Raw genomic sequence first — 144,179 nt, 5'->3', positions numbered from 1 at the left:
GTTGTTAGACCTGTGTTAGTGAGTGTGTGCTCAGTAACAGAACAGAGCGTTGTTAGACCTGTGTTAGTGAGTGTTGCTCAGTAACAGAACAGAGCGTTGTTAGACCTGTGTTAGTGAGTGTGTGCTCAGTAACAGAACAGAGCGTTGTTAGACCTGTGTTAGTGAGTGTGTGCTCAGTAACAGAACAGAGCGTTGTTAGACCTGTGTTAGTGAGTGTTGCTCAGTAACAGAACAGAGCGTTGTTAGACCTGTGTTAGTGAGTGTGTGCTCAGTAACAGAACAGAGCGTTGTTAGACCTGTGTTAGTGAGTGTGTGCTCAGTAACAGAACAGAGCGTTGTTAGACCTGTGTTAGTGAGTGTGTGCTCAGTAACAGAACAGAGCGTTGTTAGACCTGTGTTAGTGAGTGTGTGCTCAGTAACAGAACAGAGCGTTGTTAGACCTGTGTTAGTGAGTGTGTGCTCAGTAACAGAACAGAGCGTTGTTAGACCTGTGTTAGTGAGTGTGTGCTCAGTAACAGAACAGAGCGTTGTTAGACCTGTGTTAGTGAGTGTGTGCTCAGTAACAGAACAGAGCGTTGTTAGACCTGTGTTAGTGAGTGTGTGCTCAGTAACAGAACAGAGCGTTGTTAGACCTGTGTTAGTGAGTGTGTGCTCAGTAACAGAACAGAGCGTTGTTAGACCTGTGTTAGTGAGTGTGTGCTCAGTAACAGAACAGAGCGTTGTTAGACCTGTGTTAGTGAGTGTGTGCTCAGTAACAGAACAGAGCGTTGTTAGACCTGTGTTAGTGAGTGTGTGCTCAGTAACAGAACAGAGCGTTGTTAGACCTGTGTTAGTGAGTGTGTGCTCAGTAACAGAACAGAGCGTTGTTAGACCTGTGTTAGTGAGTGTGTGCTCAGTAACAGAACAGAGCGTTGTTAGACCTGTGTTAGTGAGTGTGTGCTCAGTAACAGAACAGAGCGTTGTTAGACCTGTGTTAGTGAGTGTTGCTCAGTAACAGAACAGAGCGTTGTTAGTCCAGGAAGCCCAACCAACCGATCCACAGGAGGATACATGGAAGAGGACACAGTGGTAATACAAATGGAGTTTCATAGGGATGAATGGCTCTGTTCTGGTCAGTACCTGACAGTCCAAGAAGTAGAGGTTTAACTGGTGCTGCTGTGATAGTGTGAACATGAAAGTGATACTCTCAGGAGGAGTATTACCCACAGACAGACAGACAGACAGGAGTATTACCCACAGACAGACAGACGGACAGGAGTATTACCGACAGACAGACAGACAGACAGACAGACAGACAGACGGACAGGAGTATTACCTACAGACAGACAGAAGGGCAGGATTATTACCCACAGACAGACAGACAGGAGTATTACCCACAGACAGACAGACGGACAGGAGTATTACCTACAGACAGACAGACAGGAGTATTACCCACAGACAGACAGACAGACAGACAGACAGACAGACAGACAGACGGACAGGAGTATTACCTACAGACAGACAGACGGACAGGAGTATTACCCACAGACAGACAGACAGACAGGAGTATTACCCACAGACAGACAGACAGACAGGAGTATTACCTACAGACAGACAGACGGACAGGAGTATTACCCACAGACAGACAGACGGACAGACAGGAGTATTACCTACAGACAGACAGACAGGAGTATTACCTACAGACAGACAGACAGACAGACAGGAGTATTACCTACAGACAGACAGACAGACAGACAGGAGTATTACCCACAGACGGACAGACAGGAGTATTACCTACAGACAGACAGACAGGAGTATTACCTACAGACAGACAGACAGACGGACAGGAGTATTACCTACAGACAGACAGACAGACAGGAGTATTACCTACAGACAGACAGACAGACAGACAGGAGTATTACCTACAGACAGACAGGAGTATTACCCACAGACAGACAGACGGACAGGAGTATTACCCACAGACAGAAAGACAGACGGACAGGAGTATTACCCACAGACAGAAAGACAGACAGACAGGAGTATTACCTACAGACAGACAGACAGGAGTATTACCCACAGACAGACAGACGGACAGGAGTATTACCCACAGACAGAAAGACAGACAGACAGGAGTATTACCCACAGACAGAAAGACAGACGGACAGGAGTATTACCCACAGACAGAAAGACAGACGGACAGGAGTATTACCTACAGACAGACAGACAGACAGGAGTATTACCCACAGACAGACAGACGGACAGGAGTATTACCTACAGACAGACAGGAGTATTACCTACAGACAGACAGACAGACAGACAGGAGTATTACCCACAGACAGACAGACAGACAGGAGTATTACCTACAGACAGACAGACAGACAGGAGTATTACCTACAGACAGACAGACAGGAGTATTACCTACAGACAGACAGACAGACAGACAGACAGACAGGAGTATTACCTACAGACAGACAGACAGACGGACAGACAGGAGTATTACCTACAGACAGACATACAGACAGGAGTATTACCTACAGACAGACAGACAGACAGACAGGAGTATTACCTACAGACAGACAGACGGACAGGAGTATTACCTACAGACAGACAGACAGACAGACAGGAGTATTACCCACAGACAGACAGACAGACAGGAGTATTACCTACAGACAGACAGACAGGAGTATTACCCACAGACAGACAGACAGACAGACAGACAGACAGACAGGAGTATTACCTACAGACAGACACAGACAGACAGGAGTATTACCTACAGACAGACAGACAGACAGACAGGAGTATTACCTACAGACAGACAGACAGACAGACAGGAGTATTACCTACAGACAGACAGACAGACAGACAGACAGACAGACAGGAGTATTACCTACAGACAGACAGACGGACAGGAGTATTACCCACAGACAGACAGACGGACAGACAGGAGTATTACCTACAGACAGACATACAGGAGTATTACCTACAGACAGACAGACAGACAGGAGTATTACCTACAGACAGACAGACAGGAGTATTACCTACAGACAGACAGACAGACAGGAGTATTACCCACAGACAGACAGACGGACAGGAGTATTACCCACAGACAGAAAGACAGACGGACAGGAGTATTACCCACAGACAGAAAGACAGACGGACAGGAGTATTACCTACAGACAGACAGACAGACAGACAGGAGTATTACCCACAGACAGACAGACGGACAGGAGTATTACCCACAGACAGAAAGACAGACGGACAGGAGTATTACCCACAGACAGAAAGACAGACGGACAGGAGTATTACCCACAGACAGAAAGACAGACGGACAGGAGTATTACCTACAGACAGACAGACAGACAGACAGGAGTATTACCCACAGACAGACAGACGGACATGAGTATTACCTACAGACAGACAGGAGTATTACCTACAGACAGACAGACAGACAGACAGGAGTATTACCCACAGACAGACAGACAGACAGGAGTATTACCTACAGACAGACAGAAAGACAGGAGTATTACCTACAGACAGACAGACAGACAGACAGACAGGAGTATTACCTACAGACAGACAGACAGACAGACAGACAGGAGTATTACCTACAGACATACAGACAGACGGACAGACAGGAGTATTACCTACAGACAGACATACAGACAGGAGTATTACCTACAGACAGACAGACAGACAGACAGGAGTATTACCTACAGACAGACAGACGGACAGGAGTATTACCTACAGACAGACAGACAGACAGACAGGAGTATTACCCACAGACAGACAGACAGACAGACAGGAGTATTACCTACAGACAGACACAGACAGACAGGAGTATTACCTACAGACAGACAGACAGACAGACAGACAGACAGACAGACAGGAGTATTACCTACAGACAGACAGACAGACAGACAGACAGACAGACAGACAGACAGGAGTATTACCCACAGACAGACAGACAGACAGGAGTATTACCTACAGACAGACAGACAGACAGGAGTATTACCCACAGACAGACAGACAGACAGACAGACAGGAGTATTACCTACAGACAGACACAGACAGACAGGAGTATTACCTACAGACAGACAGACAGACAGACAGACAGACAGACAGACAGACAGGAGTATTACCTACAGACAGACAGACAGACAGACAGACAGACAGACAGGAGTATTACCTACAGACAGACAGACAGACAGACAGACAGACAGACAGACAGACAGACAGACAGACAGACAGGAGTATTACCTACAGACAGACAGACAGACAGACAGACAGACAGGAGTATTACCCACAGACAGACAGACAGACAGACAGACAGGAGTATTACCTACAGACAGACACAGACAGACAGGAGTATTACCTACAGACAGACAGACAGACAGACAGACAGACAGACAGACAGGAGTATTACCTACAGACAGACAGACAGACAGACAGACAGGAGTATTACCTACAGACAGACAGACAGGAGTATTACCTACAGACAGACAGACAGACAGACAGACAGACAGACAGACAGACATGAGTATTACCTACAGACAGACAGACAGACAGGAGTATTACCTACAGACAGACAGACAGACAGGATTATTACCTACAGACAGACAGACAGACAGACAGACAGACAGACAGACAGACAGACATGAGTATTACCCACAGACAGACAGACAGACAGGAGTATTGCCCACAGACAGACAGACAGACAGACAGACAGGAGTATTACCTACAGACAGACACAGACAGACAGACAGGAGTATTACCTACAGACAGACATACAGACAGGAGTATTACCTACAGACAGACAGGAGTATTACCGACAGACAGACAGACAGACAGACAGACAGACAGACAGACAGGAGTATTACCTACAGACAGACAGGAGTATTACCGACAGACAGACAGACAGACAGACAGACAGACAGACAGACAGACAGACAGACAGACAGACAGACAGGTAGACAGACAAGACAGACAGGTAGACAGACAGACAGACAGACAGGCAGGAGTATTACCTACAGACAGACAGACAGGCAGACAGGTAGACAGACAGGCAGACAGGTAGACAGACAGGCAGACAGGCAGACAGGTAGACAGACAGACAGACAGGGTCTGGGCAGTGGACACACAGACTCTCCAGATGGTCTCTGCGGTGGATCAGTGAATTGGCTCTCAGACTGACCACTGTGATGGCGAGGGCATAGGAAGAAAAAACTAACGGCAGCTTGTGATTTGTTTGGCGGGCTGGCCACTGGCGAGGAGGTAAAGTCCTCCTGTTGATTGTGTGGTGTAGCGTGATAAGGCTGCCATGGCGATGGTGTTTATGAGAGGAGAAAACACAGTAACGTACAGACAGACAGACAGAGAGACAGACAGAGAGACAGAGAGAAGCTGCACTTGGCAAAGGGATGATTTCAATCTATTTCTAGCGTGTCTCCTTCCCCTCCTTCCTGGACCATTTTGGTCCTCTGTAACGTTCCTCTGTAATGGTCCTCTGTAATGGTCCTCTGTAACGTTCCTCTGTAATGTTCCTCTGCAATGGTCCTCTGTAACGGTCCTCTGTAATGGTCCTCTGTAATGTTCCTCTGTAATGGTCCTCTGTAATGTTCCTCTGTAACGGTCCTCTGTAACGGTCCTCTGTAATGGTCCTCTGTAACGGTCCTCTGTAATGGTCCTCTGTAACGTTCCTCTGTAATGGTCCTCTGTAACGGTCCTCTGTAACGGTCCTCTGTAACGGTCCTCTGTAACGGTCCTCTGTAACGGTCCTCTGTAATGGTCCTCTGTAACGTTCCTCTGTAATGGTCCTCTGTAACGGTCCTCTGTAATGGTCCTCTGTAACGTTCCTCTGTAATGGTCCTCTGTAATGGTCCTCTGTAACGGTCCTCTGTAACGGTCCTCTGTAACGGTCCTCTGTAACGGTCATCTGTAATGGTTCTCTGTAACGTTCCTCTGTAATGGTCCTCTGTAATGGTCCTCTGTAATGGTCCTCTGTAATGGTCCTCTGTAACGGTCCTCTGTAACGGTCCTCTGTAACGGTCCTCTGTAACGGTCCTCTGTAATGGTTCTCTGTAACGTTCCTCTGTAATGGTCCTCTGTAACGGTCCTCTGTAACGTTCCTCTGTAATGGTCCTCTGTAACGGTCCTCTGTAACGGTCCTCTGTAACGGTCCTCTGTAACGGTCCTCTGTAATGGTCCTCTGTAACGGTCCTCTGTAATGGTCCTCTGTAACGTTCCTCTGTAATGGTCCTCTGTAATGGTCCTCTGTAACGGTCCTCTGTAACGGTCCTCTGTAACGGGCCTCTGTAACGGTCCTCTGTAATGGTCCTCTGTAATGTTCCTCTGTAATGGTCCTCTGTAATGGTCCTCTGTAATGGTCCTCTGTAATATCTGCCGCTGCCTGAGACAGTGTTCTTCTGTCTGACTCTGAAGCTTCCCGCCCCGCGTTGTTTCCATTGTTTCCTGTGATATAAAGGAACTCGCCAAGCCGTCCCCGTTCCAGGCGTCATTTGTAAATTGAATTCAGATTGAGGTTGAGGGTTTTTCTAGGATGGAGGAGGTAGGGAACACATGCGTGTGGCGTGATAAGGCTGCCATGGCGATGGTGTTTGTGAGAGGAGAAAAACACGCAGGCAGGCAGGCAGGCAGGCAGGCAGGCAGGCAGGCAGGCAGGCAGGCAGGCAGGCAGGCAGGCAGGCAGGCAGGCATTTTAAAACATTTTTCTACCTAAAAATGACAATGAGTGTATCTTATTGAACAAGTCCAGGTAGTCCCACCTTGTTTCAGTGTGTTTGCTCCCGTTTGGTGCCTAATGAACACGACCCAGCCCATGTACATGAAGACAAGACATGGTTCTAAATAGCAGTCACATCTGGTTCGCCTCCGAAATGGCACCCAATCCCTATATAGTGCACTACTTTTGACCAAAGGCTATGGGCCCTGGTCAAAAGTAGAGCACTATAAAGGGAATTGGATGCCCTTTGTGACGCGACCCTGATGTAAATGTTGCTATGTGTGTCTATGGAAAGTGGAAACCCTGCGGCTAGATGACAGGGCTGATTAAATGACTTGACTGGCTGATATGTATTTAGCATCATGTGTCCTGCAATAAGGAGTTGGATGGCTTTTAGTTAGCCTAATCAAAACCACCACAGGGAACGTTCAGTTTCAATTTGCTTTCTCTCTTTTGCTTTCTCTCTCTCTCTCCCTCTCTCTTTCTTTCTCTCACTCTTTCCCTCTCTTTCTCTCTCTCTCTTTCCCTCTATTCTCTCTCTTTCTCTTGTTCTGTGCTCTCTCTCTCTATTTCTCTCTCTCTTTCTCTCTCTTTCCCTCTCTCTCTCATTCGATCTCACTCCCTTTCTCTTTCTCCTTCCTCAATCTATCTCTCAATCTCTTTCTTTCTTTCTTTTTCTTTCTTTCTTTCTTTCTTTCTTTCTTTCTTTCTTTCTTTCTTTCTTTCTTTCTTTCTTTCTTTCTTTCTTTCTTTCTTTCTTTCTTTCTTTCTTTCTTTCTTTCTTTCTTTCTTTCTTTCTTTCTTTCTTTCTTTCTTTCTTTCTTTCTTTCTTTCTTTCTTTCTCTCTCTCTCTTTCCCTCTCTATTTCTCTCTCTTTCCCTCTCTAGTTCTCTCTCACTCTCTATCTTGCTCTAGTTCTCAATGTCTGTCTGCATCTTCTCTCTTTCTTTCTCTCTATCTTTCCCTCTCTCTGTTGTCTCACCCCTTCCTTCCTCCCTCTCCTACCTGTTGTCTCAGGTCCTGTGTGATGTCATGAGGCTTTATCTACCTGTTGTCTCAGGTCCTGTGTGATGTCATGAGGCTTTATCTACCTGTTGTCTCAGGTCCTGTGTGATGTCATGAGGCTTTATCTACCTGCTGTCTCAGGTCCTGTGTGATGTCATGAGGCTTTATCTACCTGCTGTCTCAGGTCCTGTGTGATGTCATGAGGCTTTATCTACCTGCTGTCTCAGGTCCTGTGTGATGTCATGAGGCTTTATCTACCTGCTGTCTCAGGTCCTGTGTGATGTCATGAGGCTAATTTGAGCTGAACCAATGTTCCTGCTACAGCACAGCACTGGACTCAAAGAAACATTTGTTTTGCTTGTGTTATTTTGAGGTCCTAACTTTGCATAGTAAATTCTCATTATGCTTGGGAATACTTGGGAACAGATGCTCTACTTTAAAATCACCAGGAATTACAGTTCACAGTGATTTTAAAGTATTTTAACAACTCATTTTTTAAATTTACACTACCGTTCAAAAGTTTGGGGTCACATAGAAAAATGTCCTTGTTTTCGATAGAAAAACCAATTTTTTTGTCCATTAAAATAACATCAAATTGAACAGTGTAGACATAGTTAGTGTTGTAAATGGCTATTGTAGCTGGAAACGGCTGATTTTTAATGGAATATCTACATAGGCGTACAGAGGCCCATTATCAGCAACCATCAGTCCTGTGTTCCAATGGCACGTTGTGTTTGCTAATCATTTTAAAAGGCTAATTGATCATTAGAAAACCCTTTTGCAATTATGTTAGCACAGCTGAAAACTGGCCTTCTTGAGAGTCGTTGAGTATCTGGAGCATCAGCAATTGTGGGTTCGGTTACAGGCTCAAAATGGCCAGAAACAAATAACTTTCTTCTGAAACTCGTCAGTCTATTCTTGTTCTGAGAAATGAAGGCTATTCTATGCGAGAAATTGCCAAGAAACTGAAGATCTCGTACAACGCTGTGTACTACTCCCTTCACAGAACAGCGCAAACTGGCTCTAACCAGAATAGAAAGAGGAGTGGGAGGCCCCGGTGCACAACTGAGCAAGAGGACAAATACATTAGTGTCTAGTTTGAGAAACAGACGCCTCACAGGTCCTCAACTGGCAGCTTCATTAAATAGTACCCGCAAAATACCAGTCTCAACGTCAACAATGAAGAGGCGACTTCGGGATTCTGACGACCTAGGCAGAGTTGCAAAGAAAAAGCCATATCTTAGACTGGCCAACAGGGACGGCTTGTTCAATAGGGCGATATGGGCGACGCACTGCCAAACGGGAAAAGGAAGGGATTTCTTTTCTAATCAATTATATCACGGCAACAGCAGTTATCAGTGTTCACGTCTGATCTGCCAGCCACTAAATGTCAAATCAGGCTAAAGTCGTGCTTCAAATGGCCCCGCCCGTTTTTGGGGCGATTTCAGTCAAGTTGAAAATCGCCCAGAAGTCTCTCATAGCCTGTCATGTAAAATCTATTTTTTTCACATTTCAAAGCTTTCAATACATTCTCTATGGGTGTCTGTGGGCTTGCACTTACGCGCTTTCGTCATACGTGACGTAACGTTGAACGTAACTAAGACAATGGCGGCTAGAAGCGTCTCTGTTGCGACCTGCAGTGCGGCGTTATTTTATGTTTTTAATTTGTAGACTTAGTTTACAAACATTCTGCCAACCATGGATTTCCAGTGGTTGGTTTTGGACTGATCTTGTTGATCGTGTACAGCTACGAACGGACTAAATAATGAAAACGCTGCTGGCAGCTGAATCCCAATACAGCTGGGAGACTTGGCTGGATGAGTCCCGGACAGAGAAGTGGAGCCGGCCACCTTCACCCTGGTCAGAGCGGACCGCGATCCTGGTAAGAGAGCGACTCTGTACCCCGACATTGAACTGCTTTCTGTGTCATTGCGACCTTACTATCAATTCAATTCAATTTAAGGGCTTTATTGGCATGGGAAACGTGTGTTAACATTGCCAAAGCAAGGGAAGTAGATAGTAAACAAAAGTGAAATAAACAATAAATATTAACAGTAAACATTACACTCAGAAGTTTCAAAAGAATAAAGACATTTCAAATGTCATATTATGTATATATACAGTGTTGTTACAATGTGCAAATAGTTAAAGTACAAATGGGAAAATAAATAAACATAAATATGGGTTGTATTTACAATGGTGTTTGTTCTTCACTGGTTGCCCTTTTCTTGTGGCAACAGGTCACAAATCTTGCAGCTGTGATGGCACACTGTGGTTTTTCACCCAGTAGATAAGGGAGTTTATCAAAATTGGGTTTGTTTTCGAATTCTTTGTGGATCGCTGTAATCTGAGGGAAATATGTGTCTCTAATATGGTCATACATTTGGCAGGAGGTTAGGAAGTGCAGCTCAGTTTCCACCTCATTTTGTGGGCAGTGTGCACATAGCCTGTCTTCTCTTGAGAGCCAGGTCTGCCTACGGCGGCCTTTCTCAATAGCAAGGCTATGGTCACTGAGTCTGTACATAGTCAAAGCTTTCATTAAGTTTGGGTCAGTCACAGTGGTCAGGTATTCTGCCACTGTGTACTCTCTGTTTAGGGCCAAATAGCATTCTAGTTTGCTCTGTTTTTTTGTTTGTTCTTTCCAATGTGTCAAGTAATTCTCTTTTTGTTTTCTCATGATTTGGTTGGGTCTAATTGTGTTGTTGTTGTTGTTGTTGTTGTTGTTGTCCTGGGGCTGTGTGGGGTCTGTTTGTGTTTGTGAACAGAGGCCCAGGACAAGCTTACTTAGGGGACTCTTCTCCAAGTTCATCTCTCTGTAGGTGATGGCTTTGTTATGGAAGGTTTGGGAATCGCTTCCTTTTAAGTGGTTACTATCTGCCCCGTGAGTTCCCCCAATTGTTTGTTACCGTTGTGTACTGTTGATAATCACACGTTTACTGGAGAACTGAGACCAAGTAGAGACTTTGGACAGGGTGGATATGGTATAATAAAGGCAGTTTATTCAGAGGTAAAGATATCTGGAATCGCGTGCACGGACTCGTGCACGTGTGTAGGTCACCTAAATCATCAGAAAAATTGCCCCTCCTGAGAATTTTTTCAGGAGCCGCCACTGCTGGCCAATAAAAATAAAATAATTAAGATGGGCAGTCCTGAGATATGGCTTTTTCTTTGCAACTCTGCCTAGAAGGTCAGCATCCTGGAGTCGCCCTCTTCACTGTTGACAATGTCTACACTGTATTTCTGATCAATTTGATGTTATTTTAATGGACAAAAAAATTGCTTTTCTTTAGAAAACAAGGACATTTTCTATGTGACCCCAAACTTTTGAACGGTAGTGTATATATTTTGTTTATTTTTTGCCAAATAAAATCACCCCGCAGGCTGCCAATAAGAGAACCAAGTTCTATGGCTATGTGATCTTAAGAGCTGGGATTTCTCTGTATTTTATTAGCTGTATCCACCTCCTTGTTGTTCTCTTACCTTCTCTCTCAGCTGCACTCCTCTCTCAGCTGCACTCCTCTCTCAGCTGCACTCCTCTCTCCCCTGCACTCCTCTCTCCCCATCCCTTTCCCCGTCCCTCTCCCCGTCTCTCTCCCCGTCCCTCTCCCCGTCCCTCTCCCCGTCCCTCTCTCCATCCCTTTCTCCGTCCCTCTCTCCATCCCTCTCTCCCCGTCCCTTTCTCCGTCCCTCTCTCTGTCCCTCTCCCCGTCTCTCTCCCCGTCCCTCTCTCTGTCCCTCTCCCCGTCCCTCTCTCTGTCCCTCTCCCCGTCCCTCTCCCCGTCCCTCTCCCCGTCCCTCTCTCCCGTCCCTCTCCCCGTCCCTCTCTCTGTCCCTCTCTCCATCCCTCTCTCTGTCCCTCTCCCCGTCCCTCTCCCCGTCCCTCTCCCCGTCCCTCTCTCCCGTCCCTCTCCCCGTCCCTCTCTCTGTCCCTCTCTCCATCCCTCTCTCCCCGTCCCTTTCTCCGTCCCTCTCCCCGTCTCTCTCCCCGTCCCTCTCTCTGTCCCTCTCTCTGTCCCTCTCCCCGTCCCTCTCTCTGTCCCTCTCTCTGTCCCTCTCCCCGTCCCTCTCTCCCCGTCCCTTTCTCCGTCCCTCTCTCTGTCCCTCTCCCTGTCCCTCTCTCTGTCCCTCTCTATGTCCCTCTCCCCGTCCTTCTCTCCATCCCTCCTCTCTCTCAGCTGCAGTCCTCTCCCCCATCTCTCTCTCCATCCCTCCAAAAACCGAGCAGGCTGCCTCCATCTGTCCTTCTGTCCACTCCATCTGTGCTTCAGTATGGGCCACTGGGTGTATGATGACAGACAGTCACTGAGCACGGCTCAACACCCACAAGAGATAGGAGGAGATGCAGAGATACAGAGAAATAACCCTCAAAACTGACTAAGGATTACATTCTACTGAATGAAATGAGAGAGGGGGTTCGATTCCCGGGTCCACCCATATGTAAAAAAATATATAATGATGATGCTTATTCTTATTATGAATGAGGGTTAGAGTACAGTAGCTGTTGTTCTGCTATGCAGGCCTCTTTCCCTCCCTTCCTCCCCAACATGCACCAGGGCACTGACTGAGAGAGAATGATGCATGGCTGGAAAGTAGGAGGGGGGTACCATGTGCTTTTTCCTCTCCTCCTCCTCCTCCTCCTCCTCCTCCTCCTCTCTCTCTCTCTCTCTCTCTCTCTCTCTCTCTCTCTCTCTCTCTCTCTCTCTCTCTCTCTCTCTCTCTCTCTCTCTCTCTCTCTCTCTCTCTCCGTCTCTCTCTATCTCTCTCTCTCTCTCTCTCTCTCTCTCTCTCTCTCTCTCTCTCTCTCTCTGTCTCTGTCTCTCTCTCTCTCTCTCCCTCTCCCTCTCTCTTTCTCTCTCTACCAAGACTCTTCTCCCTCTCTCTGTATCTCGCTCTCTCCGTCTCTCTTTCTCCCTCTCTCTGTCTCTCTCCCTCCCTCTCTCTCTCCCTCCCTATCTCTCTCTCTCTCTCTCTCTCTCTCTCTCTCTCTCTCTCTCTCTCTCTCTCTCTCTCTCTCTCTCTCTCTACCAAGACTCTTCTCCCTCTCTCTCTGTATCTCGCTCTCTCCGTCTCTCTTTCTCCCTCTCTCTTTCTCTCTCTCCCCCAAGACTCTTGTTAGAATGTAAAAAAGCCTGGAGGCTTGTTAAAACTTCAATATAATGTACAATCACAGTAATTGATTAGAATGTTCAAGTTCCCCCAGTCATGCTCTTAATGTATTAAGTCCCTATGAACGTTTAATAGCTGAACAGTTTCTTACAGTCAGGCAACACTATCTAAATCATTCCAGGGCGCTCTCTCTCTCTCTCTCTCTCTCTCTCTCTCTCTCTCTCTCTCTCTCTCTCTCTCTCTCTCTCAGGGCTTTATTAACATGGGAAACGTATGTTAACATTGCCAAAGCAAGTGAAATAGACAATAAACAAAAGTGAAATAAACAATAAAAATGACCAGTAAACATTACACTCACAAAAGTTCCAAAAGAATAAAGACATTTCAAATGTCATATTATGTCTATATACAGTGTTGTAACAATGTGCAAATAGTTAAAGTACAAAAGGGAAAATAAATCAACATAAATATGGGTTGTATTTACAATGGTGGTGTGACGAGTACTGAGGATACGAAGAGGCAGGACGCAGACGCAGGAATCAACAAGGGCAAGGTTTTACTCAAACAATGACAAAGAGAGAGTACACGACACAAAGCTTAACAATCATCACAACATCTTCCAGAACAGTCCAGGGCTAAATAGGGGTGGTGATGAGATGATGAGGTGCAGGTGCGCTGGAGGTGGGTAGGGTGCGTTGGGTTTCCATTCCGGTGTTGCCGAGGTGGTGCGCTCAGACCGGTGGCTCAGTAGACCGGCGAATCAGAGCGCAGGAGGGGAGCAACGGGAGGAGACGTGACAGGTGTTTGTTCTTCACTGGTTGCCCTTTTCTTGTGGCAACAGGTCACACATCTTGCTGCTGTGATGGCACACTGTGATATTTCACCCAATAGATATGGGAGTTTATCAAAATTGGGTTTGTTTTCAAATTCTTTGTGGGTCTGTGTAATCTGAGGGAAATATGTGTCTCTAATATGGTCATACATTTGGCAGGAGGTTAGGAAGTGCAGCTCAGTTTCCACCTCATTTTGTGGGCAGTGTGCACATAGCCTGTCTTCTCTTGAGAGCCAGGTCTGCCTACGGCGGCCTTTCTCAATAGCAAGGCTATGCTCACTGAGTCTGTACATAGTCAAAGCTTTCCTTAAGTTTGGGTCAGTCACAGTGGTCAGGTATTCTGCCACTGTGTACTCTATGTTTAGGGCCAAATAGCATTCTAGTTTGCTCTGTTTTTTTTGTTAATTCTTTCCAATGTGTGAAGTAATTATCTTTTAGTTTTCTCATGATTTGGTTAGGTCTAATTGTGTTGCTGTCCTGGGGCTCTGTGGGGTCTGTTTGTGTTTGTGAACAGAGCCCCAGGACCAGCTTGCTTAGGGGACTCTTCTCCAGGTTAATCTCTCTGTAAGTGATGGCTTTGTTATGGAAGGTTTGGGAATCACTTCCTTTTAGGTGGTTGTAGAATTTAACGGCTCTTTTCTGGATTTTGATCATTATCGGGTATCGTCCTAATTCTGCTCTGCATGCATTGTTTGGTATTTTACATTGGGGATATTTTTGCAGAATTCTGCATGCACAGTGTCAGTTTGGTGTTTGTCCCATTTTGTGAATTCTTGGTTGGTGAGCGGACCCCAGACCTCACAACCATAAAGGGTTCTATAACTGATTGAAGTATTTTTAGCCAGATCGTAATTGGTATGTCGAATTTTATGTTCCTTTTGATGGCATAGAAGGCCCTTCTTGCCTTGTCTCTCAGATCATTCACAGCTTTGTGGAAGTTACCTGTGGCGCTGATATTTAGGCCGAGGTATGTATAGTTTTTTGTGTGCTCTAGGGCAACGGTGTCTAGATGGAATTTGTATTTGTGGGCCTGGCAACTGGACCTTTTTTGGAATACCATTATTTTTGTCTTACTGAGATTTACTGTCAGGGCCCAGGTCTGACAGAATCTGTGCAGAAGATCTAGGTGCTGCTGTGGCTCCCCGTGGGAAACGAACCCACAACCCTGGCGTTGCAAGCGCCATGCTCTACCAACTGAGCTACACGGTATTCCACAGTCTAAAGAATGAGAGGAAGAAAATGACGCTCTTATCCAGAGCGACTTTACAGTTAGTGAGTGCATACATTTTTCATACTGTATCTAGCTAGCGCTACACTGTGGTGTACTATATCTAGCTAGCGCTACACTGTAGTGTACTATATATAGCTAGTACTACACTGTGCTGTACTATATCTAGCTAGCGCTACACTGTACTGTACTATATCTAGCTAGTACTACACTGTACTGTACTATATCTAGCTAGCACTACACTGTACTGTACTATATCTAGCTAGCACTACACTGTACTGTACTATATCTAGCTAGCGCTACACTGTAGTGTACTATATCTAGCTAGCACTACACTGTACTGTACTATATCTAGCTAGCACTACACTGTAGTGTACTATATCTAGCTAGCACTACACTGTACTGTACTATATCTAGCTAGCGCTACACTGTAGTGTACTATATCTAGCTAGCGCTACACTGTACTGTACTATATCTAGCTAGCGCTACACTGTACTATATCTAGCTAGCGCTACACTGTAGTGTACTATATCTAGCTAGCACTACACTGTACTGTAGTATATATAGCTAGCGCTACACTGTAGTGTACTATATCTAGCTAGCGCTACACTGTACTGTACTATATATAGCTAGCACTACACTGTACTATATCTAGCTAGCGCTACACTGTAGTGTACTATATCTAGCTAGTACTACACTGTACTGTACTATATATAGCTAGCGCTACTCTGTAGTGTACTATATATAGCTAGCGCTACACTGTACTGTACTATATATAGCTAGCACTACACTGTACTGTACTATATATAGCTAGCGCTACACTGTACTATATCTAGCTAGCGCTACACTGTACTGTACTATATCTAGCTAGGGCTACACTGTACTGTACTATATCTAGCTAGCACTACACTGTGCTGTACTATATCTAGCTAGCACTACACTGTACTATATCTAGCTAGCGCTACACTGTACTGTACTATATCTAGCTAGCACTACACTGTACTATATCTAGCTAGCGCTACACTGTACTATATCTAGCTAGCGCTACACTGTACTATATCTAGCTAGCGCTACACTGTACTATATCTAGCTAGCACTACACTGTACTGTACTATATCTAGCTAGCACTACACTGTACTGTACTATATCTAGCTAGCACTACACTGTACTATATCTAGCTAGCGCTACACTGTACTGTACTATATCTAGCTAGCGCTACACTGTACTGTAGTATATCTAGCTAGCGCTACACTGTACTGTACTATATCTAGCTAGCGCTACACTGTACTGTACTATATATAGCTAGCGCTACACTGTACTATATCTAGCTAGCGCTACACTGTAGTATATCTAGCTAGCGCTACACTGTACTATATCTAGCTAGCACTACACTGTACTATATCTAGCTAGCGCTACACTGTACTGTACTATATATAGCTAGCGCTACACTGTACTGTACTATATATAGCTAGCGCTACACTGTACTGTACTATATCTAGCTAGCACTACACTGTACTGTACTATATCTAGCTAGCGCTACACTGTACTGTACTATATATAGCTAGCACTACACTGTACTGTACTATATCTAGCTAGCGCTACACTGTACTGTACTATATCTAGCTAGCGCTACACTGTACTGTACTATATCTAGCTAGCGCTACACTGTACTGTACTATATCTAGCTAGCGCTACACTGTACTGTACTATATCTAGCTAGCACTACACTGTACCGTACTATATATAGCTAGCGCTACACTGTACTATATCTAGCTAGCACTACACTGTACTATATATAGCTAGCGCTACACTGTACTATATCTAGCTAGCACTACACTGTACTATATCTAGCTAGCACTACACTGTACTATATATAGCTAGCGCTACACTGTACTGTACTATATCTAGCTAGCGCTACACTGTACTGTACTGTACTATATCTAGCTAGCACTACACTGTACTGTACTATATCTAGCTAGCACTACACTGTACTATATCTAGCTAGCACTACACTGTACTGTACTATATCTAGCTAGCACTACACTGTACTGTACTATATCTAGCTAGCGCTACACTGTACTGTACTATATCTAGCTAGCGCTACACTGTACTGTACTATATCTAGCTAGCGCTACACTGTACTGTACTATATCTAGCTAGCACTACACTGTACTATATCTAGCTAGCACTACACTGTACTGTACTATATCTAGCTAGCACTGTACTGTACTATATATAGCTAGCACTACACTGTACTGTACTATATATAGCTAGCGCTACACTGTACTGTACTATATCTAGCTAGCGCTACACTGTACTGTACTATATCTAGCTAGCACTACACTGTAGTATATCTACCTAGCGCTACACTGTACTATATCTAGCTAGCACTACACTGTACTGTACTATATATAGCTAGAACTACACTGTACTGTACTATATCTAGCTAGCGCTACACTGTACTGTACTATATATAGCTAGAACTACACTGTACTGTACTATATCTAGCTAGCGCTACACTGTACTATATCTAGCTAGCACTACACTGTACTGTACTATATCTAGCTAGCACTACACTGTACTATATCTAGCTAGAACTACACTGTACTATATCTAGCTAGCACTACACTGTACTGTACTATATCTAGCTAGCACTACACTGTACTATATCTAGCTAGAACTACACTGTACTATATCTAGCTAGCACTACACTGTACTGTACTATATCTAGCTAGCACTACACTGTACTATATATAGCTAGCACTACACTGTACTGTACTATATCTAGCTAGCGCTACACTGTACTGTACTATATATAGCTAGCACTACACTGTACTGTACTATATCTAGCTAGCACTACACTGTACTATATATAGCTAGCACTACACTGTACTGTACTATATCTAGCTAGCGCTACACTGTACTGTACTATATATAGCTAGCACTACACTGTGCTGTACTATATCTAGCTAGCACTACACTGTACTGTACTATATATAGCTAGCACTACACTGTACTGTACTATATCTAGCTAGCGCTACACTGTACTGTACTATATATAGCTAGCACTACACTGTGCTGTACTATATCTAGCTAGCGCTACACTGTACTATATCTAGCTAGCACTACACTGTACTGTACTATATCTAGCTAGCACTACACTGTACTATATCTAGCTAGAACTACACTGTACTATATCTAGCTAGCACTACACTGTACTGTACTATATCTAGCTAGCACTACACTGTACTATATCTAGCTAGAACTACACTGTACTATATCTAGCTAGCACTACACTGTACTGTACTATATCTAGCTAGCACTACACTGTACTGTACTATATCTAGCTAGCGCTACACTGTACTATATCTAGCTAGCGCTACACTGTACTGTACTATATATAGCTAGCGCTACACTGTACTATATCTAGCTAGCACTACACTGTACTGTACTATATCTAGCTAGCACTACACTGTACTATATCTAGCTAGAACTACACTGTACTATATCTAGCTAGCACTACACTGTACTGTACTATATCTAGCTAGCACTACACTGTACTATATCTAGCTAGAACTACACTGTACTATATCTAGCTAGCACTACACTGTACTGTACTATATCTAGCTAGCACTACACTGTACTATATATAGCTAGCACTACACTGTACTGTACTATATCTAGCTAGCGCTACACTGTAGTATATCTAGCTAGCGCTACACTGTACTATATCTAGCTAGCGCTACACTGTACTGTACTATATCTAGCTAGTGCTACACTGTAGTATATCTAGCTAGCGCTACACTGTACTATATCTAGCTAGCACTACACTGTACTGTACTATATATAGCTAGCACTACACTGTACTGTACTATATCTAGCTAGCGCTACACTGTACTGTACTATATATAGCTAGCACTACACTGTAGTGTACTATATCTAGCTAGCACTACACTGTACTGTACTATATCTAGCTAGCGCTACACTGTACTGTACTATATCTAGCTAGCGCTACACTGTAGTATATCTAGCTAGCACTACACTGTACTATATCTAGCTAGCGCTACACTGTACTATATCTAGCTAGCGCTACACTGTACTATATATAGCTAGCACTACACTGTACTATATATAGCTAGCACTACACTGTACTGTACTATATCTAGCTAGCGCTACACTGTAGTATATCTAGCTAGCACTACACTGTACTATATCTAGCTAGCGCTACACTGTACTATATCTAGCTAGCACTACACTGTACTATATCTAGCTAGCGCTACACTGTACTATATCTAGCTAGCACTACACTGTACTATATCTAGCTAGCGCTACACTGTACTATATCTAGCTAGCACTACACTGTACTGTACTATATATAGCTAGCACTACACTGTACTGTACTATATCTAGCTAGCACTACACTGTACTATATCTAGCTAGAACTACACTGTACTATATCTAGCTAGCACTACACTGTACTGTACTATATCTAGCTAGCACTACACTGTACTATATCTAGCTAGAACTACACTGTACTATATCTAGCTAGCACTACACTGTACTGTACTATATCTAGCTAGCACTACACTGTACTATATATAGTTAGCACTACACTGTACTGTACTATATCTAGCTAGCGCTACACTGTAGTATATCTAGCTAGCGCTACACTGTACTATATCTAGCTAGCGCTACACTGTACTGTACTATATCTAGCTAGCGCTACACTGTAGTATATCTAGCTAGCGCTACACTGTACTATATCTAGCTAGCACTACACTGTACTGTACTATATATAGCTAGCACTACACTGTACTGTAATATATCTAGCTAGCGCTACACTGTACTGTACTATATATAGCTAGCACTACACTGTAGTGTACTATATCTAGCTAGCACTACACTGTACTGTACTATATCTAGCTAGCGCTACACTGTACTGTACTATATCTAGCTAGCGCTACACTGTAGTATATCTAGCTAGCACTACACTGTACTATATCTAGCTAGCGCTACACTGTACTATATCTAGCTAGCGCTACACTGTACTATATATAGCTAGCACTACACTGTACTATATATAGCTAGCACTACACTGTACTGTACTATATCTAGCTAGCGCTACACTGTAGTATATCTAGCTAGCACTACACTGTACTATATCTAGCTAGCGCTACACTGTACTATATCTAGCTAGCACTACACTGTACTATATCTAGCTAGCGCTACACTGTACTATATCTAGCTAGCACTACACTGTACTATATCTAGCTAGCGCTACACTGTACTATATCTAGCTAGCACTACACTGTACTGTACTATATATAGCTAGCACTACACTGTACTGTACTATATCTAGCTGGCACTACACTGTACTATATCTAGCTAGCACTACACTGTACTGTACTGTACTATATCTAGCTAGCGCTACACTGTACTATATCTAGCTAGCACTACACTGTACTGTACTGTACTATATCTAGCTAGCGCTACACTGTACTGTACTATATCTAGCTAGCACTACACTGTACTATATCTAGCTAGCACTACACTGTACTGTACTATATGTAGCTAGCACTACACTGTACTATATCTAGCTAGCACTACACTGTACTGTACTATATATAGCTAGCACTACACTGTACTATATCTAGCTAGCACTACACTGTACTGTACTATATCTAGCTAGCGCTACACTGTACTATATCTAGCTAGCACTACACTGTACTGTACTATATCTAGCTAGCGCTACACTGTACTGTACTATATATAGCTAGCGCTACACTGTACTGTACTATATCTAGCTAGCACTACACTGTACTATATCTAGCTAGCACTACACTGTACTATATCTAGCTAGCACTACACTGTACTATATCTAGCTAGCACTACACTGTACTGTACTATATCTAGCTAGCGCTACACTGTACTATATATAGCTAGCACTACACTGTACTGTACTATATCTAGCTAGCGCTACACTGTACTGTACTATATCTAGCTAGCACTACACTGTACTATATCTAGCTAGCACTACACTGTACTGTACTATATCTAGCTAGCACTACACTGTACTATATATAGCTAGCACTACACTGTACTGTACTATATCTAGCTAGCACTACACTGTACTATATCTAGCTAGCACTACACTGTACTGTACTATATCTAGCTAGCGCTACACTGTACTATATCTAGCTAGCACTACACTGTACTGTACTATATCTAGCTAGCGCTACACTGTACTATATATAGCTAGCGCTACACTGTACTGTACTATATATAGCTAGCACTACACTGTACTATATCTAGCTAGCACTACACTGTACTGTACTATATATAGCTGGCACTACACTGTACTGTACTATATCTAGCTAGCGCTACACTGTACTATATATAGCTAGCGCTACACTGTACTGTACTATATCTAGCTAGCACTACACTGTACTATATCTAGCTAGCGCTACACTGTACTATATCTAGCTAGAACTACACTGTACTATATCTAGCTAGCACTACACTGTACTGTACTGTACTATATCTAGCTAGCGCTACACTGTAGTATATCTAGCTAGCGCTACACTGTACTATATCTAGCTAGCACTACACTGTACTGTACTATATCTAGCTAGCGCTACACTGTACTGTACTATATCTAGCTAGCGCTACACTGTACTGTACTATATCTAGCTAGCGCTACACTGTACTATATCTAGCTAGCACTACACTGTACTGTACTATATCTAGCTAGCGCTACACTGTACTATATCTAGCTAGCACTACACTGTACTGTACTATATATAGCTAGCGCTACACTGTACTGTACTATATCTAGCTAGCGCTACACTGTACTATATCTAGCTAGCACTACACTGTGCTGTACTATATGTAGCTAGCACTACACTGTACTGTACTATATCTAGCTAGCACTACACTGTGCTGTACTATATTTAGCTAGCACTACACTGTAGTATATCTAGCTAGCGCTACACTGTGCTGTACTATATGTAGCTAGCACTACACTGTACTGTACTATATCTAGCTAGCACTACACTGTGCTGTACTATATCTAGCTAGCACTACACTGTAGTATATCTAGCTAGCGCTACACTGTACTGTACTATATATAGCTAGAACTACACTGTACTGTACTATATCTAGCTAGCACTACACTGTACTATATCTAGCTAGCGCTACACTGTACTGTACTATATATAGCTAGAACTACACTGTACTGTACTATATCTAGCTAGCGCTACACTGTACTGTACTATATCTAGCTAGCGCTACACTGTACTATATCTAGCTAGCGCTACACTGTACTGTACTATATCTAGCTAGCGCTACACTGTACTGTACTATATCTAGCTAGCACTACACTGTACTGTACTATATCTAGCTAGCGCTACACTGTAGTATATCTAGCTAGCACTACACTGTACTGTACTATATATAGCTAGCGCTACACTGTAGTATATCTAGCTAGCACTACACTGTACTGTACTATATCTAGCTAGCACTACACTGTACTGTACTATATCTAGCTAGCGCTACACTGTACTATATCTAGCTAGCGCTACACTGTACTATATCTAGCTAGCACTACACTGTACTGTACTATATCTAGCTGGCACTACACTGTACTATATCTAGCTAGCGCTACACTGTACTATATCTAGCTAGCGCTACACTGTACTGTACTATATCTAGCTAGCACTACACTGTACTATATCTAGCTAGCACTACACTGTACTGTACTATATCTAGCTAGCACTACACTGTACTGTACTATATCTAGCTAGCGCTACACTGTACTGTACTATATCTAGCTAGCACTACACTGTACTATATCTAGCTAGCGCTACACTGTACTGTACTATATCTAGCTAGCGCTACACTGTACTATATCTAGCTAGCACTACACTGTGCTGTACTATATGTAGCTAGCACTACACTGTACTGTACTATATCTAGCTAGCACTACACTGTGCTGTACTATATCTAGCTAGCACTACACTGTACTATATCTAGCTAGCGCTACACTGTACTATATCTAGCTAGCACTACACTGTACTATATCTAGCTAGCGCTACACTGTACTGTACTATATCTAGCTAGCACTACACTGTACTATATATAGCTAGAACTACACTGTACTGTACTATATCTAGCTAGCGCTACACTGTACTATATATAGCTAGAACTACACTGTACTGTACTATATCTAGCTAGCACTACACTGTACTATATCTAGCTAGCGCTACACTGTACTGTACTATATCTAGCTAGCGCTACACTGTACTATATCTAGCTAGCACTACACTGTGCTGTACTATATCTAGCTAGCACTACACTGTGCTGTACTATATCTAGCTAGCACTACACTGTGCTGTACTATATGTAGCTAGCACTACACTGTACTGTACTATATCTAGCTAGCACTACACTGTGCTGTACTATATCTAGCTAGCACTACACTGTAGTATATCTAGCTAGAACTACACTGTACTGTACTATATATAGCTAGCGCTACACTGTACTGTACTATATCTAGCTAGCACTACACTGTACTGTACTATATATAGCTAGCGCTACACTGTAGTATATCTAGCTAGAACTACACTGTACTGTACTATATATAGCTAGCGCTACACTGTACTGTACTATATCTAGCTAGCGCTACACTGTACTGTACTATATCTAGCTAGCACTACACTGTAGTGTACTATATCTAGCTAGCACTACACTGTACTATATCTAGCTAGCGCTACACTGTACTATATCTAGCTAGCACTACACTGTAGTGTACTATATATAGCTAGCGCTACACTGTACTGTACTATATCTAGCTAGCACTACACTGTAGTGTACTATATCTAGCTAGCACTACACTGTACTATATCTAGCTAGCGCTACACTGTACTATATCTAGCTAGCACTACACTGTAGTGTACTATATATAGCTAGCGCTACACTGTACTGTACTATATCTAGCTAGCACTACACTGTACTGTACTATATCTAGCTAGCACTACACTGTACTATATCTAGCTAGCACTACACTGTACTATATCTAGCTAGCACTACACTGTAGTGTACTATATATAGCTAGCGCTACACTGTACTGTACTATATCTAGCTAGCACTACACTGTACTGTACTATATCTAGCTAGCACTACACTGTACTATATCTAGCTAGCGCTACACTGTAGTGTACTATATATAGCTAGCGCTACACTGTACTGTACTATATCTAGCTAGCACTACACTGTAGTGTACTATATCTAGCTAGCACTACACTGTACTATATCTAGCTAGCGCTACACTGTACTGTACTATATCTAGCTAGCACTACACTGTACTGTACTATATCTAGCTAGTACTACACTGTAGTATATCTAGCTAGAACTACACTGTAGTGTACTATATCTAGCTAGCACTACACTGTACTATATCTAGCTAGCACTACACTGTACTGTACTATATCTAGCTAGCACTACACTGTGCTGTACTATATCTAGCTAGCACTACACTGTAGTATATCTAGCTAGAACTACACTGTACTATATATAGCTAGCGCTACACTGTACTGTACTATATCTAGCTAGCACTACACTGTACTGTACTATATATAGCTAGCACTACACTGTACTATATATAGCTAGCACTACACTGTACTATATCTAGCTAGCACTACACTGTACTGTACTATATCTAGCTAGCGCTACACTGTAGTGTACTATATCTAGCTAGCACTACACTGTACTGTACTATATATAGCTAGCACTACACTGTACTGTACTATATCTAGCTAGCACTACACTGTACTGTACTATATATAGCTGGCACTACACTGTACTATATCTAGCTAGCACTACACTGTACTATATCTAGCTAGCACTACACTGTACTGTACTATATATAGCTGGCACTACACTGTACTATATCTAGCTAGCACTACACTGTACTGTATCTAGCTAGCACTACACTGTACTATATCTAGCTAGCACTACACTGTACTATATCTAGCTAGCACTACACTGTACTGTACTATATCTAGCTAGCACTACACTGTACTGTACTATATATAGCTGGCACTACACTGTACTATATCTAGCTAGCACTACACTGTACTATATCTAGCTAGCACTACACTGTACTATATCTAGCTAGCACTACACTGTAGTATATCTAGCTAGAACTACACTGTACTGTACTATATATAGCTAGCGCTACACTGTACTGTACTATATCTAGCTAGCACTACACTGTACTGTACTATATATAGCTAGCACTACACTGTACTGTACTATATATAGCTAGCGCTACACTGTACTGTACTATATCTAGCTAGCGCTACACTGTACTGTACTATATATAGCTAGCGCTACACTGTACTGTACTATATATAGCTAGCACTACACTGTACTGTACTATATATAGCTAGCACTACACTGTACTATATCTAGCTAGCGCTACACTGTACTGTACTATATCTAGCTAGCGCTACACTGTACTGTACTATATCTAGCTAGCGCTACACTGTACTATATATAGCTAGCACTACACTGTACTGTACTATATCTAGCTAGCGCTACACTGTACTATATCTAGCTAGCACTACACTGTACTATATCTAGCTAGCACTACACTGTACTGTACTATATATAGCTAGCACTACACTGTACTGTACTATATCTAGCTAGCACTACACTGTACTATATATAGCTAGCACTACACTGTACTGTACTATATATAGCTAGCACTACACTGTACTATATCTAGCTAGCGCTACACTGTACTGTACTATATCTAGCTAGCGCTACACTGTACTGTACTATATCTAGCTAGCGCTACACTGTACTGTACTATATCTAGCTAGCACTACACTGTACTGTACTATATATAGCTAGCACTACACTGTACTGTACTATATCTAGCTAGCACTACACTGTACTATATATAGCTAGCACTACACTGTACTGTACTATATATAGCTAGCACTACACTGTACTATATCTAGCTAGCGCTACACTGTACTGTACTATATCTAGCTAGCGCTACACTGTACTATATATAGCTAGCACTACACTGTACTGTACTATATCTAGCTAGCGCTACACTGTACTATATATAGCTAGCACTACACTGTACTGTACTATATCTAGCTAGCGCTACACTGTACTATATCTAGCTAGCACTACACTGTACTGTACTATATCTAGCTAGCGCTACACTGTACTGTACTATATATAGCTAGCGCTACACTGTACTGTACTATATATAGCTAGCACTACACTGTACTGTACTATATATAGCTAGCGCTACACTGTACTATATCTAGCTAGCACTACACTGTACACTACAGTATCTGACTGTACAGTACACTGTAGTACCTGGTAGGACTGGGAATTGCCAAAGACCTCACGATACGATATTATCACGATACTTAGATGCCGATACGAAATGTATTGCGATTCTCACGATTCTGTATGTATTGCAATTCAATACTGCGATTTGATGTTCAAAACATATTGCTCATTATATGTCTGCTGCAGAGGGACAGGAGACCCATGAGAAAACGAGTTTTGATCAGTCATGGAAATAAAAGTGCTGAAAACATATTGGCTCACCATTTAAAAAGATGAGAACACTCTATAGATGAAAAATGCCAGTTGCGAAATAATAAAAATAATATTGCGATATATCGTCCAAAATAATATCCTGATATGTGACTGTATACATTTTTTTTTAGCCAATTACTAGTATTTGGTTCATGTGATGTCACAGGGGGCAGTGAAGAATGCTAGTAGATACCATAGACTTCCAGTCATTGCGCTAACGCAAGTTAGCGTTGGCATCGCAAAACCTCTTAACTTCCTTCATACTGGAAACAGAGACATAAAAATGGTATCCGTGAGTTAATCTGACTCAGATGAAGCAGATAAAGGGCCTCGATGCCAAAATCCCAAAGTCTCCCTTTAAGCAGGTTTTATTTGGACTGTAATCCTTCATCGCTGTGCTGAGGCTAGTAAACTGAACCCTCCTTCCTGCCAGAGAAAAGGATCAACACCATTGGATTACCCTCCTCCATTCTCTTCCATTGTAGCTCCGTCACTACTGCATGTTTTTTTTTCCACCCCAATCTTACCCACAATCCTATGTGAATGTGACACCAGCCCAGCACAAGCATGGTCCCTGGGGTTCACAGTAAAATGGAATAGCAGGACTTACAAGGTGGGTTTTTGTGTTTGTGTGTGTATGTGTGTATACACAGTGGGCGTGTGTTTGTCGCGTCCCCATTCATTTGCCTCCTCATGGCATTCTGTTCCAGGTGTGAATAATTTAGTGATAGCCTGCCGGTGTGGAGCTACATGATAGCACAGCCTTAAGGGGGAAAACAGTTACCCCTCCGGTACGGGACTCGGATGGACTAGTGAGGGACAGTTTAGGGACATAAAGGGGAACATCAGGGTCTCTGTCATCACGAAGACGGCGTCACAATTGCGGGGCGCAGGAATTCTGTGGCGCTGGTAGGGGGTGAGGGCGGGGTCTGGTACGAGCTGCCCCCCGACCTACGCCCCCCTCCCGCAGACTTTTTTCAGCAGAAGGACGAAGCCACCTACCCCTACCAGATCTATCAACTCTACCCAGAGAAACATGGATCACCGCTTCCACACACCCTGGTGAGGAAGAGCTCAGTGCCCGAGCTGAGTAGCCTCTACCTCAGGCAGACGGAAGCCAGGGCCTCTTCTGTGGTTCCTCCAGCTCCACCTCCATCCCGACAGGATTACTACCAGCATCAACACCAGCCGGACAACACGGCCCCGGCTACAGCCTCTACTGCTACTGCTACCACCAGGACCTTATCTCCTCGTCCTCCTGAAGAGGGCTCCTCCTTATATAGGGCCAGGCAGCAGCAGCAGCATCACCTGCTTAACAGATCAGCGTCGCATTATGGGATGTCCGGGCTCAACGGTGGAGGAGGGGGGTTTAGAGCTGGTGTTTCTACTGCGTCTTCCTGGGATCAAGGACACGCCAGGTCCGCCCCTCCTCCTCCTCCTCCCTCTCCCCCTCACAACGAGCTCAGCCGGTCGTACCGGGAAGCCAAGATGATCCCAGACTTCCAGCACAGCATTGGTGTCTGCAGCGCTCCATCTCCTGCCTGCTACGGGGCCCAGCCCCCGCTCCCTGTCTACGCTGGGGCCCAGTCTCAGCCTCAGCCTCTCCCCTCTCTCTCCGCTTATCACCCTCCCCTCTACAGTGCCGTCTACAGCCTCCCATTGGACCCGCGGTTTGGGGTTGGACACGCTGCTGCAGCCACCAGTCTCGTGGGGGACCCTGCTATCCAGCAGCACGGACACATGGACGGCTCCCTCCAGCGCTACGGTGCGGCAGCATCCCAGAGGCTTCCCTACGACCCGGGATACGACCCCGGCTCTGCCATGGTCCCGGCCGGGGGCATGGTCCAACAGCACCCCAGCACGGCGATGAATATGGACCCCAAGAGGATGGTGGACCCAGGGTTCCTGGCGTTCCTCAGAGCCGAGGGTCTGACGGAGAGCACCATCAGCTTACTCCTCCAGCAGGGCTTTGACTCCACCTCTATGCTGGGGGTCATGGAGGATCATGACGTCCGTTCTGTAGCCCCTAATCTGGGCCAGGCCCGCGCGCTGTCCAGCGTGGTGCTCCACTGTAAGCAGCAGCCTGGGGAGTCAGCCTTAGCCGCCCAGCAGCGCATTAGAGGCCGCTCCAACAGCTTCAGCCACAACAACAACCTCTACATGCAGGGGATGCAGAACATGACCCAGGGGATGAACAGCATGGCCATGGACCCTCACATGATGCAGCAGCAGCCACCCACCTCCATCCAGACCTTCAGCCCCAGGATGGGAGAGTTCCTGGGCAGGAGACCCAGCAGTGCCCCCTCTCAACACCTCCTGGAGACCACCACGTACGGAGCGCCCCGAGGGACCTTCCCCGTCAGCCCCGGGGGATACGGTAACGCCGTCACCCAGGCCAGACCCCTATCCATGTACAACGCCCACACCGGCATCGCCATGTCGGCCCTGCAGCACCAGCAGCCTCCTGCCCCCAACACCCCCGGAGGAGGAACGGCCCCCAAAACCTTCTCTGGTTCTTACTCCCCCATGGAGCTCATGAAGAGAGCCCCCAACCTGCCCCCCATGTCACCTGGGGTGGTCCAGAACCCCCTGCACAGCCCCCAGCTGCTGAGGAAGGGGGCGGCCAACGCAGGGGAGAGCGGTGTGGTCGTACCGGCGTCGTCCACCTCGCACCAGATGCAGACCCTTAACAACAACAGGACGGCAGGACGCCGAACGGGACCGCCTGTCATTGTTTCCAGCATGGCTGCCTCGCCCGATACAAGTAACCACACTCCTCCGTCCTCGCTATTCCTCCCACAACTCCTCTCCTATCTCCTGACTTTAGCTTGGCTTGTCCTTGTTCGTTTTAGTGTGTAGATATGTTACTTATTCAAACTTTGTTCCTATCTGTCCTATATCTAGTGTCCTATTGATGTGATTTAGTCGACGTTGAGCCTTCATTAGAATCTGTTTGCGCTGTATGTTCATGTTTTACAGAACAATGATAACAATATGTGTTTCACGATGAATGTTTTCTATAGCCTAAATATTTACATTTTATATCAAAAACCTTTTTTTAATGGGTTGAGGAGGAATACTGTGGGATACTTTATATGTGACACGATAAGCAGCTTCAGCGAACAGGTCTGTTTTTAAACGGCGACGCTATTTACACGTCCAGCACCGCTGGGGATCCATGTCCTTGGGGCTCCCGTCTGCCTGTGATCCCTGTTCAGATTCATCCTGGTTATTGACCTCCACTGTCTCCCTGTTGGACTTTTTATTGACCTGTCGGTTCATTATGTTGCTCTAAACTCGTTGCCGTGGTGGAGGTTTGAGTTGGAATTCACTCAAGTTGTTTTGGGGTTTTACAGTTTGTTTTGTTTCTCTAAACTTGGATTGAATAGTTGATGTCATATCTGAAGTCAGTGTGTTAGTTTTGGAGCTAAACAATGAATAGATGAAGTGAAGATGAGACTACGTATTTATCATTTGATTATAAGGCTACTTTTCAACATAAAGTCATTCATTATTCCTACGCAAAATGATTTTTTGGACAACAAAGGGCAAACTTTGTTAGCTGTTGTTGGTTGTTTCCCGATGTAGTGGGTGGTCCTCTGTAGCTCAGCTGGTAGAGCACGGCGCTTGTAACGCCAGGGTAGTGGGTTCGATCCCCGGGACCACCCATACGTAAAAACGTAGGCACACATGACTGTAAGTCGCTTTGGATAAAAGTGTCTGCTAAATGGCATATTATTATTAGTGTGTTTGACAGAGCCTCCGTCTCTCCATTCCACAGTCTGTCTGGTCCCATCGGGAGCTTTAATACCACACATCCTATTACAGGAATTGGACGTGTGGGTGTCACATGGAATCAATTGTAATCTCTAGCTAGCTTCTGTTTTTAGACAGCCTAACTAACACACACACACACACACACACACACACACACACACACACACACACACACACCGAGTCTCAATATCTAGTAGGATTAGAGCAGCTTCAAGTTGTTTTATTAGTGACATTCCTCAGCCTTAAACCCCCCAACACCCACCCACCCCCCCCCACCCATTCCAAGAAGCAGAGAGAATATGATCTTATAGCCTACCTGGCTCAAACTGAAAAGTTCATGGAAAGTAAATCTTTCATTTTCACTCTGTGTGTTGCTATGCTTTTGCTCACTGTCTGACATTTTCCACAATATTTCACAATTTACTCAATCAGTTCAGTGTGTGTGTGTGTGTGTGTGTGTGTGTGTGTGTGTGTGTGTGTGTGTGTGTGTGTTGACATGTTTTGGGGAATAGTTGTTATTCCCCTGGTTGTTCAGTTTGAGTGCCTGCTTAGAAATCCTCAGAAATCAATTTACATGGCTTCCACGTAAAGCAATATATTGTAAAGTGTTTTTATTTTTTAAGATTATGTGAAATGTATGCCACAAATTGATGGGACAAATTAATGTGAGAAATTGATGGGACAAATTGATGCAACAAATTGATGCCACAAATTTAATGGGACGAAACGCTAGCGCTCTCAGTCTAGTTGTGCTGCTATTTCTCTGTTTTCATGGTTCTGTACTCTAACATAGTTGCTGTTTTCATGGTTCTGTACTCTAACATAGTTGCTGTTTTCATGGTTCTGTACTCTAATATAGTTGCTGTTTTCATGGTTCTGTACTCTTAACATAGTTGCTGTTTTCATGGTTCTGTATTCCAGACTTCTGTGGTCAATTTTTTCATGAGAGCAAATTCTCCAGTGATGCATTGGAGCTCATTGTTTGTTACTAGGAGGCCAGACAGCTGATCACTAGAAATAGAGACGGCGATTTCGGACGTTAGAAAAGGTCATGAGCATGTAGATAAATGCCTTCCTCAGCACTCACCCCCCCCAGAAAAAACAATTGCCCAGTACTGCGTGTGAACTCGGGATGCTTGGAGCTGGAATCGCTGCTTAGACCACTGCACCACCGCGCTGCTTAGACCACTGCACCACCGCGCTGCTTAGACCACTGCACCACCGCGCTGCTTAGACCACTGCACCACCGCGCTGCTTAGACCACTGCACCACCGCGCTGCTTAGACCACTGCACCACCGCGCTGCTTAGACCACTGCACCACCGCGCTGCTTAGACCACTGCACCACCGCTGCAAGACGTGAAGAACACTTGATGATAGGATGGAAACAGCTTGTTGTTTTTAATTATGCTGTTTTAAGCCTTCCCCAAACCATAACACTAATCACTCTGGAATCTATACTTTAACTTAACCCTTTGAGTTGTTTCGGAAATCACCCTGTAACCACGCGGAATTAACCCTGTAACCACACGGAATTAACCCCGTAACCACGCGGAATTAACCCCGTAACCACGCGGAATTAACCCTGTAACCACGCGGAATTAACCCTGTAACCATGCGGAATTAACCCTGTAACCATGCGGAATTAACCCTGTAACCACGCGGAATTAACCCTGTAACCACGCGGAATTAACCCTGTAACCACGCGGAATTAACCCTGTAACCACGCGGAATTAACCCTGTAACCACGCGGAATTAACCCTGTAACCACGCGGAATTAACCCTGTAACCACGCGGAATTAACCCTGTAACCACGCGGAATTAACCCTGTAACCACGCGGAATTAATGCATCAGAAATATAAGTTCATCCATAATACAAGGGAAACTATGAGATCTTGTTGGCCCTGAATACCTCCTCCTATAACAAGTTGATTTGTGTTGTCTAGCTGTGGGACCAGAGGTATGTAATGAGTTAGGGTATACCTCCTGTAATAGGAGGGGGTGGTTGTTGTCTAGCTGTGGGACCAGAGGTATGTAATGAGTTAGGGTGTACCTCCTGTAATAGGAGGGGGGGGTTGTTGTCTAGCTGTGGGACTAGAGGTATGTAATGAGTTAGGGTGTACCTCCTGTAATAGGAGGGGGGGGTTGTTGTCTAGCTGTGGGACCAGAGGTATGTAATGAGTTAGGGTGAACCTCCTGTAATAGGAGGGGGTGGTTGTTGTCTAGCTGTGGGACCAGAGGTATGTAATGAGTTAGGGTGTACCTCCTGTAATAGGAGGAGGGGGTGGTTGTTGTCTAGCTGTGGGACCAGAGGTATGTAATGAGTTAGGGTGAACCTCCTGTAATAGGAGGGGGGGGGGGGGTTGTTGTCTAGCTGTGGGACTAGAGGTATGTAATGAGTTAGGGTGAACCTCCTGTAATAGGAGGGGGGGGGGTGGTTGTTGTCTAGCTGTGGGACCAGAGGTATGTAATGAGTTAGGGTGAACCTCCTGTAATAGGAGGGGGGGGTTGTTGTCTAGCTGTGGGACTAGAGGTATGTAATGAGTTAGGGTGAACCTCCTGTAATAGGAGGGGGGGGGTGGTTGTTGTCTAGCTGTGGGACTAGAGGTATGTAATGAGTTAGGGTTTACCTCCTGTAATAGGAGGAGGGGGTTGTTGTCTAGCTGTGGGACCAGAGGTATGTAATGAGTTAGGGTGTACCTCCTGTAATAGGAGGAGGGGGTTGTTGTCTAGCTGTGGGACTAGAGGTATGTAATGAGTTAGGGTGTACCTCCTGTAATAGGAGGAGGGGGTTGTTGTCTAGCTGTGGGACCAGAGGTATGTAATGAGTTAGGGTGAACCTCCTGTAATAGGAGGGGGGGGTGGTTGTTGTCTAGCTGTGGGACCAGAGGTATGTAATGAGTTAGGGTGTACCTCCTGTAATAGGAGGAGGGGGGTGGTTGTTGTCTAGCTGTGGGACCAGAGGTATGTAATGAGTTAGGGTGAACCTCCTGTAATAGGAGGGGGTGGTGGTTGTCTAGCTGTGGGACCAGAGGTATGTAATGAGTTAGGGTGAACCTCCTGTAATAGGAGGGGGTGGTGGTTGTCTAGCTGTGGGACTAGAGGTATGTAATGAGTTAGGGTGTACCTCCTGTAATAGGAGGGGGGGGTTGTTGTCTAGCTGTGGGACCAGAGGTATGTAATGAGTTAGGGTGAACCTCCTGTAATAGGAGGGGGGGGGTGGTTGTTGTCTAGCTGTGGGACTAGAGGTATGTAATGAGTTAGGGTGAACCTCCTGTAATAGGAGGGGGGGGTTGTCTAGCTGTGGGACCAGAGGTATGTAATGAGTTAGGGTGAACCTCCTGTAATAGGAGGGGGGGTGGTTGTTGTCTAGCTGTGGGACCAGAGGTATGTAATGAGTTAGGGTGTACCTCCTGTAATAGGAGGGGGGTTGTTGTCTAGCTGTGGGACCAGAGGTATGTAATGAGTTAGGGTGAACCTCCTGTAATAGGAGGGGGGGGGGGTGGTTGTTGTCTAGCTGTGGGACTAGAGGTATGTAATGAGTTTTATGAAGTGTTCCCCCATTGCGTTTTTGTAGCTCCTTCAGTGAAATTGGAGGAGTGGAGGAGGATGAAGGAGGAGTGGAGGAGGATGAAGGAGGAGTGGAGGAGGAGTGGAGGAGGATGAAGGAGGAGTGGAGGAGGAGTGGAGGAGGATGAAGGAGGATGAAGGAGGAGTGGAGGAGGATGAAGGAGGAGTGGAGGAGGAGTGGAGGAGGATGAAGGAGGAGTGGAGGAGGAGTGGAGGAGGATGAAGGAGGAGTGGAGGAGGAGTGGAGGAGGATGAAGGAGGAGTGGAGGAGGATGAAGGAGGAGTGGAGGAGGAGTGGAGGAGGATGAAGGAGGAGTGGAGGAGGATGAAGGAGGAGTGGAGGAGGAGTGGAGGAGGATGAAGGAGGATGAAGGAGGGAGGCTCTTACTGAGGTCCTTGTGTCCCTCTGGCCTTGGGCTCACTCCCCACTCCTCCACGCATTCTTCTTCCCCCCTCGTCTCGACCGCCGTAAATCCCCCCGCCCAATCCTCCCCTCCCGGCCACGACTCCTGACTCCCTCTGACTCCCTCTCTCAAGGTCATGTTTTTGTCCCCCTTCAAGTGAAACGTTCTTTGCAGCAGTAACTGAACAACTAACTCGTTTGCGTACCATGTGTCTGACATTTTTGTTGCTTCACTAATTCCCATCTGATAATGGACGGCAGCAGCTCTCGCTCTTGCCTCAACGGGATCTGAAAAAAAGCTAGCGTACTCCTTAATTGTGTGTTGCTAGGCGATGCAGGGTTTTTTGGTGGTAATCGGAGAGAGATGATCTTCTACCTTTTTTACAGAAGAGAATGAATGGTTCAGCTGGAGGGTTCATCTGCGTTCCAAATGGCACCCTTTTCCCTATGTAGTGGACTATAGCTGGGATCAAAGCTGGGACCGAGAGACTGGAAAAACAGCTTCCATCTCCAGGCCATCAGACTGTTAAATAGTCACCACTAGCCGGACTCCGCCCAGTACCCTGCCCTGAACCATAGAGACTGCTGCCCTGCTGTACATAGTCATTGAACACTGGTCACTTTAATAATGTTTACATACTGTTTTACCCACTTCATATGTACGCCGAGTATACAAAACATTAAGAACACCTTCCTAATAAAGCCCTGTAATATAGCCCACACATTCACAATACATCCATGATTTATTTTAGACAGGTCTAAAGAAACATGATATTATTTCAGAAGAACAGAATAGCATACTCTGAGTTGCCCTGATGTTAGGCCCTGATCTGGCTATGCCATATGGCTGTGGGCTACACTAGTTCATTTAGCAGACTAGATTTGCTTAGAATTCAGTGGCAGTATTTTATATTATTTTATAGTATGAAGAATACAATTAAACATAGCTGAATAAAATAGAAAGGATATTTTCTCCAAATGATTTGAGGGAGTGCGCACATGCGGCTGTTCTGTGTTGAGTGGTTAACAAAGAAACAGGTCCTCCTATATGCTTAATTTAGAGTTTATTTATGCAACTTTAGTTGTAATATAAATGTTGGGCTATATGTTTCGATTTTTTATACATTCAAAGGCTGCATGATGCGACTCTAATGATGATTTGAAAAAAGTCGCTTGAAAGGCATGAGCTCTGCTTAGTTTTTTGCGCGGGCTGTACACACTTCATCAGTCTCTCATTCACAATTTGAATTTTATGGTATGGTACTATATTGTACTCTTGCTATAGAAAACATGTTCTTATTTGTCTAGAATCTTTTTATTTTTATTTTTTTTGCCTATTTATTGTACAGTATTAAGAACAACATTGTTTTTTAAAAAATATTTGTTAACCAGAAACCCAAATCTAGAGCCTCAAAATAGTCCAAAACATATTCTTATTTTTCTAGATTGTGATCTATTTTCTTTTAAAAGGATATATCTATCATCTGTTGCATAATCATTTTACAAAATAGTGCAGTCTATTCTAGAAGAAGTGCGGTGGGAGGGTCCTGCCCTTTCGCCCTGTCTCCTTCTGGCTGTCTGTTGATTGGCTAAAGCCCGTAAGTAGCATTAATGATGCCATTAAATGGTTGTGCACTGGCTCGTTTGCCGCAGTTGTCTGTCTGCCCAATGTAGAGCGATCTACAGCCGCAGTCGTCATTGGCCATGGAGTTGTCTGTCAACGCGGCAGTCCAGAACACAGCAGGTCGGTACAGTAGACTGTATAGCTAGACTAGGCCAGGCTAGACCACGTGAAGAGATAACATTAGCCTTTAGCTAAATCACGTGCATTGGTGGTGCCATGTGGTGTCGTGTGTGTGTGTGTGTGGGGGGGGGGTGGGGGGTGCTTGCCTGCGTAGGTGTCTGATAGATTAGCTGGCTAGGTGGATTGGGGTGTTGGGTGTTGTCCACCCTCGGTACACGTGGCTGGCCTGAAGATAATCCGATGTTCACCACAGGACGTCTTTAGATGTACTTTAATAAGGCTTGGGGTTTTGGAGGGGGTGGGGGGGGGTGGGGGGGGGTGAGGGGGGGGGGCTCTGAGAGGAGGAGGAGGAGGAGGAATGGAGGAGGGGTGAGGCCTTGGACCCAGGGCTGTGCTGCAAAGGTTCATGGGATATGTCTCTGTTGAGGAGTTAATCTGTTAATCTGTGTGGCTTGTCGTAAAGGGTGTGTGTGTGCGTGTGTGTGTGTGTGTGTGTGTGTGTGTTCTAGCTATAATTCCCATGGGTCTCTAAATGGGGTTTTAATTTTAACTTTCATGCCTGTGTTTTAAAGGACATCCATTGGGATGCCTCTCTCTCTCTCTCTCTGTCCTTGGTTTAAGTGTTATGTTCTGGTGTCTGTCGCTGACATTGATTCAAATGTTCGTTCTTGCATGTTTTATGTTTGTGGATAGTCATGACGGGTAAAGCAAAGCCAACATTCCCATTGGGTGTATAGTGGATCTGAGTGTGCAGGAAAATGTGGTTGTGTTATTTCTACATCCATGCATATGTGTAAGAGTACCAGCGTGTGTGTGTGTGTGTGTGTGTGTGTGTGTGTGTGTGTGTGTGTGTGTGTGTGTGTGTGTGTGTGTGTGTGTGTGTGTGTGTGTGTGTGTGTGTGTGTGTGTGGGGGGGATATTATTATATACATAGGCCACTCCAGGACCTTAATGTGCTTCTTCTTGAGCCACTCCTTTGTTGCCTTGGCCGTGTGTTTTGGGTCATTGTCATGCTGGAATACCCATCCACGACCCATTTTCAATGCCCTGCCTGAGGGAAGGAGGTTCTCACTAAAGATTTGACGGTACATGGCCCCGTCCATCGTCCCTTTGATGTGGTGAAGTTGTCCTGTCCCCTTAGCAGAAAAACACCCCCAAAGCATAATGTTTCCACCTCCATGTTTGACGGTGGGGATGGTGTTCTTGGGGTCATAGGCAGCATTCCTCCTCCTCCAAACACGTCGAGTTGAGTTGATGCCAAAGAGCTCAATTTTGGTCTCATCTGACCACAACACTTTCACCCAGTTCTCCTCTGAATCATTCAGATGTTCATTGGCAAACTTCAGACGGCCCTGTATATGTGCTTTCTTGAGGGCGGCAGGTAGCTTAGTGGTTAAGAGCGTTGTGCCAGTAACCGAAAGGTCGCTGGTTCTAATCCCCGAGCCGACTAGGTGAAAAATCTGTCGATGTGCACTTGAGCAAGGCACTTAACCCTAATTGCTCCTGTAAGTCGCTCTGGATAAGAGCGTCTGCTAAATGACTAATTTATTTGAGCAGGGGGACCTTGCGGGCGCTGCAGGATTTCAGTCCTTCACGGCGTAGTGTGTTACCAATTGTTTTCTTGGTGACTATGGTCCCAGCTGCCTTGAGATCATTGACAAGATCCTCCCGTGTAGTTCTGGGCTGATTCCTCACCGTTCTCATGATCATTGCAACTCCACGAGGTGAGATCTTGCATGGAGCCCCAGGCCGAGGGAGATTGACAGTTATTTTGTGTTTCTTCCATTTGCGAATAATCGCACCAACTGTTGTCACCTTTTCACCAAGCTGCTTGGCGATGGTCTTGTAGCCCATTCCAGCCTTGTGTAGGTCTACAATCTTGTCCCTGACATCATTGGAGAGCTCTTTGGTCTTGGCCATGGTGGAGAGTTTGGAATCTGATTGATTGATTGCTTCTGTGGACAGGTGTCTTTTATACAGGTAACAAACTGAGATTAGGAGCGCTCCCTTTAAGAGTGTGCTCCTAATCTCAGCTCGTTACCTGTATAAAAGACACCTGGGAGCCAGAAATCTTTCTGATTGAGAGGGGGTCAAATACTTATTTCCCTCATTAAAATGCAAATCAATTTATACAATTTTTGACATGCGTTTTACTTGATTTTGTTGTTGTTATTCTGTCTCTCACTGTTCAAATAAACCTACAATTAAAATTATAGACTGATCATTTCTTTGTCAGTGGGCAAACGTACAAAATCAGCAGGGGATCAAATACTTTTCCCCCCCTCACTGTAGAGACTGTCACTCTGTCTCTCTAGAGAGCAAGCCACGTTGACGTCACATTTCATTGGGGGGGTTACCTGGTGTTGGGGGGGTTACCTGGTGTTAGGGGGGTTACCTGGTGTTAGGGGGGGGGTTACCTGGTGTTGGGAGGGTTACCTGGTGTTAGGGGGGTTACCTGGTGTTGGGGGGGTTACCTGGTGTTAGGGGGGTTACCTGGTGTTAGGGGGGTTACCTGGTGTTAGGGGGGGTTACCTGGTGTTAGGGGGGTTTACCTGGTGTTAGGGGGGTTTACCTGGTGTTGGGGGGGTTACCTGGTGTTGGGAGGGTTACCTGGTGTTGGGAGGGTTACCTGGTGTTGGGAGGGTTACCTGGTGTTGGGAGGGTTACCTGGTGTTAGGGGGGGTTACCTGGTGTTAGGGGGGGTTACCTGGTGTTAGGAGGGGTTACCTGGTGTTGGTGTTGGGGGGGTTACCTGGTGTTGGGGGGGTTACCTGGTGTTGGGGGGGGGGGGGTTACCTGGTGTTAGGGGGGTTACCTGGTGTTGGGTGTTAGGGGGGGTTACCTGTCCAGGAATAGATATACAGCTAGGGATTAAAACAGGGGAAATCCAAGAGGCCATCTGTGTGTGTGTGTGTTGCTCCATCCAGCTCTGGGTCAACCTCTCTAAATCCCCCTGATATGAATGAGGGAAGACAGATCCCATCTCTCTCTATGGATAGATCAGATCGTATTCCTGTAATGTGTTGAGATAGGTCTTCTATCTCTCTGGTCGGATCTCATATCTTAACATTTCTGATATAAATTAGGGGAGACGGGGCTCATTTCTATGGACTGACTAGCTACCGCTACAATGACTGGACCTGATCATATACCTCTCTGGACCCTCTGGATGAATAATATAGCTGCTGCTCAATCTGTCTATTTTCTTACAAACACTTTACACCACAACACTGGCCATTCTGATGTATGTCTAGGCCTTCGTGCAATTCCATTCAGTGTACTGTAAGTGCTAATTATTGAGTGTTTGTCAACTGTACAGTACATTCCCAGCTAGCACATTTGATTCCTTGGAAGTTGTGAGAACCAACGTTTTTGGTTTCCCATTGGTTCTGGGAACGAAGCCATACGTTTCCTGATCGGTAAAACTGAATGTTTTTTTAAACGTTCTGAGAACTGAAGTGAACATTTGGCCTGTACATGTTTAGGTTGCATGGAGGTTCTTCAAACATGTTTTGCTATGGTTCCCTGAAAGGTTTTATTTACGTTCTGAGAATGGAAATTATAGTTATTTTGAAGGTAATTAAATAATGTTGTGAGAACATGTTTCAATAAGACTTTTAATAACACTGCTAGCTTAGTTTGGGTGACACATGGAAATTAATTTGCTTCGGCATTAATCATGCAAACACATTTCTTTTTTATTGTGGCACGGAGTCAGTGAGATTTGGACCTATGATCTTCTGTTCTCCATCCATGGAATTAGTTCACTGCACCACCCGGATGGAGGTAGCATGCCAGGTTTTTTTTTTTACTCATACAAAGCTGTTTGTTTTAGAGAGAGTTTTCCACAGTACAAGTTTTTTTCTGAACATTTTTGTTTCTCCTGGTCGATCTTTGCAAATCATCACTTGGCCGCTCACACAGTGACAGTCTCGTAGGGATGAATGGTCTTTGTGGAGCCAGCCAGTTAAACTAGGGAAAAATAAAAAGGCTATTTTACTGAATAAGTAGCAGCTGGATCTGAAAGAGTCCCTCTGGTCACATCTGAGTGTGTGTAGCTATATGAGAGAGAGAGAGAGAGAGAGAGAGAGAGAGAGAGAGAGAGAGAGAGAGAGAGAGAGAGAGAGAGAGAGAGAGAGAGAGAGAGAGAGAGAGAGAGAGAGAGAGAGAGAGAGAGAGGAGAGAGAGATTCTACTACTGGACTGGGTTGTGATAATTCTTTATCATGTAGCTACAGCTAGCCACCTCTACTATGACTAGCCACCTCTACTATGACTAGCCACCTCTACTATGACTAGCCACCTCTACTATGACTAGCCACCTCTACTATGACTAGCCACCTCTACTATGACTAGCCACCTCTACTATGACTAGCCACCTCTACTATGACTAGCCACCTCTACTATGACTAGCCACCTCTACTATGACTAGCCACCTCTACTATGACTAGCCACCTCTACTATGACTAGCCACCCCTACTATGACTAGCCACCTCTACTATGACTAGCCACCTCTACTATGACTAGCCACCTCTACTATGACTAGCCACCTCTACTATGACTAGCCACCTCTACTATGACTAGCCACCTCTACTATGACTAGCCACCTCTACTATGACTAGCCACCTCTACTATGACTAGCCACCTCTACTATGACTAGCCACCTCTACTATGACTAGCCACCTCTACTATGACTAGCCACCTCTACTATGACTAGCCACCTCTACTATGACTAGCCACCTCTACTATGACTAGCCACCTCTACTATGACTAGCCACCACTACTATGACTAGCCACCTCTACTATGACTAGCCACCCCTACTATGACTAGCCACCTCTACTATGACTAGCCACCTCTACTATGACTAGCCACCTCTACTATAACTAGCCACCTCTACAATGACTAGCCACCTCTACAATGACTAGCCACCTCTACTATGACTAGCCACCTCTACTATAACTAGCCACCTCTACTATGACTAGCCACCTCTACTATGACTAGCCACCTCTACTATAACTAGCCACCTCTACTATGACTAGCCACCTCTACTATAACTAGCCACCTCTACAATGACTAGCCACCTCTACAATGACTAGCCACCTCTACTATGACTAGCCACCTCTAATATGACTAGCCACCTCTACTATGACTAGCCACCTCTACTATGACTAGCCACCTCTACTATGACTAGCCACCTAGCCACCTCTACTATGACTAGCCACCTCTACTATGACTAGCCACCTCTACTATGACTAGCCACCTCTACTATGACTAGCCACCACTACTATGACTAGCCACCTCTACTATGACTAGCCACCTCTACTATGACTAGCCACCCCTACTATGACTAGCCACCTCTACTATGACTAGCCACCTCTACTATGACTAGCCACCTCTACTATGACTAGCCACCTCTACTATGACTAGCCACCTCTACTATGACTAGCCACCTCTACTATGACTAGCCACCTCTACTATGACTAGCCACCTCTACTATGACTAGCCACCTCTACTATGACTAGCCACCCCTACTATGACTAGCCACAGGGTGGTGTAGTCAGGGTGGTGTAGTCAGGGTGGTGTAGTCAGGGTGGTGTAGTCTGGGTGGTGTAGTCAGGGTGGTGTAGTCAGGGTGGTGTAGTCAGGGTGGTGTAGTCTGGGTGGTGTAGTCTGGGTGGTGTAGTCTGGGTGGTGTAGTCTGGGTGGTGTAGTCAGGGTGGTGTAGTCAGGGTGGTGTAGTCAGGGTGGTGTAGTCAGCAATGATAAGAAAGTAATTTCGCCCTTTCTCCATTTCTCTCTGCTGTGGAGAGGTAAGATAATCAGCTAACCCTTGAAACACTACTGTAAATACATCTCTCTCCCTCCCGCTCTCTGCTCTGTTCTATAGAAAACATTACTTTAACAAATTTAATTTCAATTTTGGTAATGTTTTAGGAACATTCTACAACTGGTTTGACATTGGGAATGTTCTCAAATAGTTCAGAGAACGTTAAGAAACAACGTTCTTCTGTGGGATTTCAGGACTTCAGCATAACCTTTCCTACAGGTTTCCTCGTGGTTCTATTTAAAGTCATGATCTCGAATAGTTCACACACACACACACACACACACACACATACATACACACACACACACACACACACACACACACACACACACACACACACACACATCACTTTTTCACTACACACTAATGAATAATGCAGGGTGACCTGCCCACCACGGCTAATCATTTTAACAGCTCTCTATAGCCGTATGAATACCCAGGAATCCTTTTATTAACAGCTCTCTACAGCCGTATGAATACCCAGGATGCCTTGCAGCAGCAGTGAAGGAATTTTACCAGCTAAACATTTCACCATGTCTTGACAGAGAAAAATGACTAACGGTGGGAAGGAGGGAGGGAGGGAGAATAAATGTTGTTAAGAGTAGGTGGAAGAACACGCCTCCAATTAAACACAGGCTGAAGACTATATCTGTTCTCCACCTTTCCTACTGTTTTACTGCCTGGTCTGGAATAGAATACAATACAACTTCATTGTCCATTCGTTAGAATAGAAATGTGTCTAACTTTCCCAACACACACACATACACACAAACACACTGAGAGACACAGTGTCAGCAGCAGTGCGGTGCCCCTAGATGAAGAGCAAATTGTGGGGGTGGGGGGGGGGGTTAAGGGCCTTGCTCAAGGGCACAACGGCAGGAGATGGTGGTCCGTGGGATCAGAGACCAGAGTTCTTGGAAGGTAATGATGCTTTAGTTGAGTGGACTGTGTGTATTGCAGGAAGGGCTGGGTTTTCTAGGAGGAGCTTGGAGATCCAGGGCTCAGGTGTACCAGCTGCAGATCAGGTGGCCTATCGGCCTCCTCCAATTACAGTGAGGGGGGCGGAGCCTGTGCGCCGCAACAGGAAGTTTGAAATATAATCCGCCACGAACGGTGAGGTGGGAATTTCTGATGATGAAAATCGGACCTTTCTACAGCAGTAATGGTGTGGTCAGCTGGGACATCTGGAGCTGGACACATCTGGATCAAAAGCAAAGGACACGCACACCCTGACGCCTGGCTGACAGTGCTGTGACCTGAAAGGGCCCGCTGTAGTTCTGGTAATGGAACACAGCTGCCGGCCTAGAGAAGAGATGAGTTAATGGACATGTGACAGGTTTAGAGAGGGGAGGAGGGGGGGGTGTCTTTCACTGCATGGCGTACAGGACAGGGGAGGGAGGGAGGAGAGGAGGGGGAGGGAGGGAGGAGAGGAGGAGAGGAGGGGGAGGAACGAGGGAGGAGAGGAGGGGGAGGAACACTGAGTCCCCCTTAACTGTGCCAGTGGCCCTCCCTCCCTCCCTCCCTCCCTCCCTCCTCACCTGCAGCTGGCCCTCCTCCTCCTCCTCCTCCTCCTCCCTCATTCTCCCTCCTCCTCCCCCCACCACCTTCTACTCCTCCTCCCCCTGCTCTCTCTCTCTCAATTCAATTTCAATGTCAATTTAAGGGCTTTATTAGCATGGGAAACGTATGTTAACAAGTGAAGTAGATAGTAAACAAAAGTGAAATAAACAATAAATATTAACAGTAAACATTACACTCAGAAGTTCCAAAAGAATAAAGACATTTCAAATGCCATGTTATGTACAGTGGGGAGAACAAGTATTTGATACACTGCCGATTTTGCAGGTTTTCCTACTTACAAAGCATGTAGAGGTCTGTAATTTTTATCATAGGTACACTTCAACTGTGAGAGACGGAATCTAAAACAAAAATCCAGAAAATCACATTGTATGATTTTTAAGTAATTAATTTGCATTTTATTGCATGACATAAGTATTTGATACATCAGAAAAGCAGAACTTAATATTTGGTACAGAAACCTTTGTTTGCAATTACAGAGATCATACGTTTCCTGTAGGTCTTGACCAGGTTTGCACACACTGCAGCAAGGATTTTGGCCCACTCCTCCATACAGACCTTCTCCAGATCCTTCAGGTTTCGGGGCTGTCGCTGGGCAATACGGACTTTCAGCTCCCTCCAAAGATTTTCTATTGGGTTCAGGTCTGGAGACTGGCTAGGCCACTCCAGGACCTTGAGATGCTTCTTAAGGAGCCACTCCTTAGTTGCCCTGGCTGTGTGTTTCGGGTCGTTGTCATGCTGGAAGACCCAGCCACGACCCATCTTCAATGCTCTTACTGAGGGAAGGAGGTTGTTGGCCAAGATCTCGCAATACATGGCCCCATCCATCCTCCCCTCAATACGGTGCAGTCGTCCTGTCCCCTTTGCAGAAAAGCGTCCCCAAAGAATGATGTTTCCACCTCCATGCTTCACGGTTGGGATGGTGTTCTTGGGGTTGTACTCATCCTTCTTCTTCCTCCAAACACGGCGAGTGGAGTTTAAAAAAAATCACATTGTATGATCTTTAAGTAATTAATTTGCATTTTATTGCATGACATAAGTATTTGATCACCTACCAACCAGTAAGAATTCCGGCTCTCACAGACCTGTTAGTTTTTCTTTAAGAAGCCCTCCTGTTCTCCACTCATTACCTGTATTAACTGCACCTGTTTGAACTCGTTACCTGTAGTTCATCTCTCTGTAGGTGATGGCTTTGTTATGGAAGGTTTGGGAATCGCTTCCTTTTAAGTGGTTATAGAATCTAACGGCTCTTTCTGGATTTTGATAATTAGTGGGTATCGGCATAATTTTGCTCTGCATGCATTATTTGGTGTTTTTCATTGTACACAGAGGATATTTTAGCAGAATTCTGCATGCAGAGTCTCAATTTGGTGTTTGTCCCATTTTGTGAATTCTTGGTTGGTGAGCGGACCCCAGACCTCACAACCATAAAGGGCAATGGGTTCTATAACTGATTCAAGTATTTTTAGCCAGATCCTAATTGGTATGTCGAATTTTATGTTCCTTTTGATGGAATAGAAGGCCCTTCTTGCCTTGTCTCTCAGATCGTTCACAGCTTTGTGGAAGTTACCTTTGGCGCTGATGTTTAGGCCGAGGTATGTATCGTTTTTTTGTGTGCTCTAGGGCAACGGGGTCTAGAAGGAATTTGTATTTGTGGTCCTGGCAACTGGACCTTTTTTGGAACACCATTATTTTTGTCTTACTGAGATTTACTGTCAGGGCCCAGGTCTGACAGAATCTGTGCAGAAGATCTAGGTGCTGCTGTAGGCCCTCCTTGGTTGGGGACAGATGCACCAGATCATCAGCAAACAGTAGACATTTGACTTCAGTTTCTAGTAGGGTGAGGCCGAGTGCTGCAGACTTTTCTAGTGCCCTCGCCAATTCGTTGATATATATGTTGAAGAGGGTGGGGCTTAAACTGCATCCCTGTCTCACCCCACGGCCCTGTGGAAAGAAATGTGTATGTTTTTTGCCATTTTTAACCGCACAAATGTTGTTTGTGTACATGTATTTTATAATGTTGTATGTTTTTCCCCCAACCCCATTTTCCATCAATTTGTATAGCAGAACCTCATGCCAAATTGAGTCAAAAGGTTTTTTGAAATCAACAACGCATGAGAAGACTTTGCCTTTGTTTTGGTTTGTTTGTTTGTCAATTAGGGTGTGCAGGGTGAATACGTGGTCTGTCGTACGGTAATTTGGTAAAAAGCCAATTTGACATTTGCTCAGTCCATTGTTTTCACTAAGGAAATGAACTAGTCTGCTGTTAATGATATTGCAGAGGATTTTCCCAAGGTTGCTGTTGACGCATATCCCACGGTAGTTTTGGGGTCAAATTTGTCTCCACTTTTGTGGATTGCGGTGATCAGTCCTTGGTTCCAAATATTGGGGAAGATGCCAGAGCTAAGGATGATGTTAAAGAGTTTAAGTATAGCCAATTGGAATTTGTGGTCTGTATATTTTATCATTTAATTGAGGATACCATCATCACCACAGGCCTTTTTGGGTTGGAGGGTTTGTATTTTGTCCTGTAGTTCATTCAATGTAATTGGAGAATCCAGTGGGTTCTGGTAGTCTTTAATAGTTGATTCTAAGATTTGTATTTGATCATGTATATGTTTTTGCTGTTTGTTCTTTGTTATAGGGCCAAAACAATTGGAGAAGTGGCTTACCCATACATCTCAGTTTTGGATAGAGAACTCTTCGTGTTGTTGTTTGTTTAGTGTTTTTCAATTTTCCCAGAAGTGGTTAGAGTCTATGGATTCTTCAATTACATTGAGTTGATTTCTGACATGCTGTTCCTTCTTTTTCCGTAGTGTATTTCTGTATTGTTTTAGTGATTCACCATAGTGTGAAGTCGTAGGCTCAGGTTTTCTGGGTCTCTATGTTTTTGGTTGGATAGGTTTCTCAATTTCTTTCTTAGGTTTTTGCTTTCTTAATCAAACCAGTTGTCATTGTTGTTACTTTTCTTCAGTTTTCTGTTAGAGTTTTTTTAGATTTGATAGGGAAGCTGATAGGTCAAATATACTGTTTAGGTTTTCTACTGCCAAGATTACACCTTCACTATTACAGTGGAACGTTTTGTCCAGGAAGCTGTCTAAAAGGGATTGAATTTGTTGTTGCCTAATTGTTTTTTGGTAGGTTTCGACACTACTTTCCTTCCATCTATAGCATTTCTTAATATTATTCAGTTCCTTTGGCTTTGATGCCTCATGATTGAGTATTGCTCTGTTCAAGTAGACTGTGATTTTGCTGTGGTCTGATAGGGGTGTCAATGGGCTGACCGTGAACGCTCTGAGAGACTCTGAGTTGAGGTCATTGATAAAGTAGTCTACAGTACTACTGCCAAGAGATGAGCTATAGGTGTACCATTGACTATGTACATACCCAGCGTGCGACAGAGCTGCAGGAGTCGTGACCCGTTTTTGTTGGTTATGTTGTCGTAGTTGTGTCTAGGGGGGCATATGGGGGAGGGAATGCTGTCACCTCCAGGTAGGTGTTTGTCCCCCTGTGTGCTGAGGGTGTCAGGTTCTTGTCCAGTTCTGGCATTTAGGTCGCCACAGACTAGTACATGTCCCTGGGTCTGGAAATGATTGATTTCAACCTCCAGGATGGAGAAGCTGTCTTCATTAAAGTATGGGGATTCTAGTGGGGGGGGATATAGGTAGCACACAGGAGGACATTTTTCTCGGTTGAGATCATTTCCTTTTGAATTTCTAGCCAAATGTAAAATGTTCCTGTTTTGATTAATTGAATAGAGTGAGTTAGGTCTGCTCTATACCAAATTAGCATACCCCCTGAGTCCCTTCCCTGTTTCACACCTGGTAGTTTGGTGGATGGGACTACCAGCTCTCTGTAACCTAGAGGGCAACCAGTGGGTCCATCTCTTCTATACCAAGTTTCTTGTAGGATGACAATGTCTTTATTTCTGATTTCTTTGGTGAAGTCCAGGTTCCTGCTCTTTAGGGCGAAGGCAGATGACCTCAGGCCTTGGATATTCCAGGATGAAATAGTGAAGGCTTTGTGTTCCATAAAGTGTCTAATGTTGTTGGTCGTGTGGTTTGGCCTCAGGCCAGTAATTGTGAGCAGAGCCTGCTGAGCATCTGGTACATGCCATTGGCTTGGGCTAGTGTAAGAGTGGGGGTTGGGCCTGATTGCCTGCTCACGGCCTGGGCGTATGTGTGACTTTCATGTTGAGGCCCTCTTTGCGGGAATGGGGGGCATGGGGTGGGTAGGAGGGGCATAGGTCTGATCTGAGGGGGCCTAAATGGGGTGTGGGCATGGTTGACTTGGGGGGGTGTTAACTGGTTGGGGTTGGGGTTGGGGTGGGGGTGTGGATGTGGCTGGTGGTGCTTTGGTCTGGATGTAGGTCCTCTCGGCGGGGGTCCTCTATGTGTAGGTCTGGGGGGGGGGGGGGGTCTCGCTGGTCTGGGCGGGGTGTCTGTTGATCTGTTGCTCCTGTGTGAGGTGTTGGGTCTGCGGTTGAGGGCTCCCGAGTGGCGCAGTGGTCTAAGGCACTGCATCTCAGTGCTTGAGGCGTCAATACAGACCCCCTGGTTCAATTCCAGGCTGTATCACAACCGGCCGTGATTGGGAGTCCCATAGGGCGGCGCACAATTGGCCCAGCGTCGTCCGGGTTTGGCCGGTGTAGGCCGTCATTGTAAATAAGAATTAGTTCTTAACTGACTTGCCTAGTTAAATAAAGGTAAAATAAAAAAAAATAAAAAAAGGGTCCGGGCGAAGGTGGGTACTGCTGCCTTGTAAAGGTGGATCTGGTCCTAAAGGCCTCTCTTCCATCCTCTCTCCTCTCCCTGACACTTTCACTCACTCTTTTTATTTTCTCTCCAGAGAGGAGAGGAAAAGAGGGGGGAGGTGTTTGGCCAGACTGTGATTTGTAATACCCATATTTCAGCAAGTTTAACATGGCTCAGGGGTGGGGGGGGTTAAGAAGGGAGTGGGGGAGAAATTCCCCCTCCATAATCTGCCCACCTTCTCTCTCCCTCTCTTCCTTTCCATCCCAGTGTTTTGTCTGTAAACATTTGTAGCAGAAGCAGTTGGGGGGAAAAGATCGCGGACGGGGAGAGATATTTCCCAGGCGCAGTTCTGGTGACTACAGAATTAATGAATATACAATTTTACTGACACCATCTAAAATATAATTTCCTCCTCCAGAAATGAGCCCAATAACACATTGGTAAAATTACTTGTTACAATTATTTTAAGATATAGCCTATGCATGTCCATATTATCAGGTGTGCTATTAGCAATAAGCATTCTGACCTGTAGCCCAACTGAACCAGCATAGTGGCTATAAATAAATAGGCTGAAGCATGGGGTTGCCCATCTGCATTTACCCTATTGGCCTAATCATTAGCTAGATCCCAAATTTAATATTTTAACTAGTTAGCATCCTATTGAGGAATGTTAAGCTTTTTAAAAGGGCCATTAAAACATTTTTTTCCCCCAGTGATTGCAAGGATTGTTGTGCATTGACTGCTTGTCAGAATGGATGTTTCCCTCCCTAGGGTACTTGTAACTTTAATTTGCCTTGAGAGGTATATTTATCTGGCATAGAACACACTAGCCGACTAGCTAGGTAACTAGAATGACTATTGCTACGGGGATGACTAGCTAGGTAACTAGATAGACTATTGCTATGGGGATGACTAGCTAGGTAAATAGAATGACTATTACTACGGGGATGACTAGCTAGGTAACTAGATAGACTATTGCTATGGGGATGACTAGCTAGGTAAATAGATAGACTATTACTATGGGGATGACTAGCTAGGTAACTAGATAGACTATTGCTATGGGGATGACTAGCTAGGTAAATAGATAGACTATTACTATGGGGATGACTAGCTAGGTAACTAGACAGACTATTGCTATGGGGATGACTAGCTAGGTAACTACAATGACTATTGCTACGGGGATGACTAGCTAGGTAACTAGATAGACTATTGCTATGGGGATGACTAGCTAGGTAAATAGATAGACTATTACTATGGGGATGACTAGCTAGGTAACTAGACAGACTATTGCTATGGGGATGACTAGCTAGGTAACTAGATAGACTATTGCTATGGGGATGACTAGCTAGGTAACTAGACAGACTATTGCTATGGGGATGACTAGCTAGGTAGCTAGATAGACTATTGCTATGGGGATGACTAGCTAGGTAGCTAGATAGACTATTGCTATGGGGATGACTAGCTAGGTAACTAGATATACTATTGCTATGGGGATGACTAGCTAGGTAACTAGATAGATTATTGCTATGGGGATGACTAGCTAGGTAACTAGATATACTATTACTATGGGGATGACTAGCTAGGTAACTAGATAGACTATTGCTATGGGGATGACTAGCTAGGTAACTAGATAGACTATTGCTATGGGGATGACTAGCTAGGTAACTAGACAGACTATTGCTATGGGGATGACTAGCTAGGTAACTAGACAGACTATTGCTATGGGGATGACTAGCTAGGTAACTAGACAGACTATTGCTATGGGGATGACTAGCTAGGTAACTAGACAGACTATTGCTATGGGGATGACTAGCTAGGTAACTAGATAGACTATTGCTATGGGGATGACTAGCTAGGTAACTAGATAGACTATTACTATAGGGATGACTAGCTAGGTAACTAGATAGACTATTGCTATGGGGATGACTAGCTAGGTAACTAGACAGACTATTGCTATGGGGATGACTAGCTAGGTAACTAGATAGACTATTGCTATGGGGATGACTAGCTAGGTAACTAGATAGACTATTACTATGGGGATGACTAGCTAGGTAACTAGATAGACTATTACTATGGGGATGACTAGCTAGGTAACTACAATGACTATTGCTACGGGGATGACTAGCTAGGTAACTAGATAGACTATTGCTATGGGGATGACTAGCTAGGTAAATAGACAGACTATTGCTATGGGGATGACTAGCTAGGTAACTAGACAGACTATTGCTATGGGGATGACTAGCTAGGTAACTAGACAGACTATTGCTATGGGGATGACTAGCTAGGTAACTAGATAGACTATTCCTATGGGGATGACTAGCTAGGTAACTAGATAGACTATTGCTATGGGGATGACTAGCTAGGTAAATAGATAGACTATTACTATAGGGATGACTAGCTAGGTAACTAGATAGACTATTGCTATGGGGATGACTAGCTAGGTAACTAGACAGACTATTGCTATGGGGATGACTAGCTAGGTAACTAGATAGACTATTACTATGGGGATGACTAGCTAGGTAACTAGATAGACTATTGCTATGGGGATGACTAGCTAGGTAACTAGATAGACTATTGCTATGGGGATGACTAGCTAGGTAACTAGACAGACTATTGCTATGGGGATGACTAGCTAGGTAACTAGATATACTATTGCTATGGGGATGACTAGCTAGGTAACTAGACAGACTATTGCTATGGGGATGACTAGCTAGGTAAATAGACAGACTATTGCTATGGGGATGACTAGCTAGGTAACTAGATAGACTATTGCTATGGGGATGGCTAGCTAGGTAACTAGATAGACTATTACTATGGGGATGTCTGGCTTTTCTATTCATTACTAGTTTTGTTTGCAGAAGAAAAGTAAATGTGGACTGTTATTTTGGCAATTAATTTGCCATGGCGCAGTGCCACATTTAAATAACTGCAGCAGAAACACTGACTGCATTTCCATCCCGCCTGATGCAGGAGGGAGGGAGGGAGGGAGGGAGGGATGGAGGGAGGGATGGAGCGAGGGATGGAGGGATGGAGGGAGGGAGGGAGGGAGGGAGGGAGGGAGCGAGGGAGGGAGGGAGGGAGGGAGGAGCGGGAGAGAAAACAAAGTGGAGATTGTTGATTCAGTTTATCTGGCCGCTGAGGGGGCCACGGGGAAGGGGTGTGTGTGTGCCTCCCTGCCTGTAGGTCTGTTTACCTGCTGTACAGCCCAGGACAGGTGGTTCTCGTTCTCTCTCTCTCCCACTCCCCCCTCCCTCCCGCCCGCCCGCCCTTCCTTCCTTCCTTCCTTCCTTCCATCCACCCCCTCTTTTACGCTGCTGCTACTCTGTTTATTATCAATGCATAGTCACTTTAACTCTGCCCACATGTACATATTACCTCAATTACCTCGACTAACCTGTGCCCTCGCACATTGACTCTGTACCGGTACCCCCTGTATATAGCCTCCATACTGTTATTTCACATTGACTGCATCGCAGTGCTAGCTGTGCCACTAGAGATCCTGGTTCGAATCCAGGCTCTGTCGTAGCCGGCCGCGAACGGGAGACCCATGGGGCAACGCACAATTGGCCCAGCGTCGTCCAGGGTAGGGGAGGGAATGGCCGGCAGGGATGTAGCTCAATTGGTAGAGCATGGCGTTTGCAACGCCAGGGTTGTGGATTCGATTCCCACGGGGGGCCAGTATGAAAAAATAATAATGTATGCACTGGATAAGAGCGTCTGCTAAATGACTAAAAATGTAAAAAAAAAATGTAAAAAATGTACCGGTACCCCCTGTATATAGCCTCCCTACTGTTATTTCACATTGACTCTGTACCGGTACCCCCTGTATATAGCCTCTCTACTGTTATTTCACATTGACTCTGTACCGGTACCCCCTGTATATAGCCTCCCTACTGTTATTTCACATTGACTCTGTACCGGTACCCCCTGTATATAGCCTCCCTACTGTTATTTCACATTGACTCTGTACCGGTACCCCCTGTATATAGCCTCTCTACTGTTATTTCACATTGACTCTGTACCGGTACCCCCTGTATATAGCCTCCCTACTGTTATTTCACATTGACTCTGTACCGGTACCCCCTGTATATAGTATATATTTTTTCTTAGAACTGCATTGTTGGTTAAGGGCTTGTAAGTAAGCATTTCACTGTAAAGGTCTACACCTGTTGTATTCGGCGCATGTGGCAAATACAATTTGATTTGATTTGATTTGAATCGTAATAATCTAGCTAGCCAGATAGTTTAACAGGCAAAAATGACCTAAAACTAATGTTATGCAAGGTAGATGCCAATTATTTGTGGGTAGCCAGTTAGCCCTATTGACAGTAGTAGCTAGCCAGTTAGCCCTATTGACAGTAGCAGCTAGCCAGTTAGCCCTATTGACAGTAGTAGCTAGCCAGTTAGCCCTATTGACAGTAGCAGCTAACCAGTTAGCCCTATTGACAGTAGTAGCTAGCCAGTTAGCCCTATTGACAGTAGCAGCTAGCCAGTTAGCCCTATTGACAGTAGTAGCTAGCCAGTTAGCCCTATTAACAGTAGTAGCTAGCCAGTTAGCCTTATTAACAATAGTAGCTAGCCAGTTAGCCCTATTGACATTAGTAGCTAGCCAGTTAGCCCTATTAACAATAGTAGCTAGCCAGTTAGCCCTATTGACAGTAGTAGCTAGCCAGTTAGCCCTATTGACAGTAGTAGCTAGCCAGTTAGCCCTATTGACAGTAGCAGCTAGCCAGTTAGCCCTATTGACAGTAGTAGCTAGCCAGTTAGCCCTATTGACAGTAGTAGCTAGCCAGTTAGCCCTATTAACAATAGTAGCTAGCCAGTTAGCCCTATTGACAGTAGTAGCTCGCCAGTTAGCCCTATTGACAGTAGTAGCTAGCCAGTTAGCCCTATTGACAATAGTAGCTAGCCAGTTAGCCCTATTGACAGTAGTAGCTAGCCAGTTAGCCCTATTGACAGTAGTAGCTAGCCAGTTAGCCCTATTGACAGTAGCAGCTAGCCAGTTAGCCCTATTGACAGTAGTAGCTAGCCAGTTAGCCCTATTGACAGTAGCAGCTAGCCAGTTAGCCCTATTGACAGTAGCAGTTAGCCAGTTAGCCCTATTGACTTATGGGCTTGTGATCTACAGTACGTAGGCAGGTAAACATGCCAAAATGAACACAGCATGTATTTATTAACGTATCAAGATAAAATATTGTAGTCAGGCAACATGTGAGATGTGAATAGGCAACATTTCATTGTGAAGTCGGAGTGTATTTTCTCTCGCTTCAGCTCAAACAATTTTGTATGTGGTTGCATCATATTTCTTTGCATACTTGCATCGATGCATGCTTCAAAATATGTACAAACGGAGAACGGATTCGAGAAGTGCCATCCGTGCTCCGTTTCACATACTTTGATTTGGACCCATACTCCGATCCTCCTGTGCTCCAAGTAGTATGCAACCACCAACCACCACACAGACACTCTAGTAGCTCCAATGCAATAATTTATTAACCAACGTTTAGCAGGAGGAGAACAGACTGAATGACATATACTATTTGTAGCCTGGACTCTGATGCTCTGATGGAATGTCTGAAGCCAGTTGTTGTTCACAGAACTACATGACCTTTACATTAGATTACGTTTCAATATACATGTATTGTGTATTCAGTCATTTCATGTACAGAGAGGGGATTTTGTCCTCTAGTAAAGAAACTGTTAAGGTCTGAGCATAGGAGGAGAGGGGAGGGGAGGGGAGAGGAGAGGAGAGGAGAGGAGAGGAGAGGAGAGGAGAGGAGAGGAGAGGAGAGGAGAGGAGAGGAGAGGAGAGGAGAGGAGAGGAGAGGAGAGGAGAGGAGAGGAGAGGAGGGGACGGGAGAGGAGAGGGGAGGGGAGGGGAGGAGAGGAGAGGAGAGGAGTGGACGGGAGAGGAGAGCAGAGGAGGAGAAGAGGGGACGGGAGAGGAGAGGAGAGGAGATGTATTAGACACGTACTGTAAGTGAAACCACACCCTAGCCAGATGGTTGAGTAGCCATGAACTGGCACCGTATTCTCCCTGGACACGTACACACACCCTGGACCAGCCTCCTAGCCTCACCTCTCCTCTCTCTGGTGAAACGGGATCCCCCACCGCTCCACGCCCTTGGCAACCAGGACTTCCTCGGCAACCGTCCCTCCTTCCTGCTGGAGTCGTGTGTGTGTGTATCTCTGTATGTCTCCATGTGTTTGTACATACAGTTGAAGTCGGAAGTTTACATACACCTTAGCCAAATACATTTAAACTCAGTTTTTCACAATTCCTGACATTTAATCCTAGTAAAAAGTCCCTGTCTTAGGTCAGTTAGGATCACCACTTTATTTTAAGAATGTGAAATGTCAGAATAATAGTAGAGAAAATTATTTATTTCAGCTTTCATTTATTTCATCACATTCCCAGTGGGTCAGAAGTTTACATACACTCAATTAGTATTTTGTAGCATTGCCATTAAATTGTTTAACTTGGGTCAAACGTTTCAGGTAGCCTTCCACAAGTTTCCCACAATAAGTTGGGTGAATTTTGTCCCATTCCTCCTGACAGAGCTGGTGTAACTGAGTCAGGTTTGTAGGCCTCCTTGCTCGCACACGCTTTTTCAGTTCTGCCCACAACATTTCTATAGGATTGAGGTCAGGGCTTTGTGATGGCCACTCCAATACCTTGACTTTGTTGTCCTTAAGCCATTTTGCCACAACTTTGGAAATATGCTTGGGGTCATTGTCCATTTGGAAGACCCACTTGCGACTAAGCTTTAACTTCCTGACTGATGTCTTGAGATGTTGCTTCAATATATCCACATAAATTTCCTTCCTCATGATGCCATCTATTTTGTGAAGTGCACCAGTCCCTCCTGCAGCAAAGCACCCCCACAGCATGATAAATAAATAAATAAATAAATAAATAATTGGTCATTTAGCAGACGCTCTTATCCAGAGCGACTTACAGGAGCAATTAGGGTTAAGTGCCTTGCTCAAGGGCACATCGACAGATTTTTCACCTAGTCGGCTCGGGGATTAGAACCAGCGACCTTTCGGTTACTGGCACAACGCTCTTAACCACTAAGCTACCTGCCGCCTTTGCTACCACCCCCGTGCTTCACAGTTGGGATGGTGTTCTTCGGCTTGCAAGCCTTCCCTTTTTTCCTCCAAACATAACTATGGTCATTATGACCAAACAGTTCTATTTTTGTTTCATCAGACCAGAGGACATTTCTCCAAAAAGTACGATCTTTGTCCCCATGTGCAGTTGCAAACCGTAGTCTGGCTTTTTTAGGGTGGTTTTTGAATGCAGTGACTTCTTCCTTGCTGAGCGGCCTTTCAGGTTATGTCGGTATAGGACTTGTTTTACTGTGGATATAGATACTTTTGTACCTGTTTCCTCCAGTATCTTCACAAGGTCCTTTGCTATTGTTCTGGGATTGATTTGCACTTTTCACCCACCAAAGTACCTTCATCTCTAGGAGACAGAACGAGTCTCCTTCCTGAGCGGTATGACGGCTGCGTGGTCCCATGGTGTTTATACTTGCGTACTATTGTTTGTACCGATGAATGTGGTACCTTCAGGCATTTGGAAATTGCTCCCAAGGATGAACCAGACTTGTGGAGGTCTACAATTTTTTTTCTGAGGTCTTGGCTGATTTCTTGTGATTTTCCCATGATGGCACTGAGAGGCACTGAGTTTGAAGGTAGGCCTTGAAATACATCCACAGGTACACCTCCAATTGACTCAAATGATGTCAATTTGCCTATCAGAAGCTTCTAAAGCCATGACATCCTTTTCTGGAATTTTCCAAGCTGTTCAAAGGCACAGTCAACTTAGTGTATGTAAACTTCTGACCCACTGGAATTGTGATACAGTGAATTATAAGTGAAATAATCTGTCTGTAAACAATTGTTGGAAAAATTACTTGTGTCATGCACAAAGTAGATGTCCTAACCGACTTGCCAAAACTATAGTTTGTTAACAAGAAATTTGCGGAGTGGTTGAAAAACGAGTTTTAATGACTCCAACTTAAGTGCATGTAAACGTCCGATTTCAGCTGTAACCTGACCTCTAAAGCAGGTCATAGGTTGTAGGTGAAAAGTCACTGCTCTACCACTGTTAAATCCACACGCACACTCAGTGTTAAATCCCTTTAAGTGCTTTACGAGGATAAAGAGGTTGTCACCTCACTTCTCAGGTCTGTGTCCCAAATGGCACCCTATGGTAGAACTCTAGTTAGTTTGGTCAGGGTGTGCATGTTTAGTATCTATGTTGTGGTTTCTATGTTTGGGATCTAGGTATTGTGTTTCTATGTTTGGCCGGGTGTGGTTCCCAATCAGAGGCAGCTGTCGCTCGTTGTCTCTGATTGGGGACCATACTTAGGTAGCCCAGTTGCCTACTATGTTTGTGGGATCTTGTGCCGTGTATAGGCTTGTATTGTGTTTAGCCTGAGGACGTTACGTTGTTTTGTTCGTGTGTTTATTTTAATAAGGCGCAGTATTTCACGCTGCGCCTTGGTCTGACCCGTTCATCAACGACCGTGACAATGGCCTTGGGCCCAAGGTCCCGGCGGATAACGAGCTTACAGTATAATACAGTAGGTTAAAAAGACTGGATCTTTCTGCAGCTACTGTCAGAAGGTTTGTTTGACATCGTGTTTATAATGTGTGTAATGGGAATGTGTGTCTTACAAATCTACATATTTGAGTTAGCGCTCATGTGTCTCATTGCTTATAAGGATCAGATGATCAGCCCTGAGTACCAGAGAGTCTGTCTCTCCTCCTCCTGCTTATAAGGATCGGATGATCAGCCCTGAGTACCAGAGAGTCTGTCTCTCCTCCTCCTGCTTATAAGGATCAGATGATCAGCCCTGAGTACCAGAGAGTCTGTCTCTCCTCCTCCTGCTTATAAGGATCGGATGATCAGCCCTGAGTACCAGAGAGTCTGTCTCTCCTCCTCCTGCTTATAAGGATCGGATGATCAGCCCTGAGTACCAGAGAGTCTGTCTCTCTTCCTCCTGCTTATAAGGATCAGATGATCAGCCCTGAGTACCAGAGAGTCTGTCTCTCCTCCTCCTGCTTATAAGGATCAGATGATCAGCCCTGAGTACCAGAGAGTCTGTCTCTCCTCCTCCTGCTTATAAGGATCGGATGATCAGCCCTGAGTACCAGAGAGTCTGTCTCTCTTCCTCCTGCTTATAAGGATCAGATGATCAGCCCTGAGTACCAGAGAGTCTGTCTCTTCCTCCTGCTTATAAGGATCGGATGATCAGCCCTGAGTACCAGAGAGTCTGTCTCTCCTCCTCCTGCTTATAAGGATCAGATGATCAGCCCTGAGTACCAGAGAGTCTGTCTCTCTTCCTCCTGCTTATAAGGATCAGATGATCAGCCCTGAGTACCAGAGAGTCTGTCTCTTCCTCCTGCTTATAAGGATCAGATGATCAGCCCTGAGTACCAGAGAGTCTGTCTCTCCTCCTCCTGCTTATAAGGATCAGATGATCAGCCCTGAGTACCAGAGAGTCTGTCTCTCCTCCTCCTGCTTATAAGGATCAGATGATCAGCCCTGAGTACCAGAGAGTCTGTCTCTCCTGCTTATAAGGATCAGATGATCAGCCCTGAGTACCAGAGAGTCTGTCTCTCCTCCTCCTGCTTATAAGGATCAGATGATCAGCCCTGAGTACCAGAGAGTCTCTCTCCTCCTCCTGCTTATAATGATCAGATGATCAGCCCTGAGTACCAGAGAGTCTGTCTCTCCTCCTCCTGCTTATAAGGATCAGATGATCAGCCCTGAGTACCAGAGTCTGTCTCTCCTCCTCCTGCTTATAAGGATCAGATGATCAGCCCTGAGTACCAGAGAGTCTGTCTCTCCTCCTCCTGCTTATAAGGATCAGATGATCAGCCCTGAGTACCAGAGAGTCTGTCTCTCCTCCTCCTGCTTATAAGGATCAGATGATCAGCCCTGAGTACCAGAGAGTCTGTCTCTCCTCCTCCTGCTTATAAGGATCAGATGATCAGCCCTGAGTACCAGAGAGTCTGTCTCTCCTGCTTATAAGGATCAGATGATCAGCCCTGAGTACCAGAGAGTCTGTCTCTCCTCCTCCTGCTTATAAGGATCAGATGATCAGCCCTGAGTACCAGAGAGTCTGTCTCTCCTCCTCCTGCTTATAAGGATCAGATGATCAGCCCTGAGTACCAGAGAGTCTGTCTCTCCTCCTCCTGCTTATAAGGATCAGATGATCAGCCCTGAGTACCAGAGAGTCTGTCTCTCCTCCTCCTGCTTATAAGGATCAGATGATCAGCCCTGAGTACCAGAGAGTCTGTCTCTCCTCTTCCTCCTGCTTATAAGGATCAGATGATCAGCCCTGAGTACCAGAGAGTCTGTCTCTCCTCCTCCTCTCCCTCCTGTCAGAGAGGACCCGCTGTGCCAATCTGTTCTCATTACTGTTTATTTACCCCCTTAAGGAACACTAACATGTGAGGACATATCATGCATATCCTCCTACTCTCGCTCTCTCTCTTCTCCTCTCCCCCCTCTCTCTCTCTTCTCCTCTCCCCCCTCTCTCTCTCTTCTCCTCTCCCCCCTCTCTCTCTCTTATCCCCTCCTCCCTTCTCCTCTCCCCCTTCTCCTCTCCCCCTCTCAACACTAAAGTCATGGGTTCAGTTCCCACAGGGATCGCTAAACATGTAACACTGTATTTTCAAGTCGCTCCGCTGAGACCGGTCTGCTCTGTTTTGAGTTAATAGTACAGTGAGTTAAACATCTCCACGTAATACCAGCCTCTTTTAATGGGGACCATGTTGGGAGAGATCACAGAGAGAGAGGAGAGTGTTTTTCCAACAGTGTGTGTGTGTTATATTACCATACTGCTATCAGTCCTGTATGGTTCCTAATGTTTCGAGAGAGAGAGAGAGAGAGAGAGAGAGAGAGAGAGAGAGAGAGAGAGAGAGAGAGAGAGAGGGGCTGCATCCAGCCATGTATTAGTGAGAGAGGGATGGATGGGGGGGGCGGGGTCACACTTCCTTAGAGAGACAGAAACAATACAGTGTTACACACCACACCGTATCACACCACACCGTGTCACACCACACCGTGTTACACCACACCGTGTTACACCACACCGTGTCACAGACACTAACAGTCACACTCTGGAGCCAGAGACAGCAGGGGGTCAAACTGTACTCCTGTCATGTAATACTGTGTAGAAAAGGACCATGTATGGAAAGTGTATGAATAATGTATCAGTAATTAAATATCAGTAAAAAAAAAATATATATATTAATAAACAAAGTTACTTTTGTCCTCCAAAGAGGGGGTAGATGGGCTAACAACATAAGAGATTGTAATGGCGTATTTCCAAAAAATAAAACTCTAAAATCAAGACGTGTCATACCATTATAAACACAATGCAGATGTTGGAGTAAACCTGTCTTGTGTTCAGACCAGTAACTATAAGTAAACATCATGATCAGCTTGCAAACTGAGTTTGAATAAGACATCCGATTAATCCTTTACATTTAGAACGGTTGGGTTTTATTAAAGCTAATAAATAACCAAATCATTGATGGAACACTGGATAAAAGAAATGCATGTCTCTCGTCTGCCCCTGCAAGCCGGTCGGCGTACGCGTCATCACACCCCCTCATCTGATTGGTCGTTGCCTGCATACGTGTCATCACACTCCCTCTGATCTGATTGGTCAAGTAGGCGGGCCTTCTGACTTTGTGCCTATGGTAACTAGTGATGACCAAGCACTAACACAGGTCTGCCGGTTTTAACTAGCATAAGGGTTCTTCCTTTAGGAGAACTTACGCAGCAGGTTAGGAGAATTAACGTGGCAGGTTAGGATAATTAGGTTAAGGTTAGGAAAAGGGTTAGGGTTAGCAAAGATTGTCCCCGACGCGACTCAAACATATTTTATCTACAACCTGCCCTGAGAACAGTCTTGGTTTCCACTAGTGCGATACAGAGAGGGGGGCAGACAGACGAGCAGATAACGGACAAAGTTATTTCTGATTTCTGCGCATAAATCTTTGCACGGGAGTGATTTTTATCAGGACTGGACAGGAACGTTCCGGGGTTATAGAACTGTTGCGGGATCAGGACAAGACGGGACAGGAATGAATTTTCACTCCCGTGTCAACCTCTAGTGTGCATGTCAGTACTCCAATCTATACTGAACAAAAATATAAATGCAACATGCAACAATTTCAACGGTTTTACTGAGTTGCAGTTCATATAAGGAAATCAGTCAATTGAAATAAATGAATTAGGCCCTAATCTATGGATTTCACATGAATGAGCAGGGTCTGCACGTGGTCTGCGGTTGTGAGGCGGGTTGGAAGTACTGCCAAATTCTCTAAAACTAAGTTGGAGGCGGCTTATGGTAGAGAAATGAACATTAAATTCTCTGGCAACAGCTCTGTTGGACATTCCTGCAGTCATCATGCCAATTGCACACTCCCTCAACTTGAGACATCTGTGGTATTGTGTTGTGTGACAAAACTGCACATTTTATAGTGGCCTTTTGTCCCAGCACAAGGTGCACCTGTGTAATGATCATGACGTTTAATCAGCTTCTTGATATGACACACCTGTCAGGTGGATTGATTATCTTGGCAAAGGGGAAATGCTCACTAACAGGGCACAAAATTAGAGAGAAATAAGCTTTTTGTGCGAATGGAACATTTCTGGGATCTTTTATTTCAGCTCATGAAACATGGGACCAACACTTTACATGTTATGTTTATATGTTTGTTCAGTATAAATACCAAGGGTTCTAGATGAAAGTGGAGAGAGAGAGAGAGAGAGAGAGAGAGAGAGAGAGAGAGAGAGAGAGAGAGAGAGAGAGAGAGAGAGAGAGAGAGAGAGAGAGAGAGAGAGAGAGAGAGAGGGTTTACAGCAGAGGAAGCAGCTGAGAGAGTTTCGTAGCGATCGTAACGGCGCTCAGTTCTAGCCACTGCTCCGTTCTAACCACTACTCCGCTCTAACCACTACTCCGCTCTAACCACTGCTCCGCTCCAACCACAGCTCCGCTCTAACCACTGCTCCGCTCTAACCACTGCTCCGCTCTAACCACTGCTCCGCTCTAACCACTGCTCCGCTCTAACCACTGCTCTGTTCTAACCGTTGCTCTGTTCCGCCCGGCGACAGCAGCAGCCTTCTCTTTTCTTCCTGGGAGTTAATAAAAGGACCCAAGCTTTTCTCTCTCTGACCTGCTGCCATCAGATCACTAAGCTGCTCGCCGGGTCTCTCTTTCTCTCTCTGACCTGCTGCCATCAGATCACTAAGCTGCTCGCCGGGTCTCTCTTTCTCTCTCTGACCTGCTGCCATCAGATCACTAAGCTGCTCGCCGGGTCTCTCTTTCTCTCTCTGACCTGCTGCCATCAGATCACTAAGCTGCTCGCCGGGTCTCTCTTTCTCTCTCTGACCTGCTGCCATCAGATCACTAAGCTGCTCGCCGGGTCTCTCTTTCACTGTGTGTGAGTGTGGAGTGTGCCTGCGGTGTGTGTGAGTGTGGAGTGTGCCTGCGGTGTGTGTGAGAGGGGAGTGTGCCTGCGGTGTGTGTGAGTGTGGAGTGTGCCTGCGGTGTGTGTGAGTGTGGAGTGTGCCTGCGGTGTGTGTGAGTGTGGAGTGTGCCTGCGGTGTGTGTGAGTGTGGAGTGTGCCTGCGGTGTGTGTGAGTGTGGAGTGTGCCTGCGGTGTGTGTGAGTGTGGAGTGTGCCTGCGGTGTGTGTGAGAGGGGAGTGTGCCTGCGGTGTGTGTGAGAGTGGAGTGTGCCTGCGGTGTGTGTGAGAGTGGAGTGTGCCTGCGGTGTGTGTGAGAGGGGAGTGTGTGAGAGGGGAGTGTGCCAGCGGTGTCTGGGCATTGAGCTATTCTCTCCCTGCTCAAAGGGACAGACTGTGTAAAGATGATGCTGCCGGGGGTTAACTGTGGTCTGATGCTGAGCTAGCACCCTTCCCTTCCCTAGCCGACAGACAGACATACAGACTGACAGACAGAGGACAACACTCTAACAGGGGGAGAGGGGAGGGGAGGAGAAGGAGGGGGAGGGGAGGAGAAGGAGGGGAAGAGGGGGATACTCCCCTGGACAGAATCGGAAAGTCTTCCTCAGTTTTTTCCTTCGATTTATTTTTCCCCCCCTCCTTTATTTGGCAGCCCTGTGTAGTTATTCAACAGAATAATATGGGGCAACATTTTCCAGGCAAGGAGCACACTTCCTGTTTTCTCTTCTGGATGGCTAATAAAATGTGGCCTTAGGGAGGGAGGGAGGGAGGGGAGAGGGAGGGAGGGAGGGAGGGGGAGAGGGAGGGAGGGAAGGAGTGAGCGTGCGTGGAGAGGGTGATGATCTCAGTGTTGTTTGTATGACTGGGTAGTCTGACAATGTAGTTTTTTAAACATTCAACAAGCACAGCACTTACAGAAATCACTGATGATTGGCTGAAAGAAATTGATGATAAAAAGATTGGGGGGGCTGTTTTATTAGACTTCAGTGCGGCTTTTGAAATTATCGATCATAGTCTGTTGCTGGAAAAACGTATGTGTTATGGCTTTACACCCCCTGCTGTGGATAAAGGGTTACCTGTCTAACAGAACACAGAGGGTGTTCTTTAATGGAAGCCTCTCCAACATAATCCAGGTAGAATCAGGAATTCCCCAGGGCAGCTGTCTAGGCCCCTTACTTTTTTCAATCTTTGAGTAAAGCCAGTGTGTCTATGTATGCGGATGACTCAACACAATACACTTCAGCTACTGCAGCGACTGAAATGACTGCAACACTTAACAAAGAGCTGCAGTTAGTTTCAGAATGGGGGGTAAGGAATAAGTTAGTCCTAAATATTTCAAAAACTAAAAGCATTGTATTTGGGACAAATCATTTACTAAACCCTAAACCTCAACTACATCTTGTAATAAATAATGTGGAAATTGAGCAAGTTGAGGAGACTAAACTGCTTGGAGTAACCCTGGATTGTAAACTGTCATGGTCAAAACATATTGATACAACAGTAGCTAGGATGGGGAGAAGTCTCTCTATAATAAATCGCTGCTCTACCTTCTTAACAGCACTATCAACAAGGCAGGTCCTACAGGCCCTAGTTTTGTCACACCTGGACTACTGTTCAGTCCTGTGGTCTGGTGCCACAAAGAGGGACTTAGGAAAATTGCAATTGGCTCAGAACAGGGTAGCACGGCTGGCCCTTGGATGTACACAGAGAGCTAACATTAATAATATGCATGTCAATCTCTCCTGGCTCAAAGTGGAGGAGAGTGACTTCATCACTACTTGTATTTGTGAGAGGTATTGACATGTTGAGGACACCGAGCTGTCTGTTTTGAACTACTGGCACACAGCTCGGACACCCATGCATACCCCACAAGACATGCCACCAGAGGTCTCTTCACAGTCCCCAAGTCCAGAACAGACTATGGGAGGTGCACAGTACTACATAGAGCCATGACTACATGGAACTCTATTCCACATCAAGTAACTCAAGCCAGCAGTAAAATTTGATTTAAAAAACAGATAAAAATACACCTTATTGAAAACCAGGGACTGTGAAGCAACACAAACATAGACACATGCATTCAAACACACGATAACATACCCACTATACACACATGTACACATGGATGTTGTGTTATAGATATGTGGTAGTAGAGTAGAGGCCTGAGGGAACACACTTAATATGTTGTGAAATCTGTTATGAATGTATTGGAATGTTTTTAAAATGTATAACTGCCTTAATTTTGCTGGACCCCAGGAAGAGTAGCTGCTGCCTTGGCAGGAACTAATGGGGATCCATAATAAACCCCAGGAAGAGTAGCTGCTGCCTTGGCAGGAACTAATGGGGATCCATAATAAATACAAAAATAGAGATCTTTAGTGGAGCTTGAAGTAAACTAATCTGAGATTTTTAGTGGAGCTTGAAGTAAACTGATCTGAGATCTTTAGTGGAGTTTGAAGTAAACTAATCTGAGATCTTTAGTGGAGCTTGAAGTAAACTAATCTGATATCTTTAGTGGAGCTTGAAGTAAACTAATCTGAGATCTTTAGTGGAGCTTGAAGTAAACTGATCTGACTGGTGTGCTGTAGTTATTGAAATAGTGTTTACATGTCGTGTCATTAATGTGTGAAGCTCAAAGGCAACCAGAGAGAGAGCAGTGTGAAGGGGCTTATACAGTGCATTCGGAAAGTATTCAGATCCCTTGACTTTTTCCACATTTTGTAACGTTACAGCCTTATTCTAAAATTTATTAAATTGTTTTTTCCCCCTCATCAATCTACACACAATAGCCCATAATGACAAAGCAAAAACAGCTTTTTAGAAATGTTTGCAAATTTAATCAAAACAAAAAAACGGACCCCTTTACTCCTTCGTTGAAGCACCTTTGGCAGCGACTACAGCCTCGACTCTTCTTGGGTATGACGCTACAAGCTTGGCACACCTGTATTTGGGGAGTTTCTCCCATTCTTCTCAGCAGATCCTCTCAGGCTCTGTCAGGTTGGATTGGGAGCGTCACTGCACAGCTATTTTCAGGTCTCTCCAGAGATGTTCGATTGGGTTCAAGTCCAGGCTCTGGCTGGGCCACACAAGGACATTTTAGAGACTTTTCCCGAAGCCACTCGTGCGTTGTCTTGGCTGTGTGCTGTCATGACTTGCCCTCATGGGTTGAGGATCAAACATGCCGGCAAGGCAAAGGTTTGAACACCCCCTTTCCTGGGGCCAGTTTTATGACCGGTCGTAAATACCGGGCAGACTTTCTCTTCCTTGCCATGAAGTGTTGGGAGAAAGGACCCCTTTGTTAACAAAGGAAGTCTTCCCGCCAAAACTCCAACATCCAAAAGTGGATAATGAAATAACATTCTTACTTGAAAGTATGTGGGAAATAGTTGGTGGGGACTTAAAGAACAATCAAAGGCCTGATTGGTGGAGTGCTGCAGAGATGGTTGTCCTTCTGGAATTCTGGAGCTCTGTCAGAGTGACCATCGGGTTCTTGGTCACCTCCCTGACCAAGGCCTTCTCCCCCGATTGCTCAGTTCGGCCGGGCGGCCATCTCTAGGAAGAGTCTTGGAGAGGGACGTGCAGGAAGGAGAGAGAGAGAGAGAGAGAGGGAGAGATGGGGAAGTGCAGGAAGGAGGGAGAGAGAGAGAGAGAGAGAGAGAGAGAGAGAGAGAGAGAGAGAGAGAGAGAGAGAGAGAGAGAGAGAGAGAGAGAGAAGCAGATTCCTATAAGACTGTGGATGCACAGCTAATCCAGTGTTTTCAGAGCATTGATTATCGAGCTGTGTTTGGTAGCTCAGCCTTGCTACTGCCGGCTTCTATAACCTCATCAACACACACACACACACACACACACATGAAGTGCTACCAGACCAGACCAGACAGGCCCCTCTCTGCCTGGTTTGGTTGGGCTGATTCTTGATCAGATCTTGTAGCGCGTCATGATCGTCAGGCTCAGAGTTGTTCACAGAAGATGTTCCGTCGTATTATAGTAGTATCCAGCACATCGTCTGTGTTCCCTCCTCTCCTACACCTCCGTAGGGACATCAATGAGTCAAAATGAGACAATGATTGATTTGCATCAGAATGGTACCTGCGAATGGGCTGTCTCACGTTTGGTTCCTGTCCTGGTTATGTTCCTGTATTGGAAGTGAACGGTGTCTTGTAGATGGGATCCTGGCACAGTTTCTCACCCCTCCTCTCTTCCTCTGTCCCCCTCTCGGTCTTCTTCTCTCCAGGTATCCGGCCCCAGATCATGAACGGGCCGATGCACCCTCGCCCCCTAGTGGCCCTGCTGGACGGGCGCGACTGCACCGTGGAGATGCCCATCCTCAAAGACCTGGCCACCGTCGCCTTCTGTGACGCCCAGTCCACACAGGAGATACACGAGAAGGTAGAGTAACACAGTCCACACAGGAGATACACGAGAAGGTAGAGGAACACACACAGTCCACACAGGAGATACACGAGAAGGTAGAGTAACACAGTCCACACAGGAGATACACGAGAAGGTAGAGTAACACAGTCCACACAGGAGATACACGAGAAGGTAGAGGAACACACACAGTCCACACAGGAGATACACGAGAAGGTAGAGTAACACACACTGATGGACAGGACAGACACAGTCCACACAGGAGATACACGAGAAGGTAGAGGAACACACACAGTCCACACAGGAGATACACGAGAAGGTAGAGGAACACACACAGTCCACACAGGAGATACACGAGAAGGTAGAGGAACACACACAGTCCACACAGGAGATACACGAGAAGGTAGAGGAACACACACTGATGGACAGACAGACACAGTCCACACAGGAGATACACGAGAAGGTAGAGGAACACACACTGATGGACAGGACAGACACAGTCCACACAGAAGATACACGAGAAGGTAGAGTAACACACACTGATGGACAGGACAGACACAGTCCACACAGGAGATACACGAGAAGGTAGAGTAACACAGTCCACACAGGAGATACACGAGAAGGTAGAGTAACACAGTCCACACAGGAGATACACGAGAAGGTAGAGGAACACACACAGTCCACACAGGAGATACACGAGAAGGTAGAGTAACACAGTCCACACAGGAGATACACGAGAAGGTAGAGGAACACACACAGTCCACACAGGAGATACACGAGAAGGTAGAGGAACACAGTCCACACAGGAGATACACGAGAAGGTAGAGTAACACAGTCCACACAGGAGATACACGAGAAGGTAGAGTAACACACACTGATGGACAGGACAGACACAGTAACACACATGGACACACGCACACGCTTTCACCCCCTGAAGAGCACGCACGCTTTCACACTCCCTCTCTCCTCCTCTCCCTCTCCTCTCCACCCTCAACTCCTCTCCACCCTCCTCTCCCTCTTTCCTTTCATCTCCTCTCCTCTCCCTTCTATCCTCTCTTCTCCTCTTCTCCTCTCCCTCCCTCTCTCTTCTCCTCTCCACCCTCCTCTTCTCTCCTCTCCCTTCTCTCCTGCTCTTCTCTCCACCCTCCTCTTCTCTCCTCCTCTCCTCTCCACCCTCCTCTCCTCTCTTCCCCTCTTCTCCCCTCCTTCTCTCCTCCTCTCCTCTCCTCTCTTCTCCCCTCCCTCTCTCCTACTCTCCTCTCCCTCTCTCCTCCTCTCCACCCTCATCTCCTCTCCACCCTCCTCTCCCTCTCTCCTCTCTCCTCTCCTCTCCTCTCCTCTCCTCTCCTCTCCTCTCCTCTCCTCTCCTCTCCTCTCCTCTCCTCTCCTCTCCTCTCCTCTCCTCTCCTCTCCTCTCCTCTCCACCCTCCTCTTCTCTCCTCTCTCTCTTTTCTCCTCTACTCTCCCTTCTCTCTTCTCCCTTCTTCTTCTTCGTGTGTGAAGGGTGATGTGTAGGGGTGGTTGGTGTGTGTGTATGTCTCAGAGATGCTATCTGCAGTCTCTGCAAGATAGAAGAGTTTAAAACATACCCACTTCCTTTCTGCTTTATGACAATGGGTTATATGAAAAAGACTACAGAATTTGCATTGAGATCAATTCAATCTCATCTAAGAGACCTTGGACCGTGTCGTGATGTGAATGAAGTTAGAGAAGGAGGGGTGGGTTTTGTTGCTCTAGCTAACATTACCTGATCATAGAAACAGGATTGTAATGTGATGGTGTATTCTGCTGATTCATAGTAATGACTGGGTTGTTTAGAAGCACAGAGGGTGATGATCTGATGAATAGAACATGTCCAATCTCTTCTCTAGTGTGGAGATGACCTAGTTAGTTCTGAATGAGAGAGAGACTGACTGTCTGGGTGACTGGCTGACTGGCTGACTGGCTGACTGGCTGACTGACTGACTGACTGGCTGAGTGGGTGGGTGACTGACTGACTGACTGACTGGCTGACTGGCTGACTGGCTGACTGGCTGACTGACTGGCTGACTGGCTGACTGGCTGACTGGCTGACTGGCTGACTGACTGACTGACTGGCTGACTGACTGACTGGCTGACTGGCTGACTGACTGACTGGCTGACTGGCTGACTGGCTGACTGACTGACTGGCTGACTGGCTGACTGGCTGACTGGCTGACTGGCTGACTGACTGACTGACTGGCTGACTGGCTGGCTGGCTGACTGGCTGACTGGCTGACTGGCTGACTGGGTGACTGACTGACTGACTGACTGACTGACTGGCTGACTGGCTGACTGGCTGACTGGGTGAGTGGGTGACTGACTGGCTGAGTGGGTGACTGACTGGCTGAGTGGGTGACTGGCTGAGTGGGTGACTGGCTGAGTGGGTGACTGGCTGGCTGACTGACTGACTGGCTGACTGGCTGACTGGCTGAGTGGCTGACAGGCTGACTGACTGAGTGGGTGACTGGCTGACTGACTGACTGACTGACTGGCTGGCTGACTGACTGACTGGCTGACTGACTGACTGGCTGAGTGGGTGACTGGCTGAGTGGGTGACTGGCTGAGTGGGTGACTGACTGGCTGACTGGCTGAGTGGGTGACTGGCTGACTGACTGACTGGATGGCTGACGGTCTGGTTGACCGGCTGACTGACTGGCTTAGTGGGTGACTGGCTGACTGACTGGCTGAGTGGGTGGCTGGCTGACTGACTGACTGGTTGACCGGCTGGCTGGCTGACTGACTGACTGGATGGCTGACGGTCTGGTTGACCGGCTGGCTGGCTGACATACTGGCTGCCTAACCGCTTCTCTAGCAGAAAGCCCACTTCAGTAGCATTGCTCACTAGGCTGGCTCCCAAATGGTACCCTATTCCCTATATAGTGCACTATTTTACACTACTTTTACTGTAGTGCACTATATAGGGAATAGGGTGCCATTTGGGATGCACATCCCATCTCTAGCCACCTGCTACAGACCCCTCCCTCCGCACCCGCCTGGTGACCATATTACATTACTAAGACTGTCTGGAGAGTTGCTAGTGGCCTTGAACTAAATCAGAGAAGGAACTATATGCTGCACTGTGTCTCACATCATTGTTACTTGAGCAGTGAGGGGGGGGGTGGTGAAACGAAACTGAGATACAGGAGACTTCCCCTCAGGGGCCTGCTAAAATGTCCTCCCTCAGCATTAAAGCATTACTATCATCCCCACTGCACACACACACACACACACACACACCACTGAGATGACCTCATCGTCATACAATCCCACTCCAGGAAGACATGGAGTCTGTGAACACACACACACAAACACGACAGAGCTCCAACAGCGGAGGCCTCTGCTATGTTTCACAGAGAAACCAGCCCTGTCAGAAAGGATGCTTCTCCGAATAGGGCTCCAGTACCTGTGTGTGTGTGTGTGTGTGTGTGTGTGTGTGTGTGTGTGTGTGTGTGTGTGTGCCTGTGGTGTGTGTGTGTGTGTGTGTGTGTGTGTGTCTGTGTCTGTGTCTGTGTGTGTGTGTGTGTGTGTGTGTGTGTGTGTGTGTGTGTGTGTGTGTGTGTGTGGACAGAGGAGGAGGAGTAACAGACAGATTAGGTCAGTCTTTCCATTTAAGTCAACGAGCGGTGCTCAGAGACTATTTCTCTCACAAACACATTAACAGCTCTAGCCACTCCTCTTGGAAGAGCGCTTTGTCCCCGGCTCTACGGCAAATCACAAACCCCTTCAGCGAAGTGGCCACGGCCCTGGGCATCAGAGAGAGAGGGTGTATGAGGAGAGAGAGAGAGTAAAAGAGAGAAGATTAAGGAGAGATAGACAGAGAGAGGGTGTATGAGGAGAGAGAAGATTAAGGAGAGATAGACAGAGAGAGAGAGGGTGTATGAGGAGAGAGGAGAGAGGAGAGAGAGAGAGAGAGAGGGTGTATGAGGAGAGAGAAGATTAAGGAGAGATAGACAGAGAGGGTGTAGAGAGAGAGAGAGAGAGAGAGAGAGAGAGAGAGAGAGAGAGAGAGAGAGAGAGAGAGAGAGAGAGAGAGAGAGAGAGAGAGAGAGAGAGAGAGAGAGAGAGAGAGAGAGAGAGAGAGAGAGAGAGAGAGACAGAGAGAGAGAGAGAATGAGGAGAGAGAAGATTAAGGAGAGAGAGAGAGAGAGACAGAGAGAGAGACAGAGACAGAGAGACAGAGACAGAGACAGAGAGACAGAGACAGAGAGAGAGAGACAGAGACAGAGACAGAGAGAGATAGCTCTAACATCTAGCAGGTCCTCCCATGACTTGTGCCATGTTAATACGATATATACTATAAGTGAGAGTGACTAACAAAAATCAATGGGGGCCCCTGGAGGTCAGGGCCCCTGGAGGTCAGGGCCCCTGGAGGTCAGGGCCCCTGGAGGTCAGGGCCCCTGGAGGTCAGGCCCCTGGAGGTCAGGGCCCCTGGAGGTCAGGGCCCCTGGAGGTCAGGGCCCCTGGAGGTCAGGGCCCCGGAGGTCAGGGCCCCTGGAGGTCAGGGCCCCTGGAGGTCAGGGCCCCTGGAGGTCAGGGCCCCTGGAGGTCAGGGCCCCTGGAGGTCAGGGCCCTGGAGGTCAGGGCCCCTGGAGGTCAGGGCCCCTGGAGGTCAGGTCCCTGGAGGTCAGGGCCCCTGGAGGTCAGGGCCCTGGAGGTCAGGGCCCCTGGAGGTCAGGGCCCTGGAGGTCAGGGCCCCTGGAGGTCAGGGCCCCTGGAGGTCAGGGCCCCTGGAGGTCAGGTCCCTGGAGGTCAGGGCCCCTGGAGGTCAGGGCCCTGGGCACGTCGGTAATTCGCCCATGATTACTACCAGTTTAGATCATTAGCTAGGTTTCCATCCAATTGGACTATCTGGGATTTTGCCACTGGTGGTGTGTTTCCACCAAACTGACTGATGAGGATCAAAATCACTGTGTGATGACGTGGTGCAACCTAAATATTTTCGCTTCAGTTTTCATGAAAAATAAATCAGAAGTTCAATGTGTCTCCATTGCATTTTGTCACAAAAACTGTTGCGTTAAATTGGAAATGTGGGCCAACAGCTCACAGATACAGTGTGGGCAGGCTAGTCTACAGATTATTATGGATAAGAGAGAGATTTATTTTTTTTGTCAAACGGCAGTCGCGCATCGATCATCATGTCAGCAGAATAAGACCTTAGATATTTATTGGGAAGGAGCATCAAGATCATCACCCTGTGAAGTTCATCGTAACTTATTTCATCTGTAGCTTAATAAACTGCATGCTTTCCCATGACTCAAAGTTTACTTCGATATGATTATTATATCAATATTTGCGCATAAAGGCGTTTCCACCACGTCGAACGAACAAACAAACTATTCGTCGGCATTTATACAATCGTACCAAAACTTCCTGTTTCCATCACAGCTATCGTGACTTTTTTTTTTTTAATACGGTATGACTTTACTCACATAACTGGATGGATACATTTACATTTTAGTCATTTAGCAGACACTCTTATCCAGAGCAACTTACAGGAGCAATTAGGGTTAAGTGCCTTGCTCAAGGGCACATCGACAGATTTTTCACCTAGTCGGCTCGGGGATTAGAACCAGCGACCTTTCGGTTACTGGCACAACGCTCTTAACCACTAAGCTACCTGCCGCCCCAGTAGTTAATGACTGTAAAAAGAATGGACAAAGCCATGGACACCATTCATTCCTATGTGAAGACTCAATAGTGCATTGAAGCCAAATGAAGTCAATTAAGATGGCGGCTCATGAAGACATAACATGCGCAGTTTGAGCTACTCCAGGAAGTGACGTTGCAGGCCAGCTCAGTGCTGCCCCCTCTCATGAAGTAACTCAAGTTGAAGGCCGACCGGGGTACTGCAGGCTGCCATTAGCAACTAAATTCTCCTTATAACTTCTTCTGTGTGCGATTTTTAAATGATCGGTTCAAGGACATGCATCTGGTGTATTAGAAGCAAATATTCAAATATTGGTACCATGATTGACTTGAAAACTTTTTTATTTTTACACAAAGATTGACCACAAAGATTGCCAATTCCCCATTCACTATATGTTTTCGGGAACTACCGTGGCTTCAATGAGAGGGGCCAGTCGTTCTCCCATGGTTTAGATAGATAACTAGACTAATTTACCAATCTAAAAAATATTTACTGACATGGGCTAACTGAGTGACTGTCAGCGACCAACATAACAAGAGGAAGAACAGCTGATGCGCAAACCAAGTTTAGAAATGGCACCTTTGTGTGTATTCTACTGTTCTAACTCTCAGCAGTAAAGCTGAGACCCCGACTGATTACCCGAGGTCCAGCCACTGTGTAGCCACGGCCCTGTGAGGAAAGTGTTCCAGCTGTGTTTAGACCCCGACTGATTACCCGAGGTCCGCCACTGTGTAGCCACGGCCCTGTGAGGAGAGTGTCCCAGCTGTGTTTAGACCCCGACTGATTACCCGAGGTCCGCCACTGTGTAGCCACGGCCCTGTGAGGAGAGTGTCCCAACTGTGTGTTTACAGTGTGGGTGCATGTATGTCCTCCTGACCACGTGTTTGGTTTGTCTCTCCAGGTGTTGAACGAGGCGGTGGGGGCCATGATGTACCACACCATCACTCTGACCAGAGAGGACCTGGAGAAGTTCAAGGCTCTACGCATCATCATCCGTATCGGCAGCGGCTACGACAACATCGACATCAAGGCAGCCGGAGAGCTGGGTACGCACCAGTATTCAGGGCATTACGATCAGCAGAATGGAGTCATTTAGCAGACACTTTTGATCCAAAGTTACTTTCGTTAACACGTGCGGTGCATTCGGAAAGTATTCAGACCCCTTTTACTTTTTCCACATTTTGTTACGTTACAGCCTTATTCTAAAATGGATTACATTGGTTTTTTTTTTGTCCTCATCAATCTACACACAATACCCCATAATGACAAAGCAAAAACTGTTTTTTATAAATGTTTGCTAATTTATTACAAATAAAAAACAGAAATACCTTATTTACATAAGTATTCAGACCCTTTGCTATGAGACTCGAAATTGAGCTCAGGTGCATCCTGTTTCCATTGATCATCCTTGAGATGTTTCTACCACTTGATTGGAGTCCACCTGTGGTAAATTTAATTGATTGGACATGATTTGGAAAGGCAAACACCTGTCTATATAAGGTCCCACAGTTGACAGTGCATGTCAGAGCAAAAACCAAGCCATGAGGTTGAAGGAATTCTCCGTAGAGCTCCGAGACAGGATTGTGTTGAGGCACAGATCTGGGGAAGGGTACCAAAACATTTCTGCTGCATTGAAGGTCCCTAAGAACACAGTGGCCTCCATCATTCTTAAATGGAAGAAGTTTGGAACCACCAAGACTCTTCCTAGAGCTGGCCGCCCGGCCAAACTGAGCAATCGGGGGAGAAAGGCCTAGGTCAGGGAGGTGACCAAGAACCCAATGGTCACTCTGACAGAGCTCCAGAGTTCCTCTGTGGAGATGGGAGAACCTTCCAGAAGGACAAGCATCTCTGCAGCACTCCACCAATCAGGCCTTTATGGTAGAGTGGCCAGACGGAAGCCACTTCTCAGTAAAAGGCACATGACAGCCCGCTTGGAGTTTGCCAAAAGGACTCAGACCATGAGAAACAAGATTCTCTGGTCTGATGAAACCAAGGTTGAACTCTTTGGCCTGAATGCCAAGCGTCACATCTGGAGGAAACCTGGCACCATCCCTACGGTGAAGCATGGTGGTGGCAGCATCATGCTGTGGGGAGGTTTTTCAGCGGCAGGGACTGGGAGACTAGTCAGGATCAAGGGAACATTTTAGAATAAGGCTGTAATGTAACAAAATGTGGAAAAAGTCAAGGGGTCTGAATACTTTCCGAATGCACTATATGGTCTTGTATGGGGAATTGTGTGGTATTGTATGATATTATATGGGGTATTGTATGATATTGTATGAGATTGTATGGTATAGTATGATATTGTATGGGGTATGGTATTGTAGGGTGTATTATATGGGATTTTATATGGTATGGTATTGTATGATATTGTATGGGGTATTGGATGGTGTATTGTATGAGATTGTATGGTATTGTAGGGTGTATTATATGGGGTTTTATATGGTATGGTATTGTATGGTATTGTATGGGGTATTGTATGAGATTGTATGGTATTGTAGGGTGTATTATATGGGGTTTTATATGGTATTGTATGGTATTGTATGGGGTATGGTATTGTAGGGTGTATTATATGGGGTTTTATATGGTATTGTATGGTATTGTATGGGGTATGGTATTGTAGGGTGTATTATATGGGGTTTTATATGGTATTGTATGATATTGGATGGGGTATTGGATGGTGTATTGTATGAGATTGTATGGTATTATAGGGTGTATTATATGGGGTTTTATATGGTATGGTATTGTATGAGATTGTATGGTATTGTAGGGTGTATTATATGGGGTTTATATGGTATGGTATTGTATGGTATTTAGGCTGGGTTTCTCTATAGCACTTTGTGACATCTGTAAAAAGGGGCTTTATAAATAAACGTGATTGATTGATTGTATTGTATGGTGTATTGTATTGCATGGTATGTATGGTGTATTATATGGGGTATTGTATGGTATTGAATGGGGTATTGTATAGGGTATTGTATTGTATGGGGTATTGTATGGTATTGTATGTGATGTTGTGTGGTATTATATGGGGTATTGTATGGTATTGTGTTGGGTATTGTATGGAGTATTGTGTGGGGTATTATATGGTATTGTGTGGTATTATATGGGGTATTGTATGGTATTGTATGGTATTATATAGGGTATTGTATGGTATCGTATGGTATTGTGTGGTATTATATGGGGTATTGTATGGTATTGTGTGGTATTATATGGGGTATTGTATGGTATTATATAGGGTATCATATGGTATTGTATGGTATTGTATGGGGTATGGTATTGTAGGGTGTATTATATGGTATGGTATTGAATAGTATTTAGGCTGGGTTTCTGTATAGCACTTTGTGACATCTGCTGATGTAAAAAGGGCTTTATATAGTACCAGTCAAAAGTTTCCAGGGTTTTTCTTTATTTTTACTATTTTCTACATTGTAGAATAATAGTGAAGACATCAAAACTATGAAAAAAGTGAAACAAATCAAAATATATTTTATATTTGAGATTCTTCAAAGTAGCCACCCTTTGCCTTGATGACAGCTTTGCACACTCTTGGCATTCTCTCAACCAGCTTCATGAGGTAGTCACCTGGAATGCATTTCAATTAACAGGTGTGCCTTGTTAAAAGTTAATTTGTGAAATTTCTTTCCTTCTTAATGCGTTTGAGCCAATCAGTTGTGTTGTGACAAGGTAGGGGTGGTATACAGAAGATAGCCCTATTTGGTAAAAGACCAAGTCCATATTATGGCAAGAACAGCTCAAATAAGCAAAGAGAAACAACAGTCCATCATTACTTTAAGACATGAAGGTCAGTCAGTACGGAACATTTCAAGAACTTTGAACGTTTCTTCAAGTGTAGTCTCAAAAACCATCAAGCGCTATGATGAAACTGTCTCTCATGAGGACCGCCACAGGAAAGGAAGACCCAGAGTTACCTTTGCTGCAGAGGATAAGTTCATTAGAGTTAACTGCACCTCAGATTGCAGCCCAAATAAATGCTTCACAGAGTTCAAGTAACAGACACATCTCAACATCAACTGTTCAGAGGAGACTGCTGCAAAGAAACCACGACTAAAGGACACCAATAAGAAGAAGAGACTTGCTTGGGCCTAGAAACACGAGCAATGGACATTAGACCGGTGGAAATGTGTCCTTTGGTCTGGAGTCCAAATTAGAGATTTTTGGTTTCAACCACTGTGTCTTTATGAGACGCAGAGTAGGTGAACGGATGATCTCCGCATGTGTGGTTCCCACCATGAAGCATGGAGGAGGAAGTGTGATGGTGCTTTGCTCGTGACACTGTCTGTGATTTATTTAGAATTCAAGGCACACTTAACCAGCATGGCTACCACATCATTCTGCAGCGATACGCCATCCCATCTGGTTTGGGCTTAGTGGGACTATCATTTGTTTTTCCAACAGGACAATGACCCAACACACCTCCATGCTGTGTAAGGGCTATTTGACCAAGAAGGAGAGTGATGGAGTGCTGCATCAGATGACCTGGCCTCCACAATCACCCGACCTCAACCCAATTGAGATGGTTTGGGATGAGTTGGGCCGCAGAGTGAAGGAAAATCAGCCAACAAGTGCTCAGCAAATGTGGGAACTCATTCAAGACTGTTGGAAAAGCATTCCAGGTGACGCTGGTTGAGAGAATGCCAAGAGTGTGCAAAGCTGTCATCAAGGCAAAGGGTGGCTACTTTGAAGAATCTAAAATATATTTTGATCTGTTTAACACTTTTTTGGTTACTACATGATTCCATATGTGTTATTTCATAGAAAATAGTAAAAAATAATAATAACTTGAATGAGTAGGTGATTCCAAACTTTTGACTGATACTGTAAATACATATGTGATTGATTGATTGTATTGCATGGTGTATTGTATTGTATGGTGTATTATATGGGGTATTGAATGGGGTATTGTATTGTATGGTGTATTATATGGGATGTTGTATGGTATTTAATGGGGTATTGTATGGGGTATTGTGTGGTATTGTATTATATGGGGCATTGTATGATGTATTGTATGGGGTATGGTATGATATTGTATGGGGTATTGTATGGTATTATATGGGGTATTTTATGGTATTTAATGAGGTATTGTATGGTGTATTGTACAGTGTATTGTATTATATGGGGTATTGTATGGTGTATTATATTGTATGTTATTGTATGGTGTATTATATGGGGTATTGAATGGTGTTTTATATGGTATGTTATTGTATGGTGTATTATATGGGGTATTGTATGGTGTTTTATATGGTATGTTATTGTATGGTGTATTATATGGGGTATTGTATGGTATATTATATGGGGTTTTGTATGGTATTAAATAGTGTATTATATGGTATGTTATTGTATGGGGTATTGTATGATGTATTGTATGGGGTATTGTATGGAATTATATGGGGTATTGTATGGTATTATATGGGGTATTATATGGTATTTAATGGTATTAGATGGTATATTATATGGTATTGTATGGGGTATTGTATGGTATTGTATGGTTTATTATATGGTATTGTATGGTATTATATGGGGTATTTTATGGTGTATTAAATTGTATTATATGGGGTATTGTATTATATGATGTATTATATGGGGTATTATATGGTGTATTATAAGGGTTATTGTATGGTATGATATGGTGTTTTATATGGGGTATTGTATGATATATTATATGAGGTATTGTATAGTGTATTATATGGTATGTTATTGTATGGGGTATTATATGGGGTATTGTATGTTATTATATGGGGTATTATATGATATTTTATGGCATTAGATGGTGTATGATATGGGATTGTATGGGGTATTGTGTGTTATATGGTGTATTATATGGGGTATTGTATGGTATTATATGGGGTATTGTATGGTGCAGTATATGGGGTATTGCATGGTTTATTGTATGGTTTATTGTATGGTGTATTATATGGTGTATTGTATGGTATTATATGGGGTATTGTATTATATGATGTATTATATGGGTTATTTTATGGTATTATATGGTGTATTATATGGGGTATTGTATGGTATTGTATTATATGGGGTATTGAATGATATTATATGGTGTATTATATGGGGTATTGTATGGTATTATATGATGTATTATATGGAGTATTGTATGGTATTATATGATGTATTATATGGGGTATTGTATGGTATTGTATTATATGGTGTATTATATGGGGTATTGTATGGTATTATATGGTGTATTAAAAGGGGTATTGTATGGTATTGTATTATATGGTGTATTATATGGGGTATTGTATGGTATTATATGGTGTATTAAAAGGGGTATTGTATGGTATTGTATTATATGGTGTATTATATGGGGTGTTGTATTATATGGTGTATTATATGGGGTATTGTATGGGGTATTGTATGGTATTATATGGTGTATTATATGAGGTATTGTATGGGGTATTATATGGTGTATTGTATGGTATTATATGGTGTATTATATGGTGTATTGTATGGTATTTCCACCTCTAACCAATGAACAACTGTATTTCTACACACCTGATCTACATCTAACGTGTGTGTTTGCTTTCTGTAATGGTGGCTCTTAAACTAACTGTGTGTGTGTGTGTGTGTGTGTGTGTGTTTACTAATGTGTTTGAGTGTGTCCTCCTCCCCCAGGAATAGCAGTGTGTAACATCCCGTCGGCCTGCGTGGAGGAGACAGCAGACTCCACCATGTGTCACGTCCTCAACCTGTACCGACGAAACACCTGGTTGTACCAGGCTCTCCGGGAGGGCACGCGGGTCCAGAGTGTGGAGCAGATTAGAGAGGTGGCGTCCGGAGCTGCACGCATCCGTGGGGAAACACTTGGCCTCATAGGCTTTGGTGAGGAAGGAATCACCTCTGTTACTCCTCTGTTTTTTTCCAACCCCTTTCTCTCTCTCTATCCATCTCAATATTGCTTTCTCTCTCATGCCTCTTCCTCTGTTTGGCTGAGAGACAGAGTTGGTCTTCATGGTGGACACTGTCTCTCCCTCTATCATGGTGGACACTGTCTCTCCCTCTATCTCTCTTTCTCTCGCTCTCTCCATTTGTTGTGGGGGCTATAGAGTAGAGTAGAGTAGAGTAGAGTATTGTAGAGTAGAGTAGAGTAGTGTAGAGTAGAGTAGAGTAGAGTAGAGTAGAGTAGAGTAGAGTAGAGTAGAGTAGAGTAGAATAAAGTAGAGTAGAGTAGAGTAGAGTAGAGTAGAGTAGAGTAGAGTAGAATAAAGTAGAGTAGAGTAGAGTAGAGTAGAATAAAGTAGAGTAGAGTAGAGTAGAGTAGAGTAGAGTAGAGTAGAGTAGTGTAGAGTAGTGTAGAGTAGAGTAGAGTAGAGTAGCGTAGCGTAGCGTAGCGTAGCGTAGAGTAGCGTAGCGTAGAGTAGAGTAGAGTCCAGTCCAGTCCAGTCCAGTCCCGTACAGTCCAGTAGGAGTGATGACAAACACATGGTGAGTCAGTACATTTCATCAGGGCTGTTCTGTTCTGGCCAACCTTCTCTCCTCCTCCTTGGCTGTTTCCATTGTGTTAGTGTCTGTCAGCCTGTGGGATGTCGCAGGCGCTATGGCCAGGGACACAGACACACACAGGCCGTGTGGCCAGGGACACGGACACAGAGACACACACAGGCCGTGTGGCCAGGGACACGGACACAGACAGGCCGTGTGGCCAGGGACACGGACACAGAGACACACACAGGCCGTGTGGCCAGGGACACGCACACAGAGACACACACAGGCCTGTGGCCAGGGACACGGAGACACACCCAGGCCGTGTGGCCAGGGACACAGACACACACACAGGCCGTGTGGCCAGGGACACGGACACAGAGACACACACAGGCCGTGTGGCCAGGGACACGGACACAGAGACACACACAGGCCGTGTGGCCAGGGACACGCACACAGAGACACACACAGGCCTGTGGCCAGGGACACGGAGACACACCCAGGCCGTGTGGCCAGGGACACAGACACACACACAGGCCGTGTGGCCAGGGACACGGACACAGAGACACACACAGGCCGTGTGGCCAGGGACACGGACACAGAGACACACACAGGCCGTGTGGCCAGGGACACGGAGACACAGAGACACACACAGGCCGTGTGGCCAGGGACACGGAGACACAGAGACACACACAGGCCGTGTGGCCAGGGACACGGAGACACAGAGACACACACAGGCCGTGTGGCCAGGGACACGGAGACACAGAGACACACACAGGCCGCGTGGCCAGGGCTTTCATTCTCTCTTTGTATGCTCTGGAGCCAGTGAGAGCTGCAGCTGTGTCTGTTCCTCTCAGACAGGACATTATCTCTCCCGTGTCAGCACGGCTCAGTGTTCCTCTCAGACAGGACATTATCTCTCCCGTGTCAGCACGGCTCAGTGTTCCTCTCAGACAGGACATTATCTCTCCCGTGTCAGCACGGCTCAGTGTTCCTGCTCTCTCAAGGTCTCTCCAGCCACCGGCCCCCCTGACAAGGTGCATTCTGTTGGGGAGGGCTGAGTAGGCGATGCTGAGGCTAAGGGTTCCATGCCAGGCCCTGCTCTCTGGGGACACAGAGAGAGAGCAGAGAGCAGAGAGAGAGGAGAGAACAGAACAGAGAGGAGAGAACAGAGAGGAGAGAACAGAGAGGAGAGAACAGAGAGGTGAGAACAGAGAGGAGAGAGCAGAGAGAGCGGAGAGAGCAGAGAGAGAGAGCAGAGAACAGAGAGGAGAGAACAGAGAGAGAGGAGAGAACAGAGAGAGAACAGAGAGAGAACAGAGAACAGAGAGAGAACAGAGAGAGAGGAGAGAACAGAGAGAGAACAGAGAGAGAACAGAGAGAGAGGAGAGAACAGAGAGAGAACAGAGAACAGAGAGAGAGCAGAGAACAGAGAGAGGAGAGAACAGAGAGAGGAGAGAGCAGAGAGAGAGAGAGAGAGAGAGGAGAGAGCAGAGAGAGAGAGGAGAGAACAGAGAGAGAGGAGAAAACAGAGAGGAGAGAGCAGAGAGAGAGGAGAGAACAGAGAGAGGAGAGAGCAGAAAGCAGAGAGAGAGGAGAGAGCAGAGAGAGGAGAAAACAGAGAGGAGAGAGCAGAGAGAGAGGAGAGAACAGAGAGAGGAGAGAGCAGAGAGAGAGAGAGAGAGAGGAGAGAACAGAGAGAGGAGAGAGCAGAGAGAGAGAGAGAGAGAGAGAGAGAGAGGAGAGAACAGAGAGAGGAGAGAACAGAGAGAGGAGAGAACAGAGAGAGGAGAGAGAACAGAGAGAGGAGAGAACAGAGAGCAGAGAGCTCCTCCATCTGGCTGCCCCTCCCACACTGAGACAGGACAGGACAGGACAGGCCCAGGACAAGACAGGACACACACTATGGCTATTTGTAAGGTGGTGTACCACGTACACAGTTGATGTTGTGAATGAACTATGCTCTCTCCCCTGTCTCTCTGTGTGTGTTGATGTTGTGAATGAACTATGCTCTCTCCCCTGTCTCTCTGTGTGTTGATGTTGTGAATGAACTATGCTCTCTCCCCTGTCTCTCTGTGTGTTGATGTTGTGAATGAACTATGCTCTCTCCCCTGTCTCTCTGTGTGTTGATGTTGTGAATGAACTATGCTCTCTCCCCTGTCTCTGTGTGTGTGTTGATGTTGTGAATGAACTATGCTCTCTCCCCTGTCTCTCTCTGTGTGTTGATGTTGTGAATGAACTATGCTCTCTCCCCTGTCTCTCTGTGTGTTGATGTTGTGAATGAACTATGCTCTCTCCCCTGTCTCTGTGTGTGTGTTGATGTTGTGAATGAACTATGCTCTCTCCCCTGTCTCTCTGTGTGTTGATGTTGTGAATGAACTATGCTCTCTCCCCTGTCTCTCTGTGTGTTGATGTTGTGAATGAACTATGCTCTCTCCCCTGTCTCTGTGTGTGTGTTGATGTTGTGAATGAACTATGCTCTCTCCCCTGTCTCTCTGTGTGTGTGTTGATGTTGTGAATGAACTATGCTCTCTCCCCTGTCTCTGTGTGTGTGTTGATGTTGTGAATGAACTATGCTCTCTCCCCTGTCTCTCTGTGTGTGTGTTGATGTTGTGAATGAACTATGCTCTCTCCCCTGTCTCTCTGTGTGTGTGTTGATGTTGTGAATGAACTATGCTCTCTCCCCTGTCTCTCTGTGTGTGTGTTGATGTTGTGAATGAACTATGCTCTCTCCCCTGTCTCTCTGTGTGTGTGTGTTGATGTTGTGAATGAACTATGCTCTCTCCCCTGTCTCTCTGTGTGTGTGTGTTGATGTTGTGAATGAACTATGCTCTCTCCCCTGTCTCTCTGTGTGTGTGTTGATGTTGTGAATGAACTATGCTCTCTCCCCTGTCTCTCTGTGTGTGTGTGTTGATGTTGTGAATGAACTATGCTCTCTCCCCTGTCTCTGTGTGTGTGTGTGTTGATGTTGTGAATGAACTATGCTCTCTCCCCTGTCTCTCTGTGTGTGTGTGTTGATGTTGTGAATGAACTATGCTCTCTCCCTTGTCTCTGTGTGAATAGGTCGTTCAGGCCAGGCGGTGGCTGTGCGGTCCAAGGTGTTTGGCTTCAACGTGATCTTCTATGACCCCTACCTGCAGGACGGCTTGGAGCGTTCCCTGGGCGTCCAGCGTGTCTACACCCTACAGGACCTGCTCTACCAGTCAGACTGCGTCTCTCTGCACTGCAACCTGAATGAACACAACCACCACCTCATCAACGACTTCACCATCAAACAGGTCCAGAGTAGAGACACACAGACAGACAGCTTGACCTTTACAGTAGAACTCGCTGACTCCCAGTGAGTTATGAATTACCTTTACAGTAGAACTCGCTGACTCCCAGTGAGTTATGAATTAACGTAGTTATTAATATGAGTTATTAAAATCAGACCATCCTGAACACCCAATCCTTATATAGATCAAATATTATGACACTATCAATCCACCCCGGTCTCAGCCGACAGCCAGCCTGTCCTGAAGAGCATCACAGTATAGAGAGATCACTGTGGTCCCGTCCCCAATACCACCCTATTCCCCTGTGGTCCCGTCCCCAATACCACCCTATTCCCCTGTGGGCCCGTCCCCAATACCACCCTATTCCCCTGTGGGCCCGTCCCTAATACCACGACTCCTGAGTGGCGCAGTGGTCTAAGGCACTGCATCGCAGTGCTAACTGTGCCACTAGATCCTGGTTCGAATCCAGGCTCTGTCGCAGCCGGCCGCGACCGGGAGACTCATGGGCGGCGCACAATTGGCCCAGCGTCGTCCAGGGTAGGGGAGGGAATGGCCGGCAGGGATGTAGCTCAGTTGATAGAGCATGGCGTTTGCAACGCCAGGGTTGTGGGTTCGATTCCCACGGGGGACCAGTATAAAAAAAAAGATATGTATTCACTAACTGTAAGTCGCTCTGGATAAGAGCGTCTGCTAAATGACTAAAATGTAAAAATGTAAATGTATTCCCCTGTGGGCCCGTCCCCAATACCACCCTATTCCCCTGTGGGCCCGTCCCCAATACCACCCTATTCCCCTGTGGGGCCCTGGTCAAACGTAGTGCACTTTAAAGGCAATAGGGTGCCATTTGGGACACAGCCCGTAAGAGATCACCGTCTGTCTCCGCCTCCACGAACCACAGACCCACTAGATGCAGCATCCCCAGCCTTTTTCAGCTTAAAACAAATCCATTCCTCCGCTCTGTCAAATGGAATTAGCGCCAGCCCACGGCTACAGCTAATACATGGACTGGGCTCCCCGGCTCCACGGGGGTGAGAGCACAGAGAGGGGAAATGGGACTGCTGTGTCAATATCACACAACAACACCAGACCCTGTCTAGTCTGACACCTGGTGGAGGAGAGGAGAATTACACCTCTTATCGCCGTTTCCTGTTCCTCTCTGACTCTCTCAGGTTGACTTCACTGCTCAGAGCTGCCGTCAGCACCACAATACCCCGTCTGGTCTGCCACCTGTTGTTCAACAGGAGCATTACACATCCCTCCATTATCGTTTCATGTCTGTTTTTATTCCCGCTCTCTGGTTGACTTCACATCTTGAGAGACAGAGAGAGCATCGAAGGGTTGTCTGAAGGAGAACAGAATAGAGCAGGCTGTATCTCTCCACCTAGTTGTTAACTCCTCTCCTCTGTCGAAGTGTTGTCTGAAGGAGAACAGAATAGAGCAGGCTGTATCTCTCCACCTAGTTGTTAACTCCTCTCCTCTGTCGAAGTGTTGTCTGAAGGAGAACAGAATAGAGCAGGCTGTATCTCTCCACCTAGTTGTTAACTCCTCTCCTCTGTCGAAGTGTTGTCTGAAGGAGAACAGAATAGAGCAGGCTGTATCTCTCCACCTAGTTGTTAACTCCTCTCCTCTCCTCTGTATCAGATTATCTTCCCAAAACGAAAGTCTCATTTTCTCTTCTTTTCTCTTCACCCCTCCAAACACAGACAGACTGCAGCCCTGAGCTTCCAAGTAAAGCTTTCTTTTTAGTGTGTGTGTGTGTGTGTGTGTGTGTGTGTGTGTGTGTGTGTGTGTGTGTGTGTGTGAATAAAGCACAGCCCTAATAAAATGAGGGCTTTTCATGTCCTGGATTCCATATTTTGTCTAGATTAAGGGATTACAGTTTCTTCCAAGCATATTAATTGGATTTTCCTGGAGCTGTTGTTTTTCTTGCTAGCAGGTGTTTTACACAGATATCTAGTACAGTTATCAACTGTCATTTGTTTGCTCAAATCAGTGCACTATAAAGGGAATTTGGGACTCACCCATATCTACAGCCAACTATGTGAGCTGAGCCAAGCTAGATCTAAAGTAGTGCACTATATAGGGAATAGGGTACACTTTGGGACGCACCCATGCAGACAATTGTTAAGGACTTTGACAGTTCGCCTTCAGAGCTGATTCTCCTCAGGTGTAGATGTGTCTCTACGGGGGGAGAAGACAGACAGTTCTCCTTCAGAGCTGATTCTCCTCAGGTGTAGATGTGTCTCTACGGGGGGATGAGACAGACAGTTCTCCTTCAGAGCTGATTCTCCTCAGGTGTAGATGTGTCTCTACGGGGGGATGAGACAGACAGTTCTCCTTCAGAGCTGATTCTCCTCAGGTGTAGATGTGTCTCTACGGGGGGAGAAGACAGACAGTTCTCCTTCAGAGCTGATTCTCCTCAGGTGGAGATGTGTCTCTACGGGGGGATAAGACAGACATGTTTGTGTATGCGTGTGCGTGTGTTGCCCAGGTGCTCAGCTCGTCACGTCTTAAGTAGAGCATTCAGTGGAGCATCAAAGAACAATGCAAATAGTCCGGGTGGCCATTTGATTAGCTGTTCAGGAGTCTTATGGCTTTGGGGTAGAAGTTGTCAAGAAGCCTTTTGGACCTAGGCTTGGCGCTCCGGTACCGTTTGCCGTGCGGTAGCAGAGAGAACAGTCTATGACTAGGGTGGCTGGAGTCTTTGACCATTTTTAGGGCCTTCCTCTGACACCGCCCTGGTATAGAGGTCCTGGATGGCAGGATGCTTGGTCCCAGTGATGTACTGGGCCGTACGCACTACCCTCTGTAATGCCTTGCAGTCGGAGGCCGAGCAGTTGCCATACCAGGCGGTGATGCAACCAGTCAGGATGCTCTCGATGGTGCAGCTGTATAACTTTTTGAGGATCTGAGGACCCATGCCAAATCGTTACCTTGGTGTTCTTGGGCACAGGGACTACGGTGGTCTGCTTGAAACATGTTGGTATTACAGACTCAGTCAGGGACAGGTTGAAAATATCAGTGAAGACACTTGCCAGTTGGTCAGCGCATGCTCAGAGTACACGTCCTGGTAATCCGTCTGGCCCTGTGGCCTTGTGAATATTGACCTGTTTAAAGGTCTTACTCACATCGGCTACGGAGAGCATGATCACAGTCGTCCGGAACAGCTGATGCTCTCATGCGTGCTTCAGTGTTGCTTGCCTCGAAGCGAGCATAGAAATAATTTAGCTCGTCTGGTAGGCTTGTGTCACTGGGCAGCTCGCGGCTGTGCTTCCCTTTGTAGTCTGTAATAGTTTTCAAGCCCTGCCACATCCGACGAGCGTCAGAGCCGGTGTAGTACGATTCAATCTTAGTCCTGTATTGACTCTTTGCCTGTTTGATGGTTCGTCTGAGGGCATAGCAGGATTTCTTATAAGCGTCCGGGTTAGAGTCCCGCTCCTTGAAAGCGGCAGCTCTACCCTTTAGCTCAGTGTGGATGTTGCCTGTAATCCATGGCTTCTGGTTGGGGTACGTACGGTCACTGTGGGGACGACGTCATCGATGCACTTATTGATGAAGTCAGTATGTCATCTGTATTGAGATACTTAAAAGAAGGATGCAAACAGATTTTTTGTAATAACTACATATTGGTGGTGCCCCGCTTTAGATCAAATCAACTCCCAACCTGCCCCCCCCCCCCCCTCTCTCTTTCATCTTCCTCTCTCTTTTGATCCCTCCCCCCCACCCCCTCCCTTATAGATGCGTCAGGGTGCGTTCCTGGTGAATGCAGCACGGGGAGGGCTGGTGGATGAGAAGGCCCTGGCTCAGGCGCTGAAGGAGGGGAGGATACGTGGCGCTGCCCTGGACGTGCACGAGACAGAACCGTTCAGGTGAGACACACACACACATAAGTGGACGTCCACTAGACAGAACCGTTCAGGTGAGACACACAGTGGATGAGGATATGGTTTCACCTGGCAGCAACACCCCCTACCAGCTCAGTATAGTTTCACCTGGCAGCAACACCCCCTACCAGCTCAGTATAGTTTCACCTGGCAGCAACACCCCCTACCAGCTCAGTATAGTTTCACCTGGCAGCAACACCCCCTACCAGCTCAGTATAGTTTCACCTGGCAGCAACTCCCCCTACCAGCTCGCGGCTGTGCTTCCTTTTGTAGTCTGTAATAGTTTTCAAGCCCTGCCACATCCGACGAGCGTCGGAGCCGGTGTAGTACGATTCAATCTTAGTCCTGTATTGACTCTTTGCCTGTTTGATGGTTGGTCGGAGGGCATAGCGGGATGTCTTATAAGGGTCCGGGTTAGAGTCCCGCTCTTTGAAAGCGGCAGCTCTACCCTTTAGCTCGGTGCGGATGTTGCCTGTAATCCATGGCTTCTGGTTGGGGAATGTACGTACGGTCACTGTGGGCACGACGTCATCGATGCACTTATTGATGAAGCCAGTGACTGATGTGGTGTACTCTTCAATGCTATCTGAAGAATCTCGAAACATATTCCAGTCTGTGCTAGCAAAACAGTCCTGTAGCTTAGCATCTGCCTCATCTGACCACTTTTTTATTGACTGAGTCACTGGTGCTTCCTGCTTTAGTTTTTGCTTATAAACAGGAATCAGGAGGATAGAGTTATGGTCAGATTTGCCAAATGGAGGACGAGGGAGAGCTTTGTACGCATCTCTGTGTGTGGAGTAAAGGTGGTCTAGAGTTTTTTTTCCTCTGGTTGCACATTTAACATGCTGGTAGAAATTAGGTAGAACGGATTTAAGTTTCCCTTCTTTAAAGTCCTCGGCCACTAGGAGCGCTGCCTCTGGATGAGCGTTTTCCTGTTTACTTATAGCCTTCACACAGCAACAAGACGTCAACAGAGGAGTGTTTGATGACTTGTAATCCTACACTACAGTAACTCACATCAGTGACACCTTCACACACAACGTAGGACCAGGGCACGGAGAGTGAGTGAGTAGGGAGGACTGAGAGAAGAAGAAGGAGAGGAAGTCTCAGCATCTGTTATCAGGGATGGAGAGGAGAGGAGGAGATGAGATTATGAGATGAGGAGAGGAGATGAGGAGAGGAGATGAGGAGATTAAGAGAGAGGAGAGGAGGAGATGAGATGAGGAGATGAGGAGAGGAGAGGAGATGAGGAGATTAAGAGAGGAGATGAGGAGATTAAGAGAGGAGATGAGGAGAGATGAGGAGAGGAGATGAGGAGAGGAGATTAAGAGAGGAGATGAGGAGAGGAGATTAAGAGAGGAGATGAGGAGATGAGGAGATTAAGAGAGGAGATGAGGAGAGGAGATTAAGAGAGGAGATGAGGAGAGGAGATTAAGAGGGGAGATGAGAAGATTAAGAGAGGAGATGAGGAGATGAGAAGATTAAGAGAGGAGATGAGGAGAGGAGATGAGGAGAGATGAGGAGAGGAGATGAGGAGATGAGATTAGATGAGGAGAGGAGATGAGGAGATGAGATGAGGAGAGGAGAGGAGATGAGGAGATTAAGAGAGGAGATGAGGAGAGGAGAGGAGGAGAGGAGAGGAGGAGATGAGGAAAGGAGATGATGAGATGAGGAGAGGAGATGAGGAGAGGAGATTAAGAGAGGAGATGAGGAGATGAGGAGATTAAGAGAGGAGATGAGGAGAGGAGATGAGGAGAGGAGATGAGGAGATGAGATGAGGAGAGGAGAGGAGGAGATGAGGAAAGGAGATGATGAGATGAGGAGAGGAGATGAGGAGAGGAGATTAAGAGAGGAGATGAGGAGAGGAGATTAAGAGAGGAGATGAGGAGAGGAGATGAGGAGATGAGGAGAGGAGATGAGGAGATGAGGAGAGGAGATTAAGAGAGGAGATGAGGAGAGGAGATGAGGAGATGAGGAGATGAGGAGATTAAGAGAGGAGATTAAGAGAGGAGATGAAGAGGCAGCACTGCCTGAAATGACTGATGGGGTCTGACACTTGTTCCCTCTCTACCTCCCCCCCTCTCTCTCGCCTCTCCCCTCCCCTCCCTCTCTCTCTCTCTCTCTCTCTCTCCCCCAACCCTCCCCTCTCTCTCTCCCCCCCAACCCTCCCCCTCTCTCTCCCCCCCAACCCTCCCCTCTCTCTCTCCCCCCCACCCTCCCCTCTCTCTCCCCCCCACCCTCCCCTCTCTCTCTCCCCCCACCCTCCCCTCTCTCTCTCCCCCAACCCTCCCCTCTCTCTCTCCCCCAACCCTCCCCTCTCTCTCTCCCCCAACCCTCCCCTCTCTCTCTACCCCCAACCCTCCCCTCTCTCTCTACCCCCAACCCTCCCCTCTTTCTCTACCCCCAACCCTCCCCTCTCCCTCTACCCCCAACCCTCCCCTCTCGCTCTCCCCCAACCCTCCCCCTCTCTCTCCCCCCCAACCCTCCCCTCTCTCTCGCTCGCTCGCTCCCTCCCCCCCAACCCTCCCTCGCTCCCTCGCTCCCTCCCCCCCAACCCTCCCTCGCTCCCTCCCCCCCAACCCTCTCTCTCTTCCCCCCAACCCTCCCTCTCTCTCTTCCTTCCCCACCATCCCTCCCTCTCTCTCTCTCTCCCCCCAACCCTCCCCTCCCCTCCCCTCTCTCTCTCTCTCTCTAGTTTTGCTACAGGCCCTCTGAAGGATGCTCCCAACCTGATCTGTACACCACACACAGCCTGGTACAGTGAACAGGCTTCTCTAGAGATGAGAGAGTCAGCTGCCACCGAGATCCGAAGAGCCATCACCGGTACGCCTGTTCCCCAGCACCTCACTAGTCAGGGACCGTGCACAACAAGTATTGCACCCGATTTTTTGCTACATAGCTCATTTTCATTTGCAGTACTATAACGTAAGGCCGGGATTCAATTCATGTCGTGTTGTACAGCAATGTCGACAAGGCGCCCTTTTAAAGACAACGTTCTCACGTTCACATTGAAAGTAAATGCTGCAGATGTCACCTCGGGTTGAATCCCGTCCTTATTATCCAGAATAACGTCGCTCTCTGGGGGTGCATTTAGTTCAGGCGTCCCTAACGGTCCTTTTCTAGGGTTCCTCTCCACACAGTTCACCCTGTATCTTCATACTCCCCCCTCTCCCATCTCCCATCTCCCCTCTCCCCTCTCCCCTCTCCCCTCTCCCATCTCCCATCTCCCCTCTCCCATCTCCCCTCCCCCCTCTCCCCTCTCCCTTCTCCCCTCTCCCATCTCCCATCTCCCCTCTCCCCATCTCCCCTCTCCCCTCTCCCCTCTCCCTTCTCCCCTCTCCCCTCTCCCCTCTCCCCTCTCCCCTCTCCCCTCTCCCCTCTCCCATCTCCCCTCTCCCCTCTCCCCTCTCCCCTCTCCCCTCTCCCATCTCCCCTCTCCCATCTCCCCTCTCCCATCTCCCCTCTCCCCTCTCCCATCTCCCCTCTCCCATCTCCCCTCTCCCATCTCCCCTCTCCCCTCTCCCATCTCCCCTCTCCCCTCTCCCCTCTCCCATCTCCCCTCTCCCATCTCCCCTCTCCCCTCTCCCATCTCCCCTCTCCCTTCTCCCTTCTCCCCTCTCCCCTCTCCCATCTCCCCTCTCCCCTCTCCCCTCTCCCCCCTCTCCTCTCCCATCTCCCCTCTCCCCTCTCCCCTCTCCATATTGTCCCATTTCCATTTCAATAGGTCCTGCACAGGCGTTATTAAATCTGGAGTTGGCCGTGGTCGCGTCCCAAATGGCACCCTATTCCCTATATAGTGCACTACTTTTAACCAGAGTTCATGGCGAAAGTAGTGCACTATGTAGGGAATAGGGTGCCGTTTGGGATGCATTCTTTGCCTCCCAGATAAGATCCACATTGTTAAATGATGTTAATTAGTGATTGTGTAGCCAGGCCATATATGTTTGTGAGGCACATAGCTAACATCTTCATCTTCCTGTATCACTCATTAGCACATAGCTAACATCTTCATCCTCCTTTATCACTCATTAGCACATAGCTAACATCTTCATCCTACTTTATCACTCATTAGCACATAGCTAACATCTTCATCCTCCTGTATCACTCATTAGCACATAGCTAACATCTTCATCCTCCTTTATCACTCCACAAGTTATGGCTTCAGTTAGTCTGTGCTCTGTATTAGAACTAGCCCTCTGTCTCTCTCTTTACATCTCCCCCCCCCCCCTCCTCTCTATCGCAGGCCGCATCCCTGACAGCCTAAGAAACTGTGTGAACAAGGAGTTCTTTGTGACCACAGGACCGTGGGCAGTAATGGACCAGCAAGGTGTCCACCCAGAGCTCAATGGCACCGCCTACAGGTAGGCTGAGGAAGCACAGCGACAAGTGTGACATCTACTGTGTGTGTGTGTTTGCTTCAGCATTCTCCCTTTAGTAACAGGGTCTAGTAACAGGACAGCTATAGTAACAGGACAGCTCTAGTAACAGGACAGCTCTAGTAACAGGACAGCTCTAGTAACAGGACAGCTCTAGTAACAGGACAGCTCTAGTAACAGGACAGCTCTACTAACAGGGTCTAGTAACAGGGTCTAGTAACAGGACAGCTCTAGTAACAGGACAGCTCTAGTAACAGGACAGCTCTAGTAACAGGGTCTAGTAACAGGGTCTAGTAACAGGACAGCTCTAGTAACAGGACAGCTCTAGTAACAGGACAGCTCTAGTAACAGGACAGCTCTAGTAACAGGGTCTAGTAACAGGGTCTAGTAACAGGACAGCTCTAGTAACAGGGTCTAGTAACAGGGTCTAGTAACAGGACAGCTCTAGTAACAGGACAGCTCTACTAACAGGACAGCTCTAGTAACAGGACAGCTCTAGTAACAGGGTCTAGTAACAGGACAGCTCTAGTAACAGGACAGCTCTAATAACAGGACAGCTCTAGTAACAGGACAGCTCTAGTAACAGGACAGCTCTAGTAACAGGACAGCTCTACTAACAGGACAGCTCTAGTAACAGGACAGCTCTAGTAACAGGACAGCTCTACTAACAGGACAGCTCTACTAACAGGACAGCTCTAGTAACAGGACAGCTCTAGTAACAGGGTCTAGTAACAGGGTCTAGTAACAGGACAGCTCTAGTAACAGGACAGCTCTAATAACAGGACAGCTCTAATAACAGGACAGCTCTAGTAACAGGACAGCTCTAGTAACAGGACAGCTCTAATAACAGGACAGCTCTAGTAACAGGACAGCTCTAGTAACAGGACAGCTCTAGTAACAGGACAGCTCTAGTAACAGGACAGCTCTAGTAACAGGACAGCTCTAGTAACAGGACAGATCTACTAACAGGGTCTAGTATCAGGACAGCTCTAGTAACAGGACAGCTCTAGTAACAGGACAGCTCTAGTAACAGGACAGCTCTAGTAACAGGACAGCTCTACTAACAGGGTCTAGTAACAGGACAGCTCTACTAACAGGACAGCTCTAGTAACAGGACAGCTCTAGTAACAGGACAGCTCTAATAACAGGACAGCTCTAGTAACAGGACAGCTCTAGTAACAGGACAGCTCTAATAACAGGACAGCTCTAGTAACAGGACAGCTCTAGTAACAGGACAGCTCTAATAACAGGACAGCTCTAGTAACAGGACAGCTCTAGTAACAGGACAGCTCTAGTAACAGGACAGCTCTAGTAACAGGACAGCTCTAATAACAGGACAGCTCTAGTAACAGGACAGCTCTAGTAACAGGACAGCTCTAGTAACAGGACAGCTCTAGTAACAGGACAGCTCTAGTAACAGGGTCTAGTAACAGGGTCTAGTAACAGGACAGCAACTAACAGGACAGCTCTAGTAACAGGACAGCTCTAGTAACAGGACAGCTCTAGTAACAGGACAGCTCTAGTAACAGGACAGCTCTAGTAACAGGGTCTACTAACAGGACAGCTCTACTAACAGGGTCTAGTAACAGGACAGCTCTAGTAACAGGGTCTAGTAACAGGACAGCTCTAGTAACAGGACAGCTCTAGTAACAGGACAGCTCTAGTAACAGGACAGCTCTAGTAACAGGGTCTACTAACAGGACAGCTCTAGTAACAGGGTCTAGTAACAGGACAGCTCTAGTAACAGGGTCTAGTAACAGGACAGCTCTAGTAACAGGACAGCTCTAGTAACAGGACAGCTCTAGTAACAGGACAGCTCTACTAACAGAACAGCTCTACTAACAGGACAGCTCTAGTAACAGGACAGCTCTAGTAACAGGACAGCTCTAGTAACAGGACAGCTCTACTAACAGGACAGCTCTAGTAACAGGGTCTACTAACAGGACAGCTCTAGTAACAGGACAGCTCTAGTAACAGGACAGCTCTAGTAACAGGACAGCTCTAGTAACAGGACAGCTCTACTAACAGGACAGCTCTAGTAACAGGACAGCTCTAGTAACAGGACAGCTCTAGTAACAGGACAGCTCTACTAACAGGACAGCTCTAGTAACAGGACAGCTCTAGTAACAGGACAGCTCTAGTAACAGGACAGCTCTAGTAACAGGACAGCTCTAGTAACAGGGTCTAGTAACAGGACAGCTCTAGTAACAGGACAGCTCTAGTAACAGGACAGCTCTAGTAACAGGGTCTAGTAACAGGGTCTAGTAACAGGACAGCTCTAGTAACAGGACAGCTCTACTAACAGGACAGCTCTACTAACAGGACAGCTCTAGTAACAGGACAGCTCTAGTAACAGGACAGCTCTAGTAACAGGGTCTAGTAACAGGGTCTAGTAACAGGACAGCTCTAGTAACAGGACAGCTCTAGTAACAGGACAGCTCTACTAACAGGACAGCTCTAGTAACAGGGTCTACTAACAGGACAGCTCTAGTAACAGGACAGCTCTACTAACAGGACAGCTCTAGTAACAGGACAGCTCTAGTAACAGGACAGCTCTAGTAACAGGACAGCTCTACTAACAGGACAGCTCTAGTAACAGGACAGCTCTAGTAACAGGACAGCTCTAGTAACAGGACAGCTCTAGTAACAGGACAGCTCTAGTAACAGGGTCTAGTAACAGGACAGCTCTAGTAACAGGACAGCTCTAGTAACAGGACAGCTCTAGTAACAGGGTCTAGTAACAGGGTCTAGTAACAGGACAGCTCTAGTAACAGGACAGCTCTACTAACAGGACAGCTCTACTAACAGGACAGCTCTAGTAACAGGACAGCTCTAGTAACAGGACAGCTCTAGTAACAGGACAGCTCTACTAACAGGACAGCTCTAGTAACAGGACAGCTCTACTAACAGGACAGCTCTAGTAACAGGACAGCTCTAGTAACAGGGTCTAGTAACAGGACAGCTCTAGTAACAGGACAGCTCTACTAACAGGACAGCTCTAGTAACAGGACAGCTCTAGTAACAGGACAGCTCTAGTAACAGGACAGCTCTAGTAACAGGACAGCTCTACTAACAGGACAGCTCTAGTAACAGGACAGCTCTACTAACAGGACAGCTCTAGTAACAGGACAGCTCTAGTAACAGGGTCTAGTAACAGGACAGCTCTACTAACAGGACAGCTCTACTAACAGGACAACTCTAGTAACAGGACAGCTCTAGTAACAGGACAGCTCTACTAACAGGACAGCTCTAGTAACAGGACAGCTCTACTAACAGGACAGCTCTAGTAACAGGACAGCTCTAGTAACAGGGTCTAGTAACAGGACAGCTCTAGTAACAGGACAGCTCTACTAACAGGACAGCTCTAGTAACAGGACAGCTCTAGTAACAGGACAGCTCTAGTAACAGGACAGCTCTACTAACAGGACAGCTCTAGTAACAGGACAGCTCTACTAACAGGACAGCTCTAGTAACAGGACAGCTCTAGTAACAGGGTCTAGTAACAGGACAGCTCTAGTAACAGGACAGCTCTACTAACAGGACAGCTCTAGTAACAGGACAGCTCTAGTAACAGGACAGCTCTAGTAACAGGACAGCTCTACTAACAGGACAGCTCTACTAACAGGACAGCTCTAGTAACAGGGTCTAGTAACAGGGTCTAGTAACAGGACAGCTCTAGTAACAGGACAGCTCTACTAACAGGACAGCTCTACTAACAGGACAGCTCTAGTAACAGGACAGCTCTAGTAACAGGACAGCTCTAGTAACAGGGTCTAGTAACAGGGTCTAGTAACAGAACAGCTCTAGTAACAGGACAGCTCTAGTAACAGGACAGCTCTACTAACAGGACAGCTCTAGTAACAGGACAGCTCTAGTAACAGGACAGCTCTACTAACAGGACAGCTCTAGTAACAGGACAGCTCTAGTAACAGGGTCTAGTAACAGGGTCTAGTAACAGGACAGCTCTAGTAACAGGACAGCTCTAATAACAGGACAGCTCTAGTAACAGGACAGCTCTAGTAACAGGACAGCTCTAATAACAGGACAGCTCTAGTAACAGGACAGCTCTAGTAACAGGACAGCTCTAGTAACAGGACAGCTCTAGTAACAGGACAGCTCTAGTAACAGGACAGCTCTAGTAACAGGACAGATCTACTAACAGGGTCTAGTAACAGGACAGCTCTACTAACAGGACAGCTCTAGTAACAGGACAGCTCTAGTAACAGGACAGCTCTAGTAACAGGACAGCTCTAATAACAGGACAGCTCTAGTAACAGGACAGCTCTAGTAACAGGACAGCTCTAATAACAGGACAGCTCTAGTAACAGGACAGCTCTAGTAACAGGACAGCTCTAGTAACAGGACAGCTCTAGTAACAGGACAGCTCTAATAACAGGACAGCTCTAGTAACAGGACAGCTCTAGTAACAGGACAGCTCTAGTAACAGGACAGCTCTAGTAAAAGGGTCTAGTAACAGGGTCTAGTAACAGGACAGCTCTACTAACAGGACAGCTCTACTAACAGGACAGCTCTACTAACAGGACAGCTCTAGTAACAGGACAGCTCTAGTAACAAGGTCTACTAACAGGACAGCTCTACTAACAGGGTCTAGTAACAGGACAGCTCTAGTAACAGGGTCTAGTAACAGGACAGCTCTAGTAACAGGACAGCTCTAGTAACAGGACAGCTCTAGTAACAGGACAGCTCTAGTAACAGGGTCTAGTAACAGGGTCTAGTAACAGGACAGCTCTAGTAACAGGACAGCTCTAGTAACAGGACAGCTCTAGTAACAGGACAGCTCTACTAACAGAACAGCTCTACTAACAGGACAGCTCTAGTAACAGGACAGCTCTAGTAACAGGACAGCTCTAGTAACAGGACAGCTCTAGTAACAGGACAGCTCTACTAACAGGACAGCTCTAGTAACAGGGTCTACTAACAGGACAGCTCTAGTAACAGGACAGCTCTACTAACAGGACAGCTCTAGTAACAGGACAGCTCTAGTAACAGGACAGCTCTAGTAACAGGACAGCTCTACTAACAGGACAGCTCTAGTAACAGGACAGCTCTAGTAACAGGACAGCTCTAGTAACAGGACAGCTCTACTAACAGGACAGCTCTAGTAACAGGACAGCTCTACTAACAGGACAGCTCTAGTAACAGGACAGCTCTAGTAACAGGGTCTAGTAACAGGACAGCTCTAGTAACAGGACAGCTCTACTAACAGGACAGCTCTAGTAACAGGACAGCTCTAGTAACAGGACAGCTCTAGTAACAGGACAGCTCTAGTAACAGGACAGCTCTAGTAACAGGACAGCTCTACTAACAGGACAGCTCTAGTAACAGGGTCTACTAACAGGACAGCTCTAGTAACAGGACAGCTCTAGTAACAGGACAGCTCTAGTAACAGGACAGCTCTAGTAACAGGACAGCTCTACTAACAGGACAGCTCTAGTAACAGGGTCTACTAACAGGACAGCTCTAGTAACAGGACAGCTCTAGTAACAGGACAGCTCTAGTAACAGGGTCTAGTAACAGGACAGCTCTACTAACAGGACAGCTCTAGTAACAGGGTCTACTAACAGGACAGCTCTAGTAACAGGACAGCTCTACTAACAGGGTCTAGTAACAGGACAGTTCTAGTAACAGGGTCTAGTAACAGGACAGCTCTAGTAACAGGACAGCTCTACTAACAGGACAGCTCTAGTAACAGGGTCTAGTAACAGGACAGCTTTAGTAACAGGGTCTAGTAACAGGATAGCTCTACTAACAGGACAGCTCTAGTAACAGGACAGCTCTACTAACAGGACAGCTCTACTAACAGGACAGCTCTAGTAACAGGGTCTAGTAACAGGACAGCTTTAGTAACAGGGTCTAGTAACAGGATAGCTCTACTAACAGGACAGCTCTAGTAACAGGACAGCTCTACTAACAGGGTCTAGTAACAGGACAGTTCTAGTAACAGGGTCTAGTAACAGGACAGCTCTAGTAACAGGACAGCTCTAGTAACAGGGTCTAGTAACAGGACAGCTCTACTAACAGGACAGCTCTAGTAACAGGGTCTAGTAACAGGACAGCTCTACTAACAGGACAGCTCTAGTAACAGGACAGCTCTACTAACAGGACAGCTCTAGTAACAGGGTCTACTAACAGGACAGCTCTAGTAACAGGACATCTCTAGTAACAGGGTCTAGTAACAGGACAGCTCTAGTAACAGGACAGCTCTAGTAACAGGGTCTAGTAACAGGACAGCTCTAGTAACAGGACAGCTCTACTAACAGGACAGCTCTAGTAACAGGGTCTAGTAACAGGACAGCTCTAGTAACAGGGTCTAGTAACAGGACAGCTCTAGTAACAGGGTCTAGTAACAGGGTCTAGTAACAGGACAGCTCTACTAACAGGACAGCTCTAGTAACAGGACAGCTCTAGTAACAGGACAGCTCTACTAACAGGACAGCTCTAGTAACAGGACAGCTCTACTAACAGGACAGCTCTAGTAACAGGACAGCTCTAGTAACAGGACAGCTTTAGTAACAGGGTCTAGTAACAGGACAGCTCTAGTAACAGGACAGCTCTAGTAACAGGACAGCTCTAGTAACAGGGTCTAGTAACAGGGTCTAGTAACAGGACAGCTCTAGTAACAGGACAGCTCTAGTAACAGGACAGCTCTAGTAACAGGGTCTAGTAACAGGACAGCTCTAGTAACAGGACAGCTCTACTAACAGGACAGCTCTAGTAACAGGACAGCTCTAGTAACAGGACAGCTCTAGTAACAGGACAGCTCTAGTAACAGGACAGCTCTACTAACAGGACAGCTCTAGTAACAGGGTCTACTAACAGGACAGCTCTAGTAACAGGACAGCTCTAGTAACAGGACAGCTCTAGTAACAGGACAGCTATAGTAACAGGACAGCTCTACTAACAGGACAGCTCTAGTAACAGGGTCTACTAACAGGACAGCTCTAGTAACAGGACAGCTCTAGTAACAGGACAGCTCTAGTAACAGGGTCTAGTAACAGGACAGCTCTACTAACAGGACAGCTCTAGTAACAGGGTCTACTAACAGGACAGCTCTAGTAACAGGACAGCTCTACTAACAGGGTCTAGTAACAGGACAGTTCTAGTAACAGGGTCTAGTAACAGGACAGCTCTAGTAACAGGACAGCTCTACTAACAGGACAGCTCTAGTAACAGGGTCTAGTAACAGGACAGCTTTAGTAACAGGGTCTAGTAACAGGATAGCTCTACTAACAGGACAGCTCTAGTAACAGGACAGCTCTACTAACAGGACAGCTCTACTAACAGGACAGCTCTAGTAACAGGGTCTAGTAACAGGACAGCTTTAGTAACAGGGTCTAGTAACAGGATAGCTCTACTAACAGGACAGCTCTAGTAACAGGACAGCTCTACTAACAGGGTCTAGTAACAGGACAGTTCTAGTAACAGGGTCTAGTAACAGGACAGCTCTAGTAACAGGACAGCTCTAGTAACAGGGTCTAGTAACAGGACAGCTCTACTAACAGGACAGCTCTAGTAACAGGGTCTAGTAACAGGACAGCTCTACTAACAGGACAGCTCTAGTAACAGGACAGCTCTACTAACAGGACAGCTCTAGTAACAGGGTCTACTAACAGGACAGCTCTAGTAACAGGACATCTCTAGTAACAGGGTCTAGTAACAGGACAGCTCTAGTAACAGGACAGCTCTAGTAACAGGGTCTAGTAACAGGACAGCTCTAGTAACAGGACAGCTCTACTAACAGGACAGCTCTAGTAACATGGTCTAGTAACAGGACAGCTCTAGTAACAGGGTCTAGTAACAGGACAGCTCTAGTAACAGGGTCTAGTAACAGGGTCTAGTAACAGGACAGCTCTACTAACAGGACAGCTCTAGTAACAGGACAGCTCTAGTAACAGGACAGCTCTACTAACAGGACAGCTCTAGTAACAGGACAGCTCTACTAACAGGACAGCTCTAGTAACAGGACAGCTCTAGTAACAGGACAGCTTTAGTAACAGGGTCTAGTAACAGGACAGCTCTAGTAACAGGACAGCTCTAGTAACAGGACAGTTCTAGTAACAGGGTCTAGTAACAGGGTCTAGTAACAGGACAGCTCTAGTAACAGGCCAGCTCTAGTAACAGGACAGCTCTAGTAACAGGACAGCTCTAGTAATAGGGTCTAGTAACAGGGTCTAGTAACAGGACAGCTCTACTAACAGGGTCTAGTAACAGGGTCTAGTAACAGGACAGCTCTAGTAACAGGACAGCTCTAGTAACAGGACAGCTCTAGTAACAGGACAGCTCTAGTAACAGGACAGCTCTAGAAACAGGGTCTAGTAACAGGACAGCTCTAGTAACAGGGTCTAGTAACAGGGTCTAGTAACAGGACAGCTCTAGTAACAGGACAGCTCTACTAACAGGACAGCTCTACTAACAGGACAGCTCTAGTAACAGGGTCTAGTAACAGGACAGCTCTAGTAACAGGACAGCTCTACTAACAGGACAGCTCTAGTAACAGGGTCTAGTAACAGGACAGCTCTAGTAACAGGACAGCTCTAGTAACAGGACAGCTCTAGTAACAGTACAGCTCTAGTATCAGGACAGCTCTAGTAACAGGGTCTAGTAACAGGACAGCTCTACTAACAGGACAGCTCTAGTAACAGGGTCTAGTAACAGGACAGCTCTAGTAACAGGACAGCTCTAGTAACAGGACAGCTCTAGTAACAGGACAGCTCTAGTAACAGGACAGCTCTAGTAACAGGACAGCTCTAGTAACAGGACAGCTCTAGTATCAGGACAGCTCTAGTAACAGGACAGCTCTAGTAACAGGACAGCTCTAGTAACAGGACAGCTCTAGTAACAGGACAGCTCTAGTAACAGGACAGCTCTAGTATCAGGACAGCTCTACTAACAGGACAGCTCTAGTAACAGGACAGCTCTACTAACAGGACAGCTCTAGTAACAGGACAGCTCTAGTAACAGGACAGCTCTAGTAACAGGACAGCTCTAGTAACAGGGTCTACTAACAGGACAGCTCTAGTAACAGGACAGCTCTAGTAACAGGACAGCTCTAGTATCAGGACAGCTCTACTAACAGGACAGCTCTAGTAACAGGACAGCTCTACTAACAGGACAGCTCTAGTAACAGGACAGCTCTAGTAACAGGACAGCTCTAGTAACAGGACAGCTCTAGTAACAGGGTCTACTAACAGGACAGCTCTAGTAACAGAACAGCTCTAGTAACAGGACAGCTCTAGTAACAGGACAGCTCTAGTAACAGGACAGCTCTAGTATCAGCACAGCTCTACTAACAGGACAGCTCTAGTAACAGGACAGCTCTAGTAACAGGACAGCTCTAGTAACAGGACAGCTCTAGTAACAGGACAGCTCTAGTAACAGGACAGCTCTAGTAACAGGACAGCTCTAGTATCAGGACAGCTCTACTAACAGGACAGCTCTAGTAACAGGACAGCTCTAGTAACAGGACAGCTCTAGTAACAGGACAGCTCTACTAACAGGACAGCTCTAGTAACAGGACAGCTCTACTAACAGGACAGCTCTAGTAACAGGGTCTAGTAACAGGACAGCTCTAGTAACAGGACAGCTCTAGTAACAGGACAGCTCTACTAACAGGGTCTAGTAACAGGACAGCTCTAGTAACAGGGTTGAAGAGCCCTGATACAGGGTTACCTCTCATTCCTTCACCATGTCTCCTCCCTGGCTGTTGATCTGATCTCAGTCTGTCCACCTCCATGTGCTTCTCTCACACAGCCAAGCCAACCAAACTCTTCACGCCCTAACAACCGGTGTTCCTCAAGACAAAATGTAATACCTTTAGCACTCAGGTAAATACTGTGCGATGATCTGGGCCAGCCTCGTTCTGCCAGGCCTGGATATACTACAACCATAGAAATATATTCTATAGAACGGGCCTCCCCATTCATTCTACAGATTGTATTTCTATGACTAGAACCTCCCTGTTTCTCACCTGTTTGCTGTGGACTGTAATGTTGTTGTCATCACCCTCTGTCATGTTCCCTTAAAACAGCCCTTTACTTTAGAAATAAACCAACTTCTGAGTAGATTGACTTCCTTCCTCATGGCTCTATTCAACCCTTACTCCTCTTTGCTCCCCGTGGAGCATAAGACTACAACAAGCCCATACTTGTTGCATAGATTTATATGCTAGCAAAGGTAGTGTTCCCAAACCCCCTCTTCCATTGGATAGACCAACCACTAAGTAGTGTTCCCAAACCCCCTCTTCCATTAGATAGACCAACCACTAAGTAGTGTTCCCAAACCCCCTCTTCCATTGGATAGACCAACCACTAAGTAGTGTTCCCAAACCCCCTCTTCCATTAGATAGACCAACCGCTAAGTAGTGTTCCCAAACCCCCTCTTCCATTGGATAGACCAACCGCTAAGTAGTGTTCCCAAACCCCCTCTTCCATTAGATAGACCAACCACTAAGTAGTGTTCCCAAACCCCCTCTTCCATTGGATAGACCAACCGCTAAGTAGTGTTCCCAAACCCCCTCTTCCATTAGATAGACCAACCACTAAGTAGTGTTCCCAAACCCCCTCCTCCATTGGATAGACCAACCGCTAAGTAGTGTTCCCAAACCCCCTCTTCCATTAGATAGACCAACCACTAAGTAGTGTTCCCAAACCCTCTCTTCCATTAGATAGACCAACCACTAAGTAGTGTTCCCAAACCCCCTCTTCCATTGGATAGACCAACCACTAAGTAGTGTTCCCAAACCCCCTCTTCCATTAGACAGACCAACCACTAAGTAGTGTTCCCAAACCCCCTCTTCCATTAGATAGACCAACCGCTCAGTAGTGTTCCCAAACCCCCTCTTCCATTAGATAGACCAACCACTAAGTAGTGTTCCCAAACCCCCTCTTCCATTAGATAGACCAACCACTAAGTAGTGTTCCCAAACCCCCTCTTCCATTAGATAGACCAACCGCTAAGTAGTGTTCCCAAACCCCCTCTTCCATTAGACAGACCAACCACTAAGTAGTGTTCCCAAACCCCCTCTTCCATTAGACAGACCAACCACTAAGTAGTGTTCCCAAACCCCCTCTTCCATTAGATAGACCAACCGCTAAGTAGTGTTCCCAAACCACCTCTTCCATTAGATAGACCAACCACTAAGTAGTGTTCCCAAACCCCCTCTTCCATTAGATAGACCAACCACTAAGTAGTGTTCCCAAACCCCATCTTCCATTAGATAGACCAACCACTAAGTAGTGTTCCCAAACCCCCTCTTCCATTAGATAGACCAACCACTAAGTAGTGTTCCCAAACCCCCTCTTCCATTGGACAGACCAACCACTAAGTAGTGTTCCCAAACCCCCTCTTCCATTGGACAGACCAACCACTAAGTAGTGTTCCCAAACCCCCTCTTCCATTAGATAGACCAACCACTAAGTAGTGTTCCCAAACCCCCTCTTCCATTAGATAGACCAACCACTAAGTAGTGTACCCAAACCCCCATCTTCCATTGGACAGACCAACCACTAAGTAGTGTTCCCAAACCCCCATCTTCCATTAGACAGACCAACCACTCAGTACTGTTCCCAAACCCCCTCTTCCATTAGATAGACCAACCACTAAGTAGTGTTCCCAAACCCCCATCTTCCATTAGATAGACCAACCACTAAGTAGTGTTCCCAAACCCCCATCTTCCATTGGACAGACCAACCACTAAGTAGTGTTCCCAAACCCCCATCTTCCATTAGACAGACCAACCGCTCAGTAGTGTTCCCAAACCCCCATCTTCCATTGGATAGACCAACCACTAAGTAGTGTTCCCAAACCCCCATCTTCCATTAGACAGACCAACCACTCAGTACTGTTCCCAAACCCCCTCTTCCATTAGATAGACCAACCACTAAGTACTGTTCCCAAACCCCCATCTTCCATTAGATAGACCAACCACTAAGTAGTGTTCCCAAACCCCCATCTTCCATTGGACAGACCAACCACTAAGTAGTGTTCCCAAACCCCCATCTTCCATTAGACAGACCAACCACTAAGTAGTGTTCCCAAACCCCCATCTTCCATTAGACAGACCAACCACTAAGTACTGTTCCCAAACCCCCATCTTCCATTAGATAGACCAACCACTAAGTAGTGTTCCCAAACCCCCATCTTCCATTGGACAGACCAACCACTAAGTAGTGTTCCCAAACCCCCATCTTCCATTAGACAGACCAACCGCTCAGTAGTGTTCCCAAACCCCCATCTTCCATTGGATAGACCAACCACTAAGTAGTGTTCCCAAACCCCCATCTTCCATTAGACAGACCAACCACTAAGTAGTGTTCCCAAACCCCCATCTTCCATTAGACAGACCAACCGCTCAGTAGTGTTCCCAAACCCCCATCTTCCATTGGATAGACCAACCACTAAGTAGTGTTCCCAAACCCCCTCTTCCATTGGACAGACCAACCACTAAGTAGTGTTCCCAAACCCCCATCTTCCATTAGACAGACCAACCGCTCAGTAGTGTTCCCAAACCCCCTCTTCCATTGGATAGACCAACCACTAAGTAGTGTTCCCAAACCCCCTCTTCCATTAGACAGACCAACCACTAAGTAGTGTTCCCAAACCCCCATCTTCCATTGGATAGACCAACCACTAAGTAGTGTTCCCAAACCCCCTCTTCCATTAGATAGACCAACCACTAAGTAGTGTTCCCAAACCCCATCTTCCATTAGATAGACCAACCACTAAGTAGTGTTCCCAAACCCCCATCTTCCATTGGACAGACCAACCACTAAGTAGTGTTCCCAAACCCCCTCTTCCATTAGATAGACCAACCACTAAGTAGTGTTCCCAAACCCCATCTTCCATTAGACAGACCAACCACTAAGTAGTGTTCCCAAACCCCCATCTTCCATTAGATAGACCAACCACTAAGTAGTGTTCCCAAACCCCCTCTTCCATTGGATAGACCAACCGCTAAGTAGTGTTCCCAAACCCCATCTTCCATTAGACAGACCAACCACTAAGTAGTGTTCCCAAACCCCCTCTTCCATTAGATAGACCAACCACTAAGTAGTGTTCCCAAACCCCCTCTTCCATTAGATAGACCAACCACTAAGTAGTGTTCCCAAACCCCATCTTCCATTAGATAGACCAACCACTAAGTAGTGTTCCCAAACCCCCATCTTCCATTGGACAGACCAACCACTAAGTAGTGTTCCCAAACCCCCTCTTCCATTAGATAGACCAACCACTAAGTAGTGTTCCCAAACCCCCATCTTCCATTAGATAGACCAACCACTAAGTAGTGTTCCCAAACCCCCTCTTCCATTGGATAGACCAACCGCTAAGTAGTGTTCCCAAACCCCATCTTCCATTAGACAGACCAACCACTAAGTAGTGTTCCCAAACCCCCTCTTCCATTAGATAGACCAACCACTAAGTAGTGTTCCCAAACCCCATCTTCCATTGGACAGACCAACCGCTCAGTAGATCTAGATGTAGACAATAGTAGGAGGAGGTGTGTGGTTCAGGAAGCATGACGTCACCTACAGGAAGTCTTTCATTCACATGGACAGTCTGCTTCTTGCTTGTTCATCTCCAGATTGACAGTGGTAGATGTGTGTGTTATCACTGTGTGATGTGGTAGAGAGAGAACCATTTAAAGTGTGTCTCTGGGTGAAGGAAGGACTTCTACTACTCTGCTGCCTGTACTCATCACTCAGTCACACAACACTAAATGAATGTTCAGCTCTGGGCTGCTTTGCTATTGGCTGTCTGTCTACAGATGACCTTTGACCCTGACCTCTAACCTCCCCCTCTCCCCCCAGATACCCGCCGGGCGTGATGGGCATGGCTCCAGGGGTGATCCCGGGTGGGTTAGAGGGGATGGTGCCAGGGGGGGTACCAATCACCCATACCCTGCCATCTGGTACGCACCCTTCCCAGGCCTCCTCGCCCAACCAGCCAGCCTCCAAACACTGTCACGGAGAGACCAGAGAGCACCTCACCGAGCAATAGTACCCCGACCACCAGCATAGCAGCCAGCCAGCAGAGGACAACAACAACAACAGGAAGAGCCTCATGCTCAACACCCCTATCAAACTCAAACCAACACTCAAGAACCAACTCAAGTAAACAAACACATAAACAAAAGCTCCCAGCTGAAGTGGGACCAATAAGAGACAGAATACAACATGGCTGATATATACTGTCAGTCCTGGGAATAAACCTACTGAGCTGTGAATGAAGAAAGCAGCTCCATCACGGATTTGTACTTAACATTTTAGTTTTGACTCTCTTTAGGTTCAGTACCAACTACTACAGTACTCTTTGTTGTTTTGTTTTGTAACATGCCCGTTTGCTCCGTTGTGTGGGACCATGAGTCCAGTGTTAGCTATCTGTCGCCGTCAGGATAGTGGCAAGCAGAGAGGAGACTGGCAGTCCCCGCCCACACCTCAGAGCATCATGGGAAGACTTCCTGACCAGCGGGAGAACGTGAGAGGAAACCTTTGACATCACGTGATACTGGACCTGGACTGTGTAATGTTGGGTCTCCTCTAGGTCTGTTCGGTGTTACACCCCAAAAGAGAACATTTTGATCTTCAGTGTGAACGGCAGAAACGACACTAAAGAAAAATATGATTATAAGCTATATTATCATCGAACAGAAAGGAAAATACATTACAGATTGCTTTACCATCAGCAATTGTAATGTGAGTGAACTTTAACCCTTTCCTGACCATCCTGCTATCATCATCCATGTTACACAGTTGTGTCAGTTCCAGATGTTTAACCACCAAAAGAGTGCTAATACACTGCAGCAGATTGGGGGGAAATGACCCTTTTCCGCCCTCAGCCACGGAGTATCATAAACAACCAAGCGTTGCGTCACCAAGAGGGCATGTGTTGGCCGAACACTGACATAATATATTGTAGATAGAGCCGCCGTGAGGACAAACAGAGCTGGTTACTATTAGTATGAATGTGGTGATGTTCCGGGATTCAATCCAATAAGCTTTAGATCCGCGTTATACGCTATGAAAGTGACGCGGCGTTACGTCATACTTCCAGGTTCAGTCCCCCTAATCTTTCGAACGGGCTTGACGAATATATCATCAAATTCGTGAAAACGCGGTCGTTTTAAGATATACAATTATATATTTGTGGATGAATTTACTTCAGCCAGATGCCTTTTATGAAGTTTTTGTGATGAAGACCATTCAAAAAGCGTACAAAAGTTCAAAAAAACGACAAGGCTACTTCCTGGAAAATGGCGCGTCACTTTCATAGCGTTTAACGTGCTGGACTTAAAGATCATTTACGATTGAGACGTCATATGCACTGTTTACCGTGTCATCGTGAACTCGGGAACATTGTCTAAGCCGGGTCTACTAAGCTAACCTATGGAATTGTTTTAAGATGGTCATACCAATGATTTTGAATTTTAGTTACCCCTTTAGGTATAGAAAAAGATATGCAGTACCGGTCAAAAGTTTTAGAACACCTAGTCATTCAAGGGTTTTTCTTTTATTTGTAATATTTTCTACATTGTAGAATAATAGTGAAGACATCAAAACTATGAAATAACACATATGGAATCATGTCTTAAACAAAAAAAGTGTTAAAAGAAAATCAAAATATATTTTATATTTGAGATTCTTCAAAAAGCCACCCTTTGCCTTGGTGACAGCTTTGCACACTCTTGGCATTCTCAACCAGCTTCACCTGGAATGCTTTTCCAACAGTCTTGAAGGAGTTCCCACATATGCTGAGCACTTGTTGGCTGCTTTTCCTTCACTCTGCGGTCCGACTCATCCCAAACCATCTCAATTGGGTTGAGGTCGGGGGATTGTGGAGGCCAGGTCATCTGATGCAGCACTCCATCACTCTCCTTCTTGGTCAAATAGCTCTTACACAGCCTGGAGGTGTGTTGGGTCATTATCCTGTTGAAAAACAAATGATAGTCCCACTAAGCCCAAACCAGATGGGATGGCGTATCGCTGCATAATGCTGTGGTAGCCATGCTGGTTAAGTGTGCCTTGAATTCTAAATAAATCACAGACCGTGTCACCAGCAAAGTACCCCCACACCATAACACCACCTCCTCCATGCTTTACTGTGGGAAATACACATGCGGAGATCATCCGTTCACCCACACCGCGTCTCACAAAGACACAGCGGTTGGAACCAAAAATCTCAAATTTGGACTCCAGACCAAAGGACACATTTCCACCGGTCTAATGTCCATTGCTTGTGTTTCTTGGCCCAAGCAAGTCTCTTCTTCTTATTGGTGTCCTTTAGTAGTGGTTTATTTGCATCAGTTCGACCATGAAGGCCTGATTCATGGAGTCTCCTCTGAACAGTTGATGTTGAGATGTGTCTGTTACTTGAACTCTGTAAAGCATTTATTTGGGCTGCAATTTCTGAGACTGGTAACTCTAATGAACTTATCCTCTGCAGCAGAGGTAACTCTGGGTCTTCCATTCCTGTGGCGGTCCTCATGAGAGCTAGTTTCATCATAGCACAAATGTTCCGTATTGACTGACCTTCATGCTTTAAAGTAATGATGGACTGTCGTTTCTCTTTGCTTATTTGAGCTGTTCTTGCCATAATATGGACTTGGTCTTCTACCAAATAGAGCTATCTTCTGTATACGCCCCCTACCTTGTCACAACACAACTGATTGGCTCAAATGCATTAAGAAGGAAAGAATATCCACAAATTAACTTTTAAGAAGGCACACCTGTTAATTGAAATGCATTCCAGGTGACAACCTCATGAAAATAGTTGTGAGAATGCCAAGAGTGTGCAAAGCTGTCATCAAGGCAAAGGGTGGCTATTTGAAGAATCTCAAATATAACATATATTTTGATTTGTTTAACACTTTCTTTGGTTACTACATGATTCCATATGTGTTATTTCATAGTTTTGATGTCTTCACTATTATTCTACAATGTAGAAAATAGTACAAATAAAAGAAAAACCCTTGAATGAGTAGGTGTTCTAAAACTTTTGACCGGTAGTGTATACAAATAATTATTTGATGAAACATTGAATTTGGCCTTACTGCTATTAGCCCATAGAAATGCATTTAATAACAGATTAATACATGGGGGAAAAACGGTCAACATTTTTTATCAAAAGGAAGTTTGTTTTAAAGTGTCTGTCTTATATCTCAGAGATATAAAGAAAGATCAGGAAATTAATAATAACAATTTTTTTGGGCACTAAACCACCTCCATATTTACTTCCATTTATTTTTTAAACTGGTACCAGGCTACCTTCAGACGAGTCTTGACAGGCTTGTGTGTTCGTGAAAGTCTCACCTTGCCATAGAGTGGTCATATTATACTGAACAAAAATATAAACGCAACATGTAAAGTGTTGGTCCCATGTTTCATGAGCTGAAATAAAAGACACCAGAAATGTCATATGCACAAAAAGCTTATTTCTCTCAAAATTTTGTGCACAAATTTGTTTACATCATCTGAGACCAGCCAACCGGAGACAGCTGATGAAACGGAGTATTTCAGTCTGTAATAAAGCCCTTTTGTGGGGAGGGGCACAGCCATGGGTGGGCCTGGGAGGGCATAGGCCCACCCACTGGGGAGCCAGGCCCACCCATGGCTGTGCCCCTGCCCATTCATGTGAAATCCATAGATTAGGGCATAATTCATTTATTTAAATTGACTGATTTCGTTATATGAACTGTAACTCAGTAAAATAGTTGTAATTGTTGCGTTTATATTTTTGTTCACTATAGTTTTTGTAGGCCAAACCGTTTGGACACTACAGACGTTTTCTTGAGAAGACCAATTTTTGGGATGTCTCATGGTCTGACAAACACCCTGCAGCTCGGCCACCTTTCCACTGCAGATGCGGAAGGCTGCCATTGGCGGATGCGGTGGATTGAGACGCAGCCCATGCAAAAACGTATCTCTAGCTTAAACAGACAGATTTGTTTATTTTATTTACTACGCTAACTGGATTTCCCCGGGGGCGCGGACATCGACTCTAGGGGGTTAAAAGGTGCACAAAGCGCGGTGGGATTGAATCCCGGCCAATGTTGGAGTAGTGGTTACAGTATAAACGGGTCAGAGGACATCAGCTTTGAGGTTTAATCCAAAGGGCTATCAACACAATAACCCAGCACTTAAAAAATATTTAAAATATATCAATAATACATTATTTTGGCAATTTTAAGTTCCAAGGGATAACAATATTGTTCCATATCATCCAGGTTATTCAGTGTTCAACAACACATGCTTCTCCAGCTGTCTGATTTGTAGTTAATCATATCAAACTTACTGGGAGTTAAGTTGTGTGTCGCCCCAGAGACAGAGGAGTCAGTTTATTACGGAGGGACTCCACTCCTCTCAGAGCTTTAAGGATTCAATCTGATCACGGGTTATAATCATTGGTTTATTACGGAGGGACTCCACTCCTCTCAGAGCTTTAAGGATTCAATCTGATCGCGGGTTATAATCATTGGTTTATTACGGAGGGACTCCACTCCTCTCAGAGCTTTCAGGATTCAATCTGATCGCGGGTTATAATCATTGGTTTATTACGGAGGGACTCCACTCCTCTCAGAGCTTTAAGGATTCAATCTGATCGCGGGTTATAATCATTGTTATTTTTAAAGGCAATTTTCTGATTGAGCGGACATATGCAGCGTTTACCGTGAATGGGATCTCCACGGTAACATGACCTTAACGAGCTGCATCGTCGACAGCGTTATACGGATTGAATCCCGGGCCCTACTCTCTCTCTCTCTCTCTGAACCTCAATATGAAACTTGACTATTCCCTCAGATAGACACAGGGCTATCCTGAAAGACAAGTGTGTGACATCTCACTGTCAGCAAGAGAGGACATCATGTGCTGTTCATTATTGGATAAAAAAAATACATTTTGTGCAGCTGTCAAGATAGACAATGTTTATTATTCACTAAAAGAGGATGTTTGTGACTTTTAACTGTTTTGCAAGAGGACACAGTGTCTGTTTTTCTCTGTTGGCAAAATAACATTTTTATGGGTCTCCTTGCAAATGGACAAGCGAGTCTAACTAACTCTCTCTGTATTGATGGCGAAAGGAAAGCGCTTGTGACTCTCCTACAGCGGTTTGGTTGAGTTGATTGATCTCTGTGATCAGGAAAGGGTTCAAGTTCAACTTTCATTCCTTTATGACTCAGGAAAAAAACCTTTTTGCAGATATCGTTCCCCCCCCCAAAAAAATTGCTTCAAATAATGTGGGTTGTTCTGGATATTCATAATGTGGGTTGTTCTGGATATTCATAATGTGGGTTGTTCTGGATATTCATAATATTCTCTCTATTCTCTTCCCTCCATTGTGGTATTTTTATATGACAAGGCACATCCCCCATTTTTGGTGTTAACAGATTTGCTAGATTTGTATTGCCTAGTTCGATGTTCCTATAACCAATAGTCCTGTGTGATCCCTCCATCCTCTCTCTCTCCTCCTCTCTTCTTTGTTCTATTGAAGGACATGGTCCTTTGGGGCATTGCTATTTACTCTATTATAAAACGGGTCGTTTTGGAAGCTGATTGGTTGATAGCCGTTAGTTATTCACGATAATCCACAGCAAATACCTGTTAACAGTTCCATTTGAATTAACTCTGTCAGAGTAATAGCAAAAACTCCATATTTAGTGTCCCAACAACAGCAAAAGAAGGGACTGCCAGCCAGCAGTATGTTTTATTTTAGTGTGAGTATTTGTATTTGTTACTTGTGCAAGGTGAATATTTAGCATTCAGTGCAGCTCAAATTAAATAAAAAATGATTTTGAGATTTAGCTCTGTGTGTGTGTGTGTGAGAGATTGTTTAAAAGATGACTCCGTCATCAAGAAATCACAAGTACAGAGTCCTCTCTATCTATACTGAACAAAAATATAAACGCAACATGTAAAGTGTTGGTCCCATGTTTCATGAGCTGAAATAAAAGACCCCAGACATTTTCCATACGCACAAAACGCTTATTTCTTTCCAATTTTGTGCACAAATTTGTTTACATCCCTGTTAGTGAGCATTTCTCATTTGCCAAGATAATCCATCCACCTGACAGGTGTGGCATATCAAGAAGCTGGATAAACAGCATGATCATTGCACAGGTGCACCTTGTGCTGGGGACAATAAAAGGCCACTAAGATGTCTCAAGTTTTGAGGGAGCTTGCAAATGGCATGATGACTGCAGGAATGTCCATTAGAGCTGTTACCAGATAATTTAATATTCATTTCTCTACCATAAGCCGCCTCCAACGTTGTTTTAGAGAACATCCAACCGGCCTCAGAACCACAGACCACGTGTAACCACGCCAGCCCAGGACTTCCACATCTAGCTTCTTCACCTGCGGGATCGTCTGAGACCAGCCACCCGGACAGCTGATGAAACTGTGGGTTTGCACAATGGAAGAATTTCTACACAAACTGTCAGAAACCGTCTCAGGGAACCTCATCTGCATGCTCGTCGTCCTCACCAGGGTCTTGACCTGACTGCAAATGCTCACCTTTGATGGCCACTGGCACGCTCGAGAAGTGTGCTCTTCACAGATGAATCCCTGTTTCAACTGTACCGGGCAGATGGCAGACAGAGTGTATGGCGTCGTGTGGGCGAGAGGTTTGCTGATGTCAACGTTGTAAACAGAGTGCCCCATGGTGGCAGTGGGGTTATGGTATTTGTATGTATTATGGGTCCCCATTAGCTGCTGCCAAGGCAGTTCAAACAGACAGCTCGTGCATTAAACATGTCAATACCTCTCACAAATACAAGTAGTGATGAAGTCAATCTCTCCTCCACTTTGAGCCAGGAGAGATTGACATGCATATTAATAATGTTAGCTCTCTGTGTACATCCAATGGCCAGCCGTGTTGCCCTGATCTGTGGCACCTGACCACACGAATGAACAGTAGTCCAGGTGTGACAAAACTAGGGCCTGTAGGACCTGCCTTGTTGATAGTGTTGTTAAGAAGGCAGAGTAGCACTTTATTATGGACAGACTTCTCCCCATCTTAGCTACTGTTGTATCAATATGTTTTGACCATGACAGTTTACAATCCAGGGTTACTCCAAGCAGTTTAGTCACAACTTCCACATTATTTATTACATTTTTACATTTTAGTCATTTAGCAGACGCTCTTATCCAGAGCGACTTACAGTTAGTGAGTGCATACATTTTCATACTGCCCCCCCGACTTAGTTGAGGTTTAGGGTTTAGTAAATGATTTGTCACAAATACAAATTATTTTAGTTTTATAAATATTTAGGACTAACTTATTCTTGCCACCCATTCTGAAACTAACTGATGCTCTTTGTTAAGCGTTGCAGTCATTTCAGTCGCTGTGGTAGCTGACATGTATAGTGTTGAGTCATCCGCATACATAGACACACTGGCTTTACTCAAAGCCAGTGGCATGTCGTTAGTAAAGATTGAAAAAAGTAATGGGCCTAGACAGCTGCCCTGGGGAATTCCTGATTCTACCTCGATTATGTTTGAGAGGCTTCAATTAAAGAACACACTGTATTTTGTTAGACAAGTAACTCTTTATCCACATTATAGCAGGGGGAGTAAAGCCATAACACATACGTTTTTCCAGCAGCAGACTATGATCGATAATGTCAAAAGCCACACTGAAGTTTAACAAAAGAGCCCCCACAATCTTTTTATCATCAATTTCAATCAGCCAATCATCAGTCATTTGTGTAAGTGCTGTGCTTGTTGAATGTCCTTCCCTATAAGTGTGCTGAAAGTCTGTTGTCAATTTGTTTACTGTAAAATAGCATTGTATCTGGTCAAACAGCATTTTTTCCCAAAGTTTACTAAGTTTTTCCCAAAGTGTACTAAGGGTTGGTAACAGGCTGATTGGTCGGCTATTTGAGCCAGTTAAGGGGGCTTTACTATTCTTAAGTAGTGGAATGACTTTTGCTTCCCTCCAGGCCTGAGGTCACACACTTTCTAGTAGGCTTAAATTGAAGATATGGCAAATAGGAGTGGCAATATCGTCCACTATTATCCTCAGTAATTTTCCGTCCAAGTTGTCAGACCCCGGTGGCTTGTCATTGTTGATTGACAACAATAATTTTTTTCACCTCTTCCACAATCACTTTACGGAATTCTAAATTACAATGCTTGTCTTTCATAATTTGGTCAGATATACTTGGATGTGTAGTGTCGCTAATCTTTCCAATTAAAAAAATAATTAAAGTAATTGGCTATTTCAGTTGGTTTTGTGATGAATGAGCCATCTGATTAAATTAAAGTTCCGCATCTGTTTGCTCCACATTACACACCACAGACCAAAAAATATTCTTTACATGAACATAGGAATCACTACAAAACGTATTGTATGACCTCTTATACACTATATTAGGCCCAGCCTTTGGAACTTTGGTTTTCCTAGATATGGCTACTATATTGTGATCACTTTATCCGATGGATGTGGATACTGCTTTCAAGCTAATTTCTGCAGCATTAGTAAAGATGTGATCAATACATGTTGATGATTTCATTCCTGTACTGTTTAACTACCCTGGTAGGTTGATTGATAACCTGAACCAGGTTACAGGCACTGGTTACAGTTTGAAGCTTTATCTTGAGTGGGCAGCTTGTTGAAAGCCAGTCAATATTTAAATCAACCAGAAAATATACCTCTGTTGATATCACATACATTATCAAGCATTTCACACGTTGTCCAGATACTGATAGCACTTGGTGGTCTATAGCAGCTTCCCACCAGAATGGGCTTTAGGTGAGGCCGATGAACCTGTAGCCATATTACTTCAACAGTATTTAACATGAGATCCTCTCTAATCTTCACAGGAATGTGGTTCTGAATATAAACAGCAACACCTCCACCGTTGGCATTTCTGCCTTTTCTGTAAATGTTATAACCTTGTACTGCTACCACTGTATCAAAGGTATTATTGAAGTGCATTTCAGAGATATGAATATGAATGTCATCTGTTACTAGCAAATTATTGATTTAATTAACCTTGTTTCTTAAGCTATATACAGTGCCCTCCACTATTATTGGCACCCCTGTTTAAGATGTGGTCGAGGACTTCCAAAAATTCTCCTTTTTTTTTTAAACAACATAGAACCCAAATGCAAAAAAAGAGAAAAATCCAACCTTTTATTTAAGTACATTACTTTGGTGGTAAAAAAAAAAATCACACATTTAGAAAAAAGAAAACTTGAAATCATGTGTCCCACAATTATTGGCACCCCTAACAATTCCGCTGAAAATTTTAATTGATTTTTAAAAAATATATATTTTTCTGTAGTTGCTAAAGTTGGTCAGGGTATCTAGGAACTTTTAATTAGTAATTCATGACTTCCTGTTTCCCTGGGGTATAAATATGACGTGACACAGAGGCCTAATTCTCTTACCCATTTGTCAACATGGCAAAGACAAGAGAACACACCATTCAAGTAAGGCAGATTTGTGTCGACCTTCATAAGTCAGGCAATGGCTACAAGAAAATAGCCACTCGCCTTAACTTGCCCGTATCTACAGTCAGAGGAATCATTAAGAAGTTTAAAACAACTGGAACAGTGACAAACAAGGCTGGAAGAGGTCCCAAGTTTATCTTGCCACAACGCACAGTGAGGAGGATGGTAAGAGAAGTAAAAAAAAGTCCTACGCTCACTGTCACAGAATTGCATCAAAGAGTGGCATCTTGGGGTCACAAAGTCTCCAAAACAACCATCAGACGCTCTCTACATGCCAACAAGCTGTTTGGGAGGCATGCAAGGAACAAGCCTTTTCTCACAAACGTAAACGTCTGGAGTTTGCTAAGCGGCACTGGGACTTCAACTGGGATCGTGTGCTTTGGTCAGATGAGACTAAGATTGAGCTTTTTGGTAACAAACACTCTAAGTGGGTCTGGCGTAAAACAAAAGATGAGTATGCCGAAAAGCACCTCATGCCCACCGTGAAGTATGGTGGAGGATCTGTGATGCTGTGGGCCTGTTTCTCTTCCAAAGGCCCTGGGAACCTTGTTAGGGTGCATGGCATTATGAACGCTTTGAACTACCAGGGCATTTTAAATAAAAACCTGATGGCCTCTGCCAGAAAGCTGAAGATGGGTCGTCATTGGGTCTTTCAGCAGGATAATGATCCAAAACGTGGCAAAATCTACACAAAAATGGTTCAGCAGTCACAAACTCAAGGTCCTCCCATGGCCATCTCAGTCCCCAGACCTCAACCCAATCGAAAACCTGTGGGGCGAGCTAAAGAGGAGAGTGCATAAGAGAGGACCCAGGACACTGGATGATCTAGAAAGATTGTGCAAAGAAGAATGGTCAAAGATCCCTCTCTCTGTGTTCTCCAATCTTGTGAAATGTTATAGGAGGAGATTAAGTGCTGTCTTGTTGGCAAAAGGGGGTTGTACAAAGTATTAACATCAGGGGTGCCAATAATTGTGGGACACATGACTTCAAGTTTTTATTTTTCTAAATGTGTGATTTTTTGTTTTACACCAAAGTAATGTACTTAAATAAAAGGTTGGATTTTTCTCATTTTTTGCATTTGGGTTCTATGTTGTTTAAAAAAAAAAGAGACTTTTTGGAAGTCCTCGACCACATCTTAAACAGGGGTGCCAATAATTGTGGAGGGCACTGTATGTTAACGTGGGCTATTTTGAGCACTTTTCTGGGATGCTTGCTTGTTTTCATTGCTTTACTGGGCGGTTTAGCAGAAGTAGATATGCTCATATTATTTATGTTAGTGCAGGGTGAGCTGCACACAATGGACTTCCTACTAGGGCACACCGCCTCAGTGCTAACAGTATACATCTGGTTCATAGACACATGATTACTGTATACAATAGCCTTAGGATCAGCAGAGGCATTCAGGGCAGTTAGAGGGACATCAATTAGGTTACTTACATTGTGTCTACCAACGCCCCTGGTATGATGTACATTTGATAAAGCATTATGACGACTCAGCGACACAATGGTAGGGATTAACTGAGCTGGGCTTGGGTCATTGATAAGTCATTGTCTCAATGCAGCCTTATAATGCTGTGAAAGGATCCAGGAACCCAAATTATTTGGGCGGATCCCATCCTCCTTATAAAACATGTTTTGTTTCCAAAAGGTATTGAAATTGTCAACAAATGTTACACACATTGAGCTGCATTAATCACATAGCCAGTTGTGAAGAGAAAGAATCCTGCTAAATTGTTCAATGCCACGATTCAGAGAGGGCACAGGGCCAGATATGATTGGTCTTTTAATAGTGTCTAGCAGAGTCAATCAGCTCTTTAAAATCCAGTTTCAACTGTTCAGAGCTACCCTTCATAATGCCATTAAAACCCACATGATGTAGTACATTCGGGAGCAGCTTAGTAATGTCATTTACTCGAGCTCCGGGATAGGACATTGTTTTTGACACCAGGAACGGTCACATTTCTTACCATGGAGCTGCCCAAAATCACGGCTGGCGAGAGGGGCGAGGAAATCCACCCACTCCCACGCTTCACAGGATTTGGAGAACCCTTTATGGACGGGCGAGAGGCAGGATAACCTGAGCCCGTAGCTCCTGGCGCCTGGTGCAGGCATCCGACAGATGGAGAAGCCCCGCTTGATCCAGATCAGGGACGGGAGGTTGTCGACGTCGACTTCGAAATCGTAGGAGTAGGCACTGCGGCCGCAGACACAGGTACCCCCAGCGACGAAGGTGCAGGAAGATCAGGCACCAGGGTGGCGAAACTATATTTGTTGTTGGTGTCGGCTCCGGGCCTCTCGTTGGGAGTGTAGACTGCTTTGCAGAAGGCCGCTGTCCTCGGCTTCCACGGCCCACGACGTGACCATCGTTGATTGCCAAGCTCCTCTTGCTGTGCTCCTTTGACTCCATTATCAAATTGGGGAGGAGAGGCAAGAGATGGCTTCTCTTGCGAACGAACTCTGGGCAACACCGGCCAGTTGGATAACGACAAACAACAATGCGGAGATGCATCCAACAAGCGCGAACACCGTAAAGCCACCGGCATAGAAAAGGTAAACATTCCACACTGCGTTCTCCCCAGTTTCTTACGTGGGCTGGTGACCTGCGTGATCAAGGAAGCCACCTCAAGCCTATAAACCTCGACAAGCAAACAATTGCCGCATTGGAACTCAGAGATCCAGTTTGTCCTGAAACAGAGCGCAGTAGATACAGCTGCTACAGCTCTGGAACCGTTCATTTACTTCTCCATTGGAAAACTCGTTAGCAGCTTAGCGGCTCTTTCAAGCAGACTTTAACCTGGTCAGGCATAAACAACGGACAACGAACACAATTGCATTTTATCAATGAAATGTGAATGCACAAAGATACCGTGAAAAGATCCTGAGGCCCATTGTCATGCCATTAATCCGCCGCCATCACCTCATGTTTCGGCATGTCGGCCCCATGTCGCAAGGATCTGTACACAATTCCTGGAAGCTGAAAATGTCCCAGTTCTTCCATGGCCTGCATACTCACCAGACGTCACCCATTGAGCATGTTTGGGATGCTCTGGATCGACGTGTATGACAGCGTGTTCCAGTTCCCGCCAATATCCAGCAAATTCGCACAGCCATTGAAGAGGAGTGGGACAACATTCCACAGGCCACAATCAACAGCCTGATCAACTCTATGCGAAGGAGATGTGTTGCGCTGAATGAGGCAAATGGTCACACCAGATACCGACTGGTTTTCTGATCCACACTGCTACTTTTTTTGTTTTTAAAGATATCTGTGACCAACAGATGCATATCTGTATTCCCAGTCATGTGAAATCCATTGATTAGGGCCTAATGAATTTATTTAATTTGACCGATTTCCTTATATGAACTGTAACTCAGTAAAATCTTTGAAATTCTTGCTTGTTGCCTTCAGGTTTTTGTTCAGTGTAGTTACCACTTGTACCAAATGTTCCATTCAGAAAATAACCTTGTCCCAGGAGGAAGAGTCTGGTGATATATATTAACAAGAAAATAGCTTAGATCACCTCAATGAGTACAAATTATTTCAGACTGAATTGGTCCTCTGTAACTCAGTTGGTAGAGCATGGCTCTAGGTCCTCTGTAACTCAGTAGAGCATGGCTCTTGGTCCTCTGTAACTCAGTAGAGCATGGCTCTTGGTCCTCTGTAACTCAGTTGGTAGAGCATGGCTCTTGGTCCTCTGTAACTCAGTAGAGCATGGCTCTTGGTCCTCTGTAACTCAGTTGGTAGAGCATGGCTGTGCTTTGGATAAAAGTGTCTGGCATATAGTATGTATTATTCTGGTTCCTGTCATCAGGGGGCAGTGTGAGTTCTGGTTCTTGTCACCAGGGGCAGTGTGACCCCAGAGGAACCTGACCGGGGGGGGACGAGGAACAGCTGAGAGGAGGGTAAGGTAAGGGTTAGAGCGGAGAGGAGGGTAAGGTAAGGGTTAGAGCGGAGAGGAGGGTAAGGTAGGGGTTAGAGCTGAGAGGAGGGTAAGGTAAGGGTTAGAGCGGAGAGGAGGGTAAGGTAAGGGTTAGAGCGGAGAGGAGGGTAAGGTAAGGGTTAGAGCGGAGAGGAGGGTAAGGTAAGGGTTAGAGCGGAGAGGAGGGTAAGGTAAGGGTTAGAGCGGAGAGGAGGGTAAGGTAAGGGTTAGAGCTGAGAGGAGGGTAAGGTAAGGGTTAGAGCGGAGAGGAGGGTAAGGTAAGGGTTAGAGCGGAGAGGAGGGTAAGGGTTAGAGCGGAGAGGAGGGTAAGGGTTAGAGCGGAGAGGAGGGTAAGGGTTAGAGCGGAGAGGAGGGTAAGGGTTAGAGCGGAGAGGAGGGTAAGGGTTAGAGCGGAGAGGAGGGTAAGGGTTAGAGCTGAGAGGAGGGTAAGGGTTAGAGCGGAGAGGAGGGTAAGGGTTAGAGCGGAGAGGAGGGTAAGGGTTAGAGCGGAGAGGAGGGTAAGGGTTAGAGCGGAGAGGAGGGTAAGGTAAGGGTTAGAGCGGAGAGGAGGGTAAGGGTTAGAGCGGAGAGGAGGGTAAGGGTTAGAGCGGAGAGGAGGGTAAGGGTTAGAGCGGAGAGGAGGGTAAGGGTTAGAGCGGAGAGGAGGGTAAGGGTTAGAGCGGAGAGGAGGGTAAGGGTTAGAGCTGAGAGGAGGGTAAGGTAAGGGTTAGAGCGGAGAGGAGGGTAAGGGTTAGAGTGGAGAGGAGGGTAAGGTAAGGGTTAGAGCTGAGAGGAGGGTAAGGTAAGGGTTAGAGCGGAGAGGAGGGTAAGGTAAGGGTTAGAGCTGAGAGGAGGGTAAGGTAGGGGTTAGAGCGGAGAGGAGGGTAAGGTAGGGGTTAGAGCGGAGAGGAGGGTAAGGTAGGGGTTAGAGCGGAGAGGAGGGTAAGGTAAGGGTTAGAGCGGAGAGGAGGGTAAGGTAAGGGTTAGAGCGGAGAGGAGGGTAAGGTAAGGGTTAGAGCGGAGAGGAGGGTAAGGTAAGGGTTAGAGCGGAGAGGAGGGTAAGGTAAGGGTTAGAGCGGAGAGGAGGGTAAGGTAAGGGTTAGAGCTGAGAGGAGGGTAAGGTAAGGGTTAAAGCGGAGAGGAGGGTAAGGTAAGGGTTAGAGCGGAGGGGAGGGTAAGGTAAGGGTTAGAGCTGAGAGGAGGGTAAGGTAAGGGTTAGAGCGTCACACCGTACCAGAGGAGGTTCAATCCCCCCACACCGTACCAGATGAGGTTCAATCCCCCCACACCGTACCAGATGAGGTTCAATCCCCCCACACCGTACCAGAGGAGGTTCAATCCCCCCACACCGTACCAGAGGAGGTTCAATCCCCCCACACCGTACCAGAGGAGGTTCAATCCCCCCACACCGTACCAGAGGTGGTTCAATCCCCCCACACCGTACCAGATGAGGTTCAATCCCCCCACACCGTACCAGAGGAGGTTCAATCCCCCCACACCGTACCAGAGGAGGTTCAATCCCCCCACACCGTACCAGAGGAGGTTCAATCCCCCCACACCGTACCAGAGGAGGTTCAATCCCCCCACACCGTACCAGAGGAGGTTCAATCCCCCCACACCGTACCAGAGGAGGTTCAATCCCCCCACACCGTACCAGAGGAGGTTCAATCCCCCCACACCATACCAGAGGTTCAATCCCCCCACACCGTACCAGAGGAGGTTCAATCCCCCCACACCGTACCAGAGGAGGTTCAATCCCCCCATACCGTACCAGAGGAGGTTGTTATCCTCGTCTTGTGTGTTGCTGTTGCCAACTCTTCTAGTGATATCAACGGGCGCATTTCACATTGCATCAGACTTTAAAAGGCCAGTGGTGACTGACTGATCTACAAATCACCTGGCATCAGAAATAACGACTCAGTAGTATTTGTAGATCAGTCAGTAAGTCACAATGTACCCATGCTACATCACGGTTTGGATGCGCTGGAACGCGGCCATTCATTACTGGTGTACCATGCCTGGCGGGTCACCATTGGATGCGCTCGAACACAGCCATTCATTACTGGTGTACCATGCCTGGCGGGTCACCATTGGATGCGCTCGAACACAGCCATTCATTACTGGTGTACCATGCCTGGTGGGTCACCATTGGATGCGCTGGAACACAGCTATTCATTACTGGTGTACCATGCCTGGTGGGTCACCATTGGATGCGCTCGAACACGGCCATTCATTACTGGTGTACCATGCCTGGTGGGTCACCATTGGATGTGCTGGAACACGGCCATTCATTACTGGTGTACCATGCCTGGTGGGTCACCATTGGATGCGCTCGAACACGGCCATTCATTACTGGTGTACCATGCCTGGTGGGTCACCATTGGATGCGCTCGAACACGGCCATTCATTACTGGTGTACCATGCCTGGTGGGTCACCATTCAGTTCTGACTTAAAGAATGATGAGATGTTGACACCGTTGATTCTGCGATATGCAACTTTTCAGGGAAGTCAGGAACCAATATACACAATCAGTTAGGAAAGCAAAGGCTAGCTTTTTCAAACAAAAATTTGCATCCTGTAGCACTAACTCCAAAAAGTTTTGGGACACTGTAAAGTCCATGGAGAATAAGAGCGCCTCCTCCCAGCTACCCACTGCACTGAGGCTAGGAAACACTATCACCACCGATAAATCTACAATAATCGAAAATATCAACAAGCATTTTGCTACGGCTGGCCATGCTTTCCACCTTATCTTAGCTCATTGGTCACCATAGCAACACCCACCCGTAGTCTGCGCTCCAGCAGGTATATCTCACTGGTCATTCCCAAAGCCAACACCTCCTTTGGCCGCCATTCCTTCCAGTTCTCTGCTGCCAATGACTGGAACGAACTACAAAAATCTCTGAAGCTGGAAACACTTATCTCCCTCACTAACTTTAAGCATCAGTTGTCAGAGCACCTTACCGATCACTGCACCTGTACAAAGCCCATCTGTAATTAGCCCACCCAACTACCTCATCCCCATGTTATTTATTTTGCTCATTTGCACCCCAGTATCTCTATTTGCACATCATCTTCTGCACATCTATCATTCCAGTGTTAATACTAAATTGTAATTATTTTGCACGATGGCCTATTTATTGCCTTACCTCCATAACTTGCTACATTTGCACACACTGTATATATATATATTCTGTTGTATTTTTGACTTTATGTTTTGTTTTACCCCATATGTAACTCTGTGTTGTTGTTTTTATCGCACTGCTTTGCTTTATCTTGGCCAGGTCGCAGTTGTAAATGAGAACTTGTTCTCAACTGGCTTACCTGGTTAAATAAAGGTGAAATAAATCAAAATCAAAATTCAGAAATAGCTGGCGTGTGCTGATATTGCTGCTAACCTTTAAAGACACACTCCAGCTATTTTTGAACTTTTCCTGCAGAAAAACAATATCCCCTGTGTTAGAACAGTAATGTACACACACAAAGGTTAAACTAAAATAGGTTTTGCGCAAAATAGTGTTGTTTAGACAAGTGCAAACTTCATGGAGTACGACATGGTGACCTCTGATGTCATCGGCATCCCCCCTTGCATGCATGAGGAGCAATAGAGAACAAGAGGAAGCCCCCCCCCCCCCCCCCCCTAACATGTCATGAGGATACCTGGACCAGCTATTGAGATGTGTCTTTTGTTAACTAAATCAGGTGATAAATGAGCTGAAAAGGAGGAATAAGATTTATATATGCGTAGACATGTAACATTTAAAGGGATAATTCAACCAAATTACATTTTGGTTTCCTTACCCTGTCAGCCACGCGTCAAACTCATTCCACGGAGGGCCGAGTGTCTGCGGGTTTTCACTCCTCCCTTGGACTTGGTCGATGAATGAAGGTCACTAATTAGTAAGGAACTCCCCTCACCTGGTTGTCTAGGTCTAAGTAAGGAACTCCCCTCACCTGGTTGTCTAGGTCTTAGTAAGGAACTCCCCTCACCTGGTTGTCTAGGTCTAAGTAAGGAACTCCCCTCACCTGGTTGTCTAGGTCTTAGTAAGGAACTCCCCTCACCTGGTTGTCTAGGTCTTAGTAAGGAACTCCCCTCACCTGGTTGTCTAGGTCTTAGTAAGGAACTCCCCTCACCTGGTTGTCTAGGTCTTAGTAAGGAACTCCCCTCACCTGGTTGTCCAGGTCTTAGTAAGGAACTCCCCTCACCTGGTTGTTTAGGTCTTAGTAAGGAACTCCCCTCACCTGGTTGTCTAGGTCTAAGTAAGGAACTCCCCTCACCTGGTTGTTTAGGTCTTAGTAAGGAACTCCCCTCACCTGGTTGTCTAGGTCTTAGTAAGGAACTCCCCTCACCTGGTTGTTTAGGTCTAAGTAAGGAACTCCCCTCACCTGGTTGTCTAGGTCTAAGTAAGGAACTCCCCTCACCTGGTTGTCTAGGTCTTAGTAAGGAACTCCCCTCACCTGGTTGTCTAGGTCTTTATTGAATGGAAAAACCAAAAACCAGCAGACTCTAGGCCCTACGTGGAATGCGTTTGACACCCCTGCTGTAAGCAGTCCATGGACAAGGTATGAATCAAATCAAATGTATTTATAAAGCTCTTTTTACATCAGCCTAAAACCCCAAACAGCAAGATATGCAGATGTAGAAACAGGGTGGATAGGAAAAACTCTCTAGAAAAGGCAGGAACCTAGGAAGAAACCTAGAGAGGAACCAGGCTCTGAGGGGTGGCCAGTCCTCTTCTGGCTGTACTGGGTAGACCAGAGGAACCAGGCTCTGAGGGGTGGCCAGTCCTCTTCTGGCTGTACTGGGTAGAGAGGAACCAGGCTCTGAGGGGTGGCCAGTCCTCTTCTGGCTGTACTGGGTAGAGAGGAACCAGGCTCTGAGGGGTGGCCAGTCCTCTTCTGGCTGTACTGGGTAGACCAGAGGAACCAGGCTCTGAGGGGTGGCCAGTCCTCTTCTGGCTGTGCCGGGTGGAGATTATAAGAGTACATGGCCATTAAGGCCAGATCGTTCTTCAAGATGACCAAGAAGGGTCAAATAATAATCACAGTGGTTTTTAGGAGCATATACCCACGTGGGTGATTGAAAGCTGAACTGAGGTCCACACTCCAGTCCAGTTGGTGGAGGTAATGCACCTAAAAGTTGGTTGCCAACCGCCATATAAATTCAGAAGAAGAAGATTACTGAAGGAGAGATTACTGGAAACCAACTAAAATGGTCCCACTCGATTATCTTGTCAATGTAATAGAAAATCTTTGCTGTAAGTGACTTTGTTGAGCTTCACAATCCATTTGAGATACTTTCGGATGATTTAGACATGATGCCAGGAAAACGCTAATATCTGTAGCATGACGTGAATGGGATTTGTGCCAAAAATGCTAAAACAGTGCCAGGAAATGAAACCAAATCAGGATTGCTGTCATACCTTTTCCATAGACTACTGACAGGCAAATCAATGTGTCATTGTGTAATTTGGGTGAACTGCCCCTTTAATGTTAATGGATCCTTTTAGAAAAGAAGCTGAGTGTTTGTTATGTATTCTCCTCTTCTCCCACCATGATGTCTCTCCACCTCCTAACATCGATGACGTATTCAATCACACACTAACAAATGGCACTCAACTTGTACAGCTTTTTTCCTCACAGAAAGTGAATGTATTTTTGTGCAACATAAAATTATTCTTCAAGATGGAAATAATCAAACAAAAACAGAAAAACAAAGAGCAGAATAAAATATAATATACTCCCCTCTATAAAACTCTCTCTCTGCCTCCCTCTCGCTCTCTCTCTGCCTCCCTCTCGCTCTCCTAAACAAAATAGTTTTACCATCCAACTTCTCACTGCCTCCCTCCCTCGCTCTCTCTCTGCCTCCCTCGCTCTCTCTGCCTCCCTCGCTCTCTCTCTCTCTGCCTCCCTCGCTCTCTCTCTCTGCCTCCCTCGCTCTCTCTCTCTGCCTCCCTCTCTCTCTCTGCCTCCCTCTCTCTCTCTCTGCCTCCCTCTCGCTCTCTCTGCCTCCCTCGCTCTCTCTCTCTCTGCCTCCCTCGCTCTCTCTCTCTCTGCCTCCCTCGCTCTCTCTCTCTGCCTCCCTCGCTCTCTCTCTCTGCCTCCCTCGCTATCTCTCTCTCTGCCTCCCTCGCTCTCTCTCTCTGCCTCCCTCCCTCTCTGCCTCCCTCCCTCCCTCTCTGCCTCCCTCGCTCTCCTAAACAAATAAATAGTTTTACCATCCAACTTTTTAAAGTATTTTGCTGAAGGGATAAATGATCCAGAAAAATAGATGTTCTTCCTGTTACCTTCTAGATACACACATTGTGGGATCAAAAGTCTCCTTAATAACTCTGCTTTAGCTTTAAGCTAATTCTGTCAGCAACAACAATCCTCTAAACATGTTTTTTTTTTTTTAAATGAGTGCAGCTTCCTTTAAGTTTCCTTAAATATAACTGTAGCTTCCTAAATACACCGCTATTTCTCTCTGGTGGAGGGGATTGAAAATGGCAATTATTCCCAATAACAAAATAGGTATAGGTAGCGGAAAAAACGTTAGAAAAATTGTAAAGTAATGTTGTTTGGTATGTAGATGTCCATAGTAGTGATGAGGATTCCTGTCTTCCACTTCGATGCTGGTATATTATTTTCTGTTTCCTAGTACATCATTTATACAACACATGCATTATTACAATGATGGATAAATAATTACACTTTGGGGAAAAGGAAAAACAAAACATTTTAAAAAGATGATTAACATTTCACCAACTAGGAGTTCTTTATTTGAAATAATATGGGTCGCTACTTGTTGTAGTCGCTGTCCTTGGGTGCGTTCGTAAATTCTGTCCTTGGGTGCGTTCGTAAATTCTGTCCTTGGGTGCGTTCGTAAATTCTGTCCTTGGGTGCGTTGGTAAATTCACTCTGGCTATCTACTCCGATTTCATATCACTGTCGTCGGTGTGCCAGAGGGCAGAATAACTGATGAATCTACGAACGCTGGTGTCAATAAACGTTGGCAAAAAAAAAACTGTTTTTTTCTCACCAACGTTCTGGATAACATGAAAACAGCCTAACCAGCTCTGCTAGGGTGAGAAAATGGTCAGAGTGAGGTGTTCTCTCGTTTGGGTCTGGAAGTAGCTAGCAAGCTAGCCAACTTCAGCCAGTTAGCTTGGGTGCTTGACTGCCGTTGTGTGGAACGCTCGGATCAACCCTACTCCTTGGCGAAGACCATCCAGTGTGCACTCTGAACGCTCTGAATTTACGAACGGACAATCTGACAACGCACTCCAGAGTGAATTTACGAACACACCCCTTGTTGTTGTCGTCATGGTTTGGGGAGATTCTAGAACGTGTTCCAAGAGTTCTTTCAGAACCAGAGCAAGTCTCCTCTCTTCAGTGCTTCTGAGATGGCAGAGTGAAAGACCATTGATCGCTCCGTCTGCGTCACAAATGGCAACCTATTCCCTATATAGTGCACTACTTTTCGACCAGAGCCCTATGTGCTTTGGATACAGCCTCAGATGGCAGAGCAGAAGACCGTTGATTCTCTTGAGGTGAGGAGGCATATGGTACTGTATGAAGGATGCTAGCCGTCTTGAGTCCCATCCATATTCTCCTCTATCACCCTCTCCTGTGTCTGTCACCGTGTCCTTCCTTCACTCATCTTCATCCTCCTCCTCCTCCCCGTCGGAGAGCGAGGCGCAGGGGCAGATCTGTCGGTATCCATCCAACCAGTTCTCCACCATTTGTGTGACCAGAGGGTGGTTGCGTCGGCGGGAGGACTTCTGCATGGCGGTCAACATGCCTCCCTCCGTTACACAGCAGTCCAGCCAATCCCTCAACAACTTCTCCTGCTGCTCCTCGTTACCCATCTAGAGAGAGAGAGAGAGAGATTTTGATAAACTCCCTTCAAACTTAACATGTGTAAATATTTGTATGAACATAACAAGCTTCAACAACTGAGACATAAACTGAACAAGTTCCACAGACATGTGACTAACAGAAATTGAATAATGTGTCCCAGAACAAAGGAAGTTCAAAATCAAAAGTAACAGTGAGTATCTGGTGTGGCCACCAGCTGCATTAAGAACTGCAGTGCATCTCCTCCTCATGGACTGCACCAGCTTTGCCAGTTTTTGCTGTGAGATGTTACCCCACACTTCCACCAAGGCACCTGCAAGTTCCCGGACATTTCTGGGGGGAATGGCCCTAGCCCTCACCCTCCGACCCAACAGGTCCCAGACGTGCTCAATGGGATTGAGATCCGGGCTCTTCGCTGGCCATAGCAGAACACTGACATTCCTGTCTTGCAGGAAATCACGCACAGAACGAGTAGTATGGCTGGTGGCATTGTCATGCTGGGGGGTCATGTCAGGATGAGCCTGCAGGAAGGGTACCACATGAGGGTAGAGCATGGCGTTTGCAACGCCAGGGTTGTGGGTTCGATTCCCACGGGGAGCCAGTATGAAAACAATAATTTAAAAAAATAATGTATGCACTCAAGTCGCTCTGGATAAGAGCGTCTGCTAAATGACTAAAATGTAAAAAAAAAAATGTAGAAATCATTGAACACCTTCCTAATATTGAGTTGCACCCCCCCTTTTGCCCTCAGAACAGACTCAATTCGTCGGGACATGGACTCTACAAGGTGTCGAAAGCGTTCCACAGGGATGCTGGCCCATGTTGACTCCAATGCTTCCCACAGTTGTGTCAAGTTGGCTAGATGTCCTTTGGGTGGTGGACCATTCTTGATACACACGGGAAACTGTTGAGCGTGAAAAACCCAGCAGCGGTGCTGTTCTTGACACACTCAAACCGGTGCGCCTGGCACCTACTACCATACCCCGTTCAAAAGGCACTTAAAATATTTTGTCTTGCCCATTCACCCTCTAAATGGCACACATTACACAATCCATGTCTCAGTTGTCTCAAGGCTTAACAATCCTTCTTTAACCTGTCTCCTCCCCTTCATCTACACTGATTGAAGTGAATTTAACAAGTGACATCAATAAGGGATCATATCTTTCACCTGGATTCCCCTGGTCAGTCTGTCATGGAAAGAGCAGGTGTTCCTAATGATTTGTACATTTAGATCAGGGGTGTCAAACGTACGGCCCGCGGGCCGGATCAGGCCCGCAAACGGGTTTAATCCGGCCCGCGAGATGATTTTGAAAAAAATATCCTATTTATTCACGGAATTGAATGGGAAAGCTGTATGTTTGGTGTGTTCAGAGCATGTTGCAGTGCTGAAAGAATATAACCTTCGTCGCCACTATGTGAGTCTTCATGCCGACAAATATGACAACTTTCAAGGACAGCGGAGATGAGAGAAGGTGAATGAACTGTTGGCGGGTCTGAAGAAACAGCAGTCTGTGTTTACTCACAGCCGAGACATCAGTGACGCTGCAGTGAAAGCTAGCTACCTCATTGCTAATGAAATCGCAGTGGCTTCAAAACCATTTAGTGAGGGTGAATTTGTAAAAACATGCATGATGAAGGCAGCGGAGATTGTGTGCCCTGAAAAGCGGCAGGCTTTTGCAAATATCAGCCTGACAAGAAACACAGTTGCAGACAGGATTTCCGATCTTTCAGTGGATTTGGACAGCCAGTTGAAGCAAAAAGTAAAGTCATTTATTGCGTTTTCGGTTGCAATTGATGAAAGCACGGACATTACAGATGTTGCACAACTGGCCATTTTCATCCGCGGAGTTGATGACACATTGACCGTCACCGAGGAGTTCGTGGAGTTGGTGCCGATGACAGATACAACGACAGCAGCTGATATTTTTACCGCACTCATCGGCGCGCTGAACAGGGTCGGAGTGGACTGGTCCCGCGCTGTCAGCAGGCGTTGTGACAAAGTTCAGAGAGAAAGTGCAATCTGCAAATGGAGGACGTGATTTTTTGACTTTTCACTGTATTTTGCACCAGGAGGCTTTGTGTTGCAAGTCATTAAAGATGGATAACGTGATGAAGGTGGTCATCCAAACTGTTAATTTCATCCGATCCAGAAGCCTGAATCACAGTCAGTTTGACAGCCTTCTCAGAGAGAAAGACCACATCTATGGCCTGCCATACCACACTGAGGTAAGATGGTTAAGCCGAGGTGCTGTGCTGAGGCGTTTCTTTGATTTACGAGAAGAAATTGAACAGTTCATGGAAGAAAAGGGCAAACCAGTGTTAGAATTTCATTCCGCAGAATGGATGCAGGACCTTGCATTTATGGTGGATGTTACAGAGCACCTGAATAACTTGAACAAACAGCTGCAAGGGCGCAACAAAGTTGTCACGCAGTATTATGACAGCATACGTTCTTTCAAGTTGAAGCTGTCATTGTGGGAGACGCAACTTGCCGGTGGTGATGCAGCTCACTTCCCCCGTCTGAAAAATGTGTGCGCGACCCAACATGTGGCAGACATGAAGCGGTTCAAAGATAAAATAACGGGACTGTTACGGGAGTTTGAGCAACGCTTTCAGATTTATGTTTATATGTTTTTATGTTGATGTGCTATTGTTTTTAATTGAATTTATTTTATTTGTATATTTAACCTATTCTTGACTCTGTGGTTCTTGCACTTGTTTGGGGAACAGGATTTCATTATTTTTATCTACATTTCTGCCTGAGAAATGACACCCTGATATAGTTCTGTGATCTGTGAAACAGTTGTGTGTTCTTTTTCTTTAGAATTTTCAAATAAACTTGACGTGTTTTATGATTAATAGTGATGTTGTGCTTGTACTATTTTGGACACACTGTCCTCAGGCTCCAGCTTTATGTTGTATGTTGATCGTATTAAAACAAAGAAAACAATCTGAAGTTGTTGTTTTTAAGTTATATATACCATGATTTTTCCGGTCCGGCCCACTTGGGAATAGATTTTCCTCCATGTGGCCCCTGAGCTAAAATGAGTTTGACACCCCTGATTTAGATCTATTTTACCTTCTGATCGATGGAGACAAATGTGAAACCAGTCATATGGCAGGAAACTGAAGCATATCACCTTTACCACAGTGTCGTTTATTAATTATTATATATTTATTTATTTAACCTTTATTTAACTAGGCAAGTCAGTTAAGAACAAATTTTTATTTACAATGACGGCCTACCAAAAGGCAAAAGGCCTCCTGCGGGGACGGGGGGCTGGGATTAAAAATACAAATATAGGACAAAACACACATCACGACTAGAGAGACACCACAACACTACATAAAGAGAGACACCACAACACTACATAAAGAGAGACACCACAACACTACATAAAGAGAGACACCACAACACTACATAAAGAGAGACACCACAACACTACATAAAGAGAGACGCCACAACACTACATAAAGAGAGACGCCACAACACTACATAAAGAGAGACGCCACAACACTACATAAAGAGAGACGCCACAACACTACATAAAGAGAGACGCCACAACACTACATAAAGAGAGACGCCACAACACTACATAAAGAGAGACGCCACAACACTACATAAAGAGAGACGCCACAACACTACATAAAGAGAGACGCCACAACACTACATAAAGAGAGACGCCACAACACTACATAAAGAGAGACGCCACACCACTACATAAAGAGAGACGCCACAACACTACATAAAGAGAGACGCCACAACACTACATAAAGAGAGACGCCACAACACTACATAAAGAGAGACGCCACAACACTACATAAAGAGAGACACCACAACACTACATAAAGAGGGACACCACAACACTACATAAAGAGAGACGCCACAACACTACATAAAGAGAGACGCCACAACACTACATAAAGAGAGACGCCACAACACTACATAAAGAGAGACGCCACAACACTACATAAAGAGAGACGCCACAACACTACATAAAGAGAGACACCACTACACTACATAAAGAGAGACACCACAACACTACATAAAGAGACACCACAACACTACATAAAGAGAGACACCACAACACTACATAAAGAGACACCACAACACTACATAAAGAGAGACACCACAACACTACATAAAGAGAGACGCCACAACACTACATAAAGAGAGACACCACAACACTACATAAAGAGAGACACCACAACACTACATAAAGAGAGACACCACAACACTACATAAAGAGAGACGCCACAACACTACATAAAGAGAGACACCACAACACTACATAAAGAGAGACACCACAACACTACATAGAGACACCACAACACTACATAGAGACACCACAACACTACATAAAGAGAGACACCACAACACTACATAGAGACACCACTACACTACATAAAGAGAGACACTACAACACTACATAAAGAGAGACACCACAACACTACATAAAGAGAGACACCACAACACTACATAAAGAGAGACGCCACAACACTACATAAAGAGAGACGCCACAACACTACATAAAGAGAGACGCCACAACACTACATAAAGAGAGACACCACAACACTACATAAAGAGAGACACCACAACACTACATAGAGAGAGACACCACAACACTACATAAAGAGAGACACCACAACACTACATAAAGAGAGACACCACAACACTACATAAAGAGAGACACCACAACACTACATAAAGAGAGACACCACAACACTACATAAAGAGAGACACCACAACACTACATAAAGAGAGACGCCACAACACTACATAAAGAGAGACGCCACAACACTACATAAAGAGAGACGCCACAACACTACATAAAGAGAGACGCCACAACACTACATAAAGAGAGACGCCACAACACTACATAAAGAGAGACGCCACAACACTACATAAAGAGAGACGCCACAACACTACATAAAGAGAGACGCCACAACACTACATAAAGAGAGACGCCACAACACTACATAAAGAGAGACGCCACAACACTACATAAAGAGAGACGCCACAACACTACATAAAGAGAGACGCCACAACACTACATAAAGAGAGACGCCACAACACTACATAAAGAGAGACGCCACAACACTACATAAAGAGGGACACCACAACACTACATAAAGAGAGACGCCACAACACTACATAAAGAGAGACGCCACAACACTACATAAAGAGAGACGCCACAACACTACATAAAGAGAGACGCCACAACACTACATAAAGAGAGACGCCACAACACTACATAAAGAGAGACGCCACTACACTACATAAAGAGAGACACCACAACACTACATAAAGAGACACCACAACACTACATAAAGAGAGACACCACAACACTACATAAAGAGACACCACAACACTACATAAAGAGAGACACCACAACACTACATAAAGAGAGACGCCACAACACTACATAAAGAGAGACACCACAACACTACATAAAGAGAGACACCACAACACTACATAAAGAGAGACACCACAACACTACATAAAGAGAGACGCCACAACACTACATAAAGAGAGACACCACAACACTACATAAAGAGAGACACCACAACACTACATAGAGACACCACAACACTACATAGAGACACCACAACACTACATAAAGAGAGACACCACAACACTACATAAAGAGAGACACCACAACACTACATAGAGACACCACAACACTACATAGAGACACCACAACACTACATAAAGAGAGACACCACAACACTACATAGAGACACCACTACACTACATAAAGAGAGACACTACAACACTACATAAAGAGAGACACCACAACACTACATAAAGAGAGACGCCACAACACTACATAAAGAGAGACGCCACAACACTACATAAAGAGAGACACCACAACACTACATAAAGAGAGACGCCACAACACTACATAAAGAGAGACACCACAACACTACATAGAGACACCACTACACTACATAAAGAGAGACACTACAACACTACATAAAGAGAGACACCACAACACTACATAGAGACACCACTACACTACATAAAGAGAGACACTACAACACTACATAAAGAGAGACACCACAACACTACATAAAGAGAGACACCACAACACTACATAAAGAGAGACGCCACAACACTACATAAAGAGAGACACCACAACACTACATAAAGAGAGACACCACAACACTACATAAAGAGAGACGCCACAACACTACATAAAGAGAGACACCACAACACTACATAAAGAGAGACACCACAACACTACATAGAGACACCACAACACTACATAGAGACACCACAACACTACATAAAGAGAGACACCACAACACTACATAGAGACACCACTACACTACATAAAGAGAGACACTACAACACTACATAAAGAGAGACACCACAACACTACATAAAGAGAGACGCCACAACACTACATAAAGAGAGACACCACAACACTACATAAAGAGAGACGCCACAACACTACATAAAGAGAGACACCACAACACTACATAAAGAGAGACACCACAACACTACATAGAGACACCACTACACTACATAAAGAGAGACACTACAACACTACATAAAGAGAGACACCACAACACTACATAAAGAGAGACACCACAACACTACATAAAGAGAGATGCCACAACACTACATAAAGAGAGACACCACAACACTACATAAAGAGAGACGCCACAACACTACATAAAGAGAGACACCACAACACTACATAAAGAGAGACACCACAACACTACATAGAGACACCACAACACTACATAGAGACACCACAACACTACATAAAGAGAGACACCACAACACTACATAGAGACACCACTACACTACATAAAGAGAGACACTACAACACTACATAAAGAGAGACACCACAACACTACATAAAGAGAGACACCACAACACTACATAAAGAGAGACGCCACAACACTACATAAAGAGAGACACCATAACACTACATAGAGACACCACAACACTACATAGAGACACCACAACACTACATAAAGAGAGACGCCACAACACTACATAAAGAGAGACGCCACAACACTACATAAAGAGAGACGCCACAACACTACATAAAGAGAGACGCCACAACACTACATAAAGAGAGACACCACAACACTACATAAATATTACTAACCCTAAATATTAGCCACTATCAGTAGCCACCGACAGAATGAATCAAACCACTGTATTTTTGACTCACCAATATATTTTGTGCGCAAAGGCTCTCCAAACCTGTTTTTTTTATTCATAAATACTTTACTAACCCTACATTTTTATTTACTTTATTTTTTATTTATTTTACCTTTATTTAACTAGGTAAGTCAGTTAAGAACAAATTCTTATTTACAATGACGGCCTACACCGGCCAAACCCGGACGACGCTGGGCCAATTGTGCGCCGCCCTATGGGACTCCCAATCACCGCCGGTTGTGATACAGCCTGGAATCGAACCAGGGGGGTCTGTAGTGACGCCTCAAGCGATGAGCCACTCAGGAGCCCATAATAATACACAAGAGTATTTTTAAATCTACCAATTGGTGTTGAAAAGGAGACGAATATGCATGTATTTACAGTGCATTCAGAAAGTATTCAGACCCCTTCCCTTTTTCCACATTTTGTTACGTTACAGCCTTATTCTAAAATGGATGTATTTTTTATTTTTTTATGTCCTCAATCTACACACAATACCCCATAATGACAAAGCGAAAACAGGTGTTTTAGATACATGAGGGGAAAAAACAATTTAATCCATTTTAGAATAAGTCTGTAAAGTAACAAAATGTGGAAAAAGTCAAAGGGTCTGAATACTTTCCGAATGCCCTGTATATATGGAGACTGTATGTGCCAAAAATAAGGGCTTAAACAATAAACTTTCTTATATCTCTCAGACACTTCAGGACAAACTTCCTTTCGATTTTTTGTGGACTATCTGTTAAACGTAGTGAATCTATTATTCAATCTGTTTGGGCTGGTAGCAGTAAGGCCCCAAAAAAGATATATATATTTTATTGATACTTCAATGATCATGGCCTTATTTCTATTACAGCATATTGGATGACTGTCATTCATATTCCATTCACCCAGTTCAATGTAACATGGATAGGTTTAGGCTACTACATGATACTAATAATGTTCCCTATACCCCATCATGAAGTTGGTACAACCTACGAATGAAAGTTTACAACGTAGGTGCACTGGTCGAAACATTATTGAGTAATCAAGGTGACAGACATTGACACATTCAACACCGCCTTGCACACTCTTGCCTGCATCCAGCTGATCTAGGGTGTAATCATTAGTCCAACAGTTGGACAAATTCAGGTATTTTTAACCCCATTTAATTCTGTTTGCTCCCATTTAAAAAACCTTTTAACAGAACCGGCGGAATGAACACACCCCTGATCAAGTCTTACATTTACATTTACATTTTAGTCATTTAGCAGACGCTCTTATCCAGAGCGACTTACAGGAGCAATTAGGGTTAAGTGCCTTGCTCAAGGGCACATCGACAGATTTTTCACCTAGTCGGCTCGGGGCTTAGAACCAGCGACCTTTCGGTTACTGGCACCATGCTCTTAACCACTAAGCTACCTGCCGCCAAGTCTTGTGAGGCTTGCGGGCGTCCTAGAGCAACGGAGAACGCCATCGTGTTCGTGAGAGTCTCATCTTTCAATATAGGGGTCATAATACTTTGTAGGGCAAACCATTCGGACGCTACAGCCATTTTTGTGAGAAGAGCGATTTACGGGACGTCTCCTGGTCTGACAAACGCCGCTCTGAGCTCTGCCACCTTTCACTGCAGATGCGGAAGGGCGATATCGGCGGATGCGGTGGATTGAGACGCAGCCCCATGCTAGCTTAAAACAGACAGATTTTGATGGGGATTTTTGTATTATGTTAATTCGATTTCAGCTGGGGGCACGGAAATTGTAGGCTAAGAGTTAATGTTACCTCTTGTGCAGACAGAAAGTGTACGTGCAGCAGTTTTCTCTCGCTGTCCACCAGCGGCAGGAAGGTCACGGTGACGTCATCGTCAGTGTTGAGGTTGGCGCCCGCGCCGCGATTGTCGAAGCCGTCGTTCTCCATGGCGACCAGGGCAGAGAAGTGTCCACGTGTGTAACCCAGGGCAATGGGACTCTTCCAGCAGAAGCTCTGCTCCCACAACAGCGGCAGGTACACACCTATACAGGTAGAGACACACAGGTAAGTCTCAGGCAGGTACACACCTAGACTACAGGTAGAGACACACAGGTAAGTCTCAGGCAGGTACACACCTAGACTACAGGTAGAGACACACAGGTAAATCTCAGGCAGGTACACACCTAGACTACAGGTAGAGACACACAGGTAAATATCAGGCAGGTACACACCTAGACTACAGGTAGAGACACACAGGTAAGTCTCAGGCAGGTACACACCTAGACTACAGGTAGAGACACACAGGTAAGTCTCAGGCAGGTACACACCTAGACTACAGGTAAAGACACACAGGTAAATCTCAGGCAGGTACACACCTAGACTACAGGTAGAGACACACAGGTAAGTCTCAGGCAGGTACACACCTAGACTACAGGTAGAGACACACAGGTAAGTCTCTGGCAGGTACACACCTAGACTACAGGTAGAGACACACAGGTAAATCTCAGGCAGGTACACACCTATACAGGTAGAGACACACAGGTAAGTCTCAGGCAGGTACACACCTAGACTACAGGTAGAGACACACAGGTAAGTCTCAGGCAGGAACACACCTAGACTACAGGTAGACACACAGGTAAATATCAGGCAGGTACACGCCTAGACTACAGGTAGAGACACACAGGTAAATCTCAGGCAGGTACACACCTAGACTACAGGTAGAGACACACAGGTAAATCTCAGGCAGGTACACACCTAGACTACAGGTAGAGACACACAGGTAAGTCTCAGGCAGGTACACACCTAGACTACAGGTAGAGACACACAGGTAAGTCTCAGGCAGGTACACACCTAGACTACAGGTAGAGACACACAGGTAAGTCTCAGGCAGGTACACACCTAGACTACAGGTAGAGACACACAGGTAAGTCTCAGGCAGGTACACACCTATACAGGTAGAGACACACAGGTAAGTCTCAGGCAGGTACACACCTAGACTACAGGTAGAGACACACAGGTAAGTCTCAGGCAGGTACACACCTAGACTACAGGTAGAGACACAGACAGGTCAAATCAATCACGCAATCAATCACAGGTAAAATGAGGTGGACCAGAGGCAGGTACACACCTAGAAACAGGCAGCCAAAGACACAGACAGACAAATGAAGGCAGGTAGACTACACATCTAGACTACATCCAGGCAGGTAGACTACACATCTAGACTACATCCAGGCAGGTAGACTACACATCTAGACTACATCCAGGCAGGTAGACTACACATCTAGACTACATCCAGGCAGGTAGACTACACATCCAGGCAGGTAGACTACACATCTAGACTACATCCAGGCAGGTAGACTACACATCCAGGCAGGTAGACTACACATCTAGACTACATCCGGGCAGGTAGACTACACATCTAGACTACATCCAGGCAGGTAGACTACACATCTAGACTACATCCAGCCAGGTAGACTACACATCTAGACTACATCCAGGCAGCTAGACTACACATCCAGACTACATCCGAGCAGGTAGACTACACATCTAGACTACATCCGGGCAGGTAGACTACACATCTAGACTACATCCAGGCAGGTAGACTACACATCTAGACTACACCCAGGCAGGTAGACTATACATCTAGACTACATCCAGGCAGGTAGACTACACATCTAGACTACATCCGGGCAGGTAGACTACACATCTAGACTACATCCAGGCAGGTAGACTACACATCTAGACTACATCCAGGCAGGTAGACTACACATCCAGGCAGGTAGACTACACATCCAGACTACATCCAGGCAGGTAGACTACACATCCAGACTACATCCAGGCAGGTAGACTACACATCCAGACTACACACAGGCAGGTAGACTACACATCTAGACTACATCCAGGCAGGTAGACTACACATCCAGACTACACACAGGCAGGTAGACTACACATCTAGACTACATCCAGGCAGGTAGACTACACATCCAGACTACATCCAGGCAGGTAGACTACACATCCAGACTACACACAGGCAGGTAGACTACACATCTAGACTACACACAGGCAGGTAGACTACACATCTAGACTACATCCAGGCAGGTAGACTACACATCCAGACTACATCCAGGCAGCTAGACTACACATCCAGACTACACACAGGCAGGTAGACTACACATCTAGACTACATCCAGGCAGGTAGACTACACATCCAGACTACATCCAGGCAGGTAGACTACACATCTAGACTACATCCAGGCAGGTAGACTATACATCCAGACTACATCCAGGCAGGTAGACTACACATCCAGACTACATCCAGGCAGGTAGACTACACATCCAGTCTACACACAGGCAGGTAGACTACACATCTAGGCTACGCACAAGCAGGTAGACTACACATCTAGACTACATCCAGGCAGGTAGACTACACATCCAGGCAGGTAGACTACACATCTAGACTACATCCAGGCAGGTAGACTACACATCCAGGCAGGTAGACTACACATCTAGACTACATCCAGGCAGGTAGACTACACATCCAGGCAGGTAGACTACACATCCAGGCAGGTAGACTACACATCTAGACTACATCCAGGCAGGTAGACTACACATCTAGACTACATCCAGGCAGGTAGACTACACATCCAGACTACATCCAGGCAGGTAGACTACACATCTAGACTACATCCAGGCAGGTAGACTACACATCTAGACTACATCCAGGCAGGTAGACTACACATCCAGACTACATCCAGGCAGGTAGACTACACATCTAGGCTACACACACAGGACATCAAACAAACTGGAAAAACATGAATTCAGCAACATGCAGGCTAGGCCATCCCAAAGCCTGAATCCATATCCCCCCAGGGGAGGTGTGGAGGGAACAACTGGTCCATTGTGAGAAGCAGAAGCAGCAGTGTGTACAGTTGAAGTCGGAAGTTTACATACACCTTAGCCAAATGCATTTAAACTCTGTTTTTCACCATTTCTGACATTTAATCCTAGTTAAAATTCCCTGTCTTAGGTCAGTTAGGATCACCACACATCTAGACTACATCCGAGCAGGTAGACTACACATCTAGACTACATCCGAGCAGGTAGACTACACATCTAGACTACATCCGAGCAGGTAGACCACACATCTAGACTACATCCAGGCAGGTAGACTACACATCCAGACTACATCCAGGCAGGTAGACTACACATCTAGACTACATCCAGGCAGGTAGACTACACATCTAGACTACATCCAGGCAGCTAGACTACACATCCAGACTACATCCAGGCAGGTAGACTACACATCTAGACTACATCCAGGCAGGTAGACTATACATCCAGACTACATCCAGGCAGGTAGACTACACATCCAGACTACATCCAGGCAGGTAGACTACACATCCAGACTACATCCAGGCAGGTAGACTACACATCTAGGCTACATCCAGGCAGGTAGACTACACATCCGGGCAGGTAGACTACACATCTAGACTACATCCAGGCAGGTAGACTACACATCTAGACTACATCCAGGCAGGTAGACTACACATCTAGACTACATCCAGGCAGGTAGACTACACATCTAGACTACATCCGGGCAGGTAGACTACACATCCAGACTACATCCAGGCAGGTAGACTACACATCCAGACTACATACAGGCAGGTAGACTACACATCTAGACTACATCCAGGCAGGTAGACTACACATCCAGGCAGGTAGACTACACATCTAGACTACATCCAGGCAGGTAGACTACACATCTAGACTACATCCAGGCAGGTAGACTACACATCTAGACTACATCCAGGCAGGTAGACTACACATCTAGACTACATCCAGGCAGGTAGACTATACATCTAGACTACATCCAGGCAGGTAGACTACACATCCAGACTACATACAGGCAGGTAGACTACACATCTAGACTACACACAGGCAGGTAGTCCTAACCAACTGGCCAAAACTATAGTTTGTTACAAGAAATTTGTGGAGTGGTTGAAAAACAAGTTTTAATGACACCAACCTAAGTGTATGTAAACTTCCGACTTCAACTGTACCTCCCTGGTGCAGTCTGTCTCCTGGTGTGGTTTCTTTATGAACAACCCCACTGTCTCCCTGTGGACTCTGAGTAGCTAGCTGCTATTACAGGACACACTGACTCCCTGCTCTGGGCAGCAGCAGCACACTCTACAAATCACTACCCTGTTAATGTGCCATGGAGGCTGGGCCAGGTTACCAACAGGCTGGAGAAATGCTGCGTTCATAACCAAGTGGGAAGGTGGTATTTAGCACCTACGACTGGGAAAAAAATACATTTGAATTCCCATCTAACTGGTAATTACTAGTGGGGAAACTCGCCTACCATCTCTGAGCTACGACTTCTCCCACTTGCTGACCTCTGACATCACCTACTAAGGAAATTACCTTGATAACAGCATTTTCGGCAGTTAACACGTGGCTTACAATGGTCACGTCCCCCGCGGGAAATCAAATTTACATAATACAAAAAATCCCCATCAAAATCCGTCTGTTTAAGCTAGAGATGTTTTTGTTTTTCATGGGCTGCGTCTCAATCCACCACATCCGCCGATATCGCCCTTCCGCATCTGCGATGAAAGGTGGCAGAGCTCAGCGCTGTGTTTGTTAGACCATGAGACATCCCGAAATACGGTCTTCTCACGAAAACATCTGTAGCGTCCCAACAGTTTGGCCTAAAAACTACTATGACAACTCTATTGAAAAGATGAGACTCTCACGAACACGATGGCGTTCTCCGTTTTGTACCAGTAAAAAATAAAATAATGGAAGTATATATGGAGATAGTTTAGTACCTAAAATGAGGGGATAAATACATACATCTATATACAGTCCCAGTCAAAAGTTTGGACACACCTACTCATTCAAGGGTTTTTCTTTATTTTTACTATTTTCTACATTGTAGAATAATAGTGAAGACATCAAACTATGATATAACACATATGGAATCATGTAGTAACCAAAAAAGTGTTAAACAAATCAAAATATATTTTATATTTGAGATTCTTCAAAGTAGCCACCCTTTGCCTTGATGACAGCTTTGCACACTCTTGGCATTCTCTCAACCAGCTTCATGAGGTAGTCACCTGGAATGCATTTCAATTATCAGGTGTGCCTTGTTCAAAGTTAATTTGTGGAATTTCTTTCCTTCTTAATGCGTTTGAGCCAATCAGTTGTGTTGTGACAAGGTAGGGATATTTTGTGTGTTTTTTTAGCACTTATCCTAACTTTTCATGTACAGAATGTTTTGTACATCGTTTCATATGACCGAAAAGAGCTTCTGGACATCAAAACTGCGATTACTAACCTCGTTTTGGATGAGGACTTTTATTTCAACAAATCGGAAGGGAAAGTACATAACACTCATCCCAGACCTGGCCCAAATCCCCGTCACTCGGAGGACCCGCCGCTATAGAGGATACCTTACGAGAATGTGACGGCGAGTGGACAAGTCGCCCTTAGCCTCTGTTCTATTGGCGAACGTGCAGTCACTGGAAAATAATTAAGGAAGTCTCAAGGTTCTTAGAATACCTCATAAGCTGTAGACCACACTATTTACCAAGAGAGTGTTCATCTATATTTTTCGTAGCTGTCTATTTACCACCACAGACCGATGCTGGCACTAAGACCGCCCTCAACGAGCTGTATAGAGCCATAAAGCAATAAAGAAAATGCTCACCCAGATGTGGCGCTCCTAGTGGCCGGGGATTTTAATGCAGGTAAACTGAAATCCGTTTCAGCTCATTTAAACCAGCATGTCTCCTGTGCAACTAGAGCCTAAAAAAACCTCTAGATCACCTCTAGACTCTACTCTACAGTACTCTACAATACTCTAGACTCTACTCTACACACAGAGATGCATACAAAGCTCTCCCTCGCCCTCCATTTGGCAAATCTGAACATAACTCCATCCTCTTAATTCCTGCTTACAAGCAAAAACTCAAACAGGAAGTACCAGTGATGCACTCAATACGGAAGTGGTCAGATGAACCGGACGCTAAGCTACAGGACTGTTTTGCTAGCACAGACTGGAATATGTTCCGGGATTCATCCGATGGCATTGAGGAGTTCACCACATCAGTCACGGGCTTCATTAATAAGTGCATCGACAACATGGTCCCCAGAGTGACCGTACGTACATTCCCCAACCAGAAGCCATGGATTACAGGCAACACCCGCACTGAGCTAAAGGCTAGAGCTGCCGCTTTTAAGGAGCGGGACACAAATCCGGACACTTATAAGAAATCCCGCTACGCCCTCTGACGAACCATCAAACAGGCAAAGTGTCAATATAGGACTAAGATCGAATCCTACTACACTGGCTCTGACGCTCGTTGGATGTGGCAAGGCTTGCAAAGTGCCCAGTGACGCGAGCCTACCAGACAAGCTAAATGCCTTCACCCCTCGCTTCGAGGCAAGCAACACTGTACCATGCATGAGCGCACCAGCTGTTCCGGACGACTGTGTGATCACGCTCTCTGAAGCTGATGTGAGTAAGACCTTTAAAACAGGTTAACAGTCACAAGGCCAGACGGATTACCAGGACGCGTACTCAGAGCATGCGCTGACCAGCTGGAAAGTGTCTAAACTGACATTTTCAACCTCTGCCTGACTCAGTCTGTAATGCCCATATGTTTAAAGCAGAGCACCATAGTCCCCATGACCAAGAAAGATAAAGGTAACCTGTCTAAACGACTATCGCTACGTAGCACTCACACCTGTAGACATGAAATGCTTTGAAAGGCTGGTCATGGCTGATGTCAACGCCATCCTCCCAGACACCCTGGATCCACTCCAATTTGCATACCACCACAAACAGATCCACAGATGACGTAATCTCTATTGCACGTATTGCCCTTTCCCACCTGGACAAAAGGAACACCTACGTGAGAATGCTGTTCATTGACTACAGCTCAGCGTTCAACACCATAGTGAACTCCAAGCTCCAACATCACAATTAACGACACAACGATGGTAGGCCTGATCACCGACGACGATGAGACGGGAGGTCATAGACCTGGCAGCGTGGTGACAGGATAACAACCTCTCCCTCAACGTCAGCAAGACAAAGGAGCTGATCGTGGACTACAGGAAATGGAAGGCTGAGCACGCCCCCATTCACATCGCCGGGGCAGTAGTGGAGATGGTCGAGAGCTTTAAGTTCCTCGGTGTCCACATCACTAAGGACCTATCATGGTCCAAACACACCAACACAGTCGTGAGGGCACAACAACGCCTCTTTCCCCTCTGGAGGCTGAAAAAGTTATACAGCTGCACCATTGAGAGCATCTTGACTGGCTGCATCACCGCCTGGTATGGCAACTGCTCGGCATCTGACTGCAAGGCGCTACAGAGGGTAGTGCGTACGGCACCAGTACATCACTGGGGCCGAGGTCCCTGTCATCCAGGACCTCTATACCAGGCGGTGTCAGAGGAAGGCCCTAAAAATGGTCAAAGACTCCAGCCACCCCAAGTCACAGTCTGTTCCCTCTGCTACCGCACGGCAAGCGGTACCGAGGCACCAAGTCTGGGAGCAAAAGGCTCCTGAGCAGCTTCTACCCCAAAGCCATAAGACTGCTGAACAGTTAATCAAATGGCTACCCAGACTTTCTGCCTTTCACCCCTAACTACGTGTACAAAGTACTTCAATCAATCACCTAACCAAACCTACATGTACATATTACCTCGATCACCCCAACTACCTCCTACCCCAGTACACTGACTCGGTAACGGTACTCCTTGTATATAGCCTGTATATAGCATCGTTACTGTTATTTTATTGTGTTACTATTTTATTTTTATCTATTTGATAATTTTCTTACTTTTAACTGCATTGTTGGGAAAGGGCTCGTAAGTAAGCATTTCACGGTAAAGTCTAAACATGACATTTTATTTGATTTTGATTTGATTTGATCCCAAATAATAGCAAATGAAAACACTTATTTCCAAAGAGGTCCTTGAGTGGTCCTTTCATTATCTAGTTTTGAATGCATTGGTTGCTAGTGCTTTTCTATTAATTGTAGTCTGTTCTGAATATGAAAGGACTACATTTGCATGGAAATCTGTTGTTTCACATAAAATCAATGTTACCTAGCGACCTTCCATGCAACCCCAATCCTGGGCCCCACAACTCACATAAAACTCTGTTACGGGCTAATATGTTGTTCCTATAAGGTTTCATATGTAGGCTTAGCTGAGGTGCAAACACACAGTCTCTAGCTACAGCTTCCTCCCTGTCTAATAACAACACACAGTCTCTAGCTACAGCTTCCTCCTGTCTAATAACAACACACAGTCTCTAGCTACAGCTTCCTCCCTGTCTAATAACAACACACAGTCTCTAGCTACAGCTTCCTCCTGTCTAATAACAGCACACAGTCTATAGCTACAGCTTCCTACTGTCTAATAACAACACACAGTCTCTAGCTACAGCTTCCTCCTGTCTAATAACAACACACAGTCTCTAGCTACAGCTTCCTCCGGTCTAATAACAACACACAGTCTCTAGCTACAGCTTCCTCCTGTCTAATAACAACACACAGTCTCTAGCTACAGCTTCCTCCTGTCTAATAACACAGTCTCTAGCTACAGCTTCCTCCTGTCTAATAACAACACAGTCCCTAGCTACAGCTTCCTCCTGTCTAATAACAACACACAGTCTCTAGCTACAGCTTCCTCCTGTCTAATAACAACACAGTCTCTAGCTACAGCTTCCTCCTGTCTAATAACAACACAGTCTCTAGCTACAGCTTCCTCCTGTCTAATAACAACACACAGTCTCTAGCTACAGCTTCCTCCTGTCTAATAACAACACAGTCTCTAGCTACAGCTTCCTCCCTGTCTAATAACAACACACAGACTCTAGCTACAGCTTCCTCCCTGTCTAATAACAACACACAGTCTCTAGCTACAGCTTCCTCCCTGTCTAATAACAACACACAGTCTCTAGCTACAGCTTCCTCCTGTCTAATAACAACACACAGTCTCTAGCTACAGCTTCCTCCTGTCTAATAACAACACAGTCTCTAGCTACAGCTTCCTCCCTGTCTAATAACAACACACAGTCTCTAGCTACAGCTTCCTCCCTGT

The 144,179-nt window shown here is 45.7% G+C and overlaps 2 protein-coding genes across 2 annotated transcripts in view; one reads left to right on the top strand and one right to left on the bottom strand.

Annotated features, from left to right (window-relative positions):
• Positions 1–27,081: 27,081 nt before the first annotated feature.
• On the top strand, positions 27,082–90,681 carry LOC311122855 (uncharacterized protein; the record flags this gene model as incomplete). The annotated part of the gene is made up of 9 exons (XM_084197170.1): positions 27,082–27,100; positions 27,383–29,278; positions 65,901–66,055; positions 72,607–72,751; positions 78,351–78,557; positions 82,221–82,435; positions 86,171–86,301; positions 89,012–89,139; positions 90,560–90,681. 9 exons carry the CDS (start codon positions 27,082–27,084, stop codon positions 90,679–90,681), a joined length of 3,018 nt encoding a protein of 1,005 aa, XP_084053296.1.
• Positions 90,682–124,815: 34,134 nt separating this feature from the next.
• LOC311122863 (ubiquitin thioesterase zranb1-like) overlaps positions 124,816–144,179 on the bottom strand; it is a 69,730-nt gene continuing 50,366 nt past the window's right edge. The window contains exons 9-10 of the mRNA XM_084197178.1: positions 134,865–135,094; positions 124,816–125,931 (exon numbers count right to left, since the gene is read on the bottom strand). Coding sequence (XP_084053304.1) covers positions 125,716–125,931; positions 134,865–135,094 — 446 coding nt within the window. The 3' untranslated portion in view covers positions 124,816–125,715. The remainder of the gene's footprint in view (positions 125,932–134,864; positions 135,095–144,179) is intronic.

The sequence above is a fragment of the Coregonus lavaretus genome (assembly GCF_964263955.1).
Source record: "Coregonus lavaretus genome assembly, contig: HAP1_SCAFFOLD_301, whole genome shotgun sequence".
Taxonomy (NCBI): Eukaryota; Metazoa; Chordata; class Actinopteri; order Salmoniformes; family Salmonidae; genus Coregonus; species Coregonus lavaretus.
Note: the sequence above shows the minus strand (reverse complement) of the source record. Positions and strands in the feature narration are given on the sequence as shown.